Source organism: Sturnus vulgaris, chromosome 1 (assembly GCF_052056855.1).
Source record: "Sturnus vulgaris isolate bStuVul1 chromosome 1, bStuVul1.hap1, whole genome shotgun sequence".
Classification (NCBI taxonomy): domain Eukaryota; kingdom Metazoa; phylum Chordata; class Aves; order Passeriformes; family Sturnidae; genus Sturnus; species Sturnus vulgaris.
The window spans coordinates 83,214,131-83,358,309 of record NC_142243.1 but is presented as its reverse complement, the minus strand read 5'-3'; the positions used below and the strand labels follow the sequence as shown (position 1 = coordinate 83,358,309).

Genomic DNA, 144,179 nt, shown 5'->3' with positions numbered 1-144,179 from the left:
TGACAGGACAAAGGGGAATGATTCCAGCTGAAACAGAGTAGGTCTGGATTAGATACTAGGAAGAAATTCTTTATTATGAGAGTGGTGAGGCATTGGAACAAGATTGCCGGATAAGTTGTGAATGCTCCATCCTGGGAACTTCAAGGCCAGGCTGGATGGGGCTCTGAGCAGCCTGGTCTAATGGAAGGTGTCCGTGCCCACAGCAGGGGACTGGAACTAGGTGACTTTTAAAGTCCCTTCCAGCCCAGACCACTCTGCTCTTCTGTGAACTCTAGTCCTGAGCTCTGTGCTATGGGACAGCTTGGTACATGTCAGGGCTCAGGAGCCAGAGGGCTGTAATGTCAGTAAACAAAGATATGGTGCGGGTGGGAGGCTTTCACATAGAGATGTGTTGTGCAGTTTTAAGGTTTGATAGAGTGGATATTAAGTCTGTGAGCTCTGACGTGACCAGTCTGGGTAGCCACCAGTTGTCTAATGTGACAACTGCCAAGCAGCCCATAACTTCTGGGCAGGATTTTGTGTCAACTTAAGATAAATACCCCTGAAAATTTGCTGTATGGGCACATCCTAAACCTTTGGAGAGCTTGCTAGAATGGATTGTAGACATCCTGTCTTGATACCTTGATCAGATTGGAAATTCTTGCACTAAGCAATGGTCCTGGTGCAGTGGATGTTTCACAGAGTACCAGGTGAGTTTGTAAAAACTGTTTTCTTGCAGGACTGAAATTAATTTCTTTAGAATTTCCATTAATCCTTGTGGTTTGAGGTGATAATGCACCCCAAGGATAGCAGATGGTTAGTCAGGGCAGGTTGTGTTTGAGGAACTGGAAGAGGTTAGCCTTGGTAAGAAATGATGGTCAGGCGAGTGACTTAAAAAGTAGCTTGGATGCTGTCTTATTTTACCAAACTGTTCTGGATTTTCTTCCTGTTTTTGACTAATTTATATATCCTCTGAATTCTCAAAATATAACGTAGCTCTTAAAATACTGTAATTTTCCTGAAACGTGCTTTTGTTCTGGGAGAGAAACTCTTCATACATTTTTTCATTCTTCAAAGCCAGGATAATCTTCAAGGGTGGATGACAGAACCAACCAGCCTTTCTGCAGGTGCAGAAGAGAAAAGAGAGAGTGTTCCCACACAGCTGATGAAGCATAAAAATGAAGCTGGTGTTGCTTCTGAGGAACTTGGCTTACCAAATGCAGCTGCAGACCTGAAAGAGCAACCTACATCAGAAATAAGACAAGACTGTCTATACAGAAGTAGTGGGAGACCTGAGAAGACCAATATGATTAAGTCTCCTGTGATGGATCAGGATGCATCTAGAAACTGTGAACTATACTTACCTGTGTCTAGTAATCGTTCAGCAGTGGAGTCATCTGAGGAGAGGTAAGGATTTATTTTTTTAAATATATTAACGGTTTTCTGATAGAAAGGGAGGGTACATTCAGTTCATGAAGGTAAATTTAAGATTTTTTTCCTTGGTGTCTTTGGTTCAGGAAAAATCTTATTAATTAAATCCCATCAGTTCAACAGTTTAAGTATTTACATGCAACTTGCACTTTTTTTTTGTGCATGCATGTTTTCATTAATAGTTCTTTTCCATTCTTGCTTTATTTTCACTATATTTGTCAAATATTTATCTGAACATTAATGGGGAAAGGCTTTAGTTTCCACATTCTTGTTTCCACAGATTTACTTAACAATTGCTGTGCTACAACAGTGTTATGGTGCACTCTCATCTCTGGAATGAGAGTGCCTGTGCAGATGGATTGCAGCTCTTGCCTACCTGGATTTCCAAACAACTGTCTTCAATTGCAGTACCTTGTTTACTGTGGATGTTAATCTGACGTGTTCTCAGTCTGTGGCTGCTTCTGTTTTGTCAACTCCCAGAGAGAAGGTGGTTTAATAATATCTGCAGAAGGGGCATGACACTGCTTCCTTTATACCAAACTTCCTCTTTCTTGAGTAATCTCACTGGGTTAGTCAGTTGAGCACTTCTTCTCTTTCTACATCTTATGCTGAATTTATTCAAGGCTGTATTGCAAAGGAACAATTTCCCTGCCCTGACACAATTTCTCTCCCTGTGGCATCCCTTGTAGCAACAGGTTTCTTCATGCTCGGAGGCGGAGGTTGTTGCTTTGTATTTTGGATACTTGGCTTACACAGAAGATAAGCTAGAGATTGCTGCTGTCTGATACCAAGCTGTATGTTTTTTTCCAGAGTGTTTTCAAGTTTATTAAGTATTCTTTAAAGTCTTCACGAACCTTAATGGACTTTAAACTCTGCTGAGAAATTAGGCCTTGTCCAGCATCACAGTGTAACGCGAATATGGCCTTGAAACAAGTATTTCTATGATACTTCTTCTCACCAGATAGTAGTGTGTTTGATACATACTATATCTATTGTTTCTCTTTATTTAATGTTAAAAATGAAATTTCGTGCAGCAACTTCAGCACTTTACTAAAGACAGCCCAGCAGATCAGTTTCCTAGTATTAACCTACATTGCTCTTTATACTAAATATTTTTTGTTCTCAAGGGACATATATGCAGATGGTTTGAGTAAGCTGGTTTGGATATAAAGAAAAAGACATACAGAGCCATCATTTAATAGTCTGTCCTTTCGAGTTTAATGAAAGTAATCCAATTACCATCTGGCTACATTGAACTCTTTCTCACCGTCTTCCTAATTGCTTGTCCTCCCTTAGTGGTGTAAGATGTGCCTTGATTTCTTCCTAGTCTTTTGGAGGTAGACTGTGGTTTGCATTTGGGGTGTTAGTATGGAGTAGATTAGAAGCTACTAATAGTAGTGGGCAGTAAGAAATGACCTTGCAGCCTTTTTCTACTTATGTATTTTATTCAAAAAACAGTCTTTCCATGTAAACTTCTTTTAGTGCTACACCTAAATGATACTAATATGGCTGGTGATATATGCTTTTTTAAGTATTTTAATTGTGAAGCTGTGATTATTTTTTAGAAATTTATTTGCTAGATGTAATTATATGACAAATGCCTCTCAGTAATGGAATATGTAATTTGCAGTCAGTTTTTGAACATTGTATGGACCTCCATTTTCAGCATTAATGTTCCCATCCAAGCTGCAGACACTGGTCTGTGCAGTATTCTTGTAGGGCATAATTTCCTCTCTCATGGTCATAACTTGACTTCAGAATGTTGTATATATGCTTAGATGCAGGTACTTGACAATGTACCTTGGCCAAAAAGCCCATATTACTTGAGGAAGAAATGTTTCTCTGGATTTCAGGTAGCCTGTAAGCTGCGGTTTGGGTCATGGTGGAAATTGAGTTAGTAGCATTCAAACTAAATGCAGGTGGTTGGCTACTTTTCAATGTATTCTGCTCAGCACGAGGCAGGTTGAGTCAGTCCCAGTGGTGTGTAGATACAAAGCCCTGTTGACTAATGTGTTCTTAGCTGCATGCTTAGGGTGCATTATTCATATATGCAGCATATAGACATGTTGGCTTGTTTCTTTTGCAAATTTATATTGTAAAATGTAGAAATATGAAGAGACTGTAGCATCCATTCAACCACAGAAGAGAAATTCAGGCAATGGTTTATTCCCAAGCTAGTGACAGATACTGAAGGGGAGCAGTTGAGAGGGTTTTCTAAACTTTTCTCTATTTTTGAGAGCTAATGTTGGTTCTATGAAAATGGGTAAGGTGGAAAGCAAATTGAGTTAAAAAAAAAGGTAGAAAGACTTAAATACCTTCCTGAGTTGTAAAAAGGGGAAGAGGTTCAAAAAGAGAGTAGGATTTGTGCTGTTACATGAGGTATGTGTTGATTTTTATTGCAGCGAGGAGGACATGTATCGTGATGAAGAAGAAATAGAGAGAGAGAAAATACTACTTTGTGAAACAAACTCATCAGGTACAATCAAACTTTATGTGAAGTTTCAAATATAGTATTGCAACTCACTGTAGCACTGATGTGTGATGTCCTGACACCCACTCTTCCAGGGACTTCTGAGCAGAGATGTGTGCGTTCAATAGCAGTTACTTATGACTGGGTACATTGTACAGTTTGATTCATAAAAAGATCGATTCTCTGTAAAATTACTTGCTCTTAATATATCATTCCCCGTGTTTCTGTAGTTACTTTATGAGTGAATGTGAATTCTTTGGAAAGCAGTCACGTAGTCTATGTTACAGATATCATGCTTGGAAATTACTCAGTCATAATCGTCATAGCAGCATCTGTTGCTGGCATGCCTTGATAACCTCGGCACTACCTGGCTTTGGGATGAAGGCTGTTGGGATGCCAAGGCAAAACTGTATCTCTTTCTGTTACTGGTACTCACTTACTCAGAATGATCTGTCCTCTTTCTCCCTTATAGTCTGGTTGCTGTATGAAGAAGAGAAACTTCTGTCAAATATTTTTCTGCTTGCTAAGAAAATTAAGACTACTTTACTAATTTGTCTTCTTTGCCAATTAATTTTTGCAGAAGAGAGGAGCAGAGCCTTCCCTGTCTTGTTGAACTACGTCATAACTTTTCTTCACACGTAGTTTTCAGAACAAACTGATTTTATCCCCTCCCACAGCAATAATAAGCAGGTTGTGCTGCCAGTTTCATTTGGCACTAAAGTTATTTTAACATGATAGTGTACTTAGAAATTTGATTTGCTTTCTACCTTCTTCTGTTTCTTTATAATGTTGCATGTTCTGTTTTGACAGAATATAAATTGAGTGTTTCACCTGAAATGGACATCATGGAATATTGCAGAAAGGAATGGAGAGGAAATACGCCAGCAGCAAAAAGGATGAGAAAGGTAGCAGTTCTGTTTTGGTTAAATTTCATTAGGCTCTTTGATTTTGTTTACTATATGATCTCCTATGCAGTCAGTCTTTTAAGACAGGAAATGCAGGAGCAGTGTATTACACTGTTGAGGTCTTGTGAGCAGTTTACAATTGGCAGAGGCTTTTCTTTGTGCTCATTTCAATTAATGTTTTTAGTAAAGCTACTTGCTGATAATTTAGATAATTAGATAATTTTGATTAATACTGTCCTCTGTTATTATTTTCAATTGAAGTTTTATATTTTGTTTATGGACATAAAATGCTAATTTTGTGGACTGTTGAAGTGCAGAGCAGATTACTGAGTTTTTGTGTGTAGGCAGGTAACTGAAAGTGGTGAATTGCATGGGTTTTTAAAAATTTTTCCTGAGATTTTTTACCAGTTTTTGTACTATTTTTTTTACATTAATCTTGATCTAAAGTGGTAGAAAATAAAGAAAAGGTGTTTTGTTGCTTGAAAAGTTTAATGATATGTATGGGTAAACATAAACATACCTTACAAAAGTCAAAAACTCCCCATGCCTCCCTCAAGAGATTACTGTGAGAAATAAGGAGACAGGGTAGCTGAGCTGCAGAAGCTGCATTTCAACATTGTGGCTTCTGCTACAGCTATGAGTATGGGAACAGCAGGGAGGGAACAAATGTGCTGAGGCAAGTGTCAAGATATTTCAGTGTAAACACAAACTTGCCCCGAGGCAGAAACAAACTACATGTGACATGTATTGGGTAAGTAGCATCAACTAGTGCTGAAATTTCTTTTAAGCATGATTTGTAGTCTTATGTGTGTATATTAGACATTTCTTGGAAATCTAGGCAAGTCAGCTACCCATATTTCAATGATGTTTATGTTCTGTCATGAAACAAATACCTTTAACAGTTATCTGTTAGATTTCTTCAGTTTCTTGTTTGTTTTTCAGCAGAACTAATTTTTTTTTCAGAACATAAAAGCAATTGAACATCCGAAAGAGGTAGTGGGTCAGGCTTTTTTTTTAAATAGCATTAGCATTTGGATGATAATATTCCAATATCTCTTATGTTACCAGTGTATGACCTTAAAATGCTTTATTAATGATTTCATATTCTTTGGATTTTGTGTTTTTCTAGGGATATGAAGCAGTTTCTCAGAAGTTTGCATCTATAAGGAGAATACGAGGTGATAACTATTGTGCTTTCAGAGCAACTCTTTTCCAGGCATTAAGCCAAGCTACCCAGTTACCCAGGTGGCTGCAGAGTGAAGACTTTACTACGGTATGTGTCAAACTGATGTTCAGTAGAAGATCAGTAACAGAACAGTAGAGCAATACTGGGTCTAACCTATTTGATAATCTTATGTTCTCATTTCTGTGTTGTGTAATGTATATGCTCACTTGTCAATGTCCCCTGAGCTGTGAAGTTGTAGTGTTCAAAATTGTTGTTTGTGCACAGTGATTCTTTCAACCTGGAATTGAGTCCAGGTGCCCTTGGTTTCCAGTTTATGATGAATATAAATGTTACTGTTGTGCTTACTGGAATGTCACTTGTCAGTTTTAATGTTGCGCTCTTGGTTTCTTCTCACTGCATATAATGTGGCAATAAGAGATTTTCCACAAGACAGCTGGCAATAACAAAAAATACAGACAATTTATTCTAACATTTGAGAAACACTCAGCTTCTCAAAATTCAAATATCTATTCTTGTGTGCCATATATGGTTTCTCTAGAAAGTGGAATAACAAATTGGATGCTGTAGGCTTTGCAGGATGTGTGTAATTATCTGTGTCTTAAATGTTGCTTAAAATAAGTGTAAGAGCAACTCCAACCTGACACAAAGAACAGTTGTTGTGGAGCACTGATGTATGATAAAAGCAAGGTATTCCCCTACAAGTAGAAAAAGAATATTCCAGAAATTTTCTTGTGTCAACAAAGTCGATTTGATGGTATTGGTGAACATGGAAAAAACCTGTAAAAAGCTGCCTATACAAAAGTGAACTGCTTGAGAAGACTAAGGTTCCAGTTGTCAGGATGCTGCTGGGAATGTAAATGGTGAATGTCTGAGGCAGACTGTGTGTAGGATAGCAGTCCAAGTACAATCACACTGTCCTTACTACCTTTTGCATCACTTTAGAGGACATCTGAAAATTTTTCATTCTGACCACTATCATTTTAAAGTAAACATCTTGTGATTTTATTTTTGTAATTACTGATGAATATTGGTCAGTGAGGTGATTTACAGCAAGCACATTGCAAAATGGTTTCCTTTTTGTAAAAATCACATTCTTTCAGCTCTCAACCATTTCCACATTATCAGACTAAAGAACCTAGTTTCCCAGTGTTTCTTTGAAGAGCATGCAAACTTTTTAAAAATTTTGTACTTTGATGTTTTTGATGATGTTCTTTTTTTCTATTTTTTGCTACTGATTCATAGAGGAAAATGTCATATGATAATTAACTTTTTTTTGAAAAGGGTGTACACCTACAAAACAAACTGAAATGATAAATTGTTATGCATCAAAGCAGAAGGCACATAAGAAAAATGCACATGGTGACAGCTGGCAATACAAATATAACAGGTTTTTTTGGTGTTTTTCTTGTTTTTAATTTAAAATGATGATTACATGCACATTTGTAGTTGTAGAAGTTACTGGCATGTAATTTTGTATTATTTAGTTCTGTGTGCACAGGATGCCAGGCTGGGGTGGGAGAAGATCTGTGCCTCTCTCACACATACTTGGTTGCCACTAAAGAGAACATATTACCAGTTTGGAGTCTTAATAAGCTGCAAATGGGCTGGTGGTGGCTGATGGCATAAGTGCTGCTCTAGCCAAGTGTTTACTCCATTGTGAGACACAAGTTGCTCTTCCAGTTCTAGCAGTAAGGTGGGTTAATAGATGGGGGTACAAAACTGGACATGCAACTGTCAGGATGTCCTTCAAGGCAAGTGTGAAAGCTCTGAACTGAACAAATGTAGCACATGAGCAGTAAAGGAGACAGTTCTGAGGCTAAGGCATGATTTGATGCAGCAGCGAATTCCCAAGTTGTTTTCTTCTTTAATAAAAAGCCTTGCCCAGAGTGCTTGAATTGTGCTCCTTGAAAAGGAAACAGTTTGTGTGTTCTGGACAAAGTAGTTTGCAGTCCACCAGGACTTCGGGGTGATCTGATGGATGTCATTTTCTCTTCTGCTGGTTCAGGAACAGTTTAAAACACAGTCACTGCCATCTATCTGCTGTTGGGAGAGTGTTTTAATTTAAAAAAACCAAAAACCTCAAAATAACAAAAAAGAAGGCATGAGTAACTTGGTGATTAATTTTTCCAGTGCTTATGTGTTTGTTAGATCTGGAAATAGTAATAGACCAGTATTCTGATGCTTACCCAGCAAATATTATAAATATCCAGTTGTTTTTGGTTATGGTTCTCTTAGTATGATATCTGTTGAGAAGGGTATGTGAGGTATTGTTTTAAGGTGCAAAATGTTAAAAAAATAAAATATGCAAGTTGGTGACTTTTCCTTTCTAGACTTTTACCTTAAGCTGCCTTTTCTTTTCTCAACTTCCAGCTTCCTGAAAACTTGCTGAGCAAGTATGACTGGATCAAGCAGTGGCAGCTCAGACAGAAACCTGGCAAGAGGATGGGAGAAATAAGTGATGAAATAAAAGAGTATTTAATACTTCTAAGGAAAAAGGTAGGAAAAGTATTTGTATATTCTTTGGTCACTTGCAAATAAGAAAAGTGACAAAGATTTTTGAACGTGGAGAATTTAGCATAAGGATGCTTTTGGTAGTGATAGTCCCTTTTCTGTATGTATACTGCAAAAAAATCAAAATAAGTAAAGAATGTCTATTCAGATAGTGGCATCTGGTCATTCACTACTTGCAATAGCCTGATGCTGGAATTAATTTGCAAGCAGCTCTGCAGAAAACTATTAATTAGACAGATTTCAATGAAGACATTAATGTAACAGAGTAGCTTTCTGTCTCTATTATTTCTTGTGTTTATTTGAAGGAATGATGTACACTGGACAAATCCTTTTGCTATCTGGACAAGGTTAAGGAAAGAAAAACACAACAATACTGAAGTAATTTCAAAGGAGTAGTTTTTGTTCCATTTTTATACATTTATTCTAGGTCATAGGACCATGACTATGCCCTTAAGTGTTCATACTATATTACCTAGCCCCATGCTTTCTCCCTCTTTGAGCTCTGGAACCTTTTAAAAAACTCTTCAGTTGTTCCTCTCATACTGTGAATGCAAATTTTCTTTTTGTGAAGGCTTTTAAGAGTATTTGGAATATTGCATTCACCGGTTTGAGGGGTGAAATGAAATACACATTTTGAATAACAGAAATGTAAAGAATATGAAGTATGTAGGCTTTATGGTGCAGGAAACAAAAAGATTTTTACCTTAATGCATATTGTCCCACAGCAATATTTGTTCTGCCACTTTGCAGCAATTTCTAGCATCCCTTCCTTTTGCTTTGCTTATGGATTAATTTAAGCAAAATCAGACTAAGTCAGCCTGACCATGATTGGGGTACAGTTGTGGAAGTATTCTGGATTGTTTTTAAAAAGACACAAAGCCCTTCATACGTTGAATTGTGGGTACCTGTGCTGAGCATCTGACAACTCACCAGTGGCTTTTTGCAGCTCTTGCAGGGTGATGACTGTTGATTTCTGTTGTGTGTGACGGTTTGTTTGTTGGTTTGTTGGTTTTTTTTCTAGTGGAAGAATATAAGTGAAATAAAGAGTCCCCTTGAGAAACAAGAAGCTTGTGATAAATTGTTTAAAAATGAAGAGGAGGAGTATAGTCTCTATGAAGCGCTGAAGTTTTTGATGCTTAACACTGCCATTGAATTATACAATGCCGATAAAAGTGGAAGAAGAGTGCCTGTCTTCTCCTGGCTTTTGTTTGCACGGGATACATCCAGCAACCCTTGTCAGTTAATGCATAATCACTTGAATCATATTGGTCACAGTGGAGGCCTTGAACAAGTAAGGAGAGATTGTTCTTAAAGTGTTATTTTCCTGTTTTGGAGTTTTTAGTTTCAGGTGGTTTAAGAAATTTCCCAGCTTTTGTTGGGCTGACTGAAGCATCTGGTCTTCCTTTGGGAAGAATATATTAGAACTGCTTGCTTGCAGTGAGAGTCTGTAAAGCCCCTCCTGAAACAAACCAGGTTTTGCCTAGTGGCTGGTGGATAGCATTCTTTAGAAATAGGGGTTGCTATTAGAACACTTGTATTGGTCTCTGAGTTGTTAGCTTTTTGAAAAATAACATGATAAAAGCTAATACTCAAATTATGAAAACCATGCATAGCACATACACAGATAAATTCTGATAAGCTTACGAAAGTTACTGTTTTACACATGGCATTAATGGCACACATATTACAAAAAAGCCCCAAACCAGAATGAGGAGTAGTTAATGAGCTGAATAGACTGAAAGATTTTGGAAACATAATTTTAAAAAATCCCATTGAATTCATGACAAGCGGGACTCTGCAATTAAGTTCACAACTTAATTGTAGCTACTAGAAACATGGAAGTATTATGTTTTGTTTTTGTTTCTTACCTTAAAAATCTGACAACTGCAGTATAGATGGGACAGTTTGCTGTTTCTGTGAAAATTGGTGATTTTTTGCTGCTCAGTTTAGTCAAGAAGTTTGAGTTGCCAGTTTTTTGTGCTGACTGTGTTTGTCTATTTCAGTAAGATTCTTTGTAAATTGTTATTTAGAACAGGATATGCTTGTCACTGTAGTAGACAAAGTAGAAGCTTTTTACAGCTTCTTTTTCTGAATTCCTTCTGTCAGCAGGCTTTGTAAGGGCTTTCCGTTTACTTTTTGTTTGGCTGGAAAGTTCAGAGTACTCTGTAAGAGTGAAAGGATCATTGCCTGAAACCTGCTCTTGTATGATTTTAAGTGACTTAGCAGGATGAACACTGATGCAAGAGAATGTCTTTCCTACCTGCTTGTGGCAGTAGGATATTCTCTGTAAAGTAGTTTTTCTTTAGGGTTATTCTACTATGCCGTTGTGGATTGAAGACTTTGTTGTTAAATGCATGGTATCATAGAGGAGTATGATGGAGATACTGAATGAGAGGTGCTCATGTATAGGACTTCTCGCTTCATAATTTTTGTCTTTGAAAAATTACATCTGATGGGTATTAGTGTAATATTTTTATGAGGAAAATCTTGTGGAAGGTATGTTGAATTTTACACACATATTTGTTTTTTCCAATGCAGGTGGAAATGTTTCTTCTTGCTTATGCTCTGCAGTATACCATCCAAGTGTACCGACTCTATAAGTACAGCACTGATGAGTTCATCACACTTTACCCCAATGACCCAGAGGAGGACTGGCCTGTGGTGACTCTCATAACTGAAGATGACAGACATTATAATATTCCAGTAAGAATGTGCCAAGAGACGATGCTCTGAACAAGTAATTTTTGGTAGACAAACCCGTGCTGCTTATGGAGGTTTCCCATACTATTTTGAAACAAGACAACGACAAAATCCATGTGATTAAATCAACACCTTGAAATCTGTGTTTTGGAAGTTGACATCTGAAATAAAGTATCAAATAGGTACTATCTTAAATAGTAAAAGTTTGGCAAGCATGGCTTTGTTTTCCATTAAAAAAAGGAAGCTTCTGCAGTCCTTTCTTAGAAGGACTTACTCTGAATAAAATTGCCAAAACTATAGATTTATTCCTTTTATTTCTTTTAGTGAGGCTCTGTGGTAATACATGAGCTAACCTTTTGCTCCCCAAAATAATAACAATTGAAATTTCTGGGAAAGTAAGGTGGCAGTGTCTTGGCAGATGTTTGTAGTAGTGCTTAGAAGCCATTTATACAAAATTGGGTCGTGGGAAGTAATAAAACTCTTTTGCAGTTGGAATTCAATGCCTGCCGTGGTTTATGCTATAAGAGAGATATTACTTAAGGTTTTCTAATGCTTTGGGTTTTTTTTTCCTACATAAGTGAGATATTACTTAGAAACCAGTTATCTGTTACACTGAAAATGAGCTGCTCTTCCCCTTTCAACCTGTGGAGAGGGATGTGGTAAATACAATAAGGGAGTATAAAAATTGTTTGATAGTCAGTCACAAAGTCAAAGACTACACAGAATTCCCACTTAAATTATGACAGCTGGTAGGAGATAGACGCATGTCTCTTAACTTCCATGTCTGTTCATGTTATTGTTCCTGTAGTGTTAATCCTCTCTGGAAGCTGCTCTGGAGAACATGAGGATTTTAATTTGTCCAGGGAGTGCAGTAGATGGGAATAAACTTCTGGTGCAGCTTACTCCTCCCAAGAGTGGAGATATGAGAGGTTCTTCTGTTCCTGCTTAGTTATTCATTATGCTTTAAAACTGAAAGAATACAGAATGTATCAGATGCTGGAAGTGCTGTCAGATCTTTAAAACGTAATTAAATAAAGAAGCATTCAGCTTTTAGGTTCAAGTAGAAGTATGTCCTACAGATGACTTTTGGAACAAGAGAGTGAAAGCTGATTTAAGTGAAATGCTGGTCATACACGAGTCACTTAGAAGACCTTTGTATGTAAATGGGGTAAGTTTATAAAAACTTCTCATTTGAATATTCTGGACAAAGTGGCATGCAAAATTCTTCTATTCGAGTTGAAATTAATTTGTTAACTATTATTGTGAGAGGTGATATACACAATGAAACTGTATTCACAATGTTCTAAAGCCTTTTAAACACACTAAGGAGGCTTATCATGTACTCTGTTATATTTGTCATGTTTTCATTGCCTTCTAAATCAATTCATTTGTTACTGAAAATTTCTGGGAGCTATAAGGGAATAAAAATAAGTTTAATAAATTTATCGGCAGCGTTTTGTTTCTTGCTTATTGGCCTATACTTTACATTTTTAATGTTTCAATTTTTGAAATCTACGTTGAAGTTATTTTGTTCGTGAAAGCTGTGAAATAAACCTGTGTAAAAGAAGTAATTATTGGCTGCTTACACAAGGGCAGCACAACCAAGTAATTCCCTGAATTGCTGTTATCCAAGAAAAGCTGAAGAGGAGGAAAAATAAATTAACTTTTTCAACTTGCAACTCTCAGCTCTGATAGAAAAGTTGAAGTTATGATTTAATTAACTGAAATTATCTAATTGTGATATATTATTGAGACTTAACACCTCTTTGAAAAAGAGGTGCAAACATGTAGAGTGGTAGTTCTGAACCTATGACAAAAACCTCTAAAGCAGAGGCTTTTCAGGGGCTGAGTTAGTAGCCATTAGGGCTGGAAACAACTCACATAATTGGCTTGTATATTGAACTGGAAAAGTGGACTGGGCACAAGATGGATTCGACTTCTGCTGTCTACACAAAGCTTTTATTTTGCCTTTATTCTGTTTCCTAGTAAGTTTTAAAGGATGCCTGGTGCTGCAGCAGACAATCTATCCAAGCTCAGAGAAGCCTGATGGTGTCCTGTGGGAGCTCACCAAGACCTGGTGTGTTTGATTCAGGACTGCACCTTTATACTGACAGCTGAGCCAAAGCTTGGCCAGCTCTTGGCCAAGTGTATTTTTGTGTGACAGCAACAGCCCTCTCATCCAGAACTAGTGAAGCAGGCTGGAGAGCAACGTGGGAACTTCTGTCTCACTTGGGTGGCAGATGTGCTCAGAGATCCATGTAGATGTTGAAGGAAGTGGGGAGAGGGAGCTCTTGCACTGTGTATTGAGTGCAGGGCTCGGCTTGTCATCTTGTGTCCCTGGTATATAAATAGTGTTGGTTGTGCAGCTCCTGCATCTTGTTTTCTTCTGGACATAACTGCCATTTGTTTTCCCACTATGCTAGCTGGCAGGACAGGACCGAGAATGTCTGAAGATGGCCAAATGTACTTCATGAATGCTCCCTTTTTTGCTTAATGCTGGAAGATGATAGGAGCCATGTTCTCAAGCTGGCTGCAATAAATATTTGTGCTATGACATCGACTAATGTGCTCCAAGCCAGATACATTCAAAGAATATGTCCATTTATTTATTTCTTGAGGAGAACTTCAGGCTCTTGGAAAATAAATGTTACTAATTGCACAGAGCTGAAAGTGAAGCAGGGAAATTCAGCATTGTAGAAGCCTCCCAAAGAAGGCGTCTCTCTAGTCCTCTTTCCCCAGAGCTCTCATTTCTGCCTGGATGCTGATGAAATTCTATTCACAGCTCCTGTGTAAGTCATTGGGTTGGGGAAAAAAACCGAACCTGAAATGTACTGAACCTTTGAAGAACTGGTCAGTACTGAGTGAAAATTGGTTTATCAGGGCTGTTGGGAGGATACTTTGGCATGCTGAGGAAGGAGGGGCACACTGTGATCACCAGCTGAATAGTTTGCCCAATTTGCCTTTTTTTGGAGTTGTGGGGTTTGGGGTGGTGGTTTTAGACACCTGCCCACAAGGTCTTTGACTGGATACATTTCCTTGGGCAGTGGCAGCAGTCAGCTGCTGCAGGGGCTATAGTAAGTGGCCTCTGCATGTGCTCTTGGGTGTCAAGCTTTCAGTCTGAAAAATACAGTACTTTAATTGAAAAAAACCTAATTTCTCGTTTTATTGAATTATTTTTTTTTATGTAGGCTTAACACGGTGAGTACTTTTCTCCTCGCATCTCTTTTACCTTTTTAGAATCTCATACTTCTGCAACCACTTGTGGCTTGCTGGGATGGGATAGAATTCAGACACTGCCCTTGTTACATCTGTTGTGCACCATACAACTTAGATTGAAAAAGCAAAACAAACAAAAAACCCGCAAACAAAAAAACCAAAACAACCAAAACCTGGCTACAATGAATATGAAACAAGTACCATCCTTCTGAAACAGTCTTACAACACTTCACAGACCATTCTCTGGAAATGTTCACTTCTGCCTTGGAGAGGAGTCCCTCATCCGGGTCCATCCCCCCTCCAGGTCTGTCACCAGGTGTCCCTGCGGGCCAGGGGACAGCCCAGGCTCCCACACCGCCCAGCTGGTGGCACCCGCAGCCCTTCCCTGCTTTCCCTCCCAAGGCACAGCCAGGGCTCCTGCTGGCTTGTCATTTCACCGTGGTTCTCCCGCAAATTCGGAGGTGATGATGCACAAATACCGACCGTGCTGAGGAAATATGGTATGGCCAAAATGCTTTGCCTTGTGACTTAGTGATCTACTGACCTTTGCCTTGTGATCCAGTGATCTCAAAAGACCACGGTTCAGCAGCATCAGCCTTATCTTGTGAGACAGGATATGTTAGTTGAAGTTCTTAGTGCATAGGTAGGTGAAAGACATTTCGAAGATGTGGAACACTGTGAAATGAAGTGATATTTTTCCTGCCTTTACATTTTTAGCTTTTTGAATATCAAGTAGTTCATCTGTTTTACACCTTGAATAACAATCTGCTCGTAGGAGCTGAAATTTGTGGCTAGCCCTCTCTTTGGCTGCTGAGTATCTGGTTTTGTTTATGTATTCATCCAAACCTTCAGGTGATGTATTGAGGTATGTGAGTCTTCACAGGCAGAATCATTCTGTAACAGTGAATCCTGAGCAATGCTTCTGGGATAACTTATTCCTGCTTCACAAACATGAGGCTTCATAGTGTCAAAAATAATGTATGGTGAGAATCTGAGGCTGGATTCTCGCATTGTCCAAGAGTAAATCAAATAACTTTTAAAGTGTATAAACCTGTTAGTTTCCAACTGCAGTTGAAGGCACACAAAGCATATTTTATTTTTGCTGTCCTTATTATATTGAGGAAAAAAACAGTTGTAGTCGAGATACTTATGAAGATTTAAAGTATCTTGAAAAACAGAATATTATTGCCTGTACTGCTTTTAATGAGATGATAAAAATTATTTCTAGCTGAAAGACATACTCAGTGTAAAACTGAATAGGCTATATATTTAGCGGTGGACAACTTGCTGAACTATTACTGTCATCACTGCTGTTTCTGAATCTCTTCTGCATCATAAGAATTTTTTTGGTTTTGTATAAAGGATAAGAGAAATAATAAATTACTCTGAGCAAGGAGGATGTATAGGATGGGGCATAAACCTGCAAAATATGTCCATTTCACTTAAACTCTTTCCAGGCAGTCTACTTTGAATATTTTTTTTTCAGTATTGCATAACATTTTGCCTTTTGTTTTATATAGAAGACCTGGATGTTTTGCTCAGGGCGTGGTTCTGCAGAGCTGAAAGTAGGAGCTTGGGTGAGATTCCACTTCTTGCCTCTCCTAGGCAGGTTCATCTCTTGCTGCCAAACTTCAGCTTCTGTGCCAGCAAACTGCATCATGAGTGTACTTGCATTTTTGTATACTAGCTTTTAGTATCTAATATTAACATTGCTTTTAGACAACCACGTGGTTCCACAGCGTTCATTTACTGATGAACCCTCTTTAGAGCTCCCTTCTTTTAATTACATAAAATAGTGCCTTCTAAAAGGTAGTAGGTAGCTGGAAACATTATTACCAGAAAAAAAAAAAAAAGGAAAAGGAAAAATGGATTGGAGCAGTGCTTAGGGATGTTTAAAGCAAATCTGTGAGAGCTTCAACAATCACATGGTTTGTAAGGTACATGTATGAAAGGCCCGGGTATCAATACAATGCCCCAACACCCCATGCCATGGATGCTCATTCTCGTGTGTCTGCCTTCCCAAAAATACATAAAACAACAGCATGGAAAATTCAAAGGAAATAACTGTGTGAAGTTTCCTTTGAGGAGCTAGGAGGGAAGGTGTAAGATCTGCAGGGGAGGAATCATGTTGTACTGCAGGGACTGTTATCATCGGTGGGGCTTGCCACCAAAACCCCTGGCTCTTTAAAGAAATGCTGCACTGGAGGATGTGGGAATTAACCACCTGTGTATGATAGGTGGGCTCAGCACAGAGCAATCTGTTTTGGCTGTAAGTTTGGGAGCACCAGTTCCATCTGCTGGGAAAATGTTTGTCTGCTCATGAGACAGTTTTTATATCATATAGAGGAAGGAGGCCCATTTTTCACAGCTGCAGAACAGCCAGTGGAGAGAGTAAATAACTGCTACTTGACTTTCCTGGGTAGTCAAGCAGCACTCAGGCTTTGGTTTTCCTCCCTGCGGGTGTCCATGCATGTCGCAGGGACTGGGCGAGGGTTTGCTGTGGTCATCCAACACATCCTCATTCCCAAGTGTCACTTACAGGCAATGGTGAGGCTTCTGCTCTGCTAGTGCCGTATCTCTGTTAGTGTCAGTACTTTTTCACCTGTCTGCAGTAAGAAGCCCTTTTCCCCGGCACAGAATAGGTCTTACCCCAGCAGCACAGATCCTGTAGACCTCCAGCAGAGCTCATTCCGCCACTTTGTCACTGATTTTTGGACACAAAAGTAAATGCTGTGCAGAACCACCCACGAGTAAGAGGGTTTCTGCCTGGAGTTGGGCACTTTCTCATCTGATGTCTGTGCGTGCCCTTTGGGGGAATAAAATGGATAATATTTCAATATATACCGTTAATGGAAGAGCTAATTGCCATCATTAGCGATGGAGGTCAGAGGAGGGGCTGCTGATGAGTGTGAGGGAGAGGAGACTTTCAAGACTACAAGCTAAGAAGGTGAAATAATAATGCTTATTTGCCCTCAAATTCCATGTCTCACTTTTTACCTGCTTCAGATCAGGCCCTTTCTTTCTTGGGAAGAGTGAAATAAAGCCTACAAAGTCTCTGAAAGAGAAAGCTTAGTTTGGGAAGTGTCAGACTGGCCATGATGTGACTCTGTTTGACTTTGCTCAGTCAGCTCACAGCAAAGCAGTGTGGCAGTAATTCTCAAACCTAAACAGGCTCTGGTCTTCCGAGCCGTGGGATGCTGACTCCCGTGGCCTGGCCTCATGGGCAGGTGCAGAGAACCAGCAAGCACAAGGGCAGTGTCTTTTTCTGAGCCTAACCCAAGCTGTCTTTTTTTTCCTATTTTTTTTTTAGCACAGCCTCCTGCCAGGGCAGTGCTCTGGGCAGGGAGGGCTCAGGCAGGTCAGGGACCGCTCCGGCAGGTCAGGGACCGCTCCGTGCATGGGACAGCCGTGCCAGCAGGTGCCAGCAGCCAGCGAGTGCACGCCTTGAGTGGGGCGGAGATGGAGCATTTGCTGGTGTAGACACCCTGATTATGTTCTCTGCTCTGCTCAGCCCTCCTGCTCTCAGACAGGAGCTGGATATAAGCCAATCCTCTCTGCAGCCATGGCTGGAGAGTGGGATGGGGGAGCTGGACAAGGCGAGAGCCAGTTCAGGGTTCTCTGAAAGTCCCCTGGACAGCCCTGCACCAAGGTCCAGGAGAAACAGAGCTTTGTTCCCAGCCCTTGACAGATGCCAGGGGCATGAGAGGGTGGTCGTGGAGCCCCACAGGGAGGAGACAAGAAGAAACAGGCAGGAACTGAAGAGCTGGCAAGGTATAGGAGACCCTAAGGCTGCATCTCTCTGCTGTGGGCCAGTGTAAGGAGAGCTGAGGCACCAGGATCCCGAGGGGTCTTAAGCAAAGTCTTACCATGGTACCTCTCCAAGACTATTTAAAGCCAGTGGCTGCTCAAGTGTCAAAACACTAAAAGCCAGTCTTCTCACTGGCTCTGGGTGGCTCACATTTGGTCATTTGGGAGTACCTAAGGAATGTGTTCAAAATATAAAAACCCCGTTGATTAAGAATGCTTTTGTAGCTTCATAAGAACAGCTTTGGTGACTTGCCAGATGGATCAATCTTCTCCTGACACTTGAATTTGCCTCAGCCTGATGAGAATAATGCTCTCCTTTTAAATACTGTCTGTTTAACAGGAATGATAAAAATATTTGATCTGGTATAGAAAATGTATTCTGACCATGGTATTTCGATATCAACAGCACTTGGAGGCTTTGTAGAAATGAAGAGTTTGTCTTGCATCATTTTATGGATACTTTTGGATTTCATTAACTTCAAGTTAAGACCTTGCAGTGGGCAGCATCATGCTCATAATTCAAAAACAATCTGAGTGTTGGATTAATTTCTCACCAGGAGGTATATTTTGCTTGTTCCAAATGAGAGGAGCATTTTAGACGATGTCAGATTATCAGAATTAATAAAAAAGAAGAAATCAGAATCATGAATCATATGCAAACTGTTAGAACTTTAATTAAAGTAATTAGAATATGAAAGCTATTGGACAATGTTGGAGCACAGATCCCCCTCAAAGAAAGCATGGATCATTCTTTTTAACAATGCAAAAACGTACATCTATGTCAAATACATAAACAGCACTCAATTTTAATGCAACAGATACTTTTACACTTCTGACCTTAGCAGTCATTTTAAAAATGTACAAAGTTTTAACCTTCATTTTTTGTTTAAAGAAAACCCACGTGTTTAAAGCAAAGCAAAATATCCATTAAAAAAACAAACCAGCAACTTTAGTATGTGTACAAATTACAGAAAGCAACATTTATTTTGAGATAAACAAACTGGAATTCTATAAGTATGATAGAAAATGATGCATGAGGTAACATTTAATTTAAAATCTAGGATCCCTGTACTGTAGTTCCAAACAGTGTTCTGGCTTGACACCTACAGTCCTTACAAAATTGACTTGTTTAAGTAGTCGAGGATGGCTATTAGGCACACTGCTTTGCATAAAGACAGCTTTATCCTAAGAAAGAATCTGATGTTGATGCTGAAAGATATTGTGAAAGAAATGAAAACCCACTGATATCTCTCAGTTGAAATATACATTTGCCTAGTTCTCAGATTTACCTTCAAATTATAGGAACAAACTGAAAAATGGGGCCTTTTTTCTACATTAATGTGTTGATAGAGAATTGACCTTAATCCCAGGGCAACTTTGGCAAAGTGTGGCTAGCTACTACTTTTTGCCTCTTTCAACACTGCTGTTAGCCTGCTGAGAACAGAACAAAACGTTGTCCTGCACAATAATCCATGGTCAGAAGGCCAGGCTGGAAAAAATGAGGCTCCCAAACTTCCTTTCCCCTCTTTCCTGAGCAAGAGTCTTCAGATTTTGGGTTGCTTTTTTTTTAGGATGCTGCTTCCAGACACTACTTCTCAGTCTCAATTCTAAAAGTATTTCTGTTAAAACTAAAAACAAGTCAATTTTAGAGAACCCAAAGGCACAATTAGAACATGCAAATATGAATTCAGTTTTTAGGCATTTCAGTGACACTGTTCCCTGTAGTATCCAAACACCTTTCACGAGCATTAGTGAATGTTATCCTTATAGCACCCCTCTGAGACTGGAGAACCTTGTCCTTGCAATATCATGTTACAAATGGTGCAGTCTGACCTTGCCTGATCTGGTCAGAGGTATATTTATTACGAAACTGCAACAGAACTGAGACTTCCTGGGAGTTGCTGCTACACAGTTTGGTTCTCCTCCATGATGACTTCTTGCTGTGAAGACAGAACAGTTCTCAGCTGCTGCTTCTACACTTTAGGTTTTGCTCAACGCTTGTAGTTTCCTTCTAGAGTGACCTTGTGGCTGGCCCTGCTCAAGTATGCAAAGGTGGAGAGGGTGGGCTGTGTGACACTGGCTTTTCTACTGCAAAAGGCACAACAAAGTTTGCTGCTGTCTGTTGTGCTCCTAGCACTACAAAGTTTGTGTTTCTCTAGTAACTAGGATCTACTGAGATGCCCAGTAGCCTTTAAAGCCAGAGAACCTTTCACTAAAGGTGATAAATGAAGGGCTTGTGGCTCTCTCTGCCCACCAGTATGGTCCTTTCAGGGTAACACAGTGCAGGGTGTTTGCAAAAGACACTTCAGCTCATTCATTTGCAGCCGCCTGTCCGTCTGTCCACATACACACACTCACTCCTCTACACTCACATGTGCTCCTCCTCAGAAGCTTTCTGTCCCATGCAGGTGAAACAAGTCTTTCTCAGAGGGAATGCTGCTGAGCTGGGCTGCCCAAACCCCATTAAATGCATTTCAGCTGTTCCACCAGAGAGTCAAGTCCACTTTGAATTTCTGTGGCCTGTGGTGGCAACATGCCCTGCCAAACAGCACAGGCAGAGCAGGGGGCTTTCACACTACCTGCAATCCCAACTTCAGGTCTCTCATCACAAACCCTCCATAGCTGCTTGGCTTCACAAAACTAAGGCGGAGGCAGTAACACCACAAAATAATCTAAATTATCTAAAATAAGGGAGCAGACAGAGCAATGTTCTGAAAGATCAAAACCTGACATGATTTGAGCTTGATTGCCTTTACGATTCTGGGGGCTGTTTCTGCCATTTGAAAACACAGGTTAAGCCTTGCATCCTGTGCACATGCTTTTAAAAAATATACAAAGATATTGCAAATAATTTTATTAAACCAAGTGAAAACCTTGTTGATGTTAATAAGCAAGGAAATGTCATCTACAAAAATAGGTATCTTTAACTTTTTTCGAGATTTTGCTTTTGCAGTTTTGTGGTGCTTGCAAACACGGTGGATAAAATCTGTTGATCTAAGTAACCAGTTAATTTATTGCCTGTAGCCTTCCAATTGTTTCATTATAGCTTAAGAGCGAGTTTTTGTTCATCATAATAGACACAAAAGCAGAGTTACCTTTGCTTTGAAGAGCAAACTACAAAATTGAGCAATTAACACTAGTTCCAGGCTCTGCTGTTTTCTGCATGTGTACATACACCTTATGTGCCACCCAGTCAGTAGTCTCCTTAAAAGTTAATGAAATCTTTTTTTTCAGTTCTGCAATTTTTTATTTGCATTTCTGTTGTGAGTTTTTTGTGAATTATGGATAAAACTGCTGTTCCAATTTTTACATCCTTTCCTAAGAGGGGATTTATATGCTCTCATTTGCAGATAGGCCAAGCCATTCTATTACATAAATGTAAGTATTTACTTTGCATTACCTTGATTACGAAGGGGAGTTATGAGAAAGGGTAGCTTTTTTTAAACGCTGAATGATGCACATGAAGAGAGGTGGGAGGAAGCAGGTAATAAGTGCAATTGCTTGCTGTTTCCAGGCAGTTTTGCTTAGAGAGTTAATGGGAGAAGTGCAGTACAGTACTCAAATACTTTATCTGCAGATACAATAGCTTGTTTTTGCTTTGCTCTCGTTGTGGGCTCCCAGAGGGTGGGAGGGTACTGTAAAGCTGGCTCTGCAATACCAAAGTTTTGTCATCAGCAAAAGAATCTGTGCAGCTCAACATTTTTGCTCACGTACCTAAATTGTAGACCCCTATGAGGCACTGTCTCTCAATCCTGAACCAAAAGCCTAAAAAGAGCCAAGCAATCTTAAATCCTTTAAGATGAATGGACCTCTCTAGGTTCCTGGTTGAATCAGAGAACAATTTATGTTGTAAGGGGATTGCAGTTTTCTTGCTAAGTCCCCCTCCATTCAAAGCAGGGCCACCTTTGATACTGGACCAGGCTGCTCATGTCCAGATGAATTTTAAACCTAATGGATTGCCCCTGTTAATCAGGCTTTTCAACTCATTGTTATACATTGAGTTGTGAAATATACAAAGCCTGCATGCCTCAAACTATTCTGTGCTGCTTTGGGGTGCACTAACTTTGCTGGAAAAGTCTGGGTAAAGGTTTTCACTGCTAAGTCACACGGTGGCTAGACTTAAGAAATTAACTTGAATTAACTAATTTAATTCTTGATTTTAGATAAAGATGCGCCCCCCCAATTCCTTCTAATTCTTGACTCTCCTTTTCAGCTTAGCAAATGTGAAGTAAAGAACAGTCCATCAAAGAAGAGTTTTGTTGTAAGCTACTTTTTAATCACACCGTTAGTTGACATTCAGTCAGCATGATGATTACATTTTCCTTCTCAAAATGCCAACAGACAAAATAAGCCTAGCAGGAACCTTCAGAAGAAAATGAGGAAATGTCTGAAGACACTGAACTCGGAATGACAGAAAATAATGAGGTAAAAGTAATAAACTGATTTGAGCAGTGACAAGGTTTGGTAAAACTAAGGAAAAGTTTCCCCTCAGGATTACAGACAAAAGAGCACCTAGAAATATACTGCCATTCTTCTGTTTTACTGAGATGGATTGGATGTCATGGTTATGAAATGCTGCGACTGAAGCTTACTCTCTAACCCTACAATTAATTTGCAAGAGCTGCAGCCAAAATGCCCTTCTGTGCAAGTCTGTGCTCGAAGCTGAGCCTAAAGCTCGATCTCTCTGCCCCCGTATTTTGTCTTTAGCCTTTTTGTTCAGAAGGTGCCAATTACTGAGAAGTCTGGCAGTGGTTTTGCTGAGGATTGCATCTATGCACTGACAATTGAACTTGGCTCTCCAAAGCAAATCCACAGAAGCTGCCGGAGCCCGAGCTTGGAGCCAGGGCTACCCTGCATCCCAAGCCTTCCCACTGCTCTGCAGGGCTGCTGCAGTTTGCTGCTAAGCTGACAATTCCGCCTCGTTTCACCATGCTGCCAGGCTGCTATACAGTGTGCTGCAGGGCACAGAATAAATTCAGAGCTCCTCTTTCTAACTGGGACTCTACCACAAGCCTCCACACCCTGTTCTGCACTGCAACCCTTCCACAGGACCTTATTCCCTTCAAAATAGATGGTTTGCTGTACTCTAGTAGAAAGCCAAACATGAACGAGGGAAGGGAATCCTAATATTTTATGGTTAAGCTGGTATTTGGAACATGCCAATTTACTACTAAAATAGTGATAATTTTGTCATGTTTAATTAATACTTAAGTGGCATTTCCCCAGTGCAGCCCTGTCAGCTACTCAGAAACTGGAAGACACATCATGCCTCCTTACTGCACATTATAAAACCTGCACACTGGTTTATTTCTGCTTGAATCATTGCCAAAGATGTTTCACACTCCTGCCTCTGAAGGCTCCTCTACTGGGAAACCAACATTCTTAGAAGTGATGTTATATGGACACACTGCTCCTCATCCTTCAGTCCCTTTCCAGGGCAGATGAAGGGGAAATGGTGTTTTCTGCCCTCTGTTTCCCTCACCTCCACACCATGCTGCTGTTTTCAGGAGGGATATACAATATCTGTAAGATTTTCAACATGTCCTCTTTCTCTCCCAGCCCACTAATCTAAGTCATGTTTTAGCTTAATGGTATAGGGTCTGCTGCTTCATTGACACTTTTTTGTAGCTTAAATTGCAATTTTTAAAAATGGCTTAGTATTAGTCCCACACTGAGATCATGTTTAGACTTGAACCCTTGTTCCAAGGGACTATTCAAAGGCCACAACAAACTTGCCTGCTCAACACTCTCCTATACACACCCCGTACACGTGTGCATGGCTTTCCAAGGGTTGCTGCCACTCTCTATGTAACAACCAGCTGCACTCCAGGCTCTGCCAGCCATGCCACAACCACACGACCTGGGCGAGAGGCGGAGCCCATCCTGCCATTCCCGCACTGTCCTGCACTCCAGCAGCATGGGGGCTGGGATGCTGAAACTGCAGGATTCTCCCTCCCCTTGCCACCTTGCAGCCCAACACAAAACCCTGCCCGACGCCTCAGGCTGCCCGCGTCTGAAAGCATCCTTTCTCCCTTCTTTTTGAGCCCGAGGCGCCATCCCACAAAAGAAGGCGCTCCTGCCTTCAAAAGGTTTCTGTTCGTGGGCCGTGGCCCGCCCTGAATCAGCTGCATTCATCAGCCAGCCCTCCGTCTGGGGCTGCTTCTCTCTGGCTGCAGATTCGGCAAACACCGAGCAAGAGCCAGATATAAATCTCCTGCTCAAAGGAAATATTTAGCAGCAGAATGAGCAGGAAACAAAAAGACTTCTCTGTTACTTACCCAATCCTCTGACTTAGGGCGGCTCTATCTAAACAAGCAGGGATCTGAGCCCTCCTGCCCGGAGCGGCGGTGCCAGAGGGGATGGGGAGCGGGAGTGCCCCGCGCCTGGGAACGCCGCTGCACCCGCAGGGCTGCGGGCACTGCCTGGGAAACGCAGAGCTCTGTCCATCGAGTCCCGTGCTTGGTGAGCGTGACAGCCTGCTCAGGGCAGTGAGGGGGAAAACTGCTGTGTTTTCTCTTAGTTCTGAAAAAGGAAAGCTCAAGACACATTAACATATCTTTATGTACTTATTAAAAGCCGAGGAACATTAATCCACAGCTTATGGGTGTTCTGCTCTTATTTTCCACTATGTGAGCTGCTCTGCAATACAAGACGTAAGATGCAGATCAATTTTCTTTCTCTTTTTATTCTAACTTCGATTGTGTAATTCAGTCTTGGAAATGCCAGGTCTCCACATGAATTCGTTGAGATGATGGTGCTGCAGCTCTCCGATACAGAAACAGGATGGGTTTCTATTGCAAAATAATTACCACAGAGAGAGATAGCCACTTCATAAGCAACGGCACAAGAGAGACACAGCTAAGCCATTTTACTAGAACTCAAGGAAGCACTTTTGGAAAGGAAGAAGTGCAGGACAGGGCATGTACCAGCATCTACCTGACAAGACCTCACACTATCGGTGGGTGATGCTCTGACTGGGGCTTTGGCCACAAAATATGTCTGTCCCCTCCCAGCCTGTAGCCCATCACACTGACTGCTCCACCAGCCCAGCTCAATTTTCCACTGAAACGGAGCAGTGAGGTTTCAGGAGGCTGCTGAAGCTCCTGCCAGCAGTCCCAGTAGCAGGCCGTGTCTGGAAGGGACAGAGGGAGAGCTCGCTCCTGGATGAGCACCCTGCCTGGCTGGCTGGGACCCCCTCCCTGCAGATTTGTCAATCCAGCAATGTAAAGAAATACATGACCTGCAGGAAGCAGAAAGAGATGCAATGCACATGTTCTTATGTCACTGCTTCAATTCTTGCCCTAATCCCATCACTCCTGTGCTCATTCAGTATCTTGCAAAGGACTAGGAAGTATTACACACACAACTGAAAATTTATCTTTTACAGTGCCATTTGTTTAGCTCTGTATGACCAATTAATTTTTTAAATATTTGTTTATCTTTTATCTAAAGTACAAGCCTTAGAGTTACCAGTTGTTTTCAGATGTTTATTTTTGGGTGCAATCATTACCTTGAAAACACTGGTAATGCTCAAAATTCTTCCAAAATACTGCTGTTTGAATTTTAGTCATGTATCAAAAGAAATATTACACAAAAATATTTTCCTGCTTCATCTCTACAGTTCCTGAAAAACTGCATCTTGTGGACTTGGAGACAAATGTACTGGAGAAACCAAAACTACATGAATAGAGGAGACCTCAAATGGCCACTGTGATCTGTAACTGTCTATATACACATTATATACATATGACCTGTATTCATGTGTGCAGTCTACATCCTGCACACATTAATTTGTCTGAGGGTTTTTAAAAAAGAATTTCTTTTAAACTACTGTCAAAAAGTATTTACCCTGTGGTGACACAGCAAACGTGGTTTTAGTCTTACCCTTCTAATGCCACTGCTCATTAACTGTAAACTGATTTTGCAAATCTATAAGTTAACACAGTAATTTCTAATTTTTTTTCTTATTGTATTTGAAATGTAACAAATTGGTACAAATCTTTCCAATAAAATGTAAAGTTCATTGATACAATGCCTTTCATGATGGCCATAACTGGTTACTAGTCAACTCAGTAGTTTTGTAGAGACATTTTTAGCTGAGCTTGGAAAAATAGGAAATGTATTGTAGTTTAAAATAAATGTACATAATATACAATATATATATATTTATACACGTGTATGTCTACATACACATATACTGATACAACATTTAAAGTAATGTTTAGTTTTGATCAGTTCTCTGACTGCTGGGACTACCTGGCAAATAAATCTAGAAACAGAATTTGTCCACAATTAAATAATAATTTCCACAACTTAGAAAAATATACTTTTACTAAATAAGGTTTAAATTAACTGATTTATGGATATAGGATGGAGGATAACGGTTTCCAGACTCTGACATGATTAAATCTGAAAGGACCCAAGCTACTACAGACCGGTCACAAGCGCTGCCCCGCAGCCAAACACAGAAGAGCACAAAAACACAAGCTGCTGCCACAGCAGCATCAGCGGCACCCAAAACCTCCCTGCTTCCCTCACCCCTTACACAGGCTTCTTTTCCACCCAACCTGAGTCTCCCACCCGACCTCACGCTGTTATTTAAGGTGCACTCCAGCCACATTCACACGGAGCACACAGCTCCACAGGCTGATGTGAACGGCTCCTTGCTCCCACACAACGCTGCCCTGAGAGCCAACAGATCCATCAAAATCCCTCATTTTCAGCTTGGAGGACCATCAGTACTTGAGCTTCACCATATGGATTTTGATCTACTGCATAGGTAAATACATCATAGCAAAACATACATTTTTGTGTGTGTTTGTGTGTGTGCATGTGTATAGAAGGATCTGTACACATGCACACACACGAGTGCGTGTACATCTCTATATAAAAAATTCCATGGAACTATGCGTAGTAATGTTATCTAGAATGGTATCCTGCATACATCATCTGATCTTGTTCTTTTTCAATATAGAGGCACCAGAAATAATTATAGAGAAAAAATCAACCTTTAAAAATTAAAGTTAGATCAGTGGACAAGAACTTTGGTAAAGCTTGTCAATATTTATTTTTGTTTTATTCAAATACAGTCAAAGTCTATCAGTTGCCATCACCCTCTTCACAAGAGGAAAGTGCATGATTTTTTTTCTAAAGAAAATTATATGTAAGGTGGGACTTAATGATTCAAGAAAATTCTGAATTAAATGTTTATATTTTTCAAAAGATTACTATCTTTCTGATGGAATGAAAGCTAAATAGAGTTCTTGTCCTGTGTGTATTTTACTTATCATATGCATATATATATATATAAATATATATATATGTAAGTCTCTGTTCATGTACCTGTGTGTGTATATACACATCCACACACTTTCAACATGAGAGGAACCTGTTTTTCTCCACTTTTTATGGGGAGACTCCCACATTCCTCCCTGTCTTGTACCCTGTGCAGTATAAGCTCTAGTGATGAGGCCAAACAAAAAGATAAAGTTCACCATAGTATATTAGTTTATGTAGCAAAGTCATTTTTAAGCAAGTAAAATAAAGCTCTGTATTCCAAACTTCTTTTCCATTTCTCATAAAGAAAAGGAAGGAGAAGGAGAGAGGGGAGGGAGTGGGGTTATGGCAGTAGCACTGAGCCAGTGGCACGTGGCGGTGTGCGAGCGCAGGTCCGCACACACACACAGGCGCGCAGGAGCAGGGCTTTGGTTGACAAATGCAGATTGTCCAGAGAAGGTGGATGCATAAGTAAGGAAGACTCTACAGTGATGCAATTGTATCTTTTATGCTTGCATGGAGTGAAAAAAAAAAATTCAATTGGGAAAAAAACAAAAAAAAGAAAAAAGAAGCAAAGACCTCTTTTTAGGTCCCTCATCAGTGAGAGCATACTCAGTATGCTAGAGAATTTATCTGAAACCTTTTAAATCAAGGCCTCTTTATTACAAAAATAAAAACGAACAAACAAAAAAGTATGAGAGACGACAAGATGCTGAAGCGTCACTCCAATCGTCCCTGCAGAGAACAATTGCATCCCATTTATTATTCATTCTCTTCTCTCATTTCTACGATGTCTGTCATTTCCTCCGTGTGAGGCATGTCGGTCATGGCAGAGTCTTCACCTTCTGCAGCTGTCTCATTCTCATTCCTCTTCTTTTTCTAGATTGAAACAAGCATCCAGAAACCTATCAGTAAGTTGTGCATGAACACACTCCCACCAACTTTGGACACTGGGAGAAGCGAGGTGACAATATGGTTTGTTTAGAGTATGTTATTAAAAACTAGAATATTTTTGCCATATCTGTGGCTTGCCACTAATAACTTGGCTTAACTTAGGAGATTTCCATACCCTTTCTGGGGCTCAGTTTTCTCCTTTCTAACATAAATGCAATCAGGCATTTCTTATGCTAAGCAACATCCAAAACAGGCTTCACCATGACTGGAGGGAAGAGAGCATCTGGAATCTTTTACATCACAGACTTTTTATTAAAAAAAAAAAAGGAAGGAAAACAAAATGTGAGAGAATAAAAGCTTCTCTAGGGAGGGAGGTGAGGTGGCAACCTAATTTCTCAAAGGTCAAACTTCAGGAATTTTACAAGATGTGAGCATTCTGGCCTTTCTTAATGTTGCTGATCCACTGTGATCCCTTGCCTCACCAAGGCCAAGTAATATTAGAGTATTTTTGGCTAGCAGGAGCAGGAGGTCATTCAAGAGTCCTATGATTCATCCAGGATGTCCTGGATTAGTAAAGCTAAGAAGAGTTCAGCCCCCTGCAAAACAAGTTGAAGCATCTGTTCCTTATTACCCATTTCTCAGCAGGCTGACTAGTTTTACTGAAAATAATTGTACAGCTGACAAAATATCCCCCACAGGTATTACTGACTCAGCCGAGATGGGTGTATCAGAGTTCCAAAATTTCAGAGGTATCTACATAACATTTGATCTGCAGCTCTTCAGCCTCAGGTGAGAACAACTTGGTGTTTAGCACTACTTGTTGGCTCTGCCACTTTCACACTGAATAAAGAATAAATTAGGTTGGCACAGTTATTGATCCTACTGCCTGCACTCATCACTGAAAAAAATTAAGCACGATGTCCCTGGCCAGAAAGACTCCGTGAGCTACTACGGTAACAAACTAGCAATGAGGATGTTGTGAAACCACAGGTCAAGACAAGACATTTCAGTGTCTAAAAGTGTTATTCTTTGGTTCTCAAGGCAAACATGACAAATTAATCACGACAGAGATTATGGTGCTTCTATTGTCTTATGAACCTTGTACACTTTGATCTCTTGCCACGGCCTGCACTGTCATGTCAACACATATCAAAACTGATTTTAGGTTGTTCCAATATAAGGCTTTTAGATATTCCATCTTCTGTAGTTTTTTGGTTTTTTTTCCCAAAAATAAAAGAGGTGGGTATTTCCCCTTGGCACTCAGTAACAAGTCTAAGTAGTCTGTACTACAGAATGACGTAGACACCTTGCTGGTTCTGCTTGGAGTTGGACCTAGTGCCCTACACTGTATCTTAAACACATAACTGGAAGGGAACAACATGTAGGTACTGCAATGTACTCAGTCACCCAGCCAATATTTATCCCCTGTTTGATTTAATTTAGTGGTATCTTCTTCAGCATCCATGTATCAGTACTACTCCACACATGCAGGACTGTAGTGTTTAAAATATATAAAAAAGCACCTGTTTAATTATATAAGCTCTTACTGTCAACTGCTGCAGCAGTATGTCTTGTTTTAAGCCACTCTTCTAGTGTTCAGCAGAGAATCAACAAAAAGTACAGGTCCTTATGGTTTTATACAGAAATAAAAGTATTTTCTGGTTTTATACAGAAATAAAAGTCTATATGCAGAGATATATGTACTACATAGTGTATACATACAGATATAAATGTATACATTATGTAACACTACATAACACCTTCCATGGGAGGGAACTCCTTGTATCTTTAAGGTTTCTTCCAACCCAAACTGTTCTATCACTCTGTGATTCTATTTACATATAGATACACATACTGTAAGCTCAGATGAGTAGCTCCCATGCCTACATAAAGATGCTATGTTGTACTGTAGTAACAAAATACAGCACAAAACTGCTGGTGGTAAGGACAGGATATCCATGATACACGTGTTTTGAGAAGCAAGAAGCTCTCTGACTGCAGACCAGCATGTCCCATGGCCTGGATGCCCATTAGCAGCTGGAGGACACTTTTTGGTGCTATTTCGAACCAAAGACTTTTCAAGATGCACTCTCCTGAGACTTAACAAGGAAGCAAATAGAAGTGAGGATTCTAAGGAGTTACATTGCTAGAGTGCAACTTAATCTGAATTAAAATCCACTATATTCATCACCAGATCCCACAGAGACTAATTCTTACCTGTTTCCTATAGACGTAACAGGCTGCTATTGCAACCATGGTGGATTCTCCTACAAAACCAGCAAGAAGGGATCCTACTCCAAGAGTGGCTCCATGAACTCTGTTGGGAGGTATAGAAAGAAAGCAGTCATTGTTGTGTGAGAATGCATGATTCATGGTTACATTATCACTGGCATATATAACCAATCTGCTGCTAGAAATATTTTCTTCAAAGACACAATACACTGCCTAAGACAATAACTGGTATTTTAAAGGACTCGTTTTTTTTTTTTTTTTATGGATACACTGTTTACTAAAATCAAATTATGGACTAAGAATTTAAAATCTTGTACTTTGTACTTGTCAGAGTGCTGTAGAATAGATTATTAAACTTATAAACAAGATATTCTTCAATTAGCTTTCTTAACAGTGTGTTTAATAATATGGAAATAAATTCCCCTTAGGACACATTTTTGCCTCTTTGACATTTGTGTATTTTTTCCAAAGGGACATCACTATTGTGCCTGTCTAGAGAGTCACGCTTGTAAATTTGTAAATGCTTCTTTTCCAGATAGTGACACTATTTAGGCTTTGTATCATGGTTAGTATTTGGAGAAAATGTTCTGAGCTATGCAAATTCAGCTATCAAGTGACAGGGAAGAGGAATGAAGAGGAAAGCAAACCCATGGGTTCTGTTAGGAATAACGATTTACCCTAAGTAAGGCAGCACGATGAGACTGGTGATGAGGACAATAATCCGCAGCACTGAGCTGGGTGCCAACACAAATGTCTTCTTCAGAGTCATCAGCCAACCAGTCAAGTGTGCTCTGACAGTCACTGTTCATGAACAAGAAAAAGAGGCATAATAGTAAAAAAAAAAAATCAGTCATCTCATATGCAGCTTTCCCATGCAGAGAGAACTGTTCAGAAATAACCATTGTGAAACTTACTGCTGGTAACTCTGCACCCTACTAGAAAGGAAGTAGATCTTATGTTCAAATTGCTTTGATACACTGATTTGAGAAAATGAGGAAACAAAAAATTATGGACAGCATTTGTTCCTACGAGCTGCTCTCTTAAAACCAATTTATTAGAGAATCCATTCTGTTTCCTTCATTAAAAAGCCCCCAAACTCTCTCCTTCCTTAAAGAGAAGTCATACCATGGAAAATTTTCCATCTGGCTCCTGTGTGGCACATGGTGTAACAGTCAAGCACATATCTGTAGTTTACCGTTATTATGAAACTGTGTTGTCATATAAACAGAAAATACTAAAAGATATTGCAGGGCTGTTACACCACTTAATTACAGAGCTAGAAATTTGAAACATTTTGGTTATTGCTGTCCAGCTTGTCTTGCTCTTTGATAGAAGTATTATATTACATAAAGCTTATGCTCTGAAAGAGCCACTGAGGTTACAGAACTTTTGTTTTTCTTTTATTTTTTTACCTGGAAGTGGAAAAAAGGAGAAGATGCGCAAAGGAACGACACAGAGCTCTGCAAAAGCGAAGTCTACTCCAATTATGTCAACTAAAATCTTCTCTGACACGTTTGGCGTCCAAAACATCACAAAACAGAGCTAGAAAGAACAAAATTTTAAAAACGTTTATGTTTCAGAAGGGAAGCACTAGAAAAGGTAGGCCCTCCTGGGTTAAAATATTTGTTTACTGAGGAGTAGATAACTCTACTAATTGTAAATAGACATACTATACATTTAGATTTAGCTTGCATTCAAATACACATGTATGTAAGATAACTTCAGAAGCCATTACTACTCTTAATTTTCCTCACATACCAAGCGTGATGCACAAAGAAAGAACATTTATTTAGGTTTCTGCAAGTGGTTGTACTTGAATGGTCTGTTGTTACACAAACGGTAAAACACCAGATTTCTACAGCACTTGATCTGGTTAAAACACTTACACTTCTAAACATTATCAATTTTTTTATTAACTAAAGATCTGAAATCCTCCAAGACCCAGAGATCTGACCTGAATCTAAGACTAGGGGTTTAAATTTGCTGCTGCAAAGAGTACTGATATGCTGGTATGCAGTAAGTCTGATAGTAAGGAAAAGCACAGTCCTGCAGACGTGGTGTTTTCATCCACTAAGTCTGTGTGCCATTTAGTCTGTACAGGAAAGGAAGACTTCCATGAAAAACCCATGACAATTGATGCAGTGGTAGTACAGTAGTTCTGGTCAGTCCTGAGGCTGAAGGGGCTGTTGGCAGCTGCAGGTCTGGATTCAGTTCAAGGCAGGCACTGAAGAACAGTCCTGACAGTCCTCACAGGACTTTCCTTATAAGAAAGTGTACCTTCAAGTATAACTACTTGGTTATTTAATTTGATTTTGTGATTTAAAAAAACGACTTCTTATTGTTATTCTTGTAACAATTATTCTTATTATTCTTATATTGTTATTTATTGTAAAGTGAATATTAAGGAAGTGAGCTGACTGAATGGTGCAAGACTGAGGACCTTAAATGCTCTGGCACTCCTCTTGCCAGGTTACAAATCTGTGTACCCTGTAAATTATGCACATTGGCTGTACAATAGAGTCTGTAAGACTCTGTAACAACTGTTATAATTTAGCCTACCACCTAGTATCATAGCAGCTAGGTCTTTTCTTTTTATCCAGCTTGTAAGGGTCGGTCCGAAGTTCCCCTCGATTTTGCCTCCCGACCGTCGCAAGGAGACCTCGAGGACCCCCACCCAGACTGACTCCGAACAATGGTTTCCTGGCCGGGCCAAGGTGGATGCTCATGACTGTGTGCTGGTGTATTGTGTTCACTGGACCGTGCTGTCGTGGCACCAACCAGAGACTGTGTTGCATCAACTGAGGACTGATTGTCCGTACCTGTCTCCTGCAACACCACACAATGGTCCATAAATCTTCCCACCTTTTGGCTAGAGGCCACTCGCTTTGGAGAAGGACTATAAAAGAGCGACCCTCTGGAAAAGACCCTTTGAGATCTCTCCACTGATGAAGACCCCTGAGATCTCCCCACGGACGAGGACTCGTCTATCGGATGACCCGCGAGGACGCCCGTCTCGTCTGTTGGTAGCTATTCTCCCATCCCTTCCTTTCCTTCCCCTTTCCTTATCCTGTACCTCTCCCCTTTACCGTAACTGAATTGTTGGCATTTGATGAAATGCATTGCTGTTGTTGACTAAACTGATTTTCTGTTGTTGAATAAACTGATTTTGTCCCCTGCATTTTGCCTGTTTGCACCTTTGAGATCAAAAGAACCATCACGACCCCCGCTCTGCATTAATAGCGGATCGTGACATTAAATTGGCGTCACGGACAGGATTTTCTGGCAGACAGAAGGGATGCAAGGTTGTCTGTAGTCTGTATCAGGGGAAGGAAGTCTTACTCCAGCCGCACCTAGCTGGCCACCTTGGATGGGTGAGCCTGTCTAGAAAGCAAGGGGGGTTTTTCTGATTTCCCGCAGACTGCAGACACCTTGGTGTGGAGCATCCCCAGACTCGCTTGAGGGTTCTGTCGTCAGAATTTCACAAAAGATCTACTGGTGCAAAAGGCGGGACACTGTTGTTGTTGTTGTTGTTGTTGCTGTTGTTGTTGTTTTGTTGTTTTTTATGATGTTTGACTACTTGGTGCAGTGAAGAGACAACCTGGTGTTTTGGTAACTAAGGAGTACCTCCCAAGTAGTTTGGTCTCTTCACCCACACAGGGAAGCGAAGGGGGGCACACAGCGGAAGCTGTTTCGTTGTGTGTGGTAACTTAAGCAATAGACCTCCCTGTTGTGGTTTTTACTTATCCCTTCACAAAATGAGTGAGAATTCCACTGTAACAAATAAAGCTGCATTCTATGCTCTATTAGCTAAGTATAGCGCCAGACCGTCCCAAGGTGGGGAGGAATGGGCGAACAATAATTGGTTTAATCTGGAGAATGTGATTGATAGGATATATTCCTTGCAACATGAGTCAAGGTTCAAACTGGGCAAAAATAAAACCATACTCTGCTCAGTTTTGGGAGCTTGTCTTACGGCAGCCATAGAAACTCGCTTTAAGCGAGTGAGTGAAGAAAGCACAATTATAGATTCTTTGCAAAATCTTGTTCAAATTCTACAAAATGAGAACCACTCATTGCGAGACGAAAATCATATGCTACAGGCTGCCCTAAAAAAGGAATGTGCAAAAAAATTAAAGCAGAATGAAACACACACAGAAACAGAGGAAAAGGAGATTGTTCACATTAATCAAATTTATCCCCAAAAGGAGTTAACTGTAATGAAAAATCTTGGGGAAAACTGCTGTCCAAAATTAAGACCTATGGTTAAAACACAATATACTTATCTTGGTCCTGATGATTTTGAACCAAACATATCTACAAAAGAAATCCCATATTCTGCCACTGAATTAGCAAAACTGAAAAAAGAATATGGGCGACTCCCTCATGAAACAGAAACTGAATATGTATTTCGAGTGTCTCTTACTGGGGGAGATCAGATTAAATTATCAGAAAGCGAAGCTAGTGGGTACTGGGGACATGGAGTTTTCTTAACAACCGGAGATAAAAGCTACCCATGGTCCTTGACCCAACGTGCAGCTTTCTGGGCCGGGGGGCTTAACCCCCTGGAAAGGGGAGACCCTATAGCTTTAGTTGGTACTCTCGACCAACTTTTGGAAAACATTCACAAAGCTGCTTGCTTGCAAATGATACATGAGAGAAAACTGACTACCACCTATGAATCACCTATGCAATTACCTGTAATGCCTGAAATCATGACCCCTTTAATTCGTGGTCTCCCAGAAACTCTCAAATCTACCGCAATTCTCCTTCAAAAAACTATTGCATCCATGACACCTGTAGAAAGATTAGATAGATTTCTTGGAAACTCACGTGAGCGATCTGGTTCCGTGGACTCTTTCCCTCCCTATGAAACCCCTCCTAGACGGACTCCAGAGTCTCCGGACAATAACCGTAAAATCTGGACATGGAGTGAAGTGGCAGAGGAATTGCTGAATTTCAGTAGGAAATATGGACCCGTAAAAATCCCAGAGGATAAAGTGGAGAAAACCAAGGGTGTTAGACACATCATTTCTCCTAGTAGTGATAAGCCAGAAAAGGGGAAGTTGAATACTTCTCGTCAGTACTGGTGGTCGTTGGGGTTAAAGAAACAAATTCCTAAAGATGTTATGGATGGCTTACCACTTGACAAGTTGATAAAAATTGTTGTGAATTGGCATTGCCCTAAGATCCTTACATCAAACTCTCCTACTGTTCAGCCTAGTGCACCTCCTCCTCCACCAGTCATGGTCAGTGAGTCAAACCTAACCCCTCCCCAGATTCTGGGCAGTGAGCCAAATCAATCTCCTCTACAGGTTCTGAGAGCTGAGTCAGAGTTTCCTCCTTCTCAGTCTTTGGGAATGGAACTAAAACGGCTTCAGAAGCAGGGAAACTAGAAACCCCATCTCTCGTGGGTGAGCAGAGGGATGGGGGGGGAAACTGGTTATTTCTTAGAACGCTCACCAGAAACCACAATACTGGGGACCTCCTGATAACAGCAATAGTTGGTCCTAGAAGGTCACCTGTCACTTTTGTGGTTGACACTAGAGCTCAAATTTCTGCACTAACAAGAAAAGCTGCGCAGAAATGTGGAGTTGTTCCAACGAGGAGACAATGCTTTGTCCTTAATGCCTTGGGGACCACAGAAGCTATGGATATAGCTCTGATAAAAATCCTACTACCTGGAGAAGAGAATTTGTTACTTATTAAAATTGTAATTGGGGATATTCCAAATGATTTATTAGGAATGGATGTCCTCGCTGGGAGGCAGTGGGAAGACGAGGAGGGTTGTCTCTGGTCTTTTGGCACACCACGTTTTAATATTAATCTGCTCCAAACTGCACCCTCCTTACCTTTCAGTAAAATTACTAATGTGAAACAATACCCACTTCCCACTGGTGCCAAAGAAGGAATCAAGCCAGTTATTCAGGACCTGAGAGATCAGGGAGTGATAATTGACACTCATTCTCCCTTTAACTCCCCAGTGTGGCCAGTCCGTAAACCTAACGGAAAGTGGAGGCTGACAGTAGATTTTCGCAGACTAAATGCAAACACAGATCCTCTCACAGCAGCTGTCCCAAATTTAGCTGAACTTATAACTTCAATTCAGGAGAAGGCTCATACAATCATGGCAACTATAGATGTCAAAGACATGTTCTTTATGATACCTATACAACCAGAGGACATGGACCGTTTTGCCTTCACCTGGGAAGGACAGCAATACACCTTCACTAGGCTTCCTCAAGGCTATAAACACTCCCCTACTCTAGCCCACCATGCTTTAGCACAGGAATTAGAAAAGATACCCAAACCTGACAATGTAGCTGTCTATCAATACATTGATGATATTCTGGTGGGAGGGGATGAAATAGAAGTAGTGGGGGATACCCAACAGAAAATAATCTCTCATCTGGAAAGCCTTGACTTACAAATTCCCCCAGAGAAAATTCAAAAACCCTCACAGGAAGTGAAGTTTTTAGGGATTTGGTGGAAAGGAGGCATGACATGTATTCCACCGGATACCCTAACTTCTCTGGATCAAATTAAAATGCCCGGATCCAGGAAAGAGCTTCAACAAGCTCTGGGATTATTAGTGTTTTGGAGAAAACACATCCCTGATTTTTCAATTATTGCCAGACCCCTTTATGACTTGCTGAGGAAAAAAGTAAAATGGGATTGGACCCCTTCTCAGGAGGAAGCACTACAACTTCTGATTTTCGAAGCAACTGCACATCAAGCCCTAGGCCCTATTCATCCCACAGATCCTTTCCAGGTAGAATGGGGATTTGCTACCTCGGGGCTATCAGTGCACATATGGCAACGGGGTCCAGAAGGCCCTACAAGGCCGGTTGGTTTTTATTCTCGTGGTTTTAAAGATGCCGAAAAAAGATACACTACCTGGGAAAAGGGGCTTTTTGTTGTTAGTATAGCTCTCATAGAAGTAGAAAAAATTACACGTCAACAACCAATTGTATTAAGAGGCCCCTTCAAAGTTATCAAAGCAGTCACCAGCGGGACCCCTCCCCCTGACGGGGTGGCCCAGAGATCCTCAGTCAGGAAGTGGTATGCCCAGATAGAACATTACTGTAACATCTTCTCTGTAACAGAAGGAGCTGCAAAAAGTCTGGCTATACAAGAAACTGAGAATTTGGCTAACAGCCACGATAAACCTGCCTCAGTAATTAAAGTGGCCCCTCCTTTCTCCCCTGAACAATCAGTGAATTCCTGGTTTACTGATGCCTCTGCCAAACGAGAGGGAAAAGTGTGGAAATACAGAGCAGTGGCCCTTCATACTTCATCTGGTGAACGAATTATTACTGAGGGAGAAGGCAGTGCTCAGGTTGGTGAACTGATTGCCGTTTGGAGTGTTTTCAAGCAGGAGGCACATAATACCTCTCTTGTTTGTATTTACACTGACTCCTATGCTGTGTTTAAAGGATGTACAGAGTGGCTTCCTTTCTGGCAGCAAAATGATTGGGAAGTCAACAGAATCCCAGTATGGCACAAGGAAAAATGGCAAGAAATTCTAGATATAGCAAGTCACGGGAACTTTGCTGTGGGGTGGGTGGCTTCCCATCAGACAGATGGAAATTTAGCTGGTGAATGGAATAATGCCGCTGATGAGTTAGCAAGACTAAGTCCCCTGAAAAAGGAACAAATTACAGAAGATTGGGAACATCTGTTAGAATGGTTGCATATAAAAAGACAACACACAGGTGCCAAAGATTTATACAAAGAAGCCCTTGCTCGTGGCTGGCCTGTCACCAGGGAAATGTGTAAAACATGCATATCAGCTTGTGAGCAATGCCGCAGACGACTAGAAAGGCATCCTTTGGAAGATGACCCTTTGCACTTAAGGAAAGGTAAAGGCCTATGGGATGCATGGCAGGTAGATTATATCGGCCCCTTTAAGAAGTCTGGTGGTAAACACTTCGTGCTGGTGGGAGTGGAAATAATTTCAGGGCTAGTTCAAGCTGAAGCCTTTAATAGAGCTACAGGAGAAAATACTGTTAAGGCATTGCGAGAATGGTTTGGAACATTTCCAAAGCCGCAGGAGATTCAATCTGACAATGGGTCTCACTTTACTGCTAAAGTAGTACAGGAATGGGCAAGGGAGGAAGGAATAAAGTGGACTTTTCACACCCCCTATTATCCTCAAGCCAACGGGATTGTAGAAAGGACCAATGGTCTTCTAAAGCGACTCCTAAAGCCACATGAGGGAGGTTGGGATCTTCGATTATGGCAAGCTGTAAAAGGTATAAATGATAGATGGGGGGTAAACGGGTGTCCCAAAATAACTGCTTTTTGTCTAAAAGCCCCAAGCATCATTCCTGCACTACAGGGACCTAATGATTCCAAAAATCCAGTCCATTATCCTGGGCAACCTGTTTTGGTAAACCTCCCTACTGTAGGAGAAGTACCACTAGTACTAAAAACTCCTCTAAATAAATATGCATGGGTAGCCACCAATGCTCTGGGAAAGGAGCATCGGATAAGTACCCGTTGGATTGTTCCATCATTTTGACCTCCTGCCTTTTGGTGGCAGACTCCGTTATGTTTGCTTTCACAGAAGACCACCGAGGGACATGGGGACTGGACGAACCATGATCATCTTTTTGATATTTTTCTGTATCCTACCACCACACCATGGCCAAAACTCGGCCCAGTGGCCGTGGTCTGAAGCTTCCATCAGGCATACCAGTGCTCTAGGACCCTACCCCAGAGATCGTCACCCAAGCCTTGCGACCGTAGTACTGCATGGTTCTGAGGTATACCGTTCAAGTGACTGGGGTTGGGACAAAAAGGACTGGGCTAGGGTACTAACAGGAATAATTGGTGAAGAAATCAAGGTAGGATGCAGAAAAGTGGAAAAATCCCTTCATGAGAAAGCCACCACCATTACAATCACCGGGAATTACTTAAAATCAGATATAACCAGTAGTTTGCACCCTAACATCACGGCGAGTCTCTGCCCCACAACAGCATGGACATGTAAAAAACAAGCTCCCCTAATACTGTGCTGTCGCCAAAGGAAGGTCGGTAACTATACCCTGGACCCTGACACCAACAACGTTGAAGTTACAAAGCTTTGTGCAGATGAACTTACTGACTGTTGGCATAACTTTACTTTAACCAGACCAACCTATGTAACATGCTCCTGGCAGAATAACACAACAGATGAGTCCAGCTTGAAAGGCCTGACCTATAAATTCAGAATAAATGCTATAGAAAAACCCACGCTAACCGCCGTAGTTATATACCGTGGTGTAAGTACCCCCCTAGTGTTAGATGACAAAAACAAGGTTTTCCCTCCTTTCTTGGTGACACAAGGTGATAATGTTGCAATAACTTGTAAATTAGCAACTGGATCCCTCACCGAACCTGCATACAGTTATGGCATAGAATCTCATGGCCGGACTTTATATTGCAAGCCCCAAAATCAAGACTGTTGGCTAAACCTAACTGCTGTACAATTTTCCTATAAAATCATGTGTAGGAAAAATGATACAAAATACTGGGGAGAGCTTGATGTTAATGTTGTAACACCTACTACCCAACCACCGGTTGTGCTAAGCCCTACAATTTTTCAATTTGGACCTTATGTAATTAGAAAAACTGGCCAACAACAAATATTGTTTAATCCGGCATGGTCTCTCAAACAAATCAAATTATTGATGCAAAATAATGTCTCAGAAGTCCAACCAGCTTGTTCACCCTTTCTGCAAACTTCTTTTGAGGGATGGACAACCTGGCTGCGGAAACGAAATCCTGCTAAAAAACGAATGGCAAGAGACATAACCGGTGTTGTGGGAACAGGATTGGGAATTTTGAATAGCATCGATTCGGAAGTACTAATGAATAAATTGGCTACCACAGCTGGAGATGTAACCAAATTACAACGGCCCCTACAAACAGCCTTAACAGCTTTGGGAGCCCAACAATGGTTGTTATCAAACATATTACCAAGTTGGGAAAAGGTAAACGTAAATGACCACAAATTGATAATCGATGCACTTGGTGCTACTCAAAATAACATCTCTTTGGCTCTCAGTTGTATCCAGGCCCAGTTGTGGATGCAGTCAGTTGCTGCTTTAATTATAAGAGAAGGTGAGGAAGGCACTTTTCCCACTGAAATCCGAAAAATAGTCTGGGACAGTGCCACTGATTTTGAAAAAGAATTCCAGTCCTGGTGGAACTTAGTAAATTTTACCTATGATCCCAGCACAAGCATTGCCACAGCCTTTGTACTGACGATTCGTAATGCTTCAGTGCATTCAATATTCCCCATCATTGCATTAGGGTTGAACCATGATGGAGCCATTCTCTATCCTTTTGAGCATAGGGAATGGGCCCGTCAAATCGGTGGGAGGTGGCAAACTGTCAATTTGGAAACTTGCATTGTCCGGGAACAACAAGGGTTTATCTGTGAAAGTAATGCAATTAGAGCTCAAGATATCTGCTTGGACACAGAACAGAATGTTTGTAACTTTGAAATCCATCCAAATGAGATTCCTGAAACTGTATTAGTATATATAGGCAATGGATGTGCATGCTTTAGAACCGCTTGTGATAGTGTTTTTATAGAAAATTTGGTACTGAATACTAAAAATCATTCAAACTTTTGTGTCTGCAACTTTACTAGGATTTCAGGATGTGATTTTTCCTATGTAGCCCCAGTTACTTCTCACCATCTTTTGCAGTCAAATTACACACTGATCCACCATCTATTGCCCACTCCAATTGGAATGAACCTCTCTCTGGTGAAGCAATTGTTGCTCCACCAAGATCTGATCGAAATTTTGGAGAGGATCAAGAAAAACGGACAGAAAACTCTAATAGCTGTTCATCACAATGTGGAAAAAATACATCGTGTTTTAGAAAGAGTAAAGGCAGATGCTGAACACAGGTGGTGGGATACTCTATTTGGGTGGTCACCTACTGCTACAGGTATCCTGAACAAATTGTGTCATCCCACCATTGTTCTCTTGATTTTAGTTTTAATTGGTTTTGTTTTGTCAGCAATTCTATACATCATGACTTGGAGAATAACGAAACGATTAACACAATTGGCATCTGTGACAGATATACCCAGATCGGCTACTGTTGACATCCCCAGGGTTATTGACACAAGGTTTCAGATAAAATAAAAAATGAATATTTTCCTTTTTTTTAATAATAAGAATTGTTTAATCAAAAACTTGCTTTAAAAATTGATTTATTTCTAATCAAAAATTGAACAAAGAATTGTTTAATCAAAAACTTGCTTTATTTCTAATCAATACTGAAAAAATTTAAAGAATTGAGATCAAAAACTTGCTTTAAAAATTGATTTATTTCTAATCAAAAATTGAACAAATTGTTTGAAGACGTTAGCAATCAACAAAATTGAACATAATTGATCTGTTTTGTTTTCCCTTTTCTCCTTTTCCTTATCCTGTCCCTTATCTCTTTCCTACTCTCCTGTCTCTGTTTTTTCTGGGATATGCTACCAACGGGGACGAGTCCTGAAGACACCACAACTGAAAACTTCACTACAACTCTACAAAAGGGCGCTCTTGACGACGATCGTGAGTCACGGGGTGGTGTAAGGGTCGGTCCGAAGTTCCCCTCGATTTTGCCTCCCGACCGTCGCAAGGAGACCTCGAGGACCCCCACCCAGACTGACTCCGAACAATGGTTTCCTGGCCGGGCCAAGGTGGATGCTCATGACTGTGTACTGGTGTATTGTGTTCACTGGACCGTGCTGTCGTGGCACCAACCAGAGACTGTGTTGCATCAACTGAGGACTGATTGTCCGTACCTGTCTCCTGCAACACCACACAATGGTCCATAAATCTTCCCACCTTTTGGCTAGAGGCCACTCGCTTTGGAGAAGGACTATAAAAGAGCGACCCTCTGGAAAAGACCCTTTAAGATCTCTCCACTGATGAAGACCCCTGAGATCTCCCCACGGACGAGGACTCGTCTATCGGATGACCCGCGAGGACGCCCGTCTCGTCTGTTGGTAGCTATTCTCCCATCCCTTCCTTTCCTTCCCCTTTCCTTATCCTGTACCTCTCCCCTTTACCGTAACTGAATTGTTGGCATTTGATGAAATGCATTGCTGTTGTTGACTAAACTGATTTTCTGTTGTTGAATAAACTGATTTTGTCCCCTGCATTTTGCCTGTTTGCACCTTTGAGATCAAAAGAACCATCACGACCCCCGCTCTGCATTAATAGCGGATCGTGACACAGCTGTCACACCCCTACATGTTCAGATAGCTTTTCAAACTAGTCTTTGAAGACCTACCACCTCTAAGACACTTGAGATTTCACTCTTATTCTTTGGTAGGGTGTCAGAAATTGTCCTTTCTGTTTTGCCTCCAAGCACCCAGACAGCAAAAGCTTCCCAAGGTCTGTCACTGAGTGGCCTTTGGGAGGTCCTGTGTTCCAACCCTCTGTATGCTGAACAAAACATTTCACATTCCTGCATCTTCAGTTTTCTTCTCCACTTCTTAGGGTAGGAACTACTATTTATTTGTTACAATTGCACCTTTTACTTGACTAATTTGATGCTGTCTGGCAGTGTATCTCCATCAGCTCTACAGAGAACACCAAGTGGAGGAAGGGAAGAATAAAAGACAAAAGAACTGAGCACTTCTGGTGCAATCTACTTGTACGGGGTATGACTGAAGCAGAGAGGACAATCTAGAGCAGAGGGGGTTGTGTGGTTGAGCATTCAGTTATTAAAAAGTAACTGTACAACAACAGAGAGAATTTTTTCATTGCTGGAGACACTCTTAGGCAGACTGCAGTCATTTGTACTCTCACTGCAAATGAACCACAAAGCAGTCATACAGGGAGTATTTTGTCAAATCTTTCTTCAAAGTCCAATAAATAAAGTAAGATATAAAGATGCCCACTCTTCATTTATAATTTGCTGTTGCCATGAAAGAAGGACCTTTACACTGCTTGCACTTCACAATGCCATTTAGTGTCCTAGTGAGTAGTATAGCTGCTGCTGCTGCCAGATTCCACACATGTATGCTAACAGCAGAGTCTGCCCACTGCCAGTAAAAGGCAAACAGAACAGTCTTTCCCTCTTCAACAGCCACTTGGAAAAAGTGTTGAACATGGTTAGACAGGCAAGCAAATGAGTGACCAAAGACACTGTACTCAATTCTGCTCTCTAAAGGTTTCCTTCTGACCCTAATAAGAACAGCCTCAATCGCCCCCCAGCTCCCACAGGAGTAAGGTCAGTTTGCCAATCAGGGATAATGACTTAAACCCAGGAGGTATGCGCCCATTCCTCCTCAGCTGCTGCAAACTGCAGCCTTCCCCACCCCCGAGCAGCGGAGTTGTGCTGGTAAATGGCTTCAAAGTGCACTTCTACAGCAGCTGGTGGGTAAAGACTGCTAAGCTCAAGAATAAACAGTTTGAGGAGGTGAGGCACGGCAGCAGAAGGACCTTCTATTTCTGTCTCAGCATCCTTCCATCTTTTTGGTTGTAATTTTGCTAAGAGAGCCCTCTCCATCATCTTAGGAGATGATATTCTTAATGCCCACAGGGAACAAAGCCTCAGGGAAATAAATTAATGCTTTGCACCTTTCAAGCCCTCTGCAATTTAAATCCTAGAGTGCTTACAACTTTACTATTTCAAAGGCAAAATGTAGTGGAAAAAACCCAGGCTCTACTTCAGGCAAAGAATAACACTAAACATGCAAAGCAGGAAGGTATTTCAGCTGCTGATTTTGTTACAGATGGCGTATTCTGAAAATAGGATGAAGTCAGCTTTTTTTGTGATTCTGACGGGTCTTTAGAATGTTTGTCATTACCTTGGTAAAAAGTGAAGACTGGAGAAAAAGGTAACAGTAGTCCAGGAAAATGTGGCACAGACTAAATTAGAGATTGGCTCTACTGGAATAAGCAGTGCAAATTTCCTGTGACTCAGATCAGAAAAGATTTTAGGAAGTGGATTTACCAATAGAATGTTTCCTATCTTTCTCCTCATTTAACACTGTTTTGTCCCCTCACTTGCCTTTCTGGGCACATCTGCAAGGTTAAAAATAGAATAAATGGCTTGGTTAGAGTTACAGCTATACCTTCATTTAACCTAATCAAGAGATGAAGACTAAACAGTGAAAGCTTCTGCAGAGGCAAGCAATGTGCATGCAGAGTGTCACTGCAACTTCAGGCTGCAATTGCAGCTGGCTGTTGAGTGCAGTACCTGGCAACTCTGCTGAGGACAAAGCATTTCAGTGTTTTGGGAGTAAGGATTTGTCTTGTAGAATTCTAGCAACAGAGCTTATTTGATTTTCTGTTGCCTTATGGTATGAGTGCAGCAAGATACTAAAGAATAGTTTTGATAAAGCCTTTGATCATTTAACTAGAACTTCAACTGACCAGCAATAAGTGCTTTAATGTAAAAATACAGGGAGAAATGAATGTGTAAACAGCAGACTGGAATGCTACAAAGAATAAGCAGTTCTGCATAAAGATAGTAGTATGTATTATCAATTGTAGTATCTACAACAGTAACCTAACCATTTCTGGAGATGTTTTAGTAATTTCAAATGATCTGAAGGGTTTTGGTATGGTGCCTTTCATTGTTCTACACCAGTAAAATTTGAAAAACCTTACTAAATATGTCAACAACTCACAGCACCATAAGAAAACTAGTGCAGCTGTACTAGCTCAGATCAAAGCTCCAGCTAGATTAGTACTGTCTCCCTGCTAAAGGTCACCGGGAGTTGCCGAAGGGAAGGACATAAAAAGCAGGGCAAGTGTAGTGTAAGAGATGCCTTTCTCAGTCTGCAGGAGAGTTGAGGCTTCAGGAGTTCAGTAATCCTGGTGCACTGTCATCCCATTCAGGTTATGCTCTATTATCTAATATTAGTGATTTTTTTTTCAATACAGTTGTGTATTAAAAGTAAGTAAAAACACTCTCACTTGTGGCTTAGACACTCTCCTCAAAGAGGTGTGCCTATTTTGATGTGGAACCTGGCTCTGGCTATTTTCAGCTAACAAATTCAGTGTCTAAGCATATTCAAAAGTTAAAATTAAAAACTTCTGCTGTCACCAAGCCTAAGAGAATGTACCAAATATTTTTTTTTTCAATAGGGAAAGTACAGAACGCTAGTGTTCAGTTCAATTTCTCTTTATTCTTTCAAGTACAATTACGGCATTTGACTTTCACAAATGATTGTGATGAAAGATTGTTCATGAGATTTTGTTTCAAAGGCTGCATGTGTGAGTCTGAATGCTTCTAGTTCTTGAAAAATAACAGTCTTTTCATAGGCCTTGCATCTCCTGGAAGCTATTTCCATTTATTCTGGTTGCTGACAGGGATTACTAAACCTCAGAGACCCACTATATAATGCATTATAATACATTATGCTAACAATGTCTATTGTCGTGTGTATAGTAATCTGCAGGGTGCTAGACTGATTTGCTTTTCAGCACTTGTAGAAAACTGCCTGTCTTTTGAGACACTCATTGATAAATATAAAGCACACAATGTTATGCCAGTGAGCTATGAACAACCACACAGCTTTTCTAGACTTTGTGCAGTCTTCAGTAAGAAGAAACACTGGCAGATGACAGAGACATGGTATGGCTCTATGTTCTTCAGAGAGAAATTAGAGAATCTAAAATGGATGTTTTTAAAAATAGGTTATACATATGCCAACCTGGAATGAGTCTGGAATAACAGATTTTATTGTGGAAGATGGTTAACATGGTAAAGGTTATTCTGTGATGAAATGCAGTTCCTATTTTTCTCCTGCAAAAATCCTCTCAGCAGATGTTTTATATCATTCGTTGAACCCGATACATTTACAGAAGTATGGCTGTCCAAGTGAAGTGTTTTACCCTAAAAATATTGTTCTATGTGTGTGTATTGAGGATTGTACCCTAATTTAACCCATGCCTTGTTCATTTCCTATTACCATTTATGTTACATGGCGCCCAGTGAAGGCAGAGGAAGCCTACTTTGAAAATCTTTACACATCTCAGCTTTGAATTGCACCTCGGGTCTTTGGGATAGTATCGGCTAACTTTTATTACTATGGAAGAATATAAATCACACAATTTAGCCTTTTGAACTGTGCAATAAACAAATAAAAAAGCAGTCTGAGTCTTATATGGTTGTGTCTCCTGATTTGCCAAATGGTTCCACGGTTCCCCTCTCTCTGACATAAATAGAACTTCCATAATTCTGTCTCCTTTCAGAGCTTGTATCGCACAAGATGAGCAGATTTCACAGCTATATTTTTGAAGTCAAGATAATATCTTGTTCTAACTAGCATCCACGTCAAATGCTGGGTTTCTCTCCTCTATTCAATAATCTACTTTGTAAGATGTTGGAAAAAAAGTTGTTCAATTTGTTAGTGCAGTTTTTATGGCTATTTCAAATCCATACCTTCATCGACCTTGAAAATTCAGTTCTCTAAATGACCACATAGTACTGGAGCTTTTCACTCAAAATCTTACTCTAGCATCTTATTGTTAAAAGAAACTCCCCTTCTGTATTTTTATGAAGAATAAAAGTAACAACAGCTTGTTACTATTAACTGCTTATTGGTACTGAGACAACAGAAAAGTTAATAGTTATCCCCCTTTTCATATTCCCTTTGAGGTGTACTTCCGTGTTGAATAGAGGTGTGGCACAGAATACAAAGTCCTAATACCTCCTGAAGCTACCATGCAACTCTCAGGTAGTTGAAAAATATAGAAAGAATTTAACAGGGCTCTTAGGAAGGAGGGTGACACAGCTACTAATTGATTTACACAAATAAGGGCTTTTGTGTTTTATTATGGGCCAAGAAATCATAAATTCTGAGTTTATCATAAAGGCATTCCCTGTTGATGGGAAATTGTATCTAACCTATGAAAATAATCATGTAAAAACCTTGTTGTCTTTAAAAACTTAAGGGCTTTGGGTTTTGTTTTTTTTTTCCAGTTAGGTTGGTTGTTGCTTTCTTCTCTTTTCTTTTTTTGAAGCATAGTTCTATAAACAATCATAAAGTTCTTTGGAATCTGTGGAGGAATTTCTGGGTTTCATACGACACTAGAGGCCAGCATCACCGCCTTGCTACAGAAATTGCTGCATACCATAACCTGGTCCTTGCCAGAATGAGCCTGCAGACTCACACTATCTTTTCTGTATTTCATGTCAGAGAGCAGTCTTTGCAGAGCCACACCTGCAGTTTTGGCAGTTTTGAGGAATTTTTCATACACAGCAAACAACCTAAATTCATCATCCCGAACTGTTTGAGATTCTGAGGTGTTAAGTCACAGATCACAGAATATTTTGATTTGTAAGGGACCCACAAGGATTATCAAGCCCAAGTCTTAAGTGAACGGCCCACACAGGGATTGACCCCACAACCTTGGTGTTATCAGCACCATGCTCTGACCAACTGAGCAAATCTCAGGGTCAAGGTTGCTGCAGTATGATGCTCTGTTGAGACAAATTATGATGTGTGTTTATGTGCCCTGTAACTCAGAAGAGGTCAGGAAGTGGGTCCTTTTCTCGTGTGGGAAATGTAAAGTTTTCAGGAATAGACTGTCCAAAGCCCCAGGGAACTTCTGACTTCACAGCAGACACTGCTTTGTGCAAAGGATGGACCCGATGAACTCTTTCCAACCTGAACAATTGTGCAGTCCCATGAAACAAAAAGCCCTGGATCTGTGAGCAGTAAAAATGTCAGACCGCAGTCACATTTGAAAATTATTTATGATAATGCTGATGACTTGAATCACAAGGATATTCTCTTACAATGATGCTCCCTCAGGCACATACAAGTCAGTCTAGATTTCTGTGAACTTTGTGTTCTGTGCAAGGCGTGTAAAGCTGGAATCAGCCATCATAAAATTTTTCAAGCAGCAGGGGAACCAGAGACTGCTTGGGGGAACATCCCCTTTATATCTCCTCCTAAATAATTGATTTATACATATCTAAATCTCCCCCCACCTCCCCCAGCTTTCCAGAGTGACAGAGCACTGTCACTCTATGTTCTTTAGACATAAAGGCACGTCCAGCAGCTGCACAATTCACTGATGGTCTGATAGCATTAACACAATGCCACATCTGCTTCCTCCCCAGCTGCTTCTGCAAATACTTAGGTGGTATTTTCCAGGCTAGGCTGAGTCACTACATTGTTTAAGGTAGTCATTATATCTTCCCAATGAATTATGCTGCTTAATTATTTTACAGAAAGAAGAACATTTTACTTCACTTCTAAAAAGCTTCAATAAACCAAAGATGACAGATCTCTGGTCTCTTTTTGAAAACTGTCCATCTCCCAACTTAGTACCTTTTTCTGTCCCAAGTTTTCTGTGCCCCCTTGCTGCTCTTCCTACTGTGAACATGGAGTATGAGCAGAAACTGCTGCAGGGACAATTTTTGATGCTTCCTTTTCTGCCTGCTCCTGCCACTCATGCAGAACAGACCCTTTGTGTGAAACCTGAACAATCATGAAGGAGACATTAATCTCCACCTCACTGGAGCAAACAAAAAAACCTTTGTTCCAGGACAAAGGCTCAATGCAGTACCATGGATAGGACAAGGCCCTTGTGAGGATTTTATAAAGTCTGCCTCTGGTGGCCCAGCATCTTCCTGTGCAGACAGGAATGCTTCCAGTCATGTCTGAAACAATTTTTACTGAAACGGGAACTAAACCTGACCTTGAAAAGGTGAAGAGCTTCTTGAGGAACTATCTGCCAATATGCCATTTTCCAATTGCTATTTTTCGTGCCAGTGGCCTGAAGATTAAAAAACCAATCTTGGAGTTAAGAGATGGGCAAAATCAAAGCAGTCAAAACAAATTGCTCCACTGGATGAGTGGTATTACTCTAAAAGCTGTCCTTGACCTTCATATGGTCTACAACAGTAAAGTCAAAATAAAATGGATTTAGTCTTAAAAGTTAATGCTACTTTTTAAAAGTATGGATATTCTAGATAAGACTTGTGAGATCTTTTTAATACAATAAGGCTGTAATGAGACCATTAGTGAAGCAAGGTTTGAGAGAATTGGGGAAGTTTGGAGAGTTGTCGGTGTTTTTTACATTCTTTCTTTGTATACCCACAAGAGATAAGGACACTGAACTCTGTCACCAAGGGAATTTCAAATACTGGCATGGTCAGCAGCTGGGGTTGTGTCCTCTGAGAAGGACTAGATTCTTGTTTTGACATTTATTCTTGTGGATTTTACTGTCTCTCAGTCCAAATTTGCCATGACTTTAGTAAAGCCAGGTTGTAACCTTTGATAATAAAGCAATGCAGAGATGCAAAACAAAGGCAGCCAACAAAAGATAGGAAAAAATGAACACATATCCAGTTGCCTCTGCAATGGCTCCAACTTCTGACACTGAATGTCACAGATAGATATGGTGGCAGCAAAATATGGTTCCTATATACATTTCACAGAATCACACAATATTCTTAGTTGGAAGGGGCCCACAAGGATCATTGAGTCCAGCTCTTAAGTGAATGACCCATATAGGGGTTGAACCCACAACCTTGGCATTATTAGCACTCTGATCAACTGAGCTCATTTTCTTTCATTTATCTTTAAACTCAGGAGGAAGAACTACAGAGAAGGCTAAATAAAGCTATACAGGACTTCAGTTCTGACGAAAATATGCTTTGTACTATTTCTTAAAGCCAGTTGCTAGCCATGACTAAACTCTTTGTTATAAATAGGTATTCCTCAAAGTAAGCAACAAGTATCAGGAATGGAGATACAACGCAGTAGCTACTCTGAGCTAGAAGGTCTTCAGGGGTAATTGATTATTCTCACAAGCAGAAAACGAGAAAAAAAATCAATTATTATTAAAACTCCAAAGTTTTGCAGTCAGACTTAACTTCCACACACCCTAGTACCCCCCTCAAAAAAAGTCATATAACCTTGATCAACCTTAAAAAGCAGCAAAGGCTCACCCTAGTTAATGCAGTAACACAAGGTGCTTTAAGAAAGTTGGCTCTTATGTAACCTTCCATTTATAACTACTAGTGCTGTGGTTGGTAACTGACCTTTTGGAACTACAACACCACGAAACCTAGTCCCAGGCCATGACTGCTAACACACAAGCATTTCAAACACTGAAAAGCATTATTGCCATCAGAAACTTTCTGCTCCAGAATTAAAATTTGTGATTTCTACAGAGTAACTTCATATGTGCAATGTTTTAGTTTGAGCACATGAACACTGATAAATCCACAGACTTCCTTGTTCACACAAAAGAAATCATCATGATCCTGTTTTTCCATGGTGTGGCACAGCTGTTTTTTCTAGTAAGGCAGAAATGCTACAGCAGCCAAATCCTCATGAGAGAACAGATTAATGAGGTTTCTAACTGGATGCCATATTTCATTCCCCATTTGCAGGGAAGATGTTCCGTATCTGAAATGCCAAGGAACTTAAACGTATAGCTTGTCTTCTTCAGACCACGATGCTATTCCCTAGATCATGAGTCAAAGATTTGTGAAAAAATGAGACTTTGTGGACTTCAGTTCATTTTTACCCAGTTGTCCAGCTGCTCTTCTGCACCATCAAGGCACAAAGACTGTATCTTTAGCTCTCTCTTTAGTATTAAATATGCTCATATTTCACCATACACCCCTCCAATACTGCCCCTTTTCTGAATTCAGACTTGGGTCCTTGTGGGTCATTTTCAGAATGCCTGCTGTCATTTCTGTAAGATTTGAGATGGGGAAGTGGAGAGGTTTCAGCATTGCATGCAGGTTAGATGTAAAGCAGAGAGAAGACGGCCTGAATTAAGGGTCTCAGAAATCCCCACTTTGTTCAGATTTCAGCTTGTGAACTAAGAACCAGTATTATCAGCCTGGAATGTTTACAGCTACCAAAGCTATCCAAGTTGCAGTTACTGGATGATTTTTTCTGGTAGCAACCCTCTCAATACACTAAGGAAATACATGGCATCAGTCACAGGGAAAAATTATTTTTTAATTTTTTTCTTGTTCCCTTTTTCAGCATCTGGATCACTTGAAAGCATGGGGACGAGGCAGCAGGTACTTGGCTAAAGGGCTTGTGAGAGTGTAAGAGGAATAATGGAGTAAAAGCCTCAACAGTTTCTTGCATAGGTCAGAATTGCAAATCACTTTGCTTCTCTCTAGGCTGATCCCTACTAAACTGAATCAAATGAGCACACACAATTCTTCTCCCCTGTTTGCTCAAGTGCATGAAGGTGAGGGCATAAATTCAAGTATTTCTACATTTTTTTGTTACCTAAGACTCTAATACAGGTTTCACAGTAGTAGTGGTAAGTGACATTATTTTCTTTGGGAAAGGAGAAGAACACTATCTATGTTTCTGTGAAAACATGTTCACATGTACTGATTGTGGCAAACCCTATTTTAAAACACTTCTTTGTATACCCTCTGGCTTCAGTGAAGCTGCCTAAGGCATCTAAAAATTAATCTCTGGTCCGGCTCTGAATGCAATTTTCTGTCTCTTGGCCTTCTAGGTATTTCATCTCCAAAGTTCTAAAGAAAGCAGAGCGTGTGACACTTCTCTAGCTACTGCAGCCCAGGAAGTGCATTCATGGTGGCTACATGCCATGGGACTCCTGGGACCCAGTGACAGCTGTGCACTGCAGGGACCTGCCACGCAATTATTTCATGCTATGGACACTCCTCCTCTACCTTCAAAAGATTTCAGTGAAATGGGAACATGTTCCTTGGCATTTTTCAACATGCAAGCCTAATTCATGTTATCCTGAGTGCAAACTAAGGGTAGCTAGCAGGCCAGCAGTCAGGCTTGCTGCAGAGATGCAATGAATTCTTTAACTTTTCTCCTTTAACTTCTTCCTTTAACTTCTGTCAAGAGTTGCATGATGTCTCATTATTTAGCAGACAGCATAGTTGAAAACATCAAATACATAACTCTAATGCATGTAAGAACTTCACACAGGATAGTTTATTAGGTGGAAAATGAACTTATTAGTAAGTGCAGAAAGGGATATGAAATGGTATATTTATTACACAACAGACTGAATATTTGAGAACAAATGGACCTACGAAAACTGTACAGTCTTTGGTGTCCCTCATGGGAAAAATCAGCTGCCAGACGTAAGGCTGGGAAATATGATTTGCTAAGTTCAACTGGGAATTAAACAACTATTGAGTATAGAGTGTTCGCACAGCATCAGGGAATAAGTCAATAAGGCAATGCTATTGCAATAATACACTGAGTTGGTAAGAATATTGTGTCTTTATTAATTCTGACTCCTGTATTATCTGCCAGAGCTACATTTCATTGGCTGGTGAAGCCTTGTTGATCAACTGGACAGCAAAGTCAGCAGCCAGTACCCACTTGGCAGTTCCTAGTCTGGCATAACCAAATCCAAATCAGAGAACTAAAGCTTAGGCATCTCAAGTTGTCTTTTAAACAGACAAGGCTTTTCAGACTGGATGAAACACAGCTGCTACTCTTCTACATTGTTTGACTCTTGCTCTGACAGAATTAAGCAGGAAGCAGCAACTACTGAGTCTTGTTTTCTGTGCTTCTCATTTTTTCATATAGGGAATTTTCCCTGTAACACTGGCTTCCCTGTTCTTGATCAGGGTTTTCTTATCTCCTAGGTGCTTGATGATTAATTACAGAACATAACCAAGCAGATGATGACTGAGAATTAGGAAAATGATTGGATGGCTTGCAGTAAACTGCTGTCATATGGAACAAAGACTTTCCTCCTCCTCTCTCCAGGCTGAAACTGATCCCATCACAGAGATGCAGCAAGAGAAACCCTGTGACTCTGAACCTCACCCTGCTGTTTTCAGATGGAGGTGGGGTCTCTCTATTGAATCTTGCAAGTTTATGGTTCCCAGCATCTGTCCCTCTTTTTTGCCCATGGTTGGGGGAAAATAAAAGATACACAAGCAAACATATTAAATACTGCAGCTTAAACCTTCTGATGGTTATAATATACTATAAAAGCCCTCACTTAGAGTGATACTGAATATGATTACATGCTTATCAGATACATACATTATACATTAATCTGTGAGATGAATATAACTGCCAAGTGATGGTAGTTTATGCTGCTGTGCTACAAAGTAGCTGACAAAATGTCTATGTGCTACTCATCCTAAGAGACTGATAACTACCAGCAAATGAAAGAAACAACACTTGCCAGAAGTAACTCCTCAAACTACAGATGCTCATCAGCTGGAGTCTGTAGAAATCACTATTTTTTAATCCTAAGTCAAAAGCACAAGTTATGAATCTAAGTACTACATTATATTTACAAAAAAAGTAGCTTTTAATTTATAGGATCTAAGTGATTACTTAAAAAATAAAATAGAAAATAATTTTGCTAGAAGCATTTAAAAGTTATCATTAGACTCCTCAATTACAAGCGACATAATTGAGAAGTCAATAAAACAACCCTAACTGTAAGTAGGTGACATTTTGACCTGTATTGACACACACATACTCAACTCTCAAGGTTAAGCATATAAGCCAGTAAACTGACCAGCTGTCTGCTCCTAAGTACATTACATTTAAATTTTCACTGAGATTTAAATCTAATGCAGGTGACCTGGGATTTGAATTTGGTTACCACAACACATTGCACATTAATCTGTTCAGCTTAAGCGCCTGAACCTTCACTTTCATTGAAACTTAATGGTGATGTTCTTTTTCTTTTTTTAAGCGATTTAAAGTTTTCATAGTACGTTTGTAACAAATAAATATGAAATTTCTAAATCTTGCATAAATCACACACACACACACACATATGAGTGAAAACATCAATACTTTCTCTCCACTCTATCTTTTAGCTTTTTGGAATAGAAAGGAATGAAAAATCACAGGACAAAACTGAACATCCGGATTTTGTTTCTTAAACAGTGTTTACTAATTAAATACAAAACAGCATTCTATGCAATTAGCTTCTCCCCTTAATCAGTCTGTTTATTCATGAAAACTGCTACCTTCCCCAATTGTCCATAACCATGTGTTCATTAAAAAAAAAAAAAAAGCAGCATTGAAATTCCTTTTAAATAGCTGGAAAGAGCTTTGAGCTGTTTCTAATAGAACACATGTTAAAACTTAGAGGTACTGTGCAGCTCTCCTGTTAGCTTGGTGACAGATGGCTGAACATGGTGTGGTGCACAAAGCATGTCACCCTGGCACCTTGAGCCTGAATTATTGGGAAGGGAAAACCTCCTGTAATACACAGAACACTAGAGAATATGAAGATAACTGGCCACGTGTCATGCTGACACTTCACCTAACCTGAACCAGGCAGCAACAGGAGCTGGTGTTTGGAACTGTATCCCAAAACCACTGTGGCCTGTCCCAGCTGAGGCTGCTGGAAGACAAAGCTGAACCAAATTGCACAGTTCTCGAACGACTGCTGTAAGAACTGAGTGCTCCTTCCCTGATACAGATGAACAAGTAAGTACAGACTATTCAGGGCCACTTTCAGTGACGGGAGCTTTCACAGTACAAACTCAGAAATTGCTGTCTCTGACCAGCATCCTGTATGTTCCTCATGCAGAGATCTGGTGCCAGCCAGGCTGAGCTGGCCATGCTTTTATCCCAGCAGCAGCTACTTAAATGAGGATGCTCAGACCTCAGTTAACTAAGACATCACTTGCCTTCCAGCATGATTCTGAGATGTGAATGCTACTATTGCCAGTGCCCTGAGCGAGCTGGCTGTCCCACTTTCCCTAGTGCTGCCTCTCAGCTCAGGGCACACGGCCTCAGCACCTTGCCAGGGCTTGCACACAGACACAGACAAGGCTGCAGTGGCTGCAGAAAAGCACCCCAAGCCTTCACAAAGGAGGCGTCTCTTACTTTTATACAGCAGCACCAAGAACTGACGTGGAACCAGCCTGCAAAAACCTTGCAGTTCAGAGGCAGATGACCAAACACTAACCACGTGGCTGCCAGCAGCTCACATTAGCCAGGCAGAAGGATCTTACCTGACTGCAACTTCTGTGTCATCACAGAAGACTTAAAAAAAAAGCTCAGCTGGGAAATGAAGAGAAAATTGAGGGAAAAAAAAAAAAAGAAGGGAGAGAGAAAGGTAATTTGGCAGTATCTGCACCCCATCACAGGCTGCCTTGGAAAAATCCCTGAATTTTGGTATCCAAGCTCAGAGACACTATACTAAGAAAACCCCTTACTAAAGCACAGCCTGTTTGCTATTATTCCTTCCGTGTAGGGCAGAGTTCCTTTGAGTAGCTTGCTCCTCGCAGAGCCTGCCCCTCTATGCACAGCTCATATGTGAGGGAGTGCTCTCCCATGACAGAGCAAACCTTTGCTGCACTGGAGAAATGCAGTAAATTAGCACCCAGACAAATTACTTTGGGATTTCTGCAGTGTACCGAGGATGACACATCCCACTACCAAAGGGATATGGGCTACACATGTACTACTTTTCTCTTGAGTCTGTGTCTTCCCTTAGTTTATAACTGTGCAGCAACCTCAGGGCTGATCTGCAGGGCCATCTAAACAGGTCTAGCATTGAGCCAAAATGTTTACCTCTTCAATAGCCTGATGGCAGCAGCATTGGCATTTGGAGCAGTATCTCTACTTACCTATAGAAAGAAGCATTTTTCCTTAAGTGCCTAATGGCAGTGAAGTAACAGATAGTGGCAAACAGCATTATGGACACCCTTTAAACTGCATGTAAATTACCAGGCACTATTTATTTTTAAAAATTAGAATGGTCCTTTATTTGTATGGGAAAAATTCTGCAGCTGAGTCCCTTACCTCTGCTATACAAATTTTACATTGAGTTGTACAGTCATAAAACATGGCTTTGGAAGGAATCCCCACTTATGACAAAAACCACATTAATGTGACTAATAACAACAGCTGTCTTACCTATCAGGAGTTTAATGGCTTCCACTTGCAGCCTTTAAATAAAACAGCTTGTTTACACATTTTTTACTGAGCAATACAATTAATTCCCATTTTTTGAAGAAGCATCTTTAATTCCCACCTGATGCTTCAAAGCCATGAGGCATTACTTATGATCATACTTGACAGAACACATGTGCATGCTGCACTGTTAGCCTGGAAAGGCTCAGGTGTAGCCTTTCAGATTCCATGAAGATTTAAACAAACTATGAAGTACTGTTTCTTAACAAAACCATGCCTTTTTTCTACTCTGATCTAATACTGTCACTACCAACAACAATGAAAAGGTGTTTCTGTTGCAGTAGTAGGATTGCAGTACTTCTTGTGCAAGCATGACAGGTCTGTGGAAGGAGGTAGAACATTTTTCTCCCAATTCTATTGAAATAGTATGTCTTTGATGACTGAAGGTTTCCCAGGGTTTTACACTGGGAAGGTACTTCCCTGCATGGCTGCTGCTTGTACTTAAAGCTTCATTGTTATTTTTTCAAGTGGTTAATGGACTTCCTTTATCTTTACATCTTCTGGAATTCTATAGATCATCCAATGGAAAAATGCATTTACATGACATGTCTAGGTACTGGATTTATTTTGTCTTATCAGCCGGGAGCCTTTCCCTCTAACCTGAAAGAACAAGATGCTACCAATACTATTCTGACTGCCATTTGTTGAAGTAGAGCCCCTGAATCACATACAGCTATCACCAATGGCCACGGGTGTTCACCTGGCAACAACAGGCCAAATTTGTATTGTACAAAGGAACTATATTGTTTTTGTACTGTACTTTTGTATTTGTATTGTATAAAGGAACTGTATCTAGTTCCTTAAAGCCTGTGGCTCACATTAATGCGAGTCACCCCAACATCTGCTGAGTTTGAGTGCTGAAGCATTTGCAGGCTCATGCCTTTGAATCCAACTGAATCTTTAGAGCTTGTGTCTATTTTTCTGCTCTGTCTGTTGACAAGCAATCCTAAGAATCTGTCACTAGCAGGCAAAAATAGAAACAGGACAGGAAAAGCTATGGACCTCAAAAGTGTTTCTGGAATTTCAGTGCAGGCAAATCTCTCACGATGATCTCATGAAAGAACTGCCCTTGAAAGTAAAATGGATAACTTTTGGATTAAAAAATCCTAGAAAGTCACAAAACAAAAACCTATTGAGGTGATTAAAAATTTCTCTGTAGAAGATACCAATGGTAATGTGAAAAGCTCATAATCTGTCAGAACCAGAGTAAACTGATAAATATCATGGGGGATTAATAATACAGACACTTCAGAGAAAACTCTGAGATTGAAATAGCATTCTCAGAACAATTTATAACAATGAAAGCTTTCCCCTTTGTGGGTCTGTCAGCACTGACAGAGTTTGAGGGACGCTCCAACTGTAGAGAACATAACTTTGGTCTAGAACAGGACACAAAAGAAAACCTCACAGAGTGTGATGGTAGATAACATGAGAGCTAGGGTCTCATGGAAAGTCTCCAGACAATGGCCAATTCAGTGGAGGCATATGTCTGTCTCCATTTCATGCTGTAGGAAATACAAGTTAGAGCAAGAGCTGCTAGTCTCTAAGCCACATAAAAAGAGGTCAAGGAAATTAAGGAAATTAAAAGACAGAGGCGATGTCACATTGGTTCATGCAATTCTGTCTTTGATGGTGGCCAGTTGTAGCTGTTTAGGGAAAAAGTACAGAAAACGAAGAGCAGAAGAAAGGTAATTCAGCTATGGATGGACTGAACTGCTTCATTTTCAATTGTGAAATAACACAGAGTTCTGTATCCCACATTCTCAGGTTGTGGCAAGGGGATGGGGATGGTTACAAATCCTTCTGGCTTGTATGCTGTAACATTTCCTTTGACATATATTAGTTTCTCTTCACGCATAAGCCATTTGCAACTCAGACATAAGGGTTCTACACTAAAATGAAAGGGAGAGAGAAATTCTGTCTGCACCCCCATGCTCAATAGTAAATTTGTGAATGCAGGGAGAAGAGAGTTCCAAAGCAGCCAGCTACCCCATGGAAAGTTTGCAATGCTGAGGGTAAACAGCAAGCCTGAGGTATGAGTAGATTCAATTGTAGGACTTTGAGCATTGTATCCTAAAACAACTGCCACATTTCCCAAGTACTTTTCTAGTGTGACAGTGTGCTTTTCTGTGAAAAACCTATTTTCTAGGTTCTCCTTTTCTTTTGTCCTTCCAGTGTAGGTAGTGTGTAGAGATGATGTCCTGGCCCTAAGCACTAATATATAAATCCATCCTTTATAGAAACAGTGGATTTACCCTGGTCATCTGCTCCACTATTTGCTATGATCCTCACCAGGGGCAGGAGTTTTCTTCCACAACTGCCTGTTTGTTGCTAAGAAGACTGCAGAAATAGTGTTCTTAGGGAAAATGCACTGTATTTATGTGTGCAAATTCGTCCTTTTGAAACATGGCAGGCTCAGCAAAATTTCTCCCTGAACATCATCCCCATGCAGTGTTTCCCAGCATGGACACGGATTTAGATCCTTTAGTCAGTGTCAGCACCATCTCCGAGATAGCCCTTTTTAGTCAATTTTGAGAACAAACAGAGCAAATGTGCATCTAAGTACCCCCACATGAAAACCCAGGGCCAGGAGAGGCAGCAGGGCACTGCAGCTCACCCCCAGCTGCAGGGTCAACCTGTGCTCATGTTGCCTTTCTCACCATTCACAGTAAATGAAAGATGCTCAGGGACAGGCTGCCATCCCACTGCATATGACACAAATGCATTCTTCTGTTTTTCTGACACACTGCTTACCTGAAGTTCTGTTCATTTAAAAAAAAAGAAGCAAAAAGAGATTAAAAGAAAAGCAGGTCTCTGATATCTTTTTGCACGGGAGGCTGATTTGAAATGTAAAGTAGTGAAAATAAAATGCAGTAACTCCAGCCTTTTAGGCATCTAGCCTGAGCTAATGACAGCTGATTTTCTTGTTACTCCAATACTATGATCAGACTCCCTTCTCCAGATAAAAGCAACAGAGCTCCACAAGACAAGACAACTCACCTTTCTTGAACTGCTAGTGCTTTTAGCATTAGGTAGAGGAGACAATTTTCTGGTTGAGATGAAAACCACTGAGTTGAACAAAGGTTTCTTACCGTTAAGGACAATGCCATGCAAACAAAAGTGAACTTCTTGATATGTGTCGCAGTGACGGTGCTGTTGGTGTTCACCAGTTTATTGCTGGGGTTATTCTAGGGCAAGAGAAAGAGATAGCGAGCATTAGCCTGGCTCCAGACTACCGGGAGCTGCTGGCACCAGGGTCATGTGCTGGACCTGGCTGTCTCTGCCTGCCCCTGTCTGACTTGGCTTGTTTGCTTTATAACCTAGAGCTTTCTGAGTACTTTGTACCACTACAGAACATTTTCCGCTTAAACTGACAGCAACTGCTGCTATGGTCACTGAGGGCTGAGTAATCTTCCTTCTTTTCCAAGGAATAAGTCTTATTTAACAAATTTGACTTTAAAAACGGTTGGTAGCTCCTTCTAAGAAAACACCACATGATTTTTTAAACCTTAGTCTGAAGTTTGTAGCATGTTTCCACAGGAAAAACAGGATTTTATTCCCTTTTGCTACAAATTGGTACCAAATCACCAGTGCAAGCATCCTTACTGATCCAATTAGACAAGCAGGTAATATAAACAAAGCTTCTGGAACAGCTGGCTCCATTAATGCAGTTTAATGAACAGAACATAATTAGGACTATTAGATGTTTCACCTTGAACATGGGCTCTGTAGTCACATGGCAGCAAAGTTTTATTTAAAACAACAAAAGCCTTCTTCCAAATGTCTAATATAGCAAATGAAGCCGAAGATTTAAAATTGCCCTTGGGGAGCACATAAAACCAAACTAAATGGTCTGTGAAAGGAGATGATGGGATATCAAAGCAGAGTACCACTAGGAGCCTTTAAGCAAGAGGCTGTTTAGGTCATGTACTGCATTTACACTGGGACTGTTTGAGATACACAAGTCTGTGCACCTGCTGATAAAACCTGCACCATGAGAGGTACATTTATACCCTTGATGTAACTTAGGTAGAACAGGAGTACCTGTCACAGAGTCAGCCTCCTTAACTGGAGTTACTCATAGGAGAAATTGAACTATTGCAGACTCATCTTGGGAGTGGAGCACTGTGAAGAATACATCATTCCACACACATTCAGGTACTTGGTGGAATTTTGCAATTTAAGGCTTTTGATCTGATCAGTGCAGCAATTACACCTAGATGGCCCCATGCTCCTGCCTAAATACCTGCTTGGAAATTTGGGTGCTTAAAGATGCAGGCAACCTAGACCCTAAAGCAGGAAGCCACCCCATCTGTCCTTTAAGGGAACAGGTTATGAAAACTCTCTGTAAACATTTTTTCATACATCTATTACTATCAATTGTATTTCTGAGGAAATACTTTGCTACTGTTAGTTTTTACAGATGTGAGGATAAGCCTTGCTTACATCACTCACCAGTGTTAAATGAACTTTTTGCTGCATGGCTCAACTATCTAACAAGCCTAAAATAACAGGAAATAAAGCACACCCAAACCAAGTCATCCAAAAGGACTGCTAAGAAAATGCTTTCTCATTCGTTCCTATCCCACTGCTGCTATCCTCCTCTTGCCATACTCTGTCTTTTGCTCCAACTCTTGACCACACACTCTTTGTTTGCAACTCTTACACAATATAACAAAACACTATGGAACAAAAAGAATTCCCATCTAGTTATCAGATAAATAGCATTCACAAATCTCACAATTGGTGTTGCTCTGAGTCAGGTGGCAGGGTCCATTAAGAGCAATGGTATTATCACCATATAAAACAGCACACAGAGCACAGAACTAACATATGCCTGCTCTCTTCCAAAATGTCAGTAGTAACCCTTAACCTGAATGCAACTGCTAGGCCATAGGATTGCTTTGGACACAAAGTCTCATAAAAGACTGAAGTAGGACCCTGCACCTCTCTTACAAATGTGAAGAGAGGGACAATGATTTCCCTGTGAAGACAAGAATCTGAGTTCTCCAGTAGAACCACTGAAGAAGGGCATCTCAAATCCCATCAGTCAGTGTGCTGTTGATGGCCAACAGCAATGCCAGCTTCCTGAGTAACTGACTAAGGAAAATAGGAACTTGCATGCAAACACACTGTTTTGGCTTCTGAAAATCATAATGGACATCTTACAGGATCCAGAAATAAAGAAGTGTTTCTATCTGGACTCTTCTGAGAAAGACTTAGCTTCAGGAAACAAAGCTTTTGAAAGGCACAGTGACACAAGGTGATGCATGACGAGGGAAAAGCAATTCTCACAGCAATCTTAAAAAGCCCACTCTGGGTTTCAGTTTTGGCATTTATTATCTGAAAAGTACAGCAAAGGCATTTACACACATGGTTGCCAGGATGAGATACCCTTTCTACTGCTGCTACCTCATTTTTGTACACTTTATTACAAATTTCTCTTCAAACATAGAACTAAAATTCCCCTTAGTACTTTTCCAGCAGTTATATAAACTGTACCCATCTGTGCCTTGCCCTAGCATTTTCTTCCTCACATTGTCCCACAAGGGCCCTGTGAGAAGTCTTTTAACTGAAATAAACAAATGGACAAATCATCCAGGTCTAATCCTGTCACCACTGCAGTTGTCAGTGTATCTTTCACCAGCTAAATGAGACCTGAATTTAGGAGTCTTAATTGCTGTTACTGTCGCTTGGCAATAGTGCATTTGATTGTGGCTTGCATCAAATGAGGTTAGCAGCTCCTGAGTTTCCTGTCCCAAACTATTTTTATCTTGCAGTTCACTGGGTTTGCATCTGCAGTTCCTTTTCAGCAGCATGGCCTCTGAGAAAGCCTACATGTGGTATTTTATCTGACAGGTCAATTTAGTTGTATGCAGGCAGGTTAGGAGGTTATGACTGATTTGACTTTGTGTAGGTTTTAAATTCTCCTTGGAAATATGGTGGATGATATTAAACAGGGCTTGCTCCAGTTAAATGCATTCCAGAGAAAACAAACATATTTTTCATGAGTATTTGGAACCAGAAAGTTCAGTTACTAATTAGTAAATAAAGAAAAGGAGAGGATCTGGCATTTGAATTCCAGAGTCACAGGACAGGACTGTTCTTTGCATAACATATGGACTAGTGAGTACCAGTTATAAATCAGAGCAAAAAAAGAGACTAAACAAAATTAATTTTTGCTCTGTGCTAGTTCCTGGAGCAGTCCTTGCATTCTTGCATGATTTACCAACAAAAATGTTCATAGCCTTGGTCAGCTAAGCCAGTATTACTAAAACAATGTCTGTTATCTGTGTTAGTGTGAGCCTATGAAACACCCTTTGCTAAATATTAACATAAGTAAATGAACCCAAACCCACTTGAGAGATACCATAAAATCCAGAGCAGAGACGTGAGCTTGCTCATTCAGTGATGACACTTTGTGAGAAATCACTTCATTACCTAAGTAGCTACCTCATGGTGAGGACTTTTTTTTAGTCCTTAAAAATACAGCACCTATCTATTCAAAAGGCAGCTTAATACCTTGTAACATAGAGCTAAGGTTAAAATCATAAATCAGACGACAGCTTGAAGCCACAAAAAGCCAATTAATTTAAACTAGATTTTAAGAAAACCTATCAGTGGAACAACAAACAAAGAGGAGGATCACACAAGCAAAACCCCACAGGAGGTATTTATGACAGCCCTAACAGGGACACTCACCTTGTCAAAAGCAGGGTATACAGCTCTGATCTCTGTCAGCCAGCCATAGGGCATGTGTCCCACAGGATACGTAGCTGTCAAAATCGCCACTGCCTACGAATAGAGACAGAAACATAAACTTCAAATCTTCAAACACAACAGTTAAGCTAACATAGGGTGCTAGTGCCCCCCAGTATCACCACATTGAGCTTGACACAATGCAAAACCAGACAAGGGATTGGAAGCTTTTTATTCCAGGAAGACCATCAAAATGATGCTGTATTGGCCTGGCATTTTAAGCTTATGAAATTTTTTTGTGCCATGAAGTTACCAAAGTCAGCTTTGTCATTTCACCATCACTCTGATACTCTGAGAAAATAGTTAAGTTGAGCTATGGTGCACACCTTACAAGCCCAATACCTTGCTCCCACATTGCTCCTGAGTTATTTTACCTACAGATATCTGAGCAGCAGAATGCCTTGCAGCTCACAGTAATTTTGAATCATACCCCATAATTTCAATTTATATATATTTTACTTGGTTACTCATAAATAAAGCAGCTTCCAGTAAGACAGATGGACTATAAATCAGTGGGCCTCAGTGGCTGACTCCGTTTGGACATCAATCTGACTGCTTGGGGGCAGAAGGCATTTATGAGACAAAAAAATCCACCTCTCTCCACTCTGGTGCTCATCAATGAGCACCTGACAAAAATAATTCCAGCTGAACATTTGTATGGGAAGAAATAATTCCCTGCCTGAAGTTTTAAGACTAGGCCCTTTTACACTCTCACAAGTGCAGTCCAAGAGGTTTATCAAAGACAAGCTCCCCCACACATTAACTGAGCATGCCTGGGTGCTTTTTGTCTGCAGGTTCAGATCTGTTACAATCCACGCATTCCTGATTCATTTTACATCCAGCAATGGTAGTGTTAAGAAAGACCTTCTTTAACTACTGCTATTTCTGTTTCACTCCCAAACTTTCAAAATACATTTTCTTAATTATCTGAGCCCATTTTCCCATTATAAATGTAACTGCTGTCTTTGCTTGGCTAAAAGATCTATACAAACACGGGACCATGTAAGCAAGCTAATTTGTTCCCTGTACTCTTTAAAATGAGAGTGGAATGTAGTGATATCCACAGAGAGGAAGAGACTGGTATAGATCCTTCCCTGCTAATAATAGCTTTAATAATGTTAAATGTACCTTTAAAAAGTAATTGGTTCAAATAAAACAAACTGGAATTTTAAGATAGTACCCTTTTTAATTGCACACCCTCCCATTATCGTATTTTCATCAGAATTTCCATCTGTATGAAACTTAACTAGATTAAATTGAGTAAGGAATATAAAAGCAATTTTGCTTATTTTCATCATTAAATCCAAAAAGACTGCAAAGACACAGTATCTATTAAAGGAAAAAGAATTTCACTATCATATTTTGTATGCTAGATTCCGCTTGGGTGAAAGTATTAAGTTTTTAGCAGTGTTTTTTTTTCCAGTATTTTTCCTCAAGTAGTGTTATTCCAACATACATGCATGAAAGTTTTCGTAAATGTCTAGCACCTGTATTTGACAGGTGAAAAGGGCCCCTATGAAAGCCACCATCAAAGAGGTAACCCAATCACCACAACTGTGCTGGCAGTCCAAACAAAAGCAGTGGGAGTTGGACAGTGCAAGTGGATTTGTGGTGCTCATGAACTTTTTACAGCCTAGTCCTTCACAGGGACTCCCTGCCCACAGTGAAAGCTGCTGCTATGATTGAATAGGGGACCTGTAAAACTCCTGTGGATACTGGAGTATGCTCCAGACACTGATGTTATCTGTGTTGTCAGCATCTCCCTTTTCAGAAGCAATTATTTCGGAAATCAGAGAAAGCTGGAATGTTACTGTTGGTGCAAAACTGCCAGTAAATCACCAGCTGTGACATGTATTTAGACTGATTCCTGAATCACACATGTAAAAGCATTAAGTTCTCTTCTCACAGCTGTTTATTTGCAGTCTCTGGCACCTCCTGAGTGAGTGAAATACACAGTATCATGTATGACAAAATTAAGAGCAGTTCTTCGAATTGATTTTTTTTTCATTTAGTAACTTATAGCTTTGCTTATCCTATGACAATATTGCATCTAGACATCCTTGCACGAAGCTGGCAGCAGAAGTTCCCCAGACTTCTTAAGAGAATGGGTCAGCTTGTGGTGAGCATTGGTAAAGGCTCTGCATTACAATCAGAAATCTGTCTCCCAACAGCTGGAGGAGACTTATTAGACTAATCTGAAATTCCTCAAGAGAAACAGGGTGCATTTCTTATCTCAACCAGGAGACATATTTTTTTAATATGTGCTTTTTTATGTCTCTACACTGTTCTGTGTGATGCACTGACTGCTAACAGTAGTTTCACTCAGTTTGCACAGCCATAAAATATACACGATAGGAAAGTGTAGGACATGGGACTACTGTCAACTGTCCTAAAATTTCTGGGATCTAAATGCTCCAGACTATATGTGCCTATGTGCAAAGCATGAAAACCTGGGATGCAGGCACTGTTCAGTGAAAAATTTCTTCTAGTATTGTTGAGGGTGAGGTTCCATTAGACCTGGCAGAAGGGCTCATGGTGAGAGTCCAAGCAATCTTCTTTTCAAGCATAAAAAAAAGAGCACTAAAGAGAAATGTACTTAAGACAATTTTTTCCTGTCATTTTGGCTGAGTGGTAACACCATCGAAATGATCATTTACAGTAATGGAGAGCACTGCCTTTCTTACCTCTGTGGCTGCAGAACTGCCACCTAGGTCCCGAGAGACAAAAAGGTTCACAATGGGCCTACTTATTCGTTGAGTTGCCAAAATTAATGCCAAAGGCCACCAGAAACTCAGCATCTTCCTTATTGTAGCTTCTCCCTGCAACACAGGTAAAAAAAATGAAGTGTGTTTGAAAAAAAAAAAAAAAAGCATCACAGGACCAAAATCATGGAGAAAGGTTTTGTGCTTTTCCCATCCATTGTCAGTTCGGTACATTCATTTCAAAAACTTTCAATATGAGGAGCCTAAAATATTTTCACTCATGATAGCATGATTCAAAAGAAGATGTGTCATGGATCTCAATAAATAATGCATAAGGTATCTATCTGCATAATTTGTTCTGACTACCAGACAAAGCTACATGAAAAACAATATGACATTTGAAGAAAAAGAGAAATTTTGTTATCTTCTTCCACATGAACTAAGGTGTTCACTCAGTTCATGCTGTGCTGTCTTATAGCTCGGTCCTCAGTAGACACATCCATACCATGGAAGGCATTGTGTCACATGTGCTGTCGCTGGAATAATTTCTACCATGCCTCTTTATCTGAAAATGTTTTTTCCTGCAGGACAGAGCATTTAGGCCCTTCATGCACAGTGGTTTAATGCAGTATTGTAACACAAAAAAACCAAGTAAAATTGAGTTTGAAAAAACACAAGTATGAAGACATACCCCCATTTCAGGCCCACTTCTGTCAGGAATAACATCATGTATGTTCCTGTAGTATCCGAGGCAGAGTGTGGTACATCGGACAAGTGCTCCCATGTATAAGGACAAGATTGGGATCAAGAGAGGCTCCCTGCACTCCAAGTGACTGTGAAGCAAAATGGCTACAAAAACAACCTGCAGAGAAAACAAACAGATGATTAACAATGTCTGTGTGCTTCTTCAGGTCCAACACATCTCCCGTCTGATTCCTGCTAAGCTGATCTGAACCAACAACTTGCATGGCTACAGTATCTATAGAAACTTTAGCCAGGATCTTTCAGTATTTGGTCATGTGCATGAGAAGAACAAGAGTTAACTTCATACTCTATGAAACAGGACTTGAAGGTTGGGCAGGTGTCAGACTAGAACCCATAAATAGGAGAAAGTTGGCATGAAAGTCTGGCAAGTATTGGCAGCAACAGCAAGCATGTGGATGAGAGTCTCCCTTCCCAGGAGAATGTGCTATTCTGATACACACTGAGGCTGGAGACATGCTTCTAGGGTCAGCTTCTAAGCCCTACTTTTTTTTTCTTACTTTTTTTTTTTTGGGCAGTGAGGAAGGTAGTGGCAATTAAAAACCCAGATGTTTCAAAAGATTCACTTCAACATTTAGGAGCAGGAAGTCTTATGTCAACCTAATTTTCAACTTTTTCAAGCGAAATTTCACTCTTTCATTATTTGCTTTTCAGCTGAATGCCACATTAATGTAAATTAAATGGAAACTTTTGGGCTAATGAACAATTCATAATTCAGCCTCTTAAGACTAAATGCTCAATCCATAAAATGTAAAGGAACTGATTAATATGATATTATTCTCTTTGTTAAGTACAGAGTGGATGAAATGCCTGGTAAATTCCAAATGACTCTGGATAGGGGGCACAACTGGAAAACCAACTGTGTTTGGTGTCGTGAAGAGCAGAACCAAGACAATCCCACCAGGACATGCTGGCATTCAAGTGAGTTACAAGAAATAAAATACACATTGTTCAGGTGCAGGTTCTCTCCCTCATTGCTAGAGCTGTAGAAGTAATTAAGAAAAACCATGCTCTACAAATGATCCTGAGGCAGGCCATAGTGCTTATCAAACCTACAAAAGCATGACTTTTCAGTAAATAGAAGCAAAGTCAGTCACAAAGAATGTGCATATGAAGCTACTCAAGAAAAAGTGGCTGCTGCCTCTGCCCCTACTCCCTGCGTAGGGCACAGATGTAGGTGTAAAATTCTGGGCTATGACAGACACAACTTTTTATGTTCTGGATTTGCTCTTGCTCTGTGCAGTGTTCTGTTGAGAAAAGATGACAGGTGTCTTATTCTTCACAACCCTGGCACCCCACTCACCAACCGCTGTGGAAAGGGCATGGCCAAAATAAGAATTTGTTTTTTCTTTATTTAGCTGCACATGACCTGACACGCACCCAGAGTCAGGAAACTTTGTGGGTCACATTGGATCAAGAGTAGACACTGAGGGTTAAGGTCATTTACAGTAATTGGTATTATCTCTGGGGATTTAGTGCAGCACTGCAGTGGGGCAGACCTGACAAACACGAGTAGGAATTGACTGAATGGTTCAACCTGGTTTATGGATTTCTTATGTTTAGTGGGAGGAAAATGCTACAGAAAATAGAACTGAGTGCCACTGACTTCACATTTCCTTTGATGTTGTACTGTTTTATCCTGTTTCTTATCCAGTCATTACACCATTCAGCTGGCAATGGGGCAGTACAGCAACTGTTTACAGTTGCTGGGACTTTTCATTTCCTAATATTTTTATATGTTTTCAAAAGAGGGCTGTATACTGGTTCCTAAATGCTACAACACTGGCCATCATCAGTGTGTATGGATGTTGTTTTTTCAGTGTGCCTAATACAAAGCAACAGAGTAGTTAACATCTCCCTTTTGAAAGTTCAAAAAACATTTGGTCTTCTCTGAATCACTCAGGGGATATCACCACAGACCCTTCTGGAGCACTTCTGAGCCTTCACCTTTTGGAACAGTAACAAGTACTCAGAAGGCAGCTTATACTGCATTTCCTTGGATTAGACACCACGTGTAAAACTGACAGGTCAGCTGGAGAATCATGCCTTGACCTCCAACTCAGCATTTCACTGGAACCGTGTGAAGTGCTGGGGAGAATGTACAGGGAGAGAAAGATCTCTTTCAAAGCACTCTCAGCCTCAGGATTGGTAGCAGTCAGTGGTCTGTTTGCCTGACTTTTCTTTTCCCCAAATGTACAAGTGTACACACAGAACTTGTTCATCAGCCAGTATGAAACTGGGCTGTGGAAGTGCTTCAGGACATGACCCTAAGCCAAACAGACCTGGGAACTGACTTGATGTAGTCAAGTGAGACTGTCCTAAACCACAACTGCCAGCAAATAGCCTTCACATGATGAACATGATCAGAGGGCAGCACACAAGATTACTTCCTCTGGTGTCTTGCTTATGGAAGAAAGAGAAGGCACAGACAGACTCTCTGTAAAAGAGAGTTCCTGTTTAGGAAAGTATCTGGTCCACAACACAATGGGAACAGTGACTTCTACGAGGAGCCTTTACCTGAGCTATGACATCTGAGATGGAGGCACATCCCACTAGGAAACTGTACTTGTGTTTCAGCAGAATCCCAGCATGGGTCCATGCCTGAAAAAGAGCCAGAGAAAAGTTTGGGAAGTGATTATGACATTGTAAATGATTTCAGGTCCAAAAATGCTGTTTTCTGGTTGTTCATTGTACACAACCTGCAGCAGTACCTGGTGTGAACCTGGGCCAACATTAAGCCATTAATGCAGAGAAAGCACTGTTGCATTGAGTTCCTCATTGCCAGGCTCATTCCCCATTGACAAGGGGAAAGAGGATGAATTTGCAGACTGTACAGAAATTTCTGAGCACATCTAGTAAGAAAGCAGCCCTTCACAAATCAGATGTTGCACAGGATAAACTATCATAGTAAATAATCTAATAAATAATCATTCACCAGCTGGATGCACCTCTGAAGTGCAATATTCATTGGCCCACTGAGTTACACTAAGTCCTGTCTGGAAAAGAAAACCAACTTCTTCTTAATGATCCAACTTCTTTTTATTGTCAGCAACTGTTTCAAGCAGACAAAGTGATGAGAAGGTGGTGGAGGCATTGGCATGAGAAGGTTCTCCTTTACCAGTTTTACCTAGAGATAGAGGCATTAAAGAGAGTTGCCACATTTTCATGTGCAGGCCTGGTATGAGCCTGGTGATGTGGGAAGCAGCAGCTCTCCCCATGTGCGGTTCTCTTATCCAAGCATTTGAGATATACTGGAGTTAGATGTGCTTGCAAAAACTGATGGTAAGAAATATCTTTTTGACAAATTTGATTTGAGAAAATACTGATTTTATTCCTTGTGAGCTATGCAGGTGATTTGGGAATGCATGCCAAATCCAAATCTTCCACCACATATCAGAATGAGGTCACATAGAGACAACCAGTGCAGCTTATCACAAGATGACCAGTGCTTTCCAACATGCACATACTGTAACTATGACAAGGCAGCTGAGGTTTTTGACATTTGTCATGATCTCTGGATGTCTGAAGTCCATTCAGATGCTTTCTCCATGTAGCACGAGATGAGTCTAGGTATATACAAAATTAGTGATTGCAAAGGACACACCTTACTTCTGCACACTTCAGTTTCCCATCAGGCAACAAAGTTTGTGATCTAAGGTCACAAAAACATAACATTAACATTGAATTTCAGTTCTGAATCAGGCACTCACCATGGCATCCATAAAAGGGAAGGCAGCAAGATAAAGGAAGGCCCTCCGAGTTTTACTTCCCACTGATTCATCCACATGGTGCAGCTTATTAATAATGTAATACCCCAAATCACTATATGCTGTGGAGAAACAAGATAAGAATGAGAAACAAAGGTTGCATATGGACTCTTGGGTGAGATATTCAGAAGTACCTGAAAGACTGTGATGCCTTGGAGCTCAGACACACATCCACTTAGCAAACAGCTGCAAGGGCTTCAGATATTGCAGCCTCACCAGCTGCTGTTTATGACTAAGAAGTGCTCTCATGGTTCTTTTTAAAGTAACCTTTGGCAGAGGCGTGATAACAAATGGCTAGATTGGGAGAGGAGTATAGTAAGTGCCACATCTGTTTGCCAAATGAACACACTGGTACTCCAGAAAATCTACTGCTCCTTCATTAAATCAAGGCTCTTTGTTAGAAAAGCTGTTTTCACCAGGCATTTTGTATTTCATGGGGCATAATGCCTTTTAAATGCTGAAAACATCTATTTTCATTGCATTCTCATGACATTACCTGTAAACCTGCCCAAAGCTGTAAAAGGATACTGTGATTTGTGATGGAATGCAACAATCACATTCATTATACCTCTCCCTTACCCTACCTAATGACCACCTCTGTCAGGACCTGTCAGGACACGGTGTGCTCTGCCGTGCAGTCCCTGGGCAGCCTCGACCAGCCTTAGTTCCTGTCCTTATCTACAGCCAGCACCTCCAGAGCCACTCTGGAAATCAGGGGGTTCCCACTTCTGATTGCCAGCACGTTATTTCACTGTCCTGTTTCAACCCAAGACAACTTTTAGTGTTGGACCACACTCTCTTTCCCGGCCTCTCTTCACAAAGGTTGGGTTGAAGGCTGCACAGACATGGGAAGTCCCCACATGGCTCTCTGCAGAACTGCTTACAGTTCTGTTTGTACCCAAGTTATCCAGCTGTTTTAAGAACCCCAGAGTCCTCCCAATAAACAGGAATAACAAAGGCTGTGACTGGAGTCTGAACTATGGAGACAAATACAATATGCAGAGGTAAATAATCCAGATCAGTTTTAACCTTTTTTAAACTATGTTCTAGACCTGCACATCCTTACTTGATTTCCTCTATACACTTGCAATAGCTGTTAAAAGAATAATTAGGCTGTAAGGCTGATCTCCCCCAAGGCAAGTAATGGCAGAATTATTTGTGTTTGGGGAACCTTATTTCAGGTCTCTCCTACTCGTGTATTTTCTAAGTTAACTATTTCAAATGTGAACATCTATCTAATTTTCCATTTATAACAACCTTATTATCTTTGTACAGATCTTCATATAGGGTATTTCAGGAAACTAATCCTTTTCATGCATGCAGGTCTCATAACTGGATTGACAAATGCTAGCATTAGTCATCAAATTCAATCTTCTTAGCCTAAAACTGCCTCAAAACTTGTAAACAGTGTTTAGAAGCAATTAAAGAGGAGTTTAAGTTGTCATTGTTTTGTGATGGCTTAGAGATACAGCAGTTAAATGATTAACAGAACTGAAAATACTATTTGAGCCCAAAGACGATGGTGTAAACAAGATAGTAAAATAAAAGGTGGTATGACAGCACTGTGAACAAGCACAAGCCTCATTCCAGATAACCAGGACTGCCCAAATGATGCTAAAAATGTTCAAAACTCCTCCTTTCCCTATGCTGGTCCTCATCTATATGTCTTTTGCCTGAACTATGACTGTTTGACTCACAGTCTCCAAATTCACTTAGTAAATCCCAAGTTGCTTAGCCACCTTCCTGAAGCACTCCCAGCCTTGTTTCCTTTTGAAGAGGGTTGAGAAAGAATTTTAAACCAGGACTCCAACTTTTCTTCAGTTTGAAGAAGGGGGTTTAGTTCCTTAAGTGTTCAGGTGCTTGTTGCAGTTCAATCAAACATCAAGCACAGCCTCTTTATATTTTTGCATGAATAGCCATGTGCCAATCTTCACTTGGTGGTTTGAAAACTCTCTGCTATGAAGGGTTTTTTGTGTAGTAAGTTCTTGTGGAAAGCTGCTTTTATGGCAGGGCAGTACATGGATATCCTGAATCAACTTATTTCAATGAAGGAAAGAAATCTGAAGGTCTGTGAGGCAAGCCATGTGTGAAGGCCAGATTAACTGAACTTTCTCTTAGGTTCCATTGAGTGTGCTTTACACTTCTGCACAAAAACTTAAAAACCAATGCAGGATCCAATCCTCCACATAGAGACAGAGAATCACAGTCCACCTGCTGAGGAACCTGGCTCTGTGGAGGGCCCACCTCCAGCCGGGCAGTACTAGAACCACAAAATGCTGCAGAAGTCACCCTTCCCTGCTCTCCCTGCCCTTCCTCTGATTTAAATGAGACTTTTAAAATGTTTAGAATGTGAGTAATAAGTAACTTTTTTGTCTCTAAAGGCCATCACATGGGGCTTTTTTGGTTTGTTTTTTTCCCCCTAAAGTTTACTATCACAGAAAAATTGACAGAATCAGAAGGTCAGAAGCTAAACTACTCTCACTTGTAAGAAAAGGGTTGTAGTTTATTGGCAGGACACTCTCAAGGCACTTATACCATTACAACTCATAGCACCACATTTTTAAGATTTCTAGGGATATTAGCACTGAGCTCTGTCAGCTTCAAAGACTTTTTTTTCTCTCACCCATCAAAAAAAGTTTAACTGAACTTTTAAATGTGCTTTTGGTTTTAAATTCATAATAGTTAAACTTAAAACATTATTTTAAAAATAGTCAACTATTTCATATGCCAGTGAAAGCACACAATCACTTTTGCTGATGCCCATGAATGTTTCCATCCTCACAAAGAAGGACTCAGGAAGCTGAGATTCACTGACAAATATACAGGCATGTGTCACTGAGCTGTGAATCCAGCAATTGCTGATGCAATTAGAACTTAACCTTGGCCAACCTTACAAACTTATTATGGAGAATGGTACAAAATTAATAACATAGACAGAGCCAGAGAGTATTACATGAATCTAAAGCAGATGGTGCTTCCCACTTCTTGCATCATTTCAACTAAAACAGAGAAGTCCAAGTCCAAGATGAGCTGCCTGTTTGCTCTTCTCTAATACCTCATTTGACTTGCTATGTCTAAGGATCAGATTTGATACAGAAGTTAAGCAATTTTCTTCTTAACTTAAGCATAAGTTAAGAATTCTTGCTTTCAGTTTTTCCAGTTGAGTTTTAAGCCCCAGAAGGTCAAGAAATGACATTGAAAACTGTACACCTAATTGAATCTCCTGGTCCCTACACTGATTTCTCTAGCAAGCCAATTACTACCACACAAACTTCAGACACCCTTAAAACAACACACTCTTAATGATGCCAGCAGTCTCAGAAAAATAGCTGCACTGTAGTTATCCTGGAGGTGACTACTACTGAGCATGTCATACTTAAATCATAAAGAAAAAACTCTTAGAGGAAGTGACACCATGTAGTTCCAGACATGGAGCTACATATGTCAAAAATAGCTTTATCAGAATAAAAAAATCCAAAACATGATTTTGGGTTCCAGGGTGCTCTTTCTAGACACATTCCATTTACTACTTTTTGCTAGTTTTAAAAATGAACTTGGAGACTTGAGAAGTAAAAAATCTATTCTGCTGCTTGTCAGAAAGATGATTCACATGGCCAAAACTGGTGCTTATGAGTTTCTCAATCACAGAATATTCTGAGTTGAAACAAACAAGGACCAAAAAGTCCAGCTCTTAAGAGAATGGCCTGTATAGGAACCATACCCACAACCTTGGTGTTATTAGCACCATGACTGATGCACTCAGCTAATTTGTTCAGCGAAGTGATTTGAGCAGATAGGAAAATACCAATGTGAAAAAAACTATAGCAAATCTTCATTTGGAGATGCCACAGAGTACATAGATTTCTTTATGTCTTTGGTTAGCTTGAATTTAGAACAGAACAGAAAGCCTCTGTTTTCCTCATGTGAAAGCTCAGATGACTGGAGTGTTTAAGGTGGTGTGATTTCTTTTTCCTCGCTTATAGCAACACATGAATTAAAGAAAACCAAAACAGCTTAGGAGTATCTCAGTGAAAACTGATTACTGCAATCATATATTTCTGTGCTCGGATCTAGTCCCAAAATTGCATTAGTTGATTTTCCCAGATCTGTGAATGACTTTCAGTATCTGAAATATCTTCATATAAGCCAAAGTTTTGTTAAGTTAACATTATCCTGTTTTAACTGAAATACAATCTCTGCTATCCAAATGGGCTTTGGTCATAGGCTTTCTTGCTTTGTCCTGAGTTCCTTGCTAAAAAGAAACCGCCCTTGTCATGGGAAAAGGGTTGGGATAGCCAGAGTAGCATGTTACCGCTTTGGCAATGACCATGCTGAAGTAGGACAGATTTTTCATGAATAACATTTCATTTTTATTTCAGGGGGGCGGGGGAAGGGGAAAGCAGCAATCTCAGATTATATTCTGATTCGTGTTCCTGTGCTGTCTCTTTTTTCCAGGGTAAAATGCTTTGTATATCCCAGTACAGAGGTCTTGTTGGAACAAGACTGACTAAAAAAAGGAAATACCTCAGCTTGTCATAACCCACTCTGTAATTCCTAGTCTCTGGAAAATTCCAGTAGTGTTAAACTGGAATTGGTGGGATTACACCTACATCTCACTTCCTAGGGAGTATTTTAATGTACATGCAGTGATCATGCATGTGGGAAGTTCAAACGTATCAGCAGAATTGCTGAAAACTGCTGAAGTTCTTCCCTGTGCAATCTGTGGCCCATGCTCAGCAGCCTGAGAGTCATAAATGGGCACAAAACAAACCACTTGCATGTCATAGCCATCCAATCTGCTATAGATTACTGCAAAAGTTAACCTACACTTAAGGTTACTGGTTACATTCCATCCTTTTTCTCCTAGTGATGACAACGATCCATCATGTAGTTTTTAATCAGTAAAAAGCAAAGAGGATGTTTCCTCAATGTAACTGCTGCCCTGTCATTTCTAGAACTACTGAGAATGGTTCTAAAGGAAATAAACTTTCTCAGTATACTAGTGAAAAGTTGAACAATGCTGTTTAATTGCCAAAGAAAATGTGCATACGCTTCATGACACTGATGTTAAAAAACTCACTTAGTATGGAGGGCTTACCAGCAACACTAAGAAATGCATTATGTTAGCATAATGTTATATAAATGACTTTTCTCCTCTTTCAAGCTGGCAATTTAGTAAGATGTCAAAAATATGCAGAGACAGGCTTAGCATCTGGAGTCCCTTCTCTTACAGCCACCAAAAAGCCAATCTCTGAAATAACAAGACATTTTAGACCCTGGCTCCATAGTGAACTGCCCACCAGGGAAATCAATTGGTGGCAGTAGCTGCCCTCAAAGTAGCCCACTTTGGGGAAGGAAGGCAGAATACTATATTCTAATTCCAGAGCACACCTGAAACAGCCAGTCCAAGAATACTGCACTGACAAGGTTTACAGCAGCGTTGGAAGAGGGATGAGAATATAGTTTTGAATCCTTTTGGCCAACTTGGCTCTCAGTTGTTACTGCTACCTGTACAGGGGAGTGACAGGAGCTGCTGGTGAGGACTTTGCAGACCCTCATAAGGATGTAGGTGACTGAGGGAGCCAGAGCTTGCAGCTGTGAGTTCAAGTGGTTCAGCTCAGCCAGTCCCTGGCACAGAGGACTGTGTGAGCCCCAGTGGGGAAGCAGCAGTGGGGAGCTGGTGCTGAAGCAATGAAGCATGAGTCAGGTGTGTGAAACGGTCTGGTTTGATATTTTCCATGAGTAGAAGCCACAGTTTGTGAGGAGCTGTGTGTGTAGACTGCAAATAGTCTCTATCACAGTTGGAAATGTGGTGATTCATTGTGGTCACTGTGTTTCTACCACCACTTGTTTTCCTCCTTTTGGTAATCCTTATTTCATTGGACTTTTTATTTTCTGTTTCTTCCTGTGCTTTGACAATCCATGGCAGACAGACATGTCATCTTCCTTAGCCCTGTATTTATGGCAGGTGGAAAAAATTCAGTCCCCTAAGTGTAACTTGTTTCTCTTTTTCATCCACCAAGCATCAGTGACCTGTATTTGTCTCTCTTGTAGATGGCTTGTGATAGGCTTGCAGCTGCTGGGGAGTACTCTCAGGTCCTAGGAGGCTGCCTGTCACTGGACTCCTTCTCTTCTTCCTGCTAGGCAGGCTGTGTATCTGTGGGTCAGAGCAAAATAATCAAGACTTGAAATAGGTTCAAAGGAAACTTGGAACATAAAATTTGGCAACATCACCCAGGCAATTGGTGCTAGAATCTGACTAACTCCATTCCCTCAGGCTCTCTGCCAGTCTCTGCTGTGGCCTTTGCATATTTTCAGGCATAGACAAGTTAAAATACCAAAAAATATTTTGCAGCCTGTCACCATAAAAAGCTGAAAGATTGTGTGCAGTCCTTTAATTCAGGACTTTAAAGTATGGTAAGCACAGCCTCCTTTTTTTCCCAGTATCTGCAGGGTGCATTTCAGAGGTTCTGAACTCAGCAGTGCTCTACTTTCAGGCAAAGGCAAGAAACTTAGCTGACAGGTTTTCCAACCGTGGTTCCAAACACCTCCTTTCAATAAGAAGTCCCACACGGAAAATCCAGTTATGTCTTTCACCTGGAAATCTGATAGTTACATTTAAAACTTTCTTAAAATCTATCCTAGCTTAAAATAAAATACTGTATGACTAGAAAATTACTTTTTATCCAGCTGGCAAAGGCAAAAACTTTGACCAGCATTGGCAGAAAAGCAAGTGAACAACTAGAAGAGCAGCTCTGAGGGCTGAAGAAACATTCCAAGCAAAGAAATATGAGAGCCAAATGTACAAGGGGGCCAAAATTTACAACACTGACTCAATAAAACAGCCTCAAATGTAAACATGTTTAGAGAGTGGCCAATCGAAATCAGCGAATTAAATTAACTTGAATGCATGGATTCAGGTTATAAAATCAGTGACATCTTATCCCTGGAACACAGTTGCCCTGATGAGTGAGCCATTACTGTAAGCATTTTTTATGACTGTAACATGGAACAAAGCTAAATAGCACAGGGCTTGTGTATCAGTGCTGGAATAAGAGATGTGATGGTCAAAACAAACTGTAGTGCTTGGGATGCACATAGAGCTGGTGAATATAGCTTGTTAAAGGGTCAGAGCAGTTCCTCAGACAGGAACTGAAATAGTTCTATTCTATTCTATTCTATTCTATTCTAGTCTATTGATGAACTGCAGCACATGTTGCTCCTGAGATACTAACAGCCTGATAATGAATGCTGCCTCCTTTCAAAGCCACTCTGAGATTTCACAGCAATTCAGGATACTGCCATTACACTTGCATTTCCCATTTTCTGCGATGGAATGACACCCTACTGGTGGTGATCCAATCCAATACTACTGCCTGTCAACCAATACATGCCTCCATAGGCTGTCACTCTTCCCTCCCACCCCTTAAAACTCTCACCTTTTTAGGATTTTACCTGTTCAATGCAGTGCACTCTGCTTCTTCCTCCAGCATCTCCCGTTCCTCGTTGCTACAGTCCAGAGGTTTCAGCTCTGTAGAATGAGCCAGAAGGTGCAGAGAATCTCATGGAGTTCTTGGAGAGGATGAAGTTAAGTCTTCCAAGTTAAATGGCTTTTATTGTTGTGGCTGATGCTTGAGTTGATATCCCATTTTCTAGGCTCTCAAAAACTGGCAAATCCTGTGGCTTTTTTTTAGTATTCAGTTTGTGTCTGCTTGTGTATTTTCTTTTTTTCAGAGTACACTCAGTGAGTTGGTCTCTGCTTGGTATAAATTGCTCTTACTAACCTCTTCCTCACAGATTAATTATTCAACAGAAGTGGATGATGCCTAGCAGCAGAGAGAGTACTACCTGATATTTTAATGAGGATGCTGGCACCTGCCTGCTGAGAGTTTTGTACTGTGAGATAAGTAGCAAAGGAATAGGTACAGAGGGAGTACACCAACAATGCCACCAAGAACTGACAAACAGCCCTACCAAGCACATCTTGAAGTCCTGCCAAACCAACCCAGCACATACTGCTAGCTGACCATCACTACCTAACAGCAACACTGAGCTATCAGTTTCAGGCAACCTGTCAACCTCGTCAAAGTTCTCCTCACACACCTGACTGAAAGAGATCAGTAGCATGTTTTGTTTCCAGGCAGGAGAGCCCTGTGCTTGGAATCTGCTCCTTAATAACCTGTTTTAAAAAGCAATAAAAATTGCGTGGATGGGCATGATACCAGCCCAAGAGAGCTCATCTCTTCTGCATCTCCTGTTGCACTTACAAATGAAATATTAAACCTACAGCTTAAGCAGTTTGAAGAATGGGTGAGGGAATCAAATTAAAAGACATTAACTAGATGTGAAGTGACCTTACCTATTAAAGTATGAAATACAGCAGCTACAGCTCCAGCCACAACCATGCACAAAACTGCTTTGGTCCTGTCTCTCTTGCTGTTCACAAACACCAGACCTACATTTTTGAAGTCACTCATCGGACCCGTGAAGAACTTCATCAGGGAGTATGCCAGCCCATAGCTGGCCAACATTTCCACAGCATCTTCCTTGACAGCAGCGATGCCCCTATTCAAGGCCTGTTGAAACACAGAAAGAGCAAATGATGTAGCACGTGTGGGAGGGTACCAAACACAATCTCCTGCATCAGCTTTCTGAAGGAGCAAGCAAATTTAGCTGTCGTTGTTTTCACCCCAAGATGGACTTTATTTCTCTGGATTCAGCAGCAGTAACTTGTGACCTGTGACACAGGCAAAATAATCTAATATAGACTAAATTCAAGTAGACTTGAAGATAAAGTAATTATCTATTTCTGAAGTATATAATGGAACTTCTACCATACCAGAAGTCAGTCTCTATCCTTTTTAGAGTAATTTTATGACCTTCTAATAGTCATGGATAACACAAAACCACTGAAATACTGCTCTGAGGTTCCAGCCATGATTTCAACAGAGCATAGTCCTTGCAGGTCATCTTTACAGGCAAAAGCTCTGACAAACGCTCACAGCTGAGGAGCTAAAAAAGTTTTTCTGTGTAACAAGCTTTTCACAACATCCCATGTAACTGTTATGAATAGCTGATATTAGTCTGTAACTTTCATTATGAAATGAGGCCAAATATGCACGTCATTAAACATAATTGATTTCCTTTCATGTAGTTGACATATACATATTGTGGATATACGAATTTGTGTGTTTGTATTTGATACCATATTCATTTATATCCCCTTGTAGGAAATTTAAAAAGAACTACAGCACGTATCTTCCAAGACATATTCAGGTACAACTAACTTACCAATTTATTCTAGGTTTATGCTTAGGAAATGTCTGCCAATTAATCACTGAGAGTTAGATGGATTATTTTTACAGCTAAGGTGAGCTGTAAAAAAGATGTGTAACATTCCTTCAGATTCCAGCTTGAACCAAAATGCTTCTAAAGTATTGGATAAAAATGACAGAATGATAAATTTTATCTGCAGTGTGACAGCATCAATCATCTGGTACACCCAGCATACTGTTAAAACAATATTAGATTCAAAAAGCATGAAGGATGAATATGATTTAACAAGTATTTAGTTCCTATGGGTTACAGCTGATGTGTGTTGACAGGGCTGCAGCAATGAGGCAAGCTAGGAACGTCTCACCATGCCACCACATAAACCTCACTCACGCTTAAACAGTTCTAATACCACTTATACTGAATAAAAAAACCAGCTAGAGATAATTGTCGTGAAGTCCTTCCATTTCAAATGCAAGCATAAACTTTTTGTTGCAGTTTGAGTTTATTTCCCATTCCAAAGATCATACCAGCAAGCAACTTGTACTGACTTGAAAAGAACCTGCATCCCTGAAGTAGAAATAAGGAATTTTCCTACTGTTCTTTTCCACTCTCTCTATAATTCCATTCTTAATTTTTGAAACTTAAGCTGCACTGTCAACATTGCAAAAAGCTGTAGAAAATACCAACTTCTCCACCTTTGATGTCTGCCAAATCTCTCTCTTTTAATGTGCTCTGACCTGAATGCCTGAGACTCCAAATGTTTTCATCTGTCTTGCTCCAGTTTGTTCCTTCCTGAAAACACCATGTGTTAGATATGGAATACCCGCAGCTGCTAAGTGTAATTTTTCCTGGGACATAGATTATTCCATCTATTGCATTGATATCAGTTCAAATTATATGAAATTTCCTGATGCCAAAAGCACTAGTGCGTGCACAAAACTGTATTCAAACAATTTGTGAAAAGACTGTGGCCTCCGAAATGAACAGTCAAGTATAGTTGTCTTTTGTGATGATACTTGTGATGGTGAATTATTCAGTTTCAAGGTGTATACAGAGTTACAATCTTCTAATTTAAACTTGCTAGAAATATGCCAAATCTCCCAATTGCTGTTTCCAGTAATAGACAAATAGCCTTAAATTATACCAAATAAAAGGTTCCTTGATCATGGCTCTTCCCCTCTTTTTTCTTCTGTCTAAAATGAAATATTTTTGGCAGCTTCAATTTAAAGAGAAACAGCTAACCAATATCAGGCAGGCTAGTTTAAAAACTTATCACATGTAAACAGCTGAATTATTTCCAGCAAGTTTCACAAGCACAAGTGCTTGCTTCCTGCTTTGTACAACTACAGAATACCAGAGTCTGTGGAGGATGGTAATCCACTTCTGACAAGGTCATGGAATAAACATGGCTTTAAGAAATAACTTTTTGTCAAAAGGCATGGCACTATGATCCCTCTGCAGAGAGAGAAATCTTTGCCTAGCACAGACCTCATGCCAGTGAAAACAGCTCCATATGACTCTGGCCCTAGGGTAACTAAGTTTTTCCATCTAAGTAGGACAGACAGAAAGACTTGAGCACTCCTCTTTCTCTCCCCCTCTGGTTTTACTGATGTCTTTTGAATGAACAAATGATAGGCAAGTAGATAACTTCAAGTAGATAACTTGAGTAATCTTCCCTGGAGACACCCTGTGTACCAGGAAAGGTAAACTGGCAAAATCCAAAAGGGACTTTTGAAAGAGATATGTTGCCATTAATTTTTATTCCTGTGGAACACGTGGATAACATGATGAAATACTCTAGAGGCTACCCCTGAAAAAGCAATTCTTCCAAATGCTTCTTTGGAAAGATCCTTAGGAAATTAACAGTCAATAGGGCTGTGTTTAGGGATGGTTTAGCTTCTGTAGCCTTTTCCTTTTTCACTTTAAGATGACAACATAGGACTCTTCATCCTCAGTTTTCAAAATCCCTATGAAAAATTGCATAGTTTTTCAACCCTATATAATTCCAAATATTTTTGCTGCTGAAGATGTTGATGTCATATTTCATATCCTAAAATTCAAAAGAAATCCCAGATAACTGATAAAGCTGCTTTGGTATGCAGTATGAAAGACACAGACACTTGATCTTTCATGGCATGCCAGCCATGCAGCTGGCAATTTTCCAGTCTAATTTCCTGTTAGATTTCCAATTAAATTTGTCATAAAGGAAGGCAATATAAACCAGGGCAAGGCCTCCATTTTTTAATCTGACTTTATTTTGAACACTTTTTGTGTGAACAAAAATCAATAATGAAAGTTCATCAGCAGCATCTGTATCACAAGGAAGCTCATACCTCTACAAAGATTTGAGTAGATTGTGGGTGAAGTCAGAACAACAGAGAACTAGGTAGCAATAATACTAATGGCAATATTTAACACAGCACGTTAGCTTGATCACACACATTTCAGGTGTCATCCTACTTTGAACTGGTTTATTCATACCATGTTTGCTGGGATAACTAGGCAATCCAGATGCTGGAAGACAGACTGCTGGTGACATCACCTTCGCCTGAGTTCTTAATGTACCACTAATCTAATACAGTAATAGTAGGTGAAAATGTCGCAGTAAAGTGCAATTCAACAAATGTGATTAAAACAAAGCCATAGATATAGCTGACCCTTCTTCTAGAAATAACAGAAAAAACCCCACAGAACACTTCCAGCCAGAGCACAGTCTGGTAGACACATGGACAGGTTAGCTGAAGTAAGTTATATTCCTAAAGTACTTTTCAAAAAGCCAGGCACCAAGATACACAGTTACTGCTATGCAATTTCTTCTATAACACATTTGTTATCACTAGAAAAGTGAAATCTTTACTAGAGGACATGCTAACAATCCTTTGAACCTTTTTTTTTTGTTTTAAATGAATAATTGTTGTCTTTAATGTTCACTAAAATCAGAGAGGACTAGCATTTTTAAATTCCTATCCAAAAGATTAGAGTGAGAGGGATATCAAACACACTTAACAACATTGCAAGCCACAACTTTACAACTGAATACTGCAGCTCTTTAGCCTCCTTAGAAGGAACATATGAGACCTCTATCAGATTTCTAGTACATGCATAATGGATGAATCCAACAAAGGTTGGCATGCAAAGGCAGTGATTTGAAAAGCAACAGTTGTGAGAAAAATGTCAAAGGTCTACCTTGTCCTATTTTGCATGAACTTCTAGCACTATTCACTAACATTGGCAGAAAAGGTTTGGTTCCAGTCTAGGGCTACACACCTCTGTTGCCAAAAATTCAAAGGCTGTCTCTTAAGCTGGCTCAATAGTTTCACCATTACTCACATATCCTCCCTTCTCAGAGCCTGCTGGATGACTGATATTTTACTTTGTATTGGTTTGGAGGCACTAAAAAAATTTAAAAATCCACTAAGACAGCAACATCTATTGTACAAGTTTTCTTCTGCTTTTAAAACTGATTATTACCTACACACTACCTACATTTCACTAGTCTGTATCTAACTATGCAACATTTTCTATTTCATTTGAAGCTAAATACTGACTCTGCAGTCACTATTGACCATGATGCTTGTGTTTTAAACAGGAGGACATAAAATCCAAGAAATGTAATTTTTGTCAATGCTCAATTTTGCTTATCCCAGAAAAGCAGAATATGACATACTGGAAGCTGGCATGTTCCTGCGGCTTGTTTGAAACTGGGATTCTGCCTGAGATGTTTTCAAGTCTGTTTAGACTAGTTATCTATTCACAGGTGACATCAAAAACCTGCTCAATTTGGCAGTATCTTGGCCAAATGTATGTTTGGTTCAGCAAACATTTGTAATGTGTTACCCTTCCCTGCACATATCTTTCTTCCTACCTGGTATTCCCTAAGAAAATGGAAGAGAACCAAAGTATCCAGTTAAAGAGCAAGCTGATGCAGGGGACAGTCTATCTCCTGTGTCAAATAATCTCTCTCCTGATGACTCTTGGCTGAGTTTTCATTAACTAAATCCTGTCACATTGAAATCTTCAGCATCAAATGTACCAGCTGGCTCTGGCTGCTCTGCCTCCCGCGGTCACTGCTGCAGGAGCTGTGCTGCCAGAAGGACAGACACCTGACAGATCTGATGCTCTGAAAGCATGGCATAACTGGATCACCGTGTAGGTGCTACCTGAGTGCTATTGCAGCTGCATCTCTGCTTCTGGATGGGCTTCTCAAAAACACAGGAGCCCCTACAGGCAATTTGAGATAAACAGTTGTGCTCTGACACAGGTCTGTGTAAGACTTCCATGGACAGAGGTATAGAAGTTGGGGAAAAATAACACACACACATTTATTCGGGCTCAAGAAGATTGTCCAAACATACTGTATGAAGAAAGCCCTGCAAGGGCAGAAGGAGTCAGACCTTGTATCTTGAAAATTATGACTGAAGAGTGCTCATTCTTTTGAGTCTTTCTGGGGGGAGTTGATGTTTGGTTTGTTTTGTTCTGCAATGCTTTTACCCTAATTCAGTATCTCTAATTTTTGGGTCAGCATCTGTTGTAGCTCATGTATCAGATGTCTGAAATGCCATCTGAGGTCAATTCCTATTAACCCACTATTAAAACACTTCACTTTCCCCCTGCTTTATTACTAAAGCTGGCTGTGGGAGAACAGGCAGTCACCCCCATCCACAGTGCTCTAAGTGCTGACATTGACTTAACCCACAGAAACGATCCCAGTCTTCAGCAAGACACCAGAGCTCTGAACCCCACCTGAAGGAAGACAAGATGCCTGTCCTGGGAGAGGAACACAGGAACACCTCAACATCCCTGTGGCATGTGGTCTGTCTCTGGAGAGGATATCCTTGGAAGAGCATTAGGACAGATCTGTAAAATGAGAGCTGAAATTTTTCTGTTGTTTGCTGGTTTTTAATTCACAATGCAGGGCAAGTGTCAGATTTTATCTTTAAAAAAAGTGTACATAGGAAACATCAATCAAATTTACTCTGCCTGCTTAAGTAATGAGAATATGGCCTAGAAGAAGAAAGCTCATATACCCTGCAGAACAAAAAACAAGCCATGAAAACGAGAATGCCATCAGTAGCAATGGAAACTAGAATGCCATCGGTTTCAAGTTTTTCCCCATTCACCTTCCTAAGCAGCAACAAAAAGCAAAAATGAACATTTTTGCAAGGTTCTTACTCTAAGAGAAATGCCTGTTACTCTGTGACTATGATCAGAATCTCAGTTTTACTTGTTGACATTAGCCATTTGCTGGCTAATGTCCAGATTGTGTGTCATGGGAGAAGTTTAAATAAATACCCTAAATACAAAATAACATAGTTTTATAGCACTTGCAGCTCTCACTTGACCTGGGATGCATCAGGGAACTGCACCTTTAAACAGGCATAGCCAGGAGGTGCAGGAATAACTTGAGCAGCAGTGGCAACAGTCACCTCAATGAAAATGGAAAATCTTTCCCACTGCAAAACTTAAGGCAGAGGAGGACATGTCTGGGAGCTGGAGGAGCAGCTATGGCACACTGCCCTAGGGCACCTATTGCCTGTGTACAGATTAATAAACAGCAGGTAACAGCACAATGAGGCAGAGAATAACACACAAACCACAGATGATAGTGGTGCAGGACCACAGGAAAGAAACCAGACTCAGTGAAGCCAAAAAAGTGGCTCATTTCAAATTACATTTGACAAAGTTCCAGAATACTTATAACAGGGAGCAATCTTGGAGAGGTGAATCAGCTGCTGCAGATGGTTGCCTCCCTGTGGGATGTGGAGAGCACCGATCTCGAAGCCAAGAGAGCTATGAGCCATGACTGTGGGCAGTCCTTCAGGACACACACCCTTGTGTGGAATAGGGATGCCTGACACCAGCATGAAGGAGACCTAAACCACTGCCATTTCCACTGACGTCTGCAGAGAACCATCACTCCTGAGGTGACACCATAAGCTTTAACTTTTCCTGGTCTTCTTCTAGGGGAACAGGACAAAAGCAATGTCAGAGATATTCCTCTGCATTGTGACTTTCCTGGTATCCTCTGACTGATTGCTAATCAATTGTTCAAAATGTATTCAAGGGGAAACATGCAAGGGCTTTGTTCCCAAAGCAGTGTGCAAGCTTTTCATTCAGGTTTCCCTGGAGCTAGTCTGCAAAGGTGAGAAGTATTTAGGATTATGTTGCGTAAGCATGGCAAACTCTGGGCTGAGGTTATTTGTCTTCAGATCTTCTTCATGCCAAAGACTCATTTTCCTCTCAAAAGCTGTTTCTGTTTCTAAGTCTAAGAGTACAGACAAATAAAATAGAGACATAAACTGAGATAGAAAACTAGGAGAAGGTTGGTTCCCTGTCTCTTTAGAATGCCCAGTGGAATAGCTATCATTTCTTCACCAAATTCCATTTTGATTACTCTTAAGTGCTAGAAAACACTGGGGAGGATACAAATGCATATCATATGTATCTACACACAAAGAATATTTGCCTTTATCATAAGTGATACAGTATCTACAGCAGTGCTCCTTCTTTTGTTTTTAATTTCCCACAGAAATAGGCTCTGTTCTCTTCTGCACATTATATCCCCAAAGTAAAAAGTAAGCTGATTTCCTATCAGTTGCACAGTTCATAAAATCACTTTTTCTCATGTCTATAAATTAAATCTCTGCAAGGATTGTTATAAGACGTGCTCGTATGCACACAGCAAATCTAATCCACACAGGTCCCGCACCTGTCAGTCCCTCACAACTCTGGCATATTGCCTTTTTATCAGCACTGACTCATAGTCTCTGCTGAAATGCTGCCCATGAGCTCTCTCATTCCAAAATGGAGAGTGCCACTTTCTCCATGAGTACATCTCACTAGGCTCCAGCGTGCATGGACAGCTTCAGGTTGGAAGGGGTCCTGGGGGCCAGCTTAGAGTGCTGCCCCAGGCTGAACACCTGGGAGATGTTGTGGAGACCTCACACCTTCCCTAGGCAACCACCTGAGAGGCCACTCTCAGCCTGAACTTTAGCATGTCACCAAAACTGGCATCTGAAGGTCCACATCTGCCTCCCTTGCACATTAAAGTTTGCTAGCATCAGCCTAACTCCACTTCCCACGTGTTCCTTTCTTTTCCTGAAAGATCTTTTGTTTCTTCATTATCACCTCTCCTCACTTTCACCAAAGACCTTGTCTTTCACATTAACTCACCTATGTTTTTACCCCATGGCAAGAAATTATTTAGCTCCACTTGTCTTCTAATTTGCACCCCTCCTGATCAGTATTTTTCAATAATTTAGATGTTGTGTTTGTTTCTTTTGTATTTCTATGTTTATGCCTTACATATGAAGCTGGGCCTCTGTTTTCACATAAACAACTTCCTTAAGTCATATTTTTTCACATAAAGTCATCTGACACTCACAATTACAAGATCCTGTATGCAGTGTAAATCCATTTTCCCCCCTCAAAAAATACTCAAATAGGGAAAAAAAAATTCCAAGCAAACGAACACTTCAACATACCTGTAAAAGTACTTTCACCAACCAAAGGATTATGGAAAATTAATGTGGTTTGTTCCCGCCTTTGCAGATTTTTTAAGACATTTTCCTTAAAATTTTCAAGTTATAAAAAATCTTGATGCATAAAGCATTTGGCAAAAATTTCTGAAATTTGACAGAAGCTATCAAAAATGCCTTTAAACCAGATCAAAACTTGGCCAAGCACCTGCAAAGCATGAGTTGCACAGATCCAGCAAAACTTGCTAAACTACTTTAACTACACAGAAATCTTGCCTATATTTCAGCTGTGCTGTGTGCTCCTGAGCATCAAGCTTAGAGTAGTAAAGTCAAGCATCAACACCCAGCAGAGACCACACAGGTTCAAGTCCTTAAGGAACCAGGAGACAAGAACACTACCTATATTTGCCCAAAGTAAAAGGCAAAGAATTTCTGTTTCCACAGACTGAAGCTCCAGTACCCTACTATAAATTCTTTCTCTCAGGAATTGTGGGGTGATTGATTCTCTAATTTTGCCTCTTTTGGAAAGGACCCTAGAGGAAAGATCGGTAAAATTTACTTTCATTGTTTAAATTCTCTTATTTCTATACACTCTCCACTCTTTATTAATGATTCAGAGCCCATGTCCTCCTGTGTGGAAGACAAATAATTGACATGGATTTTAAGGAATCTATTAATTACACTCAGCAAACTGTGAGAAAGACAACAATCAGATTCAGGGCCATCAGTACTACAGCAAAACCTTTTATTATCCCCACATGTACTATCCTACCAATTCATGGCTGCTCTAGAGATTAGCCTACTGCTGCTGTTGTTTCAAATTACTGATTTTGTCAGAGCTGGTAGTCATCTGGGAGAGGTGGGTTGCTTCACTGGAGTATGGTCATGCAAACACATATTTCGAGGTTTTGTGTAAAGAAGAAGAACAAATTTGTTTCAACTCAGAAGCTGAAACTTCTATCTTTTGATAGAAGCTATGGGGAGCTATCTTTTGTCATCTCCTCTTTGGTTCTTCCATCCCCTAATGTGGTTCAAATTCATCAGTAGCCAGCAGCAGACCAATGTAAGTGTACCTCACAAACTGCTACTCCTCTGCTGTCAGTGGAACTAGGCAAAATATGTGAAGCAACTGAGTTTCTGCTATTTAATGAACATTTCTTGCAAATGATGAAAGGCTAAAGCAAAACAAAGCAAGCCTGCAGGTTTTGTTCATTCAACATGAGTAAATGTTCTCTCACTGCAGACAGGAGAGGTAAGAAGCCTGCTGAGCAAATGCATAAATTCTTGACTTGTCCCATGACTGAGCTTAGGAAGAAGCCTAAGTACTGCCATATGTTAAAAAACCCTGAACAATCTATAATATACACATCAAAGCGACTGTGATTACAAACAAATACACATAACCATCAAACAAGGCTTCTGTGCCCGACTTTGGAAGTTGGAGCTGGACCAGCTGTCCCCAAACACGTAGTACAGCCCCACCTTTACTGGTATTTAGTGCACCATGTAATTATTTGCTGTCCATTAGGTTACTCTTGAAGCTTTATCTGCCCATGTGGCCCAGCACAGACTTGTTACTTATGTTCCAGGGCTTTGCCCATCTTCAGCCATGCAGAACATATTTGAGGTCTGATATTTTCCTCAGCTGTTGTGTCGGGAGTGAGGAGCATGGCTGGTTAAGGGCTGTCATTAAGCAGCTGTTCCCTCCAGCACGCTGTCAGCTGGGCAAAGCACAGTTTGGGCTACACAAAGCTGATTTGTTAGGTGTGAGTGCCTCTGACTGCAAGTGTAGAACTGCCAGAATAGCTCATGTCTTAATTGCTTAGAAGCGACAAATAGAGGGCAGCCAGACCACCAGCCTAAATACAAACTTGGTGCTTCCTCTGCTGGAAACACCCATCATAAATAAAGTTCACAACAACAGTAGGAAAACCTTTCATTTGTATCTGTTTTATTTTCCTCTTCCAATCTTATTCTTTGTAGCAGCTTTATTAGGATGAGATTAAAGTTACCCAGTGGACTTGAAAACAAATTGTGGATAGCGGCTCTCGATTCATGTAAAGCTAGTGCAAAACACACTTCGATGTATTTCCAGCTCTTACAGAACTTTCCAATACTTCAGTATCTGCAGAAAGTGAAAGTCTGACTAAACCAGTAATTCTGCCTCTAGAATTTAACCTAATGTATCCATTCCAAATAAACGGAAAGGAAGTGGTAAAGATGTGCAGTGGAGGAAGACAGAAAGGAGAAGAGGTAGTCTTTCCCCAAAGTAAAATTTTCCCTCAGAAAATCTGGCCTTCTCTGTCCTTAGCAAAAGATGTGAGAGCCTTGGACTCCTTGCCCAGTTCCTGCAGGTGTTGTTGACAGGATTGGCCAACATTTCCTTTTAAAAATAGCTCAGCTGGTTCTCTCAGTATCCAATGACACGAAGTCAACAAGTCAACCCACAATGAAATTATTGCACATGGGTTTTTCCAGACAGTGGCTATATGGAGCACAAATAAAAAACAAGTTTCTCTAGAAATCATGCACTCTTTGTAAAACACCCTGTCTTTCACAAGGGGAAGCACAGTAATATTTCTACACAAGCAAGGCTGAAATACCCTTCTGACCTAGAAGAGTGGGATGCCATAGGAGAACCTGATTACTGCTGCTTATGTTATCTCATGGCAGCTGAGAGCCAAATTGTTGCTCTTATAATAAATGGCTTTCTGTGACAATGGAAAGAAGGTGAAATACCAGTTCATTTGAAATGCAATCAAGCTAGATATGTTCTGTCCTTACTGGATTCAGTGAAAAAGGAGAGACAGGGAAAATGTATCGATGCTTCAAACTTTTCCTCTGTACCTCTTGATAACATGTAAGTTTATGAAGGGAGTCAAAAAAGGATTCTTTCTGAATATACTGGGACACACAGACCACAGAGACAGGGTAATTACTGGAGTAATCTTTAAATTCCTGGCAATAATTAATTGCCTAATACCTTCAGCAAATCCCTGGCTAGTGCTTCTACTCAGAATTCCTTATGCAGTACCTAGGCAGTCTTCTCCACAGAGAAAGAGAGCCTTGGAAGCACCCATGGAGTTGTGACAAAGTCTTGTGACTTTCATTTCTATGTGTCCAGCAGGGGTGAGCCTTAATCAGAAGTGCAGTCACAAGTCAGTTTGTGAATGTTCTTGATAATGTCAAATACGTGTTATAGTTTGATGCTTAATCTAATTTCAAAGGTGTCTACCTGTGGGTTCACAAAACACAAATTAAACAAACAAAAACAACAAACAAATAAAAAAAATTATTACAGGTAAAGAGGTGACCAGAGGTACTATGGATGGCTTCCTCCACTGAGGAACTGCTAATGTTGCCAAAGTAATTCTTACATTACGTTTTGCTAACAGCATTTCTAGATACTCCTTCAGCAGCACAGTATTTGCCACCATGACACCCCAATAAACTCAATGCTCCCTTAGCCACCAAACTTAACTTCAAGTTTAAAACTGTCTTTACTGACATCCTTTCTCATTCTTGTATTCCTGGTACAGTGATCTCTTCTTGCTAAAAATGATTCTTTCAATTGCAATGAACATTTTTCCACCACTGCCTTTAACTCCTGGACTTGAATTGCACAGGTAAAACTTACTAACTCATTTTCATTTGTTTTATACAGGCATGAGAGACTGACTTTTTAAGTTCAGGAAAAACATGGAGGGATTCTCAAAGCTTAAATGAAACTGATCCCGGTACACCATAGTGCAACAAGTAATTTTGCCTAATAGCTTCTCTGTCTGAGTCACTGGTTTTAAATAATGGGTGTCTTTACTCAGGGATTTCAAAAGTGGTAAGAAATGCAGTGAAAGATAGACTATCTACCACGCTTTCACAGCACTACTCTACATTGTGCTGAGCTTCCATCAGGAGAAGAGCCTCCCATTACAGTCCCCCTGGCCCCCAGACCAGCCTTGTTCTACTTTCTGAGTCATTTACACACAAAGTCAAGTGAGATGCAATCTCTTTTCTATCTTCTCCATACGTGAGGTTTTTTGTCCTCTTGCTGATGAGCAGGGAAGTACAGAGGATGTAAAACATTAATTCAGAACAGCTATAATTTATCTCTGAGTTGCTCCAATGCAAAATACTAAATTGGCCTTGGATGGGCATCCTGCCAAGATTCCTAGGCAGGGAGAGAGAGCTAAGTGTCACACTATTGCCATTATGGGGGTTGAAAAATTGAGCTGGCTTGCTTTGATAGCATAGCACAGCCTGTAACCTGAGTGAATACTTCACTACATTTCTCTGACTACAAGAACAGGTTACCATTTATCCTTTGATGAATCTTGAATACCAAATAACAAAATACAAGTTGTTGGACTTGCTTAGTCAAGGCCTGCAGGGCAGTTGGGCAAAAGCAGTAAGTGCTCCCAAAACAGCTTCTGAAATGTGGTGATGCTAAGGCCACCAAGTCGCACTGCAGTGGCATACACCCTGGGGGTAAATATAATGCTGAAGCTCGTGTAGGGGTGGTGTGCACTACCAGAATGCAAACACTGCAGAGATGTGAATGAAGCCAACAGCACACAGCGGACCTGACAGAACTCTGCTTTTCTGCTTCCATGGTAGAAAAACTGAAATTAGGATATGCACAACCCCTGGTGGAGCACTTCTGGGACCTAAGTGCCAGGAGGGCACTAAGACTACCAAATCTTCAGGTGCAAGTCAGGAACAAATTAGTCCACGCTGACCTCGACAATAAATTCTTTCTGGTATCAGGGAAATTAGGTCCTGAAACAGACCTTGAAGAGTCGTAGTGGGAGGAAGCATCTGAAATAACTTTGAAGCAGTCAATGATGGTTGTGTCTTAAAACAAAAAACTGGAAGGAATAATTGCAAAGAAAATGAAAATTTATTTGAGATAATGCCACATGATGGTTTTAGTTACTACTCCCTTTGGTCATGTTCTTGCTGATAATATATTATGTTTGTTCTGAGCAGCCTAGAAGAAACTTGCTCTTACTAGTCACAGGTCCCAAAGGAAAATTTAAAACTGGAGTTTAAACGAGGTTATAGTCAGCTGGAATTCAAGAAATTATCTAGCTTAGGGACAGGAATTTAAGAGCTGTAGAAGTAATGTGGGATGATCCTCCAAAGGACTGTCATTTGGCAATTGTGATCCTGAAGAGGTGGATCTTCAAAACCAGCCTACTACAACTGTAAAAACAAAGTTTTCTGCACCAGGTATTTATAGACTTTAGCGGTGCTGCACAGCATACGTATTTTCCAAACTCTCTATTTGGAACTTTTTGGTCTGAAGAGTCAAAACCATGACTGTGACAAGAGTAAAGTGAATGCAGGTGTCATGACTCCTGTCTTGAATAGTCTCACTTGGGGTTCAGTTGATCCAAAAAAGAGCCTTTCTCTCGGATCACCCCAGATTTATTGCAGGCAGCGAATTCTGTAAAATTGGTGACTCTACTGTGATGACAATGTAGGGCAGGACTCATAAGCCCAGTGAGCTCTGTGGCCCAATCCCCAGGAACATGTATGTCTCTGCCTTTCGCTGGTGGGTCACTTACAAATCACAACGGGTTTGTCCCTGGTGGGTCGATCTAACAGCAACTTCAGCCTTCTTTAGGTCATCATGCACTTTTTAAAGAGCAGTAAATGGCATCACAGAAAACAGCTTCTCACTGCTCACTGTAAGATGCTTTCCTCCTCTCGCCTTCTCCATCCTCGGATGCATCCCTGGCAGCTGTCTCCCTCTCAGGCATGGGGCAGGTCTGGACACACTCCCTGTCTGCCAGACAGACTCCAAGCCAGAACCTGGTGGGCTCCAGTCGTCCTCACATCTTGGGTCTCATCACAGATAGCTGAACTGGCTTTAAAAGCCCAGCAAATTGCCTCCCACACTGCCGTAGGGTAAGACCAAATTGCCTTAAACATAAGGACTGTATTTTCCTAAGCTTAGAAGAAGAGGCAATTATTGTATCTCTTTGTGAATATTTTACTGTCTATGAGGCAACTCCCTTACTACTATTGTGTTCTCTTTTTGAAAGGCCTGGCTTTATGTTTTAACTTCCTTTTATAAGTGTTTGATATTGGAGAAAATCCTTTGTTGAGGTTACACTGGAGCAGAATTGTCATCACTGCAAATTTAAGCAACAGTATGACTGATTTCTCAACTCCAGGCAAGAGTGCCAAAAATCTTATTTTATACTAGGAACTGAGATGCAATAATTCTGTAACTCAACAATCTCTTCAAAAAATACAGTTCAAATCTGGATGAATAATTTAATTTCTTTTATTAGCTATATAACTTATTTCACTTTAAACAAAAGACTGGTCAGTTCAACTACATAATCAAATACTATAATTTATTTTTTTCAGTCTGTAATACAGCTGCTGCTGTTGATCAGAAGACCTTAAGGAAAACAAGGTATTTCTTTCTATTACAGAGCTTTTGTGAAGTCTTTCCCCCTGGAGACTATCTCGATTCATTTTAATAAAGATGCCTTTGAGGAAGCAGATGCTTGTCACAGTGGTATCTAGTGGATTAAGCCTTTTCTCCTTGAAACTGGTGGGATTTATAACCAAAGAGCCTTGAATCATAGCCATTGGAAAATTAAAAGGCAATTCTACTCTGAAGCTCTGTTGCAGGCTTATCTTGAAACCCAAACAACATAAGACAAAGAAGAATAGTTTGAAACTCTCAGTCATGGCATTTATTTCGCCTCCAATGTGGGGATCAACTCTTGAGCCCCGATTTGGACTAGCACAACTGTGTTCCACCTTGCCTCTCAGACTCTGGACAAAGATTTACAGCACTAATGGATGTCCTGTCAAGAGCAGTAAAACCCAACACTTTCTGCTAAATGCCAGCCGGTGGTGGCAGGATGAAGTGGCACACTCCTCGTGCTTGTGCCACGAGACTCACAGTGCAAACACTCAGCCTAGAGCAGGTCCCAGCCCTGCACAAGGCACCTCATTGACAGACAACCCCTCCTAACCAGAGACCCGGTGGAGGGACAGCCTTTAGTTGAAACTGGCAGTGGAGCTGAGGTGCAGGAAGGTGCACTCCAGCCTGCTGACTTACTGCAGCAGTCAGCATTAATTTCTTGGGAAAGGGGAGCAATAGGGCTATTAATCAGCCAGGCCCATCCCTGCTTCCTGCACTGGGAAAGCACTCTTGCAGCCAGCATCGGAACAGCTGCCAACATCTCTGGGAAAGAAACAAGGGCATAAAGTACAAAATAAAGAGAAAAACCTCTGAAAAAGGCCATTGTATTTTTTTGTTAGAATTTTATAAAGAGTCACATGCCCTTTTAAGACGGGGCTTCAACCAGTACTGTGATAATATAAGCTTTTCCCAAACTCGTATTTCATGAATGATAAGTAAATGTATTTAAAGTGCTATTATATGCAAGTGGTTAGACCTGATCCAGTAGACTCTGAAATCAGTGCAAATCAGAAAGTGCATTTTCCTTGAGGAATAGCTTTCTTAGAGTGCTTCTGCTCTTCCAGGTGTATTACCAGAAGACGTGGAAGGATGCACTGACTGTCAAGACTCCTCCTCTCATTTTGTCCACCTTCACAAACTTGAACAGGTGAAATTATACCAGCAATGGAAAGAAGGAATGGCACAGTTTTACATTAAGTGGTGCAACTAAGCTTGGCTTTGTTGTATTTAATATTGCTTTTACTATTCCAAAGACAGTATCTTTCAAAAGGTGCTAACAACCCTCAACCTTGCTACCTGTGGTCATGACAAAAGTCACAAGTCTTGTTTTGTACAATCTGGACATGTTTCTTTTACAGCTGTTAGATGAAATAGTCTTGAAGTTTCAGTCAAGTAATACTCTTTGCTTTCTGTCCTATGTTGGATATTTGAGAGCACAAATGTGCTGTAACCTTCCTTGCAAGTTTACATTCCAGGGTAATGTTTATTTGCAGTATTTCACGGTTTACACTGTGCTATGATGAAAGAATTGTATAAATTGCATTTATTTATCTGCTTGTTTATTTAATTTTTAAAATATTGATTCACACTAGGATTACTGTTCTTCTCTAGAGGCTGGGAGAACTGAAGCACCTTAAAGCACCCATGATTTTAAAAATGTTTTGTACTGTTTGACTGTGCAGCATAGGAAGCAAGCCAAAGTGCCACAGCTAGAGTGAGGGGCTGCGCAGAGGCTGGTGAGTGACCCACTGTCCCTGTGACCCCGGAAAACCTTGCCCAAGGCCTTCCCAACTTTCTGATTTCAGGCTGGGTTGTCTGCCGACAGCAAACTAATAAACTGCAAAGCAAGCCTACAGTGGACCTTGACCAAAATACCAAAACCTCCTGCTCCTAAGTAACCTGATGTAATTATCACACATTTGTTTGTTGTTTCAGGGCCAGCATCCTGTCATGCCATAGATCAAGGTTTTCCATCAAGACAAAGTAGTTTGGAATAAATAAATTTTGAAAGAGGAAAGTGAAATCCAGGTCAGAGCAGGAAGAGATATTCTGTTTTGAAGCATTATGTACAGTCTAAATTCTTATGCTTCACAATATCTTAAAGTATTTTTGGACACTAAGGTGTCCAAACTAATTTGGTGCTAAGTCAGTGAATTTTTTGGGATGTTTAGCACTGTGAATTTGGCATGCTTACCAAACTTGCCAGTGACAGAGAGGAGCAATTTGTTGGTAGCCGGAAGGCAGCAAACCATACAGAAATATAGAGGCAGCTGTGCCTGCAGTGGCAGATGTGGAACAGTGGGAGAGGCCAGGTTTTAAAGATCCTATAAGAAAAGACTCATCAAGCTTAGAGAGGAAGAAACTTGAAGATGTCAGACCAAAAAAGAGTTGCAAGGTATGGCTCAGAAATTCATCATCTTTCTCTTTTCCATTAGGACACACATCTGTACTTGTGCATCTCCTCCAAGAGTATTAACCACAGATAGATTGTCAAGTCACCTGGGAGAAACAAAGCTGCAAGCCTATTGCAAATGTTCTTTTGATAAGCCTATTTGGCTGTACACACACATTTCATTTTCAAGGCGATGGTGAATCTCATGGTGGAATGCTACCAAGTCAGTGGGAAGCAGGACTGTTGGTTTCAGCTCACAAAAAATCCCAGTCTGCTGCAGATGCCTTTGCATGGGTCTGTGGGAGTACTGCTGGCACTGCTACTCCAGTGCATTCTGACCACATTACGTACTTTGCCCTCACCAAGTAAACAACCAAACTTGCATACTGCAGCAGTGAAAATAAAACAAAAAACGAAAGCAAAACAGAGGAAATCTTCAAGCAGTGCTAACATAGGAGAGAAAGTAATGATAAACACTTCAGAAAACAGCCAAAGAAGTAGAATATTCTCCTCCTATTATTACTTGAAATGGTTCAAACTGGAATAAACATTATCGAAAATCAAAAGAATACTTCCCACTGTATCTTCAGCAAATGCAACAGTGAACACAAGCAAAGCTGAGGACTGAAGCCATACGCAGTAAGCTCTATGCAGTGCCCAGACAACAACAGCTAGACAGTCTGAAACTGCAAACCTTTCAAAGAAGCAGTGCATGAAATTGCAGGGGGTTTAATTAATTTGTCATGCTGGTGTTTGTACAATCTGATTAGGTAACAGCATCTGATATGGTATCACATAGGAGAGGATTCATCAGACTGAATAATTACATGGATTAGAAGAGGACCTCTGAAATGCTTACAGGGCTGGCTCAAAGAGAAATGCAATCAGCAATGCTGAAAGGAGATGCACAGGCCTCAAAGGAATTTACTGGTGGAGCGCTGAAGATCAAGCTGATATTCTTTAGCATTTTCATTAATTTTTATTCACCACATCACAAATACTGAGAATATGCAGATTATATATGCTAGGGATGCAAATCTAGTAAGCACCACAGACACAGATAGCTTTGAGACTTGTGTAATACAAAGTTGAAAGTGCCAAGCCAAATATTGGAGGCTAATAACAAGAATTTCTGTCATGAGCCAGGAACTTGTCAGTTAGACTAGGTGTACGAACACAGTGCCAAATGACTGACCGGCAGGGTGATGCAGACGTGGAAAAAGGCAAATCCATTTGGAGAACTGGTGAGGCATCCTGGTAGACACTGAGAAATATTTTTCTTGCTTCTTCTCCACAGGATCAAGGAGGCTTTCAGAGTATCCCCAATTCAGTGGAAGGTTACTAAGTTGATCCAGGGGTACAGAGAAACCTGATCAAGTGAGTGGAAACCAGAAGAGGTTGTTTTCCATAGCAAAGGGAAGGCTGAGAGGCTGCTCTGTTTCAACATAACCATGATGGAAAAAACAGGGAAGAAGTGTCATTTAATTCAGAAGACAGTGCTGGCCTTAGAATAAATGGGTACAAACAGAGCTTGCATACAATCCAGCTGAAGTTTAGAAAATTAGTCTCCAACAACAGAAACAGAAAACCACTTTCTTTCTAAAGGTAACAAGGGCAAAATGGTATGTGGCATAATTCCTTTCAGCAATATATGCATCTTGTGCACTTGAAGGTAGGGAAGCGCAGCCTGGAAAACCAAAGAGTGCCTACATCTTATTTTTAAATTATTATCACAGGTAGTAATGTCGCATGGACTGCTTGTCCCATTTCACTCCCTATTTCAGTACAACATGCAGCACAAGGATGATAAAACATCCCCAAAAGCAGATTTCAAACAAGGAGGCTTCACCTCCTTTTGCAGGGGATGCTCCAAAGGACAACCTCAGCAGGGGGATCTGGCTTAAGTCCTCCAGGTCACATCTCAGAGGTGTTTTCCTTTAGGTCTCCAGCTGTTTTCTAACACCAAACAGCCTCTGAGGCAGTATGCTTCAGTGCTGCTGAAAGCCTGGTTCGTGTGTGCAACAGCTCTGTTATATAAGGGCAGGTTTTGGATTTGGTTGTTGGGGGTTTTTATTATAGGCCTGTTTTTTTCACCCCACACTATGGTTACAGCTTCCTCTGTGCCTCCCCATGTCCCCCTTCTCTAGCAAGTAACAGGGCAAATGCTTTCACAAAAGCCTGTAAGGGAGGGACTGGTCACAACCATATTACCCCTACTTTCCTGTGCTCTCAACCAACATGGCACCCAGCTCTTTTCCCCTGTACACTGCACTTACATTGCACCAGCCAGAACCATTCGATATTGTTATGCTTACAGGTCTTCTTCTTTTTTTATTTTAATCAAGCTGCCTTCACCTTTTATTAGCCATGCCCAAGTTATCTCCTTTAGCATCAGTTGAACCAATATTTTATCAGTATCACTGTCTGACTTGACTACATGTGCAAAGAGAACAGATGAATATATATTAAAAGATACAATGATGATAACTGTATGTGCACTGCAAGTCAAGATAATGAGAAATTTGATTAAGAGCTTTTTGGTTTTTTTTTTAACATGAGCTATCTTGAGAACTTTGCATTTAATAAGGTGCTTAGGCTTGTAAGGGTGCAGAGTCTGAAGACTGCTTTAGTAAGAGTGTGAGACAGGACCTGCTCTTCTTCACCTGCTTACATTCAGAAAGATAGGGAAAGAGAAGAGACTTCCTACACCAGCTAGGTGTAGGAGTCAGCTGCCATGCCTCCACATGGTTTGAGCTTTGCTCAAAAACTAGGCTAGGACTGAAAAAGACCCTAGTTAGGTTGATACCTCAGTCCACTGGAAAGAAAGACTTCTTTTACATAACACCATCCCCCTTTGTGTTTTCATTACTCAGTTTTGCTTGACTTTCTTTTGTTTGCATTACACTTTTTGATCTTCCAGGACTACAGAGCATCACCACATTAGACCACAGCCCCTTCCAAAGCATTTACCTGCTCTAAAGTGTGACTTTTAGAAAATGTATATACTGGGACAAACAGCCAAAATGACTGATCATAAAAGTGGCTACATTTGTTTTCCACAGCAGCTGCAGATGCTTGAGAGGTGAATCCTAAGCATCCTCTCTGACTCTAGAGACGTTTTCCAACAAGTTTCTGCGTGAGAAATGCAGCAGGAAGAAGCTTCAGGAAGAATTCTTCACTGCCTTCTATTTTCTATAGGTATTTGCATCTGGATAATCTGAAAAGAAGGAAGCTCTCCTCATGAGGTTATAAGATGGAGGAAAACTGAAATGGAAAATGGAATAAATCTTTCTGTTTTGACTTGTGAGTAATAACTGCTGAAGCCAACATTTCCATACAAAATTCTCCATTGGTTTATGTGGCCAGGATGTTTTGCCACCAAAATCTAGGTGGAGTCAATTGAAATCTGTCCTGTGGGTTTTGCGGTACGCTAATATGTTTTCTAAATTTAATACACTTCAGGGCAGAAGGTTTGAATTCCTGAAGATAGCAACTCATGTATTTTTTTTCCTTTTTCTTTTCTTGCCAAATAGACCTAGATGGAAAGGTTTCTACAGTTTTCTGTTCTTCCTACCACAGACAAGTCAATGAATCAAAGTTTATTCACTTTGCCCCTCTGGGAGTGGTGTTCATCTGCATGTCTGAGAGCAAATGACTGCTAAAGTGAGGATAAACATCCCGTAAATATCTGTAGAAAGGAGAAGTAAATTGGACCTCTTCTGAGTAATTATAAACTGAGTCTATCGCCTCACTTTTTTCAATCCTTTGAAGAAGTGTATGGTCAGCAGTTCACTGAGGAATCATGAACTTTATTCCCCTATATTTGCTGCTGAAAAACTCATCAGCATATGAATAGTTCAAAGAATGGCACTAAAAAGTGACAACAGGAAAGGCAGAGCTATGATTTGTCTGGCAGAGAACTTCCCGATGACTAAGTACTCACAGCACACGAGTGGAAAAATCTGATACTACACTTGAAGGCCAGAGGCCATAGTCCAAAAAACAATCTCTTATAACAAGGAAAAGGTCATCAAGACTAAGATTTCATTTAATCTATCAAAGCGTCTTCAGTTTTTCATGGGCACGAGGGCAGTCATAACTTCAAATGCCAGACCTGAAATTCTGATACAGCCAATTTGGCAGATGATGAATGAAAACCTACCATTCCATTCCCCAGAGACATAAAGCATAAACAGCTTTAGAAGGTATCTGATAGAGAGAAAGGAGTATTCACTCCTTCTGAGTGAAGACAATATAATGTTCTAAGCAGTCACATGGGTTCCACAGAGAGAAACTGCTTTTGCCTTTGGCTAGAGTAGTTCAATGCTTCTTGTCTTCCGTTCAAAGGTGGCACTGTAATGTACTAGAGGCCAAGAGACAAAGGATGGCATTACTTTCAAAAAATAAAATAAAATCCATCCACTCACAATTCTCTTATGGATTTTAACAACACTTTTGAATGTGGGAGCCAAATCAGACAGTGGTGATTAAAAGCACTACTCTGAAGTTCTATTTAACTAAGGCTGAAATTCTACTAAACAATTTGAGCTGATCTGAAATGGAAAATGAGGTGGTTTACCTCCTTCTGTTGTGAACAGTCTTACCTTTACAACTTGCTAGAGGTTAACCTCTCAAACCTCTCTCCCTTATTTGCCAAAGAAGAGTGAGGATACAAGCAATTCCCTAGAAAGCTAGTAACTTTTTTCCAGATGGTGAACAGAAAATAATGCACGTACACCATGTAAGTCCAAGGAACTGGAAGTCAGACCACAGTATTATTTGCAAATACTGCAGGAGTGTTTTCTTCTAATCTTGCTCCTCAAGGACAAGACTTTTCAGCATAGAGCGTGCCTCCTGTATTTGCTGAGCAGTGGTGCACATATTTAGTTTTAATTAAGACATTATGATAACCGAAAATACTGTTTCCAGTCTTTTCTAATGATAGAAAGAGTGAAAATAAATTAAGGGCTGTAACACACTGACTGAAATTTTGGTGCATACCAGCGATGATCCTATAACCAGAGATACATCTTTATTGTTTTGTGCGCATCAGAAGTCCTTTTCAAGTGCTACATTTAAAGAAGGTTCAACCCCAATCATGACTTTTTCAGCATGTATTATTTCCCTTGTCTGGTAATAGGAACAAAAAGCCCTCATGTAAAAAAACCCAAACAAAGTAGAACATTATAGCTTCGAAAGGTATCACCATGAACTTTTTCAAAAGAGCTTATCTATCACTTGTCTACTATCCTCTTTTACAGTGATGTGCAACAGATTACCTGATGCTTCCTTAAGACAGCGGTGAATGATTGAGGTCATTTTATTTCTGCTTCATGGTTAAAACAAAGCACAAATAGTTGCTGTGTTTAAGGTTTGCACACTGTGAGGGAGCAGTGTTTGCGGTTTGATCCCAGACCATCAGCTAGGGTCAAGCCCACACAGCCCCTGGATCACTCCACACTCCCCACTGGGACAGGGGAGAGAATGGGAAGGGTAAAGTGAGAGAACTCAGGGGCTAAGATAGCAACAATTTATTCACAAAAGCAAAAGACACACACACAAAAAAAGCAGAACAAGCAATTCATTCACCACCTTCCATGGACAGGGAGGTGCTCAGCCATCCCCAGAAAACCAGGGCTCCATTAAGGCTAAAGGTAACTTGGGAAGACAGATGACATCACTCCAATTGTCCCCTCTTTCCTCAGACTTTTGTACGCTGAGCATGATGGCATTTGGTCTGGAATACCCTTTGTGTCAGCTGGGGTCACCTGTCCTGACTGTGTCCCCTCCCAGCTTCTTGTGCACCCCTAGACCCCTGCCTGGTAGGGTAAGGAGTAGAAAAGACCTTAATTCTGGGCAAGCACTGGTCAGCAATACCTAAAACTTCTTGAATTATCAACACTGTTTTCAGCATACAAAACATGGCCCCATACCAGTTACTATGAAGAAATTTAGCTCTATCCCAGCCAAAACCAGCACATGGAGATATCAAAACCTTCCATGTAAAGTGTTTTGATTGAATTATCAGGCTCTGTGTCCAATGAAGAAAAGAAAGTATTTGCCAATGAAACTAACCATTAATTCACTCATCCTGGAGAGCTCTGCAAAAAACACTGGAGGCAGAAAAAGGGGAAATGAGGATTTCTTTATGGACAGTGTCAGCCATACATAGAAGAAATATTTTTGCTAAGTTTTCTGTCACTTTATCTTTAAAATCCTTCAATGAGGATTGAAAAACTTGCCATGCACAAATTAAAGAAAAAAGGCAACACAGCAGCCCTAGTGCTTTAGAATTCCTTCAGCAAGAAAAAAAATCTGTATCTTATCTAAAAATTTCTGTTTATTAGCTTAAAAAAATAAAGGTTTGTGGTTTTTTAACCCTTTGAAACACATATTTTCAATTTTTGAAGCTGGAGATTTGTCAACTCTGAAAAACCTGAACTAATATTCAAGAATTAGCATGACAGATATAATAAAATTTGATTACACTGGATGCCCTAGAAATTTTTTTTTATTGTTTACTTTGTTGTCAACAAGCCTAAGTATGGCATATGCCTGCCTGTATTTGTTAATTTAATCAAATTACTTCACTACATTACTTCTCTGAAGGGCTTAAGTCTTGAACTAGAATAATTTTAGACCTTACTGTGCAAAGACATTTCACTTCTGTATTCATATTTAACTAAACTGGCTCACGTGTTCTAAGCCAAGTCCTCTCTTTCAATGTGCACATCAAAGGGAAAAGAAAGCCTGTGCTCTGATGCTGTTATTAATTCAGCAACTGGACACAGACCTGGAAGGGCACTTTTCTTCTTCACAGCCTTCTCATTCAGATGGCTCCTTACAGTGGTTCTCAGACATTTCAGATTTCAAAGCTGCCTAGCAGAGTTTAGGAAATCTGACTTAGTGTGTTTTAAGCCGACTCTTTTGATGTGTTTCTTAGCAATGTGCTCAGCTTGGATTTCCCAGTACAAAAAAAAATTACTTTTTTTCCTCCTGTTCATTGCTTAGATGCTTGTTAGAGGCAGTTCATTAGTAGCTAACTTGGCAGTATCATTACTTTCAGCTGCTGGCTCACTAGGTGATTCACCTACCTTAGCAGAAGCAGCAAAACTCGAAGATATAATGACGTGATGTTAATTCCCTTCAGCAAGACAGGTGAAATGCAGAGGTTGAAGGCAAGCAGCTTTGGAGAGTGGCAGCTATCCAAACAGCTACCACTGCTGCCTTTTTCAGACTTCTTTAAAATGACTGCCTTGGCAGAAGGCAATGCCCTGAGCAATCCCTCCAAAGCTATTGTACACGCTCCACGAGGTATTGTGCTGCCTATGTCTGTATGGTGGATATAAATTTTCCTCCTGAAAGGAATAAATCTTTCACAAGTAAGGGAAAGAGAAGATATGGTTTCTAAATGAATGATTCATTGTTTGAGGGTGCAGCCTTGATTTGCTGGAGTTGCTACGATACCGCAGCAGCAATGCCAACTTATCATAGCCCTTAATGCTCTCTGGAAGCTCAGCAAGCTGAAAAGGCATTGCTGAGAGAAAGTATTTATTTTTAAACAGGAGATCTGTATTTACCACAAAACTACTTTCAATCTTGCACCTTTCTCCATAGGCTGGCTTCAAATTAGGCACAATTTCACCCTCCCCCCCACAACCAGTGATTTTGGGGGAGTGAAGGGCATAAACAGGAAGGCAGTGTACACTGAGAAAGATGGCAGGATGCCCCAAAATGGTAATTTAAACAACTCTCTTGCTGAGCCTGCCAAAAATTGGGTTTGGGCCTCTTTTTGATAAAAAAAAAAAAATACTGTCAACAACTTTCTGCTGTATTGATAGTGCATGTGGCTTTGCTAATTCATTTTTATCCAGTAGAAGTCTGAAAGCATATAGAGCATATTCTTTGGGAAAAAGCACAACAGGGCTAGATAAGAATAAAGTCATAATTTCTTGGGAATTCTTGCATTTAAATGAAGCTATAACTGTAGTAACACCAAAGCCTCTTTTGGCAGCATAAAAACTGCATGTTATCAAGTTGATAACCAGGTGTCTGCAGCAGGTTAACAGTACAAAACAGGGAACTGCCAACTAAACACCAGAGCCTCTTAGACACCACCAAAAGAGATGGGTGAAGATGGGAGTGAGGTTAAAGCCAGGGAGCAAGAAACCTCAGCATGCAAATTTGTGATGCAGAAAACTGAGGGGAAAATGGGGAACTGAATTGCTACAGTTGCTGAAGGAAACTTGGCTCCTACTCCAGAAGAGCCTGTGACTGTCTTAGGAAGAGGAAACACATATGTCATGTCCTTCCTATGGGCTGCAGGCTTTCAGACAATGCAAAACAACAAAATAATTTAATAAATAAGTAAAGCTAGCCAGCCATTGCAAAAGAATCATGATGATAAAAACATGGCAGCCTCTAGGTAAAGATTACTTAAGCATACACGTCTCTTCTGTTGCAAAATCAACTAAATTTTCTGCAAAGAGTTGTAGCAAGTTGCTACCTCTTTTCTTTCGATGTTCTCATTAGTTCTCCTAAATTCAAAAAACAGAGAGTACTACAAAAATAGGAAGTCAGAGAGGACTGCTGTTTGCTATCAAAAAGTTTTCTGCTCCTATACCTTGCTCCTGCCAAGGCACTAAGTGCAAATAAAACAAACAGGATGGAAATCAAAGTAGGAAAATTGCTTGCAAAGAAGACACTAGATGGGGAAATGGATACCCAGCCTCTAATAACAAAATTAACTCTGATGATTTTTAGCTTACCTTTTTTTTTTCTTTTGTAACTCTTAAGTTTTTATTTCACTTTAAAAAAGTGACAGATTTCTTCCCAATTTCATGACTGAACTGGCATGAGAGTTATCTTTGGGTGGTTCTTGACCAAACTGAGTACATTGTGCTTAGACACTTAGGAGTATCACTCTTTTCTGATGAAGTTTGGTAAGTGGTGTTTGCTTTCCAAGTGGTGGTGCTCCCTGACTGACAAGTCCATCGGTTTTTGCTTTCAGTGCATGCTGAGAAATGACCCAGATTGGTTTTGTAGGACAAAGCTCCATTTTAGTAATGGTTTTTCTTAAATGAAATCTTATTCAAAACTGCCATTAAAGAAGAATTGTCTTTCTTCTTCATACCACAATTAAAAAGTCTCACTAAGTTACATTGCTGGGACAAGAATGACATACATCAGCTTATATATCAGAGGATATTTACTGGCATCTGAAGCGTGATTTGAGATGACTTCTATGCACAAAAGATATTCACAAAATAATTCTATGGACCATTTCAGAGCCCTAATCTTAATGATTTAACATACCACTTGCATTACACGGAACACATACACTTCAAAAGAGACAGCTTTAATATAAATACATGGAACCTGAGGGTAATTTGGATCGTCATTTTGCAGTTTGCTTAAAAGGCTGAATAATCAGATGCTTCATCCTTGGACTGAAGAAGGATATTCTTTCTAAGTCCTATTACTTTTCAGTTTTTCTCCCTTGGTACTGTGATATGTGAAGAAACTGCTGAGATTTCCTATTCCTTTGGTCCTTGATAGTAGCAGGAAAACAAGGAGGTTAAAAGAGCAATAAGGGAATTAAAAGGATTCTTAAAAGAACTTGAAAGGAAGTACAAGCAGTGTCAGGAGGAAAGCACACTCTCTGAATGAATGCACTGCTTCCTGACAGTATCTCCAGCCTTTGATTAAGCTCAGCCCCTGGAGACTCCTGGAAGAATCCTAACGGCTAATTAGAAAAATGACATGAAGTGATGAGAGTCTCCCCAGCTGGTCTTTATTCTTTGCTCTCCTTGTGAGGGGGAGCAAAAAAAGCAGAAGGAGAAGATACACACCAGTAACATCAGAAATTGGGCCACATTCATTATGGTGGTTATTCTATTGGATTTGTGTTGCAGTTGCAAGGATTGAGCTGCATGAAAGCAGGCCATAGGATTAAAAAAAAGGTCATTCCTAAGAAGCCATCCCTTGGAGTGTGTGTGAAAGGCTGTAGGAATAAAATGACTCTCAGGCAAGGCTGCGCTCTTGCTGCACCTTTCTAAATACAGCCAGAGGTGGAAACAGCATGAATAATTCACCCAAGAGACCTGCTAGATTGAAGTGGAAGAAAAAATGAATTTCCTTCTTCTGCTACCAGTGTTTACAAACTGTACCTTGCTTTAATCTTTCCTGTTGGTAATTCTTACTGCTCTCCTGACACTGGATTAAATTCTAGTTTGGCACATTGTCTGAAAAACAGAGCAGTGACATGGCAGAAAGAAAGAAAAAGATAAAAGAAAATCAGGAGCCAAAATTGATCTGCCTGCAGCAGCATCACAAATACAAATTATAATGGAAAAAAACAACCTTCCATGCAAGCTTCTCAGACTGTAGTTTATACGTAAAGGTAGCTCTACCTAGAAATAGCTACTAATGTAATTTATTATGTTACAGCTTAGCTTAGCAGGAACATCCTTTGGCAACTGCGGGGATAAGAATTAATTCTCCTTGGTCAGGCATTTCTGGGCAGACAGACCACGGCTGTTAGGTAACTAAGCCTCATTACTGGGTGTGTGACAAAGGAGAGAAAATAAATAACAACAACCGTGACAAAGCTGTCCTGGAGGAAGGAGCTGCACCTTTCAGCCAAGCTGAACCACTTCTGAGTAGACCACAACAGCTTAGAAGCATAATGTTACATGAAGGGCAGTGAGATGCTAGTGGTGGCTGTCAGAGCTAAAAGCTTAACACCACGTGGCCCAAGGTTACCGATCCAAGACCCAAATATCCCAGGGGGAACCATCATATAAACCAATTAGGCCCCATGTGCAAAAGAAGAGCTCTGTATGGAAGGGCTGATCTCCACCAGAAAATGACATTTGCTTCTCTTTAATTTAAATACTGTTTCAATAGGTGAAGGACTCCGTGGCTCTTTCACTGCTGAGAAAAACCCAAGTCTCAATTAGAGGCCACAGCCAATACGGGTGTAATAGACAGAGACATGTAGCGATGCCCACATTCCTTGTCAGTGGTTAGAAGCAAGGACTATTAAAAAGAAAGTGACAGTACTTCGCCAAAGGATGTTTAACAGAGAGAAAACATGGCCTGGAGTTCTTAAGGATGTGGTCTGAAGTGAAGGAAGTGGGTCCTGTATCTTGCCTGGCTGTGGACTTATATGACCTCAGTTGTAATGGCATCTTTGCAATGCACATTGAGAATTTAACTATGTAGAAACCACATAACGGGAAATGCAGTAGTAGCACAGAAATAAAGAACACCCCATGCTGACCTTCTCTGTGTGGATTTAGATATCCAGTTTCTATATATATTTTCAGAGGATGACTGGAGGCTTTTCACCCTGGCAGGAGGAATACGGCACCATCATGAAGAAAGACAATTGAGTGCAGTCTACTAAAAAAAGATCTGTGCATGTCTCTGCATAATATACGTTTAGCAAAACCGTACTTCATCAAATCTAAATCTTGTGGGGTTTTTTTATTTTGCTGAATAAAAGGAAGGTTTTGCTAAAAGTTTTAAACAAATAGGATGATCCTCCTGGACAATATGGGAGCATGTGATCTGCCACGTCCACTGCAGTTTCACTGCTGAAGACAGACAAAACCTCCACAGTGGACAAGTCATTCCACGAAAGTCCCTCAGCAACAGCTGTCCAAAGGACTAGACAGACATCTAAGTGGACACTGATGGACAACTAGCAGGGATGATCTGGCGTTGGTAACATAAATTTACTCCTTATTCAGACCATTTGAAATACTACTACTCTACCTCAGAAAATAGTTACTGATATCTGAGGTGTGCTTTAAGTCCTATGCACAAGACATGCACCTAAATTTATGGGAAGTAATCTGTTTTCTGTGAAGGTATTTAAAAGAAGAAAACTGTATCTGGAACTATATTTGTTTGAAAACAATGCTGACAAGAAAAATAACAAGGTCATATCATTCAGCATCTGCAGGGTTAATTTGTTTTGCTAAATATGACACTGAGTCACACTCTTGTATCTCTAAGCTTTCAGATACCTTCTGAGTGTGCAAACCAAAGAATTTCTACCAAATAATAAAATGCATATAGAAATTGATAAATTGACATCAAACAAATCAAACTAATTGATCTGGTTTTGTAGTGACAAAAGTATAGTCAGGCTGACACTCCAGTTACTGGTTTTCCGTGGTGCAATTAGGAGAGATTTTTTTCCAAAAACTCTCCCAAGAATGAGGCACCCAGCTGCTATGGACTCTCAGCAGCAGCAGCAGGCAGCCTAAATCCCTCAGATGATGCCAGGTCAGGGTATTTATTACCTTCCCAACCTTCTCCTTCTCCTTGCACTGCTGAACCCAGGCATGGTGGGTTATTATCCATCAGCAGGCAGGAATACCAAAGTTGTTCTGGTGTTTCCTAGAGTTTGCTTTTCACCTCAGGTGTGTTTCGTCATTCAGCAGCAGGAAACATCCCACCAAGGTGTTCATCACTACTTCTGCTCACCTCTCCCTTCAGTTCACAAAGTAAAACCTTAAGCAATTTCCCGTAGGAAGAACAACAGGCACACATAATAAAAATACTGCATGGACAAATAGTCCAGACAGTTCAGGGCAAGGAACCACCTGATAGGAGTAAGCTTAAAAACAATCCAGGTCCTGAGGGAAGAAGAGACATTACACAATGTCTCTGTCCCAAAAGAGAGGCCTTTACCAGTGGATTATGTTTTGATGTGCCCCCTATTAAAACAGAGATAGAGTGTGACAAGAAATCTCACAGTAAAATAAATGTCATGTCTTGAACGCTAGATTTGTTTTTGCAAATTGTAATATTGCACATTAACAACCATTGTTCTTTCCTTAAAAATGGAGACAGATGACTCCAGCACTGGTGGTGTAGATGCTGGAAGCTGCCCAGCAGAAGGCTGGCCTCACTGGCTGCAGGCACAGCAGCTGTCTATCAGCCTGTCTGGCACACCTCCTCCTCCTCCTCCTTCTCCCCACAGCCAGCATCCTCTTAGGTCAATGGAAACCTTTCTTTGGCTTCAGTTGACGCTGCACCAGGTCCTCTATCACTGAGTGAACTTGTTTGGTTTCTTCTGGAGTGGCTTCCATATTTGCAGAAAAAGTAATGGCAATAAACCTAAATTCAGGAGGAAAAGTAAGAGGCAGCATGCATGGCACTCATGCCCCAACGATGTTGTGTCTACAGGGAGCCACCTTCCCCAGCCCCACAGGCATGGAACTGGGGGGAGATGCTGGCCCTCTGTGCCCCTCAAGCCCCTGCAAGAGGCAGCCAAGCACAAGAACCCCGCCTGTGCGGAGGAGGGAAGGAAGCCGGCTGGGACACAACAGCAGAAATGTGGACATTGTAATCAGTTTTCATCCAAACCAAGGCACTTGTATGGGGGTTAAAGAGCAGGACTGGAAAAACACATTGCAGAGCAATGCTGTAAAGAATTTGTACTAAATCAAGCACAAATCTTAAGCACTCATCAAAAATAGTAACTCGAGAGAACTTATTTTGACTGGAGAAGTTGGGCATAAACACATATATCTCTGAATGAAGAAATGAAAAATGCTCTCAGAGGCATCCCAATAAGCTTTCTTTATTTTAGAGTTGCTAATCTTACCCTAAATTGAGTGGACATGTAGTTGCCTATTAGGACAGTTGCATGCTCCTATGGCACTTCATGAAAACTTTTTTTAAAAAATCTTTTTTAAGCATTTTCATTAATAGAAATATCAGAATGTTTCAGGTCCTCCAGGGAGAACGTATGACTTGTTATTATGCAGCTTTAATAATTTAAATGCCAGTGTAACAATCCACGAATGGAAACAGTATGTTCCAGGAATGCTGCAGTGAATTAGTAATTGTGATCTGCTTGTAATTGCTGATTATCTCCATGAATTCTACCCAGATCCAGTAGAGTGAATGTTTTTTTACTGATGAAAAGAAACTTGGGAATAGTATTAACTTAAAAAAATTCAAATCAAAAGCAGCCTGTCTGTTTTCAACAAGGTTTCAACTCTTTGTATCTTTGATCTAAATAATTGCAGAGGTTCAGCATATGGAGCAAGAGACCCACTCCAAGAGTAGGGCCAGGGCAGGAGTCGTGTCCTGCAGTCCATGTAAATAGCAGATTCTGTTACCAGGCACTGCCACGGCAATGTCAACACAAACACTGTCGCTAGGGCAAGGAGAGCAGCCCGTGGGCTTCAGAGGCAGGCAGCTGGGCAGAAGGCAAGGTAGCAGAGCCCTGTGTCTTGGGCAGTGTTTGCATATGCCAAGAGGCATTTAAATGAGATAATGGGATACACTGCAAAATAATGTGTGTTCATGTTGATGTGTTGTTTCTACCAACTGTCCCACTCGGTCTCATTTCTCTTTTGACAGTATTTGTTTCGAAGAAAAATTTTGTGGTTTGGAGGGAGTAATAAATACAACATTGGCACAGATTTGCATGAGCAGATGCTGGGTTTCTTCTATAGCAGGCTGAGAGATCAGAAGCACAGTCATCAGGCAGTATGAATAAGAAAGCCTGTGAAACAGGTATGATTACAAAGGAAAATGTTAAAAGAGGAGTCCAAGATAACAGATAGTTATGATAAAGCAGAACATGAAGAAACAAAAGTTGTGAAGGAGACTATCAAGGGACAAGGTATGCAGTGAAGAGCAGTGAAGTGCAATACAGACTCAAGGAAAAAAGAAGGCAAGAGGAAAGCTAAGTCTTTAAGCTTTGCCAGGCAGTATTCACTGTAAATTAAATTAATTGCACTGAAAGGAAAGCGATGTCAGTAGAGAACTTAAGAGATTATTCATGAATTGAAGACATTAGACAAATCGGCTGTTGCAAATGAGCAGTTCAGAGGACTGTCAGGCCAGCAGCTTGTTAAACAGTTGATATACAGTGGTCATCAGGAAAATGGGAGTCAGAAAGTGCCAAAGGAAAGAGCAGAGAAGCACAGATGAGTCGGAAGTACTGTGGAAAGGGCTGCACAGAAAAACAAGAAAGATGATTTCAGTAAAACTCATGCCAGATCATGCTGGAAAAAAAAAATCATTTTGGCTTCCCAGGCTGTGACACAAGAAAGTGCTCACCTGAGACTGGATCCCCAAAATATGCTCAGTGCTTTTTACTATTTTACCTCTGAGCCACATGCAACACTTGATTGTTACAAAGTTTTTTCAAGCCTGCCCATGAAATAATTTCTTGAGGCATGCACAAAGCTGCTTTAAAGTCAGTAGAGCACTACAAGCATCAGTTCATATGCATCGTACCAGGACCACACTGACACTGACCATGATTACTTTGAACAATACCTGTAAGATGCCACTCAAGCACATAGAAAGCCTTTTTTGCTTTCGATTTTAAGTTAGTAAAAGACAAATCTAAACTATTTCTGAAGTTTATTGATCTTGCATAGTGTGGAAAAAGTAACGAATTTGATAGATTTAGCTATCCCATTAGAAGTATTTATGATACTTGTGAGTTAAAGGTAGAAATTTCACATAATTTACTGAACTAGACTTCATTGGCAAAGGCTGTAGCTTAATATTGTTATATTTCTACGATTTCCAGTGTTTTTCTTCACTTGAATGGAGACGCCCAAAGGTATCAAACAGAGCAGGTGGCTCTGAGGTGGGAATAAAAACACTTCACAAGTGAGAAAGCTTCCAGATTCTTGGAGGTGAAACTCTTCAGTTTATGCTGAGTGACAGAGTTTTCAGAGTCCTAAGGCAACATGTAACATCACATAACCTTGCCTGACAGACACTAATTTAGCTGTAGAGACAAACACAAACCAGGGTCTTATGAAAAGCAGGTTAAGCCAAGATGGAATAAGAATTTAGGTAAAATGAAAGAAATACTCAGACAATGTCTCTACCTCCTGAAACAAAACTTCACAAGAAGGAGTAAAGCACATCATCCTTAACTGATGTTAACATTGCACATATCACACCATGCTAGTAATTAGTTAACTGTTAAGAATGACTTATTTGAACATGTAGGTTTACATATTAAGAAATACTAACCTAAAATCTGACTCTGAAGTCATCGCTGATAACATCAGCATGTGAAAGAGAAAAAATGAACAGACTTTCAAATTTGGATCTGTTTGCTGCTACCCCAGAGTTCCTGTGTGCCCAGTCAACTTTTGTGTATCATTTTTTTTATTAGATGATGATACAGACTTATAAAGTTTTCAGAGTTTTATGCCAGCCACCGGAAAACTGAGTTTGTATATGGACCCGTAGTTCTTTGTTTTCCCGTGGCCTGAGGCAGGTTTATGGATGAACCTTTTCCCCTCCTTCCAGCAGCCCCAAGATGTATTTCTTTCACTCAAAAATTCAATCTGTTAACATGTAAGGAAGTAGAACCTTGTGGTCCAAGTGTCTAGTCAGAGCAATTCCTATCCCTGTCCAATCCTACATGCCTGCCTTTACCTACACACGCATCCACAACCATCCTCATTTGTTGAAGCACTATACGTTCTATTTTGATTACATTTAGGGGTGTGTAAAGGCAAGAACAGGTATGACTGACATACAGTGTAGAGATTTTGCAGAAGTTTCTGTTACAGTTGCACAAGAAACGAACAGAATTAGACAAAACAAAAAATGCTGTTTGTCTTTCCCAGCTTTGTAAATTTTTTCCTTTTGATCACTGTTTGCCAGGGATTTTGGGAGCCTTTAAAGTATTCAGGGACCTTCACTGACATAGCTTTGCCTTCTGCATCTCTTCTTCTCTTGAAAACAGCTGGCAAGATAAGTTCTTCACGATAACCAAGGGTCATCAAGGTTTAGTAACCTTCTATGGACACCCTTGCAACATCCCTGCTTGCAACTGCAGCCGAATGTGGAATGTGGAGGCAATTAAGATAGCAGGAGAGACTGGGCTTACAAACAAAATGGGAGCCTGGTGGACGTTAAAGGTGCTTACAGAGAGCTCACAATCTCCTCAGTGCAGCTCACAAGTTTCGCTGTCCCCAGCCAGCAGCAGGTGAGATGCTCCCTGCAGCCCGCAGCAGCCGGCGTTCCCACTCGCTGTGAGGAAAGCCCAGCAATAGCAATGGTGCAACACCAGCCACAGACAGCCTCAGCCCAGGCAAACCCTGCTTTCCTTTTGCTGTGGTGGGGAAATGAGGTGATTTTAATCTTAGTGAACCCCTCAACAGTATGAGCAGGTGCAGGATGATAGCTTCAGAGTGAGCTACCTCACTGAACCAGGTTGGTGTAACACATCTGCAGGCATCTCCAGAGCTCAGTCGTGCAGCTCCCAGGCTCTGCAGGAGCCTCCACATCCCCTGACACCACAGAACACTCAGGATCAAGTCCCTGCCATGAACTACTGCATTCACAGCAGGAAATCTGTTTTCAAGGTGGCACATTTTCTCATTTGCTTTGTTTCTTCAGTTCAGCATAGGAGTGAGTTTTGGTAAATTTTCAGTGAAGGGCAGAACTGATTGTTGTTGCAAAAAGGAAGATGCGAGACTTGTCTCCCTGGGCACATTCCAAATATTTCTATTTTGCCTTTCAAAGTCCACTTCTGTTGTCAGATACAGCCTCATTGTTCTACCAGCAGCCAGAAATACAAGATGGCCTAGAGTTCAAAGCAGGGGAAAAATCAATGCACAGATTTCATTTTATCACACATACACAACGGTTGGCTGAATTTGCTTCTACCTAACAGCCTGCAGCCCAAACATAGTATTTAGAGACTAATTCACATTTATTTTTAGATTGGCTAACTATTCATTGAACAGGGAGGAAATAACTGAGCAAAGGAACAAGTGACTTGCATCACAGAACTGCACCTATTAGATAGGGCAGGTGAAATGCTGACAGTCATTAACAGTGAAAAAGAATCTGAACACAGAATTCTTAACTGGGACAAACATTCAAGCAATTCAAACACACAATCAGTGAATTATAATTATCATATTATTTGTTTACAGTACATCTGCTCCTAACTGTTACTTCTTTAGCTGATGACTTCAAAAGTAAATCAATTACTTTAGGCAAAACTTAGCTTTAACACTAATGAGCTGTTTTCTAAAAGGAAGTAGCTGCAGGGGACTGTGGTGTCACTAAGTCCTCTTGTTTGCCACTGCTCCCCAGCTCACCAGTGCATTTGTGCCAAGCTTAGCTGCACTCTTATGCTGAAGTTGCCAGAGATAGCTTTGGGACCCACGTGACTGCAAGAGTGCCAGCACTGTAAATAATCCCCAGTGGATCCTGGCTGTGGAAGTGAAGAAACTAGGTGCTGACTGAGTAAGAAGGGCTGAGACCTGAAAAGGGGATGGGGAGGTGTTTTTGGTGGAAGAAAAGGACATATTTAAGAACATATTTTTATCACTTTTTATCTTAAATGCTATTACCCATTGGGCTAGGAACAACCCCACAGCTGACATTTAAGCTGAGAGCACAGCAGAATTGCTGCCATCAGCTGTACCCCAGCAGAGGAAGTGGCAAATAAGTGGCCATTCAGTACATCAGGTCAGCTCAATATTTGGAGAATTCATTGCCTATGTTTCCAGAAGAAACATGACTCAGATACATGTGATCAAGAGCATCTGCATAGAAATTGGAGGCAGATGTTTGCTAGCAGGCAAAGCATACACTTTAGTAGCAATGAGCTCCATTGAAAAGATGGGTCTTTGGCTTTCTGGAGGAAACAATCTTTTTTGACTACTGCTGCAACTGTAAATATGGAATTACTGCTGCAGTGTCATGCAAACTAGAAAGAACATTAGAAGAAAACAATTTGTACTTTCTGTGGTTCTTTTTAAAAAGAGTATGCTGGGTGTTCAGAATACGAAGTAACTGCAGTGTAGGTCATCTAGAATGAAACAGGGTGTTAAAATACAGAATGCTGTAACATAACTTCTTATTTGTTTGTTTGAAACATAGAAACTGTCCTTTCTTCAGTCTAAATTCTCTGGTCACAGACACAGTAAGACAGCCAAGATATTATAATGAAAAATTCGCTTTCACTCTATAAGCACACTTAATTTTTATCTTAAACTTTGCTCTGGTATCTCCAAGTCTGCATGTATGCTACCCATGAGATACTGAAATTCTATAGTAAAAGACTAAAGCGAAAACCTATTGAAATGCAGATAAATCAAGTAAACCATTTGTATTTTTTTTTTAGTGTAACTGCAATTTGTGCAGGGTTATATCATGTTACAATATGTAACTTTTTTCCTCTGTTTTTTTGTTGGTTTTTTTTTTTTCCAAAATATACTACTACAAATACTACAAATGATGTTGCTTGGTCTTTACAGCTCTTGTATAGCCTCCACAATTTTGAGCTGTCTGAGCTTGTTCACCACCTGTTAGTGGATTTGGCTAGACTAATGCTTTTACTTCTATTCCTGCTATTAGTTTAATAAATACAATAGACAATACAATATTGAAACATTGGTTCTTTATGTATTTTTAAAACAGGAAGATAAAATGTAGCTGTAGCTTCAGAGCAGCCTGTTCCATGGCTTTAACTAGCCCCCGCCTTTAACTGTGTTAAGAATGGGTATAGTCAGCTATATGCATTGTTATTCTTCTGCAGGTAACATGAACATTTTTCACTAGAGAAAATTGTGCAAAATAGAACTATTCACAGAGAGTAGTTCTCAATTTCATTTCAAACAGAAGCTTGCTTGAATCACTGTCTTAAATTTCATTTTCATGGGATTAATGCTATGAGGGATCGGCTTGATCTGAGCTTTATTCTCAGAAAACATCTCACACATCTGTATAGTGAAAATCGTCTTTTTGCATGTCCAGGTCTGAACTTGTTCTTCCCAGTGGCAAAACTGGGTATACTGTTCTCTCAGTGGGCAAAAATTATGTCCAATGGAGGCATCAAAGACAGCACTCCTTGGGTATCCAGTGAAGGCAAATGCAGGGGTTTCCTTATCTTTCCTAGGAGCTCTGCATTCTACTATAACACTGCCAATTATTTCTTCACAGAAATACCCTTCAGTTACAAATAAAGACCAGGCTATTGGATCATTAGAAGAAAAGAACACTCCTTGCCTTATTTTGTTAAGTTTCATGAAAATTTGTGAGATTTGGCTGCTGCATTCTGCAGTTGACATCCTGCAGCTTTGTTAAGATTATCTGGTATTAGTTCCTAAGTATTTTTGCTTTACGTTTTTCACACACTGTCTCTTCTTCTGCCAATGATGAGTGCCAGCTGCCTTCTCCTTCATTGCTGACTTCTCTGCCTATGGCAAACAAGTGATACAGAAATACTGTTGAGGAAGTAACACAATAACAAGTATTTCAACTACTAACTTCTCTATTGTTTTCTTTCTCTTCTGAAACTACAATGGAACAGGCACTCAGCAGTGATTTCAACATTATTGGAAGCAAAAGGAGCTGAATCATGTTATATGAGTAAGCAGATACCCCTCACTTTGACAACAACACTAACTTTTGATGACAGTTGGCTTAGATGTCACAAGAGAAACTCCAAAGGCCACAGATGGTGCCATTTCCTGTGGGTGAAAAACTGGTGGATCTTCATCTCAAACCCACATTGGTCAGATGGGTTAGCAGGCTGCTGTTTGAAGTCTTGCATTTAGTCCTCTCTCCTGATCTGTTTTTTTATTGTCTGAGTAAAGGGAGGTTTGATTATTGGCATATCCCAGGCTCTTGAGTTTTATTCTGCTTTTTACATAATAAGTTCTTTGTCCAGAAAGCAAAGAAATGTGATGACTATAGCTTTTGTTCCAATATCTGGGCTGAGTTTTGGGCCATTAAGACTCTCCAATTGTAAGATCTTGTTCCCTCAGGCTTTTTTATGTAACGTGTGATAAAGGAGTTGGAAAGCAAATTTATTGCCTCTTTTTCTTAAAGGCTTTCCTTTTCATCCTCATCGGGACCTTTACTGCTGAAGCTATTGGATTTCTCTTGAGTGTCTTATTCCTTGGTGTCATTAACAAGATAAGTTATCCTTTCCTAAATCCACTCCTCCTGTCCACTTTCAAGGGTCAAGTTTTTGCATGGCTTCAATGTTAATGTGGAGAAAGTTCCTAAGCACAGGGAAACTCTACAGGCCATCTTGGATTAAGAGTGCACTTACTGGTCATGGATCTTCATGTGTCTTTTCTGTGGATATTGGATATTACAGACAGCCAAACACTTCCAGTGAGCCAAAAAGAACTGGAGCCACTTTCATGTCATGTGACACTCCTTTCTTTTACCCTGGTTTCTGTCTCTCTATTTTCAGTTTGGAAACCCAGCATTGTGCCCAGTATTCACGTTCCCTGTGGGGACTATTTCTGATGACTTCACAGTTTCATATTGACATTGAGCAACAGCTGACATCTATCTGCACAGGCTGCAGCCATTTCTATTTCCAGACTGTCTTTATTCCGCTTAGTTAACAATGATACAGCAAATTCCTAATTCATTACCAAGAGTGAATGAAAAAGACCACTCTTTTAAAAAGACTAGGAACTTCTTATGAAAATCCATTTTCTACTTTCTAAGGGCATTGCTACCTTCTGTTTACAGGGATCATCATGACTATTCATGGAGTAATTCAAGGAGTAGGGAAATAACAAACCTGCACCTATTTTCCCATTGCATTAGTCTAGCAATGAGAAGTGATCATAGAGATGAAAAAGGAACAGATATGCTGCAAGGAGATTTCAACCTTCTTGAGTCTAGGATTTAAATATAAAGTAAACAGATCTGCCACTTTCTTTGTGGAAAAATGAACATTGTCCTGATAAAAAAAAAAACATCAACAGCCTTTATAAAGGTGAGAGGATTCACCTCTTTGCACATACAGCAGTGACAGACTGAGACAAACCTTTTGCCTACCCCTCTCCCTGGCTATCCCTCCTCAGCAGGGCTGAAGAAGGTGTAGGGCCAGATGATGGCCACAGGTCAGAGCAGGTAGGACACACCTGATGGTGTGGCCTTTTGCTTCTATTTGCTGTCAGCAGAGCAACTAGACTGTGCTTCATCAGTGCTCAAACACTCGCATGTATTGGTATGTATCACATGTATGTGGTGAAACTAAAAAGAATTCCAAAGCCTCCAAGTGAAATGAACGTCCCTCTTCCCTCAGCCTCAACTCACCCAAATAAAAATGCAGAATCTCTCAGACACAGAATTAAGACTCTCATGTTTCAGCATTTTTTCTTATATCATGCATTGTTCTACTGACAGTACAAAAACCATTTTAAAATCACATTTTTAACTTACTAGAACAACATCAATACGGCTTCTTAGTAGCCCAATCATGCAAAGGCCAACAAATTTAATGCCCACGCTTCTAAAATGCCACATTTTTCAAAGTACTGTGTCTTGTAAAACTTGTAATAGATCTTTTTTTCATTACTGTAATAATGGTTGCTTTGCTTTCAGAAGGACCAAAGCAACATAATTCAAATGGATGGAAATATACAGACTGAGACTTTCAAAGTGGCCAACAAAAGACAAGCAGGGCTCGTCCAGTACTCTCAATACAGTCTGGATGCTTCCGTCTTTAAAAGGATTTTCATATCACAACAGAAGCTTGCTACTTGGAATGCTGGGAGAAGACATAAGCAATGAGAAAAAGGGAAGGTATTTTTATGTTTTTAGATTTTCCTAAATCAGGGTCAATGGCAATGACAAGATGATCAGCTTTGATTTATCATTAGCATGAAAAACAGAAAAAATGAACAGGTAGGCTGTCCTGTGAACAACAATAAAAGGGCATTAGCAAACCCTTCCAAATTTTGTTTAACATGTATAATTAAATTAATTTCTTTATGAAGCTGAATATACATTATCTTCTCTCATTATGCTTTTCTCATTCCATCCCCAAGCTCATCCTTCTTCTGTCCCATTCCCCGCCCCCTGCTCGTTCTGCTGGAGCAGAAAACGAACAGAGCTCTGTTTGTTCACCAGCAGCAGCAGCACCAGAGGCAGCAATGTCAGCCTTGCAGATGCAGCCCCCTGCCTCTGTGTCACTGGCTGACGGGACACCTTCCATTTTTAGGAATCATTCCTATGAGAGAACAGGGTTTGTGAAGGTCTCAAGTAAGCAATGACCTGTTTTAAAGAAGGTAGAAATATTGAAAAACAAGCATTTTAAAACCACAGCGTATTCAGATTAAGACATTTTTACTACATTCCCTTCACAAAGGGAATGGAAACTACTTGCAGGGGTGTAGGCTTCAATCCTTTGTGCTGCTCCAGGCACACCTGCAATAGCATGACTTTCATTAAGGCAATCTTCAAAACAAGTTGTTCAGCTTTCCTGTCCCTGCTCTTTCCAGAGTCTCTTTCTTCTGGTAGCTGGGAGCCCTCCTCATTTCCAGTTTAAAAGCACTCATTGTCTGTTCACAGTCATATGTTGCTACTCAATTTCCTATTGTTTGCAGGTAGGCTACCATCTTCCCATCAGAAAACATGATCCCATCTCCCTCACAGACAAACACCTTAATCATGCTCTACATCTCTCTGCTGAGCTACAGAAACCAAAACCTTTCAGTTTCACCTTCTCAGATAAGATAATGGAAAAAAAAAAAGAGAAATTAATAGCTGGGGTTTCTTTTTCCTAATCTTTGAACAAGTTTGAACTGACCTGCCTTAAGTATGTATGGCCATAACTGTGCAAAGTATCCCACGTGAAATCTCACTTATAGCATGCATTACCTCTACTGGAGGACAGGTCATCAGATAAACCCTCCAAGATCTTCTATCTTCTGATCTTTATGTTACCCTCCTAACTCCTCTTCCCCCCACAAGAAAACAAGGAGCCCTTTTGTGGTTATACTTCAGGCAGTTTGCAACGCCTAGGTAGGGAAACATCCATCTGTATTAATTAGAAGACAACTCTGCTTCAGTAACATTAGAGGTTTGCAATTTGAACTTTTAAGAGTGCTAGGCAAGCCAAAACTTAAATGCTACTGAAGCTGTTATTTCTGTAACTTGTGTAACTTCCACTATGTGGAATACTTTCTCCTAGTTGCTTGTTTTGGGTCCTCCCATCATACAGTTGTCATCCATACTTCTGCTTTATATTCTTCCTCATTACCAACCTCTGTAGCAACACTATCAGCAGTATCTGTAAGGTAGAGACATTTTCAGAAAGAGTCTTAAGATCAATGCTGCCTCAGCACAAATTTCATTTAGGACATGTGATGGGTCTGACTGCATTACTCATGCCATCCATCCCTAATCTGGAACAAGCTTAGTAGTGTAGTTATGACCTGAAAATGTCTGAAGACAAATTATATATAGCATTTTAAAAATATTTATAATGTTAAAAATGGTCATGAACATCAAAGTCCCTCAAGGGATGCACAGGTTCACAATGGGGACGTTTCTGTCTGAAGCCTACAGTGAGCACCTTCTCAACACCTGGATCTCTCTGCACGTTATAATCATGCCCATGTACAACTGACTGAGCTTGACATGCTTCTCCCTGGTTTCCTCAAAGGAGTGTCTTTGAAAGAATACACCAAAGAGCAGAAGTGCTCTCTGATCCAAAAGGGGCTTTGTTGAGATTAGTTCCTCTCAGCACTCCAACAACTTTATCTCTGGCCATGCAGGTAAGAAAACATTCCTGTTTTCAGGAGCAATGAGACCTAACCACAGCTACGAGACCTAACAACAGGATGAACAGGCATGTGGGGAATGCAGGCAATGTTATTCTTGTCTGTGATCCAGAAATTGGCCTTAAGACTTAGTGAGAATAATCACTCTGACCTTGGTTTGCAGGTTCTTTGAAAAAAACAATCAATGAGGACACCAGGCATTTAACATGTGCCATCAGACATCAGCATGCAGAGACAAAAATTTCACTGCTTCTCCTACATGGCATCATGTTGAGCAGGAATTCAAAACATGCCACCTGGGTGAGGACGAGAGGGAGCCACTGGTCAAGTGGTGAACTACTCACAGCCATGCCTCGTCAGCACTGTGCCATGCCAGTCCTAGAGAAAAAGTATCTGAACCTGACTGACCTAGACCTGGCTCTGACATGGTGGGATGTGAAAGGAGGAACACATACAGCTGGTAGCATGCTGCCTGGTGCCACAATTGCATGTCTGAAGGAAGAAGAGGCAAGCACGGATCCTTTGCTAGATAAAAGTCTCACAGCTTTACAAAGCTCACATTCTTCATTTGAAGTCTGGCTGTCTCATCTGAGATAAATTCCTGTACATCAGCTGAAGTGAGGCCTACATTTAAAGCCCACAAACATAAAGATTTCTAATGAAGCATTTCTTTTGCTGAGCCAGGCCTCTTGTTCGCAAGGAAGGAATCTGTTGGGGGCAGGCAGTGGGCACCTTACTGCCATATTTACCATGGGCTGCTTGTCTGCAAACAGCAATGGGATGTGCCTTGGAGGCAGCCTGTGGGCAGACACAGAAAATGAAAAGCAGAGGAGACAGAAGAGGAGCAGGCATTTGAAGCTTACAGACTACTGTGGACTAAAAAAAGGGCAGTAAATAGGAGGCGGGATGACAAGGCGAAGGGACAGGAGCTGTCCAGGGCCACCAACTAGAGCAGTGCACAAGAGGCCCTAGCCAAGAGCTGAAACGAAAAATTCCCCTGTCTTAAATAAATATGTATAAACAAAGAGCCAAAAACAGACAGTAAAAGATGAGATTGATGATGTTTGATCCTTCAGGGTTCAGCTTGGCAGGCTGCAGATGCCAGACTGTTGGTTATGGTGCTGCATCACTGCACTGCCACGCAGGGATTCAGAGGAAGACAAAAAAAGAACTGAATTGAGGGCAGCTCCCTATTTTTATATCCCGTTTCTCTCTTTCTCAATGGTTGTTTTCTTTCTTTCACAAAGGAATTGCAAAACAATGGGATATACGCAGAAGATTTGAGGTTATAGAATCTTATCTGGCTGAAACAGAAAGAAGGAAAGTGTAGAGGTATTTGATTCCAAATGTCAAGAGACTATAGAGGCACAATTCTTCATGGAAAGCAAATGAGAGACACTCATCCTTGCAGTTGCCTTTGAAACCAACTCCCAGAAGTTGCAATAGTAACCTCTTGCAAAACAGCTACTAATCCTTTCTTGTAATTGCTCCAACCTCTCTGTGCATCCCTCACCCCTATGCTGTGTCAACAGCAAAGCAGAACAGTGTTTAGGGCTCCCTAAGTGTGTTAAGTGCCAAAAACACCTATAAGTGTGTTAAGAGCCAAAAAACCCCAAAACAACAAACTCAAGTATTCTTTGTTCTTCTGGCTGCAGACAGAACCACTTCCCTGTCCAGCCAATTTGCTTCTTTCTTGTCATAGCACTCCATACTCAGAGTTCTCAAGAGACTGTGTTCATATTTAATGGTTTCATGTGCCGCTACTCTTTTTTCTTGGAAAAAAGTCAAGGATATTAGTGAGTCATATTTTTTCCTCTATTTATTTTTACAGTTAAGCACAGGTTATCCTTTATCACCAGCTGGACAAGTATTGATTTAACATTCTTCTCAAGGCTGGTCTCAATACAGAACTTGACAGCCTTCTCATTAAGCTAAACTTGCACTGACATGCCTCCTTTGTCTACTTTAGTCTTCCAGCAGAATGACGGAGAGAAAGAGTTTCTAGTTTGTTATTCAGTAAGATATTAGTGATGAAATTATGGCCCTGCAGTAGCTTTGACTGGAGCATTTCAGCCCTTCTAGTGCAGTGAAAAGCTTTCATGACCCAGGATTTCTGGGATGTGGTAGTATTTCTAAAGCCAAGGATGCCAGGCCTTTCCCTTTCAGACAGCCTGTTCTAACCCCCTTTCTTACAACCCTCCTTTCAAATCTCTGGAAGCACACAGAATACAACAGACCCCGCATCTGCAGATTACTGCAAGCGTGACAAAACCCTCGGAGCTCAAAGTCACAAATATGGAACTTCACATGAGGTTTCCTTGGCAAAGTCCCAAGGCAATGATTGTGCCTTCGTTAGCTATTTTCTCCTCAGTGATGCAACCACCCACAAAGTGGTAGGAGCTTGCAGCTGACAAAAATGGCATGCTGTGATTTGGAAAAGCTAGCCCACAACGACACTGGCCTTTTCTGGACAGCGACTCAAAGCTTGCTGACAGGTCAAGCCTAGAATAAAAAAAAAATGCCAAACAGGATACCTGCTGTGATTTATTATGAATTTACTTAAAGAGAGAAACACTGGCCTCTGCACAGTATTAGCAGAAAAAACCCACAGTACCTATATACTAGATCCAGAAGGCACTGCTGACGAAAGCTCTTCCCAAGACTGTTACAATGCTGGAGCATGTCCTGACCAGTAGACCGTTGACTGCATCTCAGAAAGCTCATATAAGAACGAGACTCTGAATGCTGAAAGGTCGTCATGCTTTCATGCTTTGAAATAAAACACTCTGAAGCAAAATGACTGCCCACAAGTATATAAAGAACAGTGGTGCAGTGATCAGGACTGCTCTCAAGGTCACATTTTGGAAAGGTAAAATCCATACACAAAACCATGGATTCAAAAACAAAACAGCATTTGCACATGCAACATGTAACCAGAGATGGCTCAAACTATAAGCCACAAATCAGGTACATGAGCAGTTAAGAGTCCATCTCCTTATTTATTTGACCATTTCGTCTTGCATAGAAGTCAGTAGTAATCAAGACAGTATTTTAGCACCACTCGGTGTATAATTCTCCTATAAAGGCAGTCTCCTGCTCACAACACACTATGTACATGTGCAAGTTTGTCTTAAAGAAGCATGTGAAAAATGTGGTTACCTGTGTCAAAAGAAAAGCTTTCAGTGGATCACTGCCTTTGGTGTTTTAATGTGCTGAAAAATGTTGTTCATCCTCTTTTAAAGTGAGTGAATGCTTAAGACTGCAAAATCGTTATAACCCAACATAACTACAGGGAAAGCTGACAGTACTGTCACACTAAATTTGGAGGCTCATATTACCAGTTGTTATGTGCTACTAAGAGCAGAGAAAAATGACCAGAGATGTCAAGTACATCACCTGGCATTTTCACTTCTGTTGGGCAGAGTTGGCGGCTGGTTTGAACTCATCTTCTTAGCTGGTCACTTGGGCTGAGTGGGTTGCAAATAATTCTAATGTTCAAAATCATTTCCAAAATGCCACAGTGGAGGAGGAAGGGGGATGGACTGATGGAATAAATTACCCAAGCCAGTAGCAGGATGAGAGCAAAATGGATGGGCTCCCTCGTATAAATGAGGAAGAGGTGCTGCACTGCAGGTCCAGCCTGGTAACAAAGCCACAGAGACGTCTGTGTAACTAATACACTCCAGCACCCATGGGACAACTAAGCAAAGCACCCGAAGAACTGAACTGGAAAGGCAGTAGAAAAGGGTGAGAAAGGTCAAGAAAGCGTACAGGGCTGTGGGCATATGGGACCACAGAACTGAAACCTCCCCTTGCTTGTCTCACCACAGCTTATGCCTTTAAAAAACTCAGAAAGCTTCCAGCTAAAAGGCAGAGTTAAGATTTCCCCTACTTCCACACTGAGGACATCTCAACACTCTACTTCTCTCATACTGAAAAGCTTCCTGCATTTTGATAAGCTTATCTTGTTTGGATTTTTCCCCTCAGCTCTGCCAGGGAGACCCTAACACAGAGTACTGCTCACTCAGGTAGCAAAGGGCACGCTGCCTCCAGTGAATGATTCTAAAGGAACAACACAAGGATTCACAGTCAGTACTTCTACCAGCTAGGTAGCTCTGGTTTCTCCCCCTAGGCAGTGCTCTCTGTATGCTGAATCTGGGAGTCGGCATGTGAAAAACAGAGTACTGTGAGAAAACTGTATCATGACCGCCGATTATTAACAAAAGAAATTCCTCACCTCTGAGTCGCAGGTTTTTCACACTTTACCCCAGTAAGAGCCCATAGCTACAGTGCCCTTCTAGAGTGCACTGAATGCTGACAGCCCTTGAGGAGGATGTGGTTCTCAAGCTCAGAAAATGTGGTCTTCAGGTTTGACCCTTTATGTACAGCACTTTACAGTGATCACAGCACGTTTTTTTCTGTAACTCACTGAATTTGAGCCTATGGAAAACACCACCACCCAGACCTAATGCTGTCTAAAGGTCAGTAATCTTTGTGCCACATTTTAGAAGGAAGTAAAGTGTGAGAGGGAAAAACTTCTGCTTTTTAATTGGAAAATCATCTGGAAATATTTTCAGTTTAAACTGTTTACCACCGCAATCCTTCTCACCACTCCTGCCCCCTTTCTTCTCCACAGCAGTGACCTAGCCAACCTCATCTCCCCTTTCCTCTCCTTCATGACCACACCACAATTCATACAAATGCAGATGGTTATCAAACTCCCTTTTCCATCCAAGCTATAAATGCTTCACTTCTATAATCTTTCCTCTTGCATAACTGACATTTTTTCCCCTCTCAACAGAACCAAAAATGTGAAGTGTCTTCCCACCCCTGTGATGCTGCTAACAATTCATTTTCTTTTCGAATGGCCTAAAGGTTTTTTAATTGGTAAGATGCTGACAGAGGAAATGGCAATTATGGACTTGTTCAAGTATCTGTCTTCCATCTGCAGGACAGCAGATTTGAGATCAAAGGCTGCCAAATTCTAGGAGCACATTGGTATGCTGTGGCAAGGAAAGCCTTTGCCTTGAGGAGTGAAGATGCCAGGGGTGAATCAGAGGCTACCTCACCTTAACTACCCATAGCTACAGAACAGCAGCTACTGTATACTAACACAGAGGTTACAAAAATAAGACATTGGTCATTGGTATGCAGCAGAAGGAAGGAGGTGTGAGTAGGGAGTAAACAGAAAAAAGAGCCTAATAAAATCTAGACATAAACTCTGCATTTTCAGGAAAGTAGATGTCAAATACCATCTTTAAAAAAACAAGGGAAGAACACTGGGTCATGTGGTGGCACCCCTTATACCTACACAATCCTACCTAGCCCATCTTGATAAAGGAAAAAAATCAGTCCTGGCTGACAGGCACCACTGCATTCTTCAGCCAGTATGGGCGAGAATCATGCCAGCACATTAAAGCTCAAGTGCAGCCGGCATCTGACCTCATTCACTAATTTATGTGCAGAACACAGGTAAGAAGGCCAGAAGACAGACCATCTCCCAGCCATGGTCATTTGTATTTGTATTTTCAAATGTATTTGTCAGCAAACAGACTGGCACATGCTTTGGTTCAGTGAGCTTTCAGCCCCACAGAACCCTGTACTTTCGCAAATATTTACAAGGTGTTGGAAACAAGTAATGAAGAAATATAAAAACCATGTATGCTCTCCAGCTCCTATGCATGTGAATTTTCTCTGCACTCCACTGAAAATTTTCTGGACTGCAAAAATTGAAAAGGGTTGAAAAAAAACCTGCCTTAACAATGCAGAAATACTACGTGAAGCAAAACACTTGAAAATAAGTAGTGTTTTGCAGTTTATTTATTTCTCACACTGAAAGCTGAACTCTTGCTGAACCACTACATCAGTAAAGCAAACTGGACGTGTTGGGCAATAGTGACCACCCTTTCTCTAAAAGTAACACTCCAGCCAAACAGGAACAAGGAATTTTTTGCATCATCTCTGGGAAAATAATTATAATGGCACTCGAGATTTCACGCCCTTGTGGCACTTATTTTTCAACAAACTTCTCCTTACTCTCCAGTATTTTTCCTTTGTCCTTTTTAGGAATGCTCTTGCAAAGGCTGTGGTAATCAACTGTGCTGTTGCAAGTAACAATGCTCTACTTCATCCCTCTTTGGAACAAAATGCCTATTTACACCTGGAATTATTCTTAGTTAATGTTTCACACAGGCTCTTTTATTCTGCATTACATTGGGAGGTAACTCATCAAGAAAAAGTGCGCATGTAGAAAAGCTCTATAGCAAGGCAGTGACATCCTGTGGAAAATCTGAGAGAGGTGATACCATAAAGGAGATAGAACATGGGAAAACTGCAGAGCTTTGCTGTTTCAGACACTGAAGTGCACAGGTCATTTACATCTCTTATGGTGGTTCTTATTTAATGTTCTATCTAATGGTCATCTGAAAAGACAGTGGTGGTGCCTAAAACATAGATACAGCAATATCATGTCAGTAGAAAATCAAGCAAGCAGAAAGGAGTGCAATCTGATGATCTAATTGCATATTAACATTCCTGTTTCTCTCAGCCCAAAATCCATAGATTTCCAAGTACAAAGAGCATGAGAATGAGATAGCAATGGCTGATTAAATTAGCTTGTTAAAATAAATTATAGTTACAAATTACACATATATTTTTAAGAGAGACATGTTCTGATATGTCATTTAAACTGGAATTGAGCTCAGCAGTAATATATATTATTTAAAAACATTACCGATTTCTCAAACTAGCTGCAAAGCAAAATCTGTTTGGAATTGCTCAGTTTTATGCATAGACTTTTCTGCATGAGCTGGCAGATATATTTAAATTTTCTATTTATCCAGCAACTTACATCCATGTTTTACAAATATGAATGAATATACTTTGTAGCTGCCTTGTGAAACACATCACATCATTTTAGAACTGATGAAACTCACACAAAGAGAAATGTCTTGTCTAAGATCAAGATAGGAACAGATAGAATCTGTACTTTCAGGGCTGGAGCCTTGAGTGTACACCTTCTTTAAATACAAAAAGACACTTTAGTCATAATATTGGTCATGTCATATAAGCCTTTGTATACAACCAAAGTCATCAGGCAGCAGCAAAATGAGCAATGATTAAAAAGAAATCAGTTCAAACCAAAGCAAATCTGAAGAGAAATCAGCTTTCTTGGTTTGGGGAAAAGGCAGCAAAAAGAAATAAACAAGAAAAGCCCCAAAACAAGGCAAATGATCAGTTCAGGGATTTCTCAACATGATGCAGAATATAGTGGTTCAAATCCCTTTCAAAATTCCAGTTTTGAACCCATGTTTTAAAATTAGACGGGGTATTTTCAACTCCTGATTTCAATTCCTGATTCTGTCTTAGTCTTCTAGATTTTCACTGGCATAGGGAGGAGAAGACAATTTCCTTATCTCTGAAATAAGCATGAGAAGTATTCGGTTACCCTATGCACCTTTTTCAGTGGATAGCCAACGATATTATGACTGGAGTATCTCCAGTGAGGGCCCTCCCTCCAGCCTAGAGACTGGGAACTGGGACTGCTTGGCAAAGTTGTAAATGTTCCTTGTGTCCCACTGCACGAGTTAGTATACTGGTAGGGAGAAGCATTTCCACCCCACAGACCTCAAAGTTTTATTTTCCAGCAACCTGGCGGGAAAATATCATCTGAACGTACAGTTTTGAGATTAATTAAATTACATAATGAAAAAGTGCCTGGTTGATGCTGCGTGGGAATTGTTTTTCCCCTCCTCCTTCCAACCTGTCCTGGAAATAGGCCCTCTCTACAGCTCTATAGATAGAAAATTCCTTCAGACATGCTTAATGGTTATCACCAAGTATAAAACCTGCCCGTTCTTAACAGTGAAGCGTAAGAAAATCCAGAGAAGTCTTTAGAGCCGAGCTGACACAGCCACGGGAGATGGAAGGCAGGGAACTGGATGGTTTTGTGAAGGAAGGAGAGAGCAGGATAAGAAAAGGGAAGGTACTGACAAATGACGCAAAACAGGTCCTAGCTCAAGATTATGTATTTTATACTATGGCAATATGGAGCACTGCAGGGAATGGACACCTCATTAATAGTGCAGGTTGATTCTCATAATTTCTAGTACTATGTGAAATCTCCAGTGGTGATAGCCCCAGTGCTCTTCCCAACCTGTTTATTTTGTACCCTGCATGCTATAAAATGCAAATAGATATTGGTTTAGCTGCCAGGAGTAAGTCTTTGTCACCTTTAAGAACATTAGTGCTTTGCTGTGATTTGGCTTTTATCTGCAAATGTTTTATGAGATCTTTGACTTCTTCCCAGATCTCAGCATGCACTGCTTGCTGTGAAATGCCAGCAAAAAATGCTCTGCATGAGCGGTGAATGCAATGCCTGGTGTGTAACACCCGCTGCACTAACACAGACTTATAAGCCTAATTAATCTCTTGGGCAGTCTCAAGAGCTGTCCATGTGGTCAAGACCCCACGTAGCACTGGTGTGAAAACCCCCAGTGTTTGGCAGATGACCATTTAGGAGCCAGGGCTGGAGGGCTCAGGCTGCCATGTGTGGGGAAGTAAAACTGCACTGCTTACAAAAAAAGTCTCTAGAGACAGCACTGAGGTATATATCCTGAAAGTTTCTACTTCAGGTGTGTGTGGCTTGGTTTTTAATCCTTCGTAGAGCATCTCACTAGGATTTGCTCACTCTAAACAGGAAAGTTAGATATATTTCAGTGGTCATTCCTAGCTATTTCCCTTGTTTCCCCAAACTATTTAGCTTGTGAATTCTGCAAGAGAAATGACCTCAAAATAATGCCATGGAAAATAATAACAACAACAAAAAAATTCTGTCAGTAGTATACTCTGTATATGTTTCCTTTTTCAAAACGATATAATCTAAATTTAATTTAAAATGCCATGTAGTTCACATTCATTTAAAATAAATAGGACATTTCCATCATTAGTAATGTAGTTGTGGTAATAACATACAGTCATGTTGTACACCAATTACAGGACTTTGTTAGCTTTCATGTTTATATGGTACTGAAGTCCTACACAATTTAAACAAGTCCCTGACCTCGTACAACATCAATAACAGGAGTACTTTGCACTCATACATCATCTCTCATCTCAGAGTGCTTCTGACACATGAATTTTCATTACATCTACATACAGGTAGGTGTCTAGGCACACTTCAAAGGCAGGGAAACTGTGCCATGGAAAGGTTACACAACTTGGCACAAGTCCCTGGTGAACAGCTGGGAATGTGAACTCTCCCATTACTTGTTTTGAATGTCCAGACAATAATGCTTACCCCAAAACCAAGCTTCATAAGGCATTAATCAAAATGTTTAACCCCCTACCAAGTTTGCAAATGGCATGGGCAGACAATAAGCTCACTAATTCTTTTTGATACATTATTCATGACTTGTTTTCCTTTTCTGGCAACTTTCATTTTTTAAGTAAAAAAAAAAACAAAACAAAACAAAAAACCCCAAAAAAACAGACCAAAAAGCCCCAACCAAATGCAAGAAAAAGCTGCAATTACTGCAAAATAATTTGGAATCCGAAACACTTAGCATTTATTTTATGGCTCATCTGTTGGATGTCAAACACTACAACATGGGCAACGTATGGGAAGTTCTCTGCAGGGACCAGAGCACCTGAGTGACCTTCAGAGAAAGTGGCAGCAGGGCTGTGCTTGCTCGGTTTTAGTTTCCAAGGGCCCATAAGCCACTGGACACCGTGTCTGCATACCTAAGTTTTGTTGGCATGCTGAACTGCCCAGCCAACAGCTACTGACAGCGACACAATGATCCGGGGCTGGCTACACGATAGCTTCAAAGTTAAAAAACCCAAATAGAAAAACCCTCCTAGTGTTCCCATTGATAATTAAGGGACTACTGCAAACAGGCCTTGAGATTGAAATACTGCTCTCTTCCTGGCTTTGCCATCCCATGAGCATCAGAGAGAGTTACCAGCCACGCTTGCAAACTGTATTCGGCGCTGCCTAGGGTTGAGTCCGCACTTCTGACAAAGTTAGTGAATTCATGCACACCTCAGCTTTCCCCCTTTGCAAAAATGCTGATGCAAGTGCACACTTATGTCACAAGTCAGGCCACCAGAATTTATGTGAGCAGCTCTGGAACTGTGTTAAAAGGAAAACTGATGTGGGTGGTGATGGAGTTTTGAGCCCACAGGGTAGCAGTGTGGTTATTTGCTGGTTGAGTTGTTTGGGGTTGTGTTGCTCTCCATCACATGGGAGGCATTTATTTATTTATTTCTAAGCAAGTACATCCAACATTTTCCAAGAGAACCAGAATTTTTCATGTAAACTTTGCTCTCCAATGACTGAGCTCTACATACAACAGTAATTATTGTGTATCTCGGGGTAAGGTGTTGAGAGTTGCAATCTCCTCTCAAAGGCAGAATAAGAGACCAACTCTCTCCTGGTAGTGTTAAGCTCTTGCGATGAAAATGCTCTGTTGTGTATATTCGTGTGTGCATGCATATACCTGGAGAAAAAAAATATACATAGATGTGTGCACATGAACACACACATTACTGACACACAGAGACGGATTTGAGTGGAGAAGGACCATTTAGATAAAATAGTTGGGATTATTTTCCTGAAGGTTGTACTCTTAGCAAGGAGGGTATGTAGTATTTAATTTCATAAAAGCCGTGTAGCACTGTAAATGAACTGGAAATGGGTTGCAGAAGGAAATCAAGAAAGTAAGTTAGAAATGGTTTATCCCGCTAATAGTCTGGTAATTTACTGGGTCATATATCAGGACTACCTTTTTTAGTAGAGGAAGAAAAATCACGTATTTGTCTGAGAGACTTTATGAGGTGAAGAAATGAGGTCAGCTCACTAGATTGGAGTAACTCTGTAACTCTTGTCCTAAGGCACTAGTGGATTAGAGTCCAGGATCAACAGGAGGCTCTTCACTGGAAGTGACTTCAGGAGCTGAGCTTATTAGTTCTTAAGTACTACGCCAGCATTTTTTACTTCCTGTAAACTAAACAGACTTGCCATACCAAGCATCTTATATGGGGCAATGGTGACAGCCTTAATCTATGTTCTGCAAACAATCTTCAGCCTTACTGTAAATTTCCCTTAACTAGCAAGAAACCTAGAAGCAGCTGCATACCAAGGATCTGGTAATTTTCTAGTGATGTTTGCTACTGACTACAACTCAACACCCAGAAAAGCCTCTCAAGGTAATAGGAAAAAAAGAGATGTGATTCTGTTTCTCACTTTTCAATCTGAGGCATATAACAGTATAAAGTTTTGCTAAGAAGGCTCTGCTTTGAACACTCAACCTCTAAATACTCTCCCCACTTGAGGGAGCAATGTATGAATACCATACATCAAAAAGGTTTATGACTTACAGCATTTCTTATACAACTCTTCTTCCCTGGCCAGGCAAGGTCCATTCTCTCCTTAATTTTTTTACAGTCACCTTTTACTTCTGACCTACAGCTCTCCCGTCTCTTTTACAGTATTGTCCAGAGCAAGCAATATTCCTTCATGCAAATTTTCCTTCCCTTATCATTCTTAGAAATCTGCATTATCTGCAGGATACATTCACAGGAGCGGATACTGCAGCCTTTCCAGAGCTATCTGTTGGCACACCTATTCTTCTACGTTGCTTCCATTCATCCCTCACATTAAAATTATTACATTTTTTGAAAATGTAAAGCAGAAAGGTGACTGGCTCAGCAAGTCAATGTACTTTCAGCCTCCCAAGTCCAACAGTAATGTCGTACAAGTGCAAAAAGTAACTTCATATATTACACAGAGGCAAATAAAATCACTGTCCTTTTCTCTGTAAGAGGAACCCTTCAGACCCGGAGTAGCTTTGTCCCTGCTTCAGTTTCCTGATTTCCATGTAGGTAAGGCGGGTACAAAAACTATCTTTCCAGTTTCTGCTCCTGAAAGAAATTAGAGTTCTAGCAGGCTGGATTTCTCCCTTTTCAATTAAATATCTCCCCAGGCAGCCATCTGAGACCCAACTCTCCTGAAAGGCCAATCCTATTACTTGGCTATCAAACAAAACACATTTTCTAAGATATTTTTGTCCCTAACACTGTCAAAAGTTGTTTAAGTGTTTACATGTATCATTCACAGATTAACATCCCTCCTGTGTCAGTGGTACACACAGAAGGACCCTCGCTTACAAAATTACCTGCAAATTTTTGAAATCCTGGTTCAGAGCACACTGAAGTCATGGGGATGTTTTTTTAGAGGCTGACATTCACCTTGAATCGAGCTGACCTTGTATGAAGTAAACTGTATGAATGCACCTGTCATACTCAGTTTGCTGAGAGCACTGCTTTCAATTTAACTTCCACTGTATGTAATTAACGTGGCATAGTTATTAGCATTTAAATCTCCTTTTCTTTTGCTATTTCTATATTTAGATTTCCCTTCCCTCTCCCCCCCTGCCCCCAATATGTTTTAAAGAAGACTGACTTAGAAAAGCACATAGTTGTTAGTCAAGGATGGAATCGTATTTTTTAGTATGATGATTTATTTAAAGGACTAGGAATCAAAATGCAATTCACACAGTCATGATAAACATATGATTAATGTTAGCTATTTTTTCCCACTGTAGTATTTTTCCTTTCACTTTCTTCTTTACAAATGCTTGAAAGTACCCACTAATTTTCTGATATCTTTGCTCAAGAAGCACAGGAGCAAGCGTCTATTCTTCTTAGCCAAACTTAGTGACTTAGGACAAGGATAAAGCTATTTGGGGTGCAATACCGACTGTGGCTGCCCAGCTTAACACTTGCGAAGAAGTAGTAGTGTATACCATCCTATTAAAAATGTAATGACAGGTCCTATATAGGGCAGCCTAACACAAGACGGGGCCTGGATTGTCATAAATACCGAAACGTGAGAGGACAGATTCCCCCACACCCCAGTGCAGTGGCAAACGAGCACCAGCTCGGGCAGAGGAGTGGGTACGTCAAGCGCTGAACATGTTCTCGCTGCAAACGCAGCAAGCGAGGATTGGGATGGCTGCATATCAGGGAGACAGGCTGACGGCGGGTTCGGATACACCGGGCTATCTGCTCGGTATCCATGCCGAGGTCACCAACACCGCTACAGAACCGCAGCAGTGCTGAGCACTGGCAGGGGCAAGGGTGCAGCCGGAGGTTCACCTGCCCGGAGCCCCGCCGGGAAGTCTCCCCTCCCCGCGGGGGTACGGAGGGGCTCCCGGGGGATGCCGCGCTCCTCCCGCGGTGCCGCTGCGGAGGCTCTGGGTGGCGGGGCCGAACCGCTGCGGCAGCGGCAGCGCCTCGGGGCGGAGGGACCGCGGCTGCCCTCGGCTGCGGGCGGCAGCAGCCGGGCCACCCGCCCCGCGCCCCGCTCCAGCCGCCGCCGAGCCGCGCTGCACTGCGCTTGGGGCTGCTGCACCTGAGCGGCCGTGTCAGCGCGGGGACAAACCACTGCCAGCCCCCGGACAATGCATTATATAATTTCAGATTATATAATCCTGAAATGCGAGGGAGAAAAAATTCCCCAAAACGACCCAAACCCTGCCGTCCTTGCGCGGGCATCTCCTGGGGGTGCGGCGCAGCCCGTGCTGTCGGGCGGCCGCCGGGGCAGGCACGCCGGCACCGGGCTGCCTGTGTCCTCACCGGCGCAGGAGCCGCAGTCCCCCCGCCCGGCGCGATGAGCCGGGGCAGGACGGCGGGGCACGGCTGGGCACGGTTCTCCGTCCCTTCCCTTCCCGGCGGAGGCGCCGACCGCGCCAGCCCGGCGCTGCGGGAGGGAGGAAGGGAGAGGGTCGCTCCCCGGAGAGGCGCTGTCTTACCTGCTCCCCGAAGTCGATGGCGATGTTGGTGATGCCGAGAGGGACCAGGAACCGGATCAGGGGCCAGTAGTTAGTGAGCGCTGGAAATTTCACCATAGTCCCAGCTGCGCGGTGACCCGCGGCGCATCTGCCGCGGCAGGAGACGGCGCGGGAGGACGGCGGGGGGGAAGGATGAAAGGGCACCGGAGGAGGGTGCGTGCGTGTCCCTGTGCGTGTGTGCGGGCGGGGAGGGGGTGGGGGGGAGATAAGGGAGAGGGAGAGGAGCAGCAGAGCCCCCTAAAAATAAAGAGCCGGGGAGCGGGCGGGGGGCCGGTCCGGTCCCTCCCTGCCCGGCGCGGCGCTGGCTGGGCGGCGGGGCGCGCTGTGCTGCCGCCTTAGCAGGAGACCCGAGAGATCAAGTCCATCCCCGCCGCCCTCCTCCCACACAACAATGATCCGCCGCCGCTGCCGCCGCCGCCGCCGCTGCCGGAAAAAAAAAGAGGAGGGACACCGCCGCCAGCCACTCGTGCGGGCAGCGCTGCCATCCTCGGGGCGCGGGGGCCAGGGGAAGGGCCGGGCCGGGCCCCCCCCCGCCTGACGCTCGCCGGCGGCGGGGCGACGGCCGCGGCGCCGCGCAGGAAAACACCGCCCTCCTCCTCCTCCTCCTCCTCCTCCTTCTTCTCCTCCTCCTCCCTGCCGCCGCCGCGGGGACGGCGCAGGCCGCGGTGCGTGGCGGCCGCCGGCGGGGCTGCCCGTGCGGGCGGCGCGGGGCCACCGGCGGTGCGGGCCCGGCGGCAGGGCCCGGCCGCGGGGCTGTGCTCCGGGCTGCGCGGGCTGGCGGAGCACGTGGGTTTGACACACGCTCGCAGACGGGCGGCGGCGGCGGCGGCGGGGGAAAGAGCGGCATCGAGCGGCTCCTCCCGACGCCGGAGCGGCCCTGCTGCGCCCCCCGCCCGCGGCCGTGGCGGGGCCGGGCCGCGCTCGGCACCTGTCCGCACCCCTTCACCCCGCCCGTGGTACCGATGGGTGCCTTGGGCTTCCCCCATCTGCGCGCCCGGCGCCCTCCCGTGCAGCCCGGGGCAAGGGAAGGCGCTCCCCGGCCGTGGGCTTCGGGCCTCGGGCAGGGCACTCGTGCAGCTGCAGGAAAGGTGGGAGTCCTGAACGAAGCGTCAACCAGGGTGTCTGACCCACAGCTCTTCTGGTCAAAAACCTGAAATAAATAAATCTTGAACGTTTGGCAGTGTAACATCATCTTTCAAGATCTCTGCCCGAGCTGTGGGCAAGGGAATGTGCTTGTGGCCCAAGGGAGCTTGCAGGAGGGCCATCGCTGGCTGGAGAACTTGGCTGCCTTCTGAGCCGGGGCCGTGGCAAGCCACGAGGTTTTGCCAGGCTAAGGGTGGGAGAAAGACGAGAAGGCAACCCCCTTCTGAGCAACTTGCAGAAGTTTCTCAGCATTTCCAAAATTTCAGGATGGTTTCAAGGTTTCATTGCAATTGAGTTTCGCTCATTTAGGGGCATTTAGGTTTATGGTGTTATCTTCACCTGGCCCCCTTCAAGGAGAGTTGGCAAATATTTTGGGAAGGTGATAACCCTGTGAGGAGTCAGATACCTGTATCTGATCCTCAGAGGAGCAGTGACCAGCAGAGGAGAGCTGCAAAGCCTCCCTCTCCCACAGACAACAGTATTAAATATTCCTGTGACCAAGTACCATTCCAAGTATTTGGAGAGTCAAGCGGGGGGAGCTGTGAAAATCCTTGGTAGGCAGATGACAGGCTGTGGGGTGAAGGAGCCCCTAACTCCTGGGGTGTTTTGGTAAAGTCAGCCCCAGTTGTGCTGGAAATTTTTTCCTCCTACAGCTGGAGTTTGTCTCAGATAGCAACCCTTGAGCTGGAGCAGCCATCGTTGTGAGCACAGAGGAGCAAATTCAAATGCTTACAGGAGAGCAAACCTGCCTTCATCGTGTAGATCACTTACAATACCACAGGCATGGCATCCTGGAGTGAAGCAGAGAACAGGAGAGGACCATTAACCGAGAAGAGGGAAGCAGAAATTGTTTGTGAGTGTCTAAGAATGTCTTTGGATTAACAGCACCAAATCTTCATCTTCCTATGGGAGAGCTAATCATCTCCAGATGGACCAATGGTTCATCCATCGGACATCTTCGAACCGTGCCCAGTGAGAGGGAACATTCAATCTCCAGCCAACCTGACTAAAGCTGGACTTGAAGTAGAAACTCTTAGACATGCAGGGGCCTTATGCCAGCTGCCTTGTTTTATTTGTTTGCTTGCACTGAGCTGAATTCCCTGCCAATTTAGACATAGCCTTTGTGTACACTTAGGTGTAAGTTGCAGGTCCTTTTCTTTGAAGCAAGCCTTGTGCCTTTTGAACTCAAGACTGGATATATACTGAAGCATTAATTCAATATTATATTCTTTCTTCCTGAGAATGTGTATGGTTTTAGATAACTTTATTCCCAGTAACTAATTTCTTCCTGTCAGAACTAGATTTTATTGGCATTGAGCTCATTCCTCCCTGCCATGGGCCTGAGAACAACTTGTAGATGAAATTCTGGAAGAATATTTTTTAAACTCCATAGTTTAAAATGCTTTCTTTGTAAAGTGTTCGTCTTTTTTTTTCAGTTTAGAGAGATTCTTTATTTAAGGGAAAAAAACTTTTAGTGCTGTTTTTGAGTCAGAGAAAAGTAAAAGGGAATCCCCAAAGCCACTTGTAAATATATGATTTTAACTTGCCGTTTGAAAATTCCAGATGAGCTGATGTTTGAGAACTACCTCTTCTAATTCCTGGCAAAAACAAGCCATCCCAAAATTAAAGCTTCTTGAATCAAAACGTTTGGACACTGTGTGTCTCACAGTGCAGACTATAAAAATACATAGTGATTATTTGTCCCAAAGTCATGTTCAGTCCTGGAAATACTGAGAAATCCAAGTAGTTTAATGTAGTATAAGAGAAGTGTATCCATTTGGGGGCTTTTAATGTATTCATAAGGTAGTTGATACCTTTTCATTCCACCAGATAATGAATCCTGCCCCTTACATCTTTAATTAATTTGATCGGTCACTTGAGGGCCATGGTTAAATTTTTACCTTCCTGCTTCTCAAAGCAGTATAGTTTTATTTTAAGAGTAGTTTTACATTTTGCCTCCTCATATGTACTAGAATGTCCTGGGCAAGTGTTAACCTAACTGATGCTTTCTTGAGTTCTATATTTTAAAATCATTAAACCTACTTAATAAACCCTTAGACAATGTTTTAGGTTTTAGGTCTCTCTGCTTCCCATTCATGTCTTCTTTTTCTGGGCTGACTGTAGTTTTTGTGTGCTTTTCTTTCAGCCCAGGTCATATTTGCTCCTTGGATTCATTACAGAAACAAAATTGTGTTTGCAACCAAAGAACAAGGATGGTTTCTCACATCTTGAAGTCAGTAGTTTGCTCAGCTGATGAGCTGAGGAAATAGGTAATTTTTGCTGTATTAGGCAAAAAGCAGTGATTAGTAATCATTTCCTTTCTAACATATTTTCTGTTACACTACATTTCTTACTCATATACCAAACACTGTCTGTTTGTTTAATGGAATAAAAAGGACAGAGAGGACAGCAGGAAGTAATTAGCCATAATCTCACTGTTTTTTGTAGAAAAATCATCTGGTCCGGGAGTATCTCAAATGGAGCCATCTCACTGGAGAAGTTCATATGAATAGAGTACAGTGCTGCAATGTGTTACAGTGTATAAATGATGAAACGTATCACAAAACTTTCTTGTGCCTGGTAAGGAAATGTGTTTGTAATTACTGCTTAAACAACGAGGGCAAAGTCTGAAGGCATCCCCAGTAGCAGACAGAATCAGGACAACGTGCATTACTTTTACTCACACAGTCAGAAATCCAACAGGTAGATCAGCACATGAGATTTAACGTGTTAGAGTCCCAGTCCTGTCCTGAGCTTAAAGGAGGCCTCTTACCACAAATACATTACATTTAAAGGACCCTGCTGCAGTATTGCCTTGTTTCAGAACGGTGCCTCTTTTTTCCTTGCTGAGGCTACAAGTCTTAGGTTTGTTTTTTAAATCACTGTACTTGGCCTTTCCATCTCTAGCTGGTTCTTTAGCTATTACCCCTGATATTTGGGGCTACTGGGTCTCTTTCAAAACTTTTCTTTGATATAGGATTGTTTTATTCCTATGATCTGGTGATTTAAAATCACTGATTGTATGAGAAACTCAAACCAGCAGATAACAAAATTTGTCAGCCAGTCATCCCGTAAGAGGACAGATGAGCTGGATTTCCCAGCCTAAAGAATTGCCAGTGATTGTGGTCTATGAATGGCCTTGGGCTTGGAGAGAGCAAATGATGACTGTCTTTTCCTATCTATTATCAGATAAAGTGGAAGGACATCTCCACAGTCATATTCTGCTTCTGTCTTGAGTTATTCCTCCCCCAGCAACAGCTGCCTCTTGCAAATTTAACTTTTCAGTTGGAAAGGAGTCTGATGCATATTTCCATCTCTTTACACCACAGTAGTTAAAACAATAAGATAGTTATTTTAAAATGTTGACAAACTATGAATGTTACTGAAGGAATGCTCAGAATGTGGGTCTTGTGCACAAAATGGAAAAAAAACTCTTTCCCATTTAGCGATGAGAAATAAAAATAAAGAGATTCTTCACACTAATTTTTCTGGATACTGACCAGACACGCAGTTGTAAGGAGTCTTCAGGACCCACTTGAAGATCCCCTTCTGTCCCTGGACCTGAGTTCTGCAGAAAGCCTGTTTCCAGTGAAATGTGTGCTCAGCCTCTTGTCCTGCAAGGACTAAGGACAGCTAGAGGCACAACACTTTCTCTTACCAGGGGTCAACAAAGCCCAAATCACTACAAACACTGTGAATTGTGAAGAAGGCCTTTACCTCAAAGGGTAAGTGGGATTCTCCTTGTCTCACTCCTTGTGCATCAGCCTTAGGATCAAGGGGCACTAGGTTGTTGGGTTATGTGCCTGGCCATGGCTTCTGGACTGTTGCAGTTCATGACTGGAAAGACTACAGAAATGCTGCAGGAGAAAACGGAATATTTATGTAGTATTTTATTCTGTGAATTGGTAGGGTTGAATGGAAAGATCAGAAAACAGCCAAAGGAATTGGGTTGTCAGTCAGACAAGTGTCTAACTAATACAGTTCTGATTTAGCTACATTTCTGTGTGAAGAATAAAAGTTGTCTTTACAACTAACCTATGCCACTTCCCTGAGACCACTCTGCTCTGGATGCAGCTGGCTTGTCAAGTTAGATGATAAGGACAGTGCCCCTGCAGGAAGCCCATGTCTTTCTTTTTTGGCTGGCACAAGTGCCCTGGCAGCAGCTTCAGACAAAATTGTTTCCCAGTTGATGAAGCAGAAGAAGCTTCCTATTAATGCTTGGTAGACCAAGACAAAAATTACGTTGGGTTTCAGTGGCACAAGGAGACTTGGGTTGCTCAGAAGTGAGCAACTTATTTTTCAGATGAGACTCAAAGTTCTGTCTCTGGTCACCTGCAGTGAGGGGCTCATCCAGAACGTGCCTTCTCTCACAGGGCACCCGTGAATGTTGGCTCTGTATCCCCTTCTTTACAGTGGTGTCTGTTCCATGGCTCACTCAGGCTCATGGCCTGGGGTGATCCCAGCTGTATGCATCTTGTGGCACTGGCCTTAATAGTGTTCTTTGTTCTTTGGGCTTGTGTTCTGAGTCCAAAACTGTGTCTTCTTCTGATACAACCTGGGGCATGTGACTCTGCAGAGCTCTGACACAAGAGAGCTGGTGGGAGCAGCTGGGCTCCAGCTGCCAGTGGGGATGCTCAGGGATGCCCAGCTGCAGCCCTGCTCACTAAGGCAGTGATGCTGTGCCACTTCTTAGCTGGTTAATCCAAACAGCTCCTTCCTCGGTGTTGGAGTGGTATTGATGTAAATGTGGCATTGCAGAAGGCTAACTGGACCAGGTGCTGCCCGAGTTAAAGGCTTCTGTCTCTTATAAATCTTGCATGCTATAGCTGGAATTGCACTGTGCTCACATCAGGCCTGAGACTCCAGCATTGTTTCATGATGAGAGGGAAAGAAACTTTCTCCTTGTCAAAGCAAATGTGTACAAATGTTGTATTTTCTCAGCATGGAAGAAATTAAATCCTTAAACATAGGGTTCTTTGTGTGTTTTGTGTAGGTTTTTACCTTGTCTAATTTCTAAATTACAGTTTATTTAATGGTTATAACTTGGGCATTCAAAGATTTTGGAAAAAATTCAATTAATAATTTAAAATATTTTCTAGAACTTGCTTCTAGTTAATAAATTAAAATATATTTATGTGGATTTGCCTGGAATTCAGAACCCATTTTAAAATTTACATTTGGCATCTTTGCTTCAATCATTAGGATGTACTTTTTGCAGCCTGTTTGATTCTCACTAAAATGTCTACATGTGAAACCACTTGCTATGCTCTATATGAAATTTAATAACACGCAATGCCATCAACAGCATACTGTTGCAACAGTCAACCTTTATGGCTTTGTGTTTTACTAAAATAGTAATCCATACTGGACTTGAGCTATTTAGAAATTATTGATGCAGCTGAATGCTATTTAACTAAAACTTGTGGGAGGAGGTGGTGATTTTGCATTCTAAACTCTTGTATTCAATGTTCTTTTGTGTAGAGCTCAGTTGTAAGATTAATTGTTAAGAATATGTTTAAACGTTTCAGAAATATGCACTTATAAGCTTACAATATTTCACCTTCTCCAGTTTTATTTATAAGTGCCTCAGTCCATCCTGAATACGTGTCTTGCCAAAGATGGCTTCTGTGTTACCATAGAAAACCATAAAATAGCCTATACAGAGTCTGTAGTAAACTAATGAGTAATCAGTGTATTTGTGAGAATGCAATAATATGCAAATACATAAGCATTATTTATTAGTGCATATAGGGCCAAAAATGCTACAGTATGTGCATGCCTAAAGCCAGTATTTCCTGAGTATAAATTTCAGCAGAAGTTCTCCAGTGATAAATTTTGTGTTTATCAAATGCGATAGTACAAGGGGTAGTAGTTTTAAACTACAAGAGTCAATTTAGATTAGATATAAGGAATATTTTTTTTTTTACAATGAGGGTGATGAAACACTGGAACTGGTTGCCCAGAGAGGTGGTGGATGCTACCCTTTCCCACTAGTCATGGTCAGTCCAGATGGGGCTCTGAGCAACCTGATCTTGTTGGAGATGTCCCTGCTCATTGCAGGGGGGCTGAACTAGGTGACCTTTAAAGGTCTCTTCCAACCCAAACTATTCTGTGATTCTTTGAATCTATGATATAAAGATGAATTTGAGATTTGTATAATATTCAAGTACTTCCTTGCACTTCCTTACAAGTCTGCTATGAGAGCACCTGTAAACCTGTTAAAAGAGTGTAGAAGTCTTTTATTTCATGAAGGATGATGAATGACATGGCTATTGGTATTTTCCCTTCTCCCAACAGTTTGCTGTCAATTTTTTCTCTAGTTTCAAAGCAATATTACGAAGAGACAAAAGAAACTAGGCACAGCACTAGATGTCATTTGCATGTGGACATGAAATAACTTAGGCAGGATTCTGTCAAAAGCCCTCTATCTTCCATTCTGGATATTTCATTAATAGGATTCATATTCTTCCTAGGACAAGGTAAACTAAACATTTTGAGTAAAGTTATGAAAGTTTTCAATTGTTTGCTTGGTTTTTTGAGTGCAGTGCAATGAGTTTGTTAAGCCCTTTAGACTCCAACTCACCATCTGAACCAGGTGTATTTGTATCTGGAAAAAGTCAAAGAACTGTTTCTTGCATGTGGGTAGAATGAGACTATTAGCTGAACCTCATTGTGCTAAGATAAGCCTTAAAAAAGAGCATGGTACCACAGTTTTTTTGCCCATGAGAATTCAGATTAACATGTTGTTACCTTAAATTGCAAAAATGATGTGTCATATTCAATGGAATAAAACAGAATTCACTTTCTCATTTACTACTGAAAGTAAAAATTGTAGGAAAAAATGGATTTCTTACTAAAAGTAATAAGTATATTGTCTCAGTTGGTCATGAACCGCAAGGAATTTGGTGTAGACAAGCTCAAGACGCATCAATGTATTCCACAGCTGATCACCATGTTTTCCTTTCCTTTCTAGCAAAAATGCCTTCTCCTCCATCCAGCAGCCATGCTATGGACTGGAGAGAAGAGCAGGTGAAAGGAGGTAGTAGAGAAACCACATGTGACAGGGTAGGCTTGGTGTGTTTGGGAGACCTTTGCTGTTAAAGAAAGAAGCTGGGAATGCTCCTCTCTTGAGCCTTGGCCACTGGATCAAGCTGGCCAGATGCATCCTAACATCAGAGACATCTCAACGACACCAAAGAGCTGCACAGAGAGCCATTGCTGTGCTCTGGGTGCAAGGGAATGAGGGTCTGCTGGAAGTGGTGGTGAGGGACAATGGGGAAATCAGAACGAGCCTCACACTTGGAGCAGGGCTTGTTTGGTCAGTGGCAATCACAACAATAACCCCATCTTCTGCCTGCCTGGGTGGAGCTCAGTGGTAAAACCAGTGATGCAGTGCTTTGTTGCTTCTGCTGTGAATTTATGGCATGACACCAGGGTAAATAATTGATTTTCCCCAGAGGATCTTTCCTCTGCTGGGTGTAATGGCATTGCCTCTCGGGGTTTGGGAGCTGAACCTGAGTAGGTGGTGAGGTTAAAGACCTGAAACGTGGTAGGACGGGGGAGCAGCAGAATCTAATGGGGGCGCAGTAATTTTGAGCCGTCAGTCCAAGAATATGTGAAAGCATCTGCAGTGGCTCAGGATTTCATTGATGGTGGGCAATGCCTCGGTACCTTGCTGTTTAAGATCAGCCCAGCTGAGAAGAACAGATCTATGTTTGCTGAAGGATGCTGTGTACTCGCTGTAGTCTGCAGCTTACTATGATATTTCTGTTGGTGGTGTGATGCTTTTTCCTTGTTTGGTAAAGCAGAGGAAGAGGCACCATGTAAAAGGATTCTGTGAGGATGGTATCTGCCCTCAGTCTCTCAGTGAGTCCTGCTTGGCACTGAAGCCATTGCTGTAACAAACAGCCAGCAGTGAATGCAGTTAGCAAGGACAGATGTTGATCCATACAGGTAGCAGATGTCACAGGCACCACGGTCTAGTGCCTGAATCATATGGATGTCTCTCTTCCCAGAAGGATTAGAAAGTACAATCCTCAAAACAAAATATCCATCAAAGGCAACATGTTTACTTCCCATTCACCTGATAGCCACTGAGTCTGGTCTTCCTCAGGATGGAGAAGGAATCCCGTTCTATCTACTCAATGTAGGCAGTAGCAGGCTGGATCAGGACTTTTACCAGTGTATTCTGAAAGATGTCAGTCTCATCTGCTGCTATTTTTTTAGTTTTTTCCAAGTTTATATTTTCCCAGTAAAATCTGGTTTTCTTTCAAGCAGGAAGCTGTCATTTTTGAATGCCCAGAAAATAAAATTTGGTTTATTATGTGCTCTTATGATTCCCAAATGCCTAACTGCTAATCCCTGAAGAACTCAGAAGATTTTCCAAGGCTTTTTCTCCTCTAGCAAAAAATAGTTGAAGGTGGTTGGATAGCTCAAAGAATGTCAGGCAAGGATAAATGGATGAACTGTCGAACAGCAGAGTATCAGACTGCCTCCTGTGCTTAGGAAAGACTTAATCAGCTAAATATGATC

General features: G+C 41.0%; 2 protein-coding genes across 4 annotated transcripts in view; one reads left to right on the top strand and one right to left on the bottom strand.

Annotated features, from left to right (window-relative positions):
- Nucleotides 1-12,627, top strand: part of OTULIN (OTU deubiquitinase with linear linkage specificity) — a 13,022-nt gene extending 395 nt beyond the window's left edge. Inside the window, exons 1-8 of one of the 3 annotated variants that reach the window (XM_014872349.2) lie at nt 1-689; nt 1,061-1,386; nt 3,813-3,886; nt 4,691-4,785; nt 5,915-6,058; nt 8,342-8,467; nt 9,504-9,773; nt 11,021-12,627. The exon at nt 1-689 is cut by the window's left edge and continues 23 nt beyond it. In XM_014872349.2, coding sequence (XP_014727835.2) covers nt 1,079-1,386; nt 3,813-3,886; nt 4,691-4,785; nt 5,915-6,058; nt 8,342-8,467; nt 9,504-9,773; nt 11,021-11,215 — 1,212 coding nt within the window. In that variant the 5' untranslated portion in view covers nt 1-689; nt 1,061-1,078 and the 3' untranslated portion in view covers nt 11,216-12,627. Of the gene's footprint in view, nt 690-1,056; nt 1,387-3,812; nt 3,887-4,690; nt 4,786-5,914; nt 6,059-8,341; nt 8,468-9,503; nt 9,774-11,020 lie in introns of all 3 variants that reach the window. The other 2 variants (XM_014872347.2, XM_088170890.1) reach the window with 2 other exon arrangements.
- Nucleotides 12,628-27,248: 14,621 nt separating this feature from the next.
- ANKH (ANKH inorganic pyrophosphate transport regulator) lies at nt 27,249-134,833 on the bottom strand. The gene is made up of 12 exons (XM_014872351.2): nt 134,466-134,833; nt 78,854-79,070; nt 70,438-70,556; nt 69,245-69,328; nt 66,657-66,827; nt 65,948-66,082; nt 63,207-63,299; nt 59,597-59,692; nt 32,020-32,149; nt 31,285-31,408; nt 30,593-30,692; nt 27,249-28,360 (listed from the first exon to the last, which is right to left on the bottom strand). The coding sequence occupies exons 1-12, from the start codon at nt 134,559-134,561 to the stop codon at nt 28,244-28,246; spliced, it is 1,482 nt and encodes a 493-aa protein (XP_014727837.1). The 5' UTR covers nt 134,562-134,833; the 3' UTR covers nt 27,249-28,243.
- Between the last annotated feature and the right edge of the window lie 9,346 nt (nt 134,834-144,179).

What these genes read in the sequence shown, in the direction of transcription:
- ANKH (XM_014872351.2), bottom strand. Translation starts at nt 134,561, where the DNA reads ATGGTGAAATTTCCAGCGCTCACTAACTACTGGCCCCTGATCCGGTTC. An exon ending in GAAGTGGGCCTGAAATGGGG is followed by an intron (nt 66,083 to 66,656) that starts GTATGTCTTCAT and finishes CCTGTGTTGCAG; the next exon opens with GGAGAAGCTACAATAAGGAA. An exon ending in CTCCTTTTTTCCACTTCCAG is followed by an intron (nt 31,409 to 32,019) that starts GTAAAAAAATAA and finishes GTTCATGAACAG; the next exon opens with TGACTGTCAGAGCACACTTG.